The sequence below is a fragment of the Lynx canadensis genome, chromosome F1 (assembly GCF_007474595.2).
Source record: "Lynx canadensis isolate LIC74 chromosome F1, mLynCan4.pri.v2, whole genome shotgun sequence".
Lineage (NCBI taxonomy): Eukaryota > Metazoa > Chordata > Mammalia > Carnivora > Felidae > Lynx > Lynx canadensis.
Window position 1 is genome coordinate 27,910,120 of NC_044319.2, and position 144,179 is coordinate 28,054,298.

The 144,179-nt window shown below is 39.9% G+C and overlaps 3 protein-coding genes across 9 annotated transcripts; 2 read left to right on the top strand and 1 right to left on the bottom strand.

Moving 5' to 3' along the window:
* Positions 1 to 3,086: 3,086 nt before the first annotated feature.
* Positions 3,087 to 47,770, bottom strand: TOR1AIP1 (torsin 1A interacting protein 1). Of its 2 annotated transcripts, XM_030302810.2 has the most exons (12): positions 46,869 to 47,770; positions 45,137 to 45,214; positions 39,502 to 39,561; positions 38,508 to 38,552; positions 27,929 to 27,970; positions 27,049 to 27,135; positions 24,203 to 24,256; positions 21,173 to 21,214; positions 20,312 to 20,380; positions 8,888 to 8,932; positions 8,465 to 8,521; positions 3,087 to 5,466 (listed from the first exon to the last, which is right to left on the bottom strand). In XM_030302810.2, the coding sequence occupies exons 1-12, from the start codon at positions 47,344 to 47,346 to the stop codon at positions 4,679 to 4,681; spliced, it is 1,845 nt and encodes a 614-aa protein (XP_030158670.1). In that variant the 5' UTR covers positions 47,347 to 47,770; the 3' UTR covers positions 3,087 to 4,678. The 2 variants fall into 2 exon arrangements, with proteins under 2 accessions (XP_030158670.1, XP_030158672.1); XM_030302812.2 differs by lacking the exon at positions 38,508 to 38,552 and having other exon boundaries at positions 46,869 to 47,768.
* On the top strand, positions 46,942 to 83,393 carry LOC115505293 (torsin-1A-interacting protein 2-like). Of its 6 annotated transcripts, none has more exons than XM_032591736.1 (6): positions 46,942 to 47,028; positions 51,754 to 51,899; positions 75,282 to 75,458; positions 78,031 to 78,552; positions 81,508 to 81,612; positions 82,380 to 83,393. In XM_032591736.1, exons 3-6 carry the CDS (start codon positions 75,425 to 75,427, stop codon positions 83,168 to 83,170), a joined length of 1,452 nt encoding a protein of 483 aa, XP_032447627.1. In that variant the 5' UTR covers positions 46,942 to 47,028; positions 51,754 to 51,899; positions 75,282 to 75,424; the 3' UTR covers positions 83,171 to 83,393. The 6 variants fall into 6 exon arrangements, with proteins under 6 accessions (XP_032447627.1, XP_032447629.1, XP_032447628.1 ...); XM_032591737.1 differs by lacking the exon at positions 46,942 to 47,028 and adding an exon at positions 47,305 to 47,378; XM_032591735.1 differs by lacking the exon at positions 46,942 to 47,028 and adding an exon at positions 47,447 to 47,533 and having other exon boundaries at positions 51,754 to 51,903.
* Positions 66,146 to 66,766, top strand: LOC115505294 (torsin-1A-interacting protein 2). The gene has a single exon (XM_032591739.1). It carries the CDS (start codon positions 66,230 to 66,232, stop codon positions 66,623 to 66,625), a length of 396 nt encoding a protein of 131 aa, XP_032447630.1. The 5' UTR covers positions 66,146 to 66,229; the 3' UTR covers positions 66,626 to 66,766.
* Positions 83,394 to 144,179: the final 60,786 nt, after the last annotated feature.

Sequence of the window (144,179 nt, forward strand, 5' to 3'; positions counted from 1 at the left end):
TGGAGTAGATTCTCAAGTTTAGCCTAAGAATGGTACTGTCTACAATTGGGGGGCAGGGAGGGACTTAAAGAATCAAGTTTGAATCAGGTACATAGTCTCCTACCATTACACTTGCCCAAGAAACAGTCTGAAAACTAAAGAAGGTTCTCAGTGTTCTTTTGAGGGACTTATAACAAATTAGTAATAGCTATTATATATTAAGATAGTACCTGAAGTGTTAATAACTGTTATTTCTTCAGCATAAAAAATATCAACGCAATGGGAAGAAATCAGAACACATTTGTAGCAGAGCTACAAAAAGGACAAGTTTGCCTAGACAAGAGATGCAGATTTTAAAATTTTAAGTGTTTCCATCACCCTTTATTTCATTTTTTAAAGTGAAAATGAAATTAATTAAACAGTATAGCATCATGTCATATAAAGGTCTTTATAAATTGGAAGATGTATTCAGTTGTCCCTTAACCGTATCTGCCCACTTGTTGGCCTGACCTCAGGAAAATGCCGTTCCCCATCCCCACCCCATGGTCCCTGTTAAAGGAGTGACCTAGACAGCCATGCTTCATTATATATTCTTTTCAGGGATCATCCATACACTGGGTTGAGCCAAGCAAGTTTATTCTCTTTGTGCGTTTAAGTCACAAAGGGGAAGTTACTAAGGTGAAGTAAGCCAGAAGCAGAGGCAGGGGGGATGGTGGCTGAGCTCTCCATCGGAAGTCCTCTCGTTCCCAGTCTCCTGTCGTAACAGTCTGAAATGCATTCTTACAATACCCACCCCACCCCTCTTTTTCTCTTCTGCTTGTTAGACGGTGCTGTTTTTTTGTTTTTGTTTTTGTTTTTTGTTTGTTTTTTTACAATCAAATAATCCCTGACTTATTATGTGTCTCTCTCTACTTCAAACGGCTAAAAGTCAACAATGACATACAGAGATAAGAGGTGAGTCTACCACTGTGTATTGTGTATTTGGGGAGAGAAGATACATGAGCTAAATTGAATGAAGAGTTATTTTTAGTAGTACAGCACTTTGAAGAGTCCTCTGTGAGGTATTTTCCCTAATGTGACATTCAATTAACCAAGCCTTGTCATTTCTACCTAAATATTTTTTCTTATCCATTTTCTCTCCACACTCATAGCCATCACTTATTTGGATTATACTACCCTCTTAGGCATTATAAAAAGGTGTAAGGAAACTTGCTTTTTTATTATTTTTTATTTTTTTAATGTTTATTTTTTAGAGAGAGAAAAAGTGGGGGTAGGGACAGAGAAAGAGGGAGAAAAATCCCAAGCAGGCTCTGTGCTGTCAGTGCAGAGCCTGACATAGGGCTCAACCCCACGAACCATGAGATCTGAAATCAAGAGTTGGATGCTTAACCAACTGAGCCACCCAAGTGTCCCAGGAAACTTGCTTTTTATAGAAAACTCAAACTCCACATCTCAACATAAAGACCTCATGTCTTCCCAGTTTTCTCTTTTAACATTCACCTTCCCCTTGAAAACCCCTCCCTAATAATCCTTGCTTCCACCAGAAAAGAACTAGTTTCCTAGGGCATTGGTCCCCTTCTTTAAATTACTCACAGCACTATTGAATTGAGGCTGAAGTAGTTATATCGCTTTAGAAAAAGGCTCAGAATAACAGGAAAAAGCAAAGAATATACTAAGATGTAACTTACCTATTTTTAGCTAACTAGGTAGGGCGTGCAGTTTTTATTCAACCAATATGATTGAGCAGTCTCTGTCGTTATCACTGTGCATATATTTAGGATACTCTCCTGCTCTCAAGAGGCATATGGTAGTACAAGCGTGCTAACTGTGGTGTCAGGGGTAATACGTGATGGATGAGAGCATAAAAAAGAAGCACCTAAATAGTATTGGGGGAAGGAAAGTAGTGAAGATTTCAGTGAAGTTCTGCCTAAAAAACTCAGCCCTGAAGAACAAATAAGAATTAGCAAAGCATGAAATTGGGGGAAGGGAGAGGGCCTTGAAAGTCTAAGAAAGTGCAAAAGACAAGGGTACAATATGAAAATGTGAGGGGTTTCACCCTATTTATGCTCAGGTGACAGACTCTATCTTCCCTACAATCCAGAAGAGGCTGCAAGCACACCAGGACTTCTCTGAATCTGCGCCAAAGAGAGAGAGGTATTCAAGGCAGGAGTTTCCTTTCAGTCAACAGCAACCTCAGCTTGTTTTCCGACTCGGAACCCACATCTTCATCCCAGGTGGCTAAGGCCAGTAGAATCCTCCTACTGTAAGATGTTACTCTATGACTTTGATAAGGACAATATAGAATAGTTCATGATCTACTCAAGAGAAATGCTTCCTTACATTGCCAACATAAAGTCCACTTTCCAAAGACCCAAGATCAAAGGGAAACTGGATTTTTATATCTTTAGGCATTAACTAATGGCATGAACTATGCAAACTCATTTCTAAATGACAGTTCTCTTTATAGAATGAAAATCAAGTTTACTTCCAATCTTTGTCTTGAGAACTGGAGCTTTAGAAAACTTCCTTAAATACAAGACAGTCATTAAAAGAAGGGAAGCAAATTAAGTTTCTAGAAATCTGTAAGACCAGTACTGTACTGTGGTTTTCCCTGAGCCGACCTTGCCACCCAAAGTCACACTGTGCCTAATTTCTAGAAACCCTAATCCTATGTTCAAGCTGATGAGTTATTAAATTTTCCCTTCATATGTATAAGGGACAAAAATGTATATAGTCCATAGATAGATATACAGTATATGCATGGTATTAAAATTTCAAGGGGGTAGATGGTTAGGGAAAAAAAAATCTGAAAACACTCTTTAGGGAGGGGAGAAGGACAAATTTGAGAAACACTGCTGTAGATTCTTCTGCCAAGTCAGGAAAACCTAAATTAATTCCAATATAGTGATAATTCAAAAATCCCTGGATGAAACAGAAGAGCATGGTGATTATATTTTTAACCAATGTACTTGTAAATGGCTACAATTCTCTGGCCTTTGTTTCTCCTAGCAGAAATTACTAAAATTGTTCAAGTGTAAAGAAAACTCTAGGATTAACTAGAAAAAAAAAAGGTTCATGAATCATCATTAAGTTTACGACACACAGAGTACAAACCAAGAAAGTAAATTTATTTAAATTACTAAAATAGCTTCTAAAGTCATTTACAGATCAGCTGCTACAATTATTTCTCCTGAAAGACATAAGTAACATTAATTTCTTTAAAATTATTTTGGTCAGCGAAACATTTAATAAAAACATTTGTTTCTCCATATAATATATGTGTATAAAATAAGCCTTTTCAAAAACTCTTGTTTTTAGAATCCTCTATAAATCAGATGACCTGACTTCTGACAGTCAGGAACAATTTTCAATAAAGGGTATAAATTTATGAATACGGGTTGTCCTAGTTGGAAGGAACCGGACCACACTCTACTACCAGGCATGGGAGGATCCTCAACAGGTGAATGATAAAGCCAATGACTGCCTCTAGTATTCTAAAAACAGTATTTTCATTTAAGGTTTGTAGAAATCAAAAAAAAAAAAAAGGTGTATCTAGAATCTTACAATTTTAAGAATAACAAAGCAGTCAACAGATGAGAAAGGTCAGTTATAGATGCCAGGTTACAACTGAAATACAACAGCGGTACAGGAATGCACAGTAGTACATCTCAACATTCTCCACATATGGTAAAGTTCGCTTTCTCTTTGGCTCGAGGCACTCTTAATAAAATTTATCACGTGCATAGTACATCTTTATATTTGTAGAACTGCACGCAGAAAATCAAATCCTTCTTCGATAGCCCAGGAAAGCCGGTTAACCAGTGATTTTCCAATTCCTGCGATTATATTTCTTAATTCAAAACAAAGGCTTCAGGATATGTCCAAAATAAACTGCTCTGAACTGACCACACCCTTAAGAGTCAAATGAACAAATATGCTAAATCTTATTATATACATGCTTTAAAATCCTTGGGAGGACCAAAAATTTCTTAAAGGAAAAGGACACGTGAAAAACAAACCCCAGCAGAATTCACTGAGAATAGAGTTCATATGGCTATACCTGAATGACCTAAGTCTCAGTGGCTTATTTTAAATTTCATCTTGAAGATTTTCCCCCTTACCTTCCTCATTCCACAATTTCTCCTTTTCCTTGCCTCCTTCTCCTGCCCTCCAAAAACAAAGAAAACAATCCAAACACACTCAGATGACCTTTCATTACTCTTGCTCCTAAAAGTGGAAACTGACTAAGGAACTCGCACCTAAATGATGGTAAAAGAGAATAATGGGAAAACCCACAGTTGCATTTATAGAGCTGCCTTACTAATAGCAAACTCTGTGAAAAATCTAACTTATAAACTTGGGAGGATTCATAGGAAGGAGCCCAATCCCCCCCAACCTGGTCTGGTCATAACACGGCAGTAATGATTCAACCCCGAGTCTAAACAGACTAGGGGACTGTGTGTAAGTTGTAGTCCTCAGAGATCATTAACGCAGATCTTAATGGAAACAGGGAAATGATTCTCTCAAATAACAGATAATTAGGGTGAACAAATGAGTTAGATGTTCCATGTTTACCTAAGAATTTAACATCCTTTAAAAAGAAACCAGTTCTTTCATAAAGAGCTCTGAATTCTGTCTCTGGTTACAAAGGCTGAAAAATTCTCCGAATTTGAGACATGATTTTGTCTTCTGTCACCCTTTATAAGCAGATGCCACTTTTCAGGGCATTTTCAGGTTGGACAGGCAGGACCAAGTGAGAAATACGGCTCCAGAGCCCACTCAATTTATCCGGGTCCATATGTTTGTGGGAGTTGGGTGTGTCAGCGTTGGTGAACTTGACTTTGAGGAAATCTCTCACTTTTTCTTCAATCTCCTTTAGGCCTAGACTGGTTCCAAGCGTCTCCTCCTCCAACAAGACAGTCAGGACTAAGGCTACATCTTTGAAGGCTGCATTTTCATGGTCACAATACTTATAGAAGATCAAAGTGGAGCCTGCAGGCAGTGACTCAAAGCGATGTACCACCGCTGCGTTCTGGCCATTCGTGAACCCATTGCTCAGTTCCCAGTCTACCTCTTCTTTGACAGTATCACTGTCTTGAGTAGCTTTGTCCGCCCCATCAATCCGGATGGCACGGACACTGTGGAAAGAAGAGTAGGCATCAGCAATTTGTTCACTCAGACACTTCAGTGCTTCTTCAGCATCTCGAGCAGCAGTGAGCAGCAGGATAGCAGGCTGAGGCCGAGGCTGGGAGCTATTCAGATGTCTTTCTAGGAATGTAAGGCTCCTTTTCCACAGCTTCTCATCTTGACCTTGGTACTTATTCATAAGTTGTTTCATCTGGTTCTGGAACTCTTGAACAGGAGTGGTTTTTACCTCAGGAGTACGAACGAAGAGAAAACTCCCGATGGCGAAAGAAGCTACTAGAACGAGCAGGCACCACCACTTCATCTTGACAAAAGATGCACTTTTGGGTTGTCCAGCTGCTTCTGCTCAGGAAAAAAAAAAAAAAGAAAAAGAAATGCCAGTGATCATTTTCTTAGATTCAAGGACAAACAACTTGTAAGACCAATATTAATTTCCATAGACATTAAAAGTGGAAGGAATTTAAAGAACGGAGCGGATAATTTATTTTCTTAAAGAAAGGTTTATCACATGTATTCAAGAAAATCTCACACCCCTAGGTTTTAAGTTATGTGTGTAAATATGCGTATGTCTCTTCAATGTCAAAATGATAAAAAGTCTTAGAGTAAAAAATAGAATTTAAATGTATGAAATGACATAAGTCAGAAATAAGATAATTTCTAAAGCAAAACTATTATTACTACTATTAATATTTGAGAGATAAACAATACTAAAAGGTTAATAATACTAAAATACAAAATAGATTTTTAAATTTAGATGCTCAGAATTCATGTAGCTGATCATCCAAGGTGGAATGTTTCTGAAGTATACAAAGGGATTAAAAAAGGATGCACTGTAAGTGAATATCTTCCATATATTATAATAGGTAGCTGTCCCTTTAATTGCAGATGCCTATCTTTTGTGGAATGCAAGTTAACACCAGTAAAATTGAGTTTGCAACTCATGGAGTGCCTGGGTGGCTCAGTGGGTTAAGTGTCCCATTTTGGCTCAGGTCGTGATCTCACGGTTCTTGAGTTCAAGCTCCAAGTCGAGTTTTGTACTAACAGTTCAGAGCCTGGAGCCTGCTTTGGATTCTGTGTCTCCCTCTTTTTCTGCCCCTCCTCCGTTCCTGCATGTGCTGTCTCTTTCTCTCTCTCTCTCTCAAAAATAAATAATAAACATTAAAAAAGTTGAGTTTGCAACTCATCCTTAATTATTATTGGCAATAATGATACCAATTACATTTACCTAGCACTTTCCAGCTTAATAAAGGACTTTCTCATATACCACTTCATTTAACAGGAAAACAACAATAATACTTTTATACCTTCTATTTATTTATACTACAGAGTTTTTAGAGAAATAGTTCTCAAAGTGTGACTGGTGGGTACCTTGAGATCATTCCAAGGAGGTCCTTGAGGTTAAAGCTATTCTCACAACATTAAGATGTTATCCGACATTTCCCGCCATGTGGACATTTGCATTGATGGTGCAAAGAAAGCAATGGTGGGAAAAACAACTGATGCCTTAGCATGAATCAGGGTAGTGCTAATACAGTTTTTGTATTGACACCCATTCATTTAAGGGTATCAGTGAAACTGCTTCATAAAGCAAAATTTTTCATTCAATTAATACTCAACTCTTGAGCACAAATCTTAGTATTTTATGTGAAGAACTGGGAAATATACCTAAAGTACTTCTGCTACCCAGCACAGCACAGTAGTTGTCTCGAGGAAAAGAACTCTGTGCAGCTGAGTTGAACTGAACTAGTACTTTTAAGAACAAGTGACAAAGAATGGTTAGTCAGACTTGAGTATTTGGCAGACATTTTCTTGAAGATGAACAAAGTAAGTCTGTTGTTTCTAGAAAAACAGCTGACAATATTTGTTGCCAATTACAGAATTCATGGTTTAAAGTGAAAATTAGGATTGTAGAAATACTGTATCTGCCACTCTAAGCTTGACAGCTCCTGAATACTTAAGAACTTTTGTCTTGAGATTGGTGGCGATATCAACAAATGTTATCTTTTTATACTGTATTAAAAATGTGTCAACATTTGGAAGATCTACATAACTTAGTGAACCAGTATTTTCCGAATGATCACTACATGATATTCCATTCAAAGTATAAGAAAGACCAATGCATTTTAAGGTAACAACATAAAAAGTTCATTAATATGGTCTCAGGTTTCACATTTCAAGTACCTTGTTGAGTTTATCAGAATATCCACAATTACCTGAAGACTATTAAAAATCTATATTATCAGTATAAAGCTGGAATGTGGCGTATACTGCAACCAAAACAACATGTTGTAACATACTGAATGAAGAAGGAGATATGAGAATCCAGCTCTATTTTATTAAGCCAGGCATTAAAGAGACTAGAAAATACAAGCAACTGGTCACTATTCTTACTAAATTATTTCAAAATAAATAGGCACTTTAAAAATTTTTCAATTTTGGGGCGCCTGGGTGGCGCAGTCGGTTAAGCGTCCGACTTCAGCCAGGTCACGATCTCGCGGTCCGCGAGTTCAAGCCCCGCGTCGGGCTCTGGGCTGATGGCTCCGAGCCTGGAGCCTGTTTCCGATTCTGTGTCTCCCTCTCTCTCTGCCCCTCCCCTGTTCATGCTCTGTCTCTCTCTGTCCCGAAAATAAATAAACGTTGAAAAAAAAAAAATTTTTAAAATTTTTCAATTTTAATTTCTAGGTAAATACAGACAGGTATAACACACACACACATATACATATATACATAAATATATATACACACACATGTATGTATACATATATACATATATACATATATATACACATATATACATATATATGTACATATATGTGTGTATATATGTATATATATTCTTTAGGTATTTATTAATTTTGCTAGTAGAAAGCGATATGAGACCAAAGCCTGAGAGTCACTGTGAAGATTTTTCTTAGTACTTATTCAGGACAATAAGGAGGCTTAGAGAATTAAAGAAACTTGCCCCAAGGCTACACAGAAGGCTAAAGTGGTCGAGTCTGTAGACTCTAAAACCCATGGTAATCCTATTATGTCATGCTCTGTGCCATCTTTCTTTTGATTCAGCAAGGTTCACTTGGTTATTATTAGTAGTGCTGCTTATTAACTTTTGCTCTTAGTCTTATGGATAGTCTTATGGATAATTGTTCTTAGTCTTATAGATGTTATTTCATATAGTTTGTCCTTAAAGAATTTCACTGCTAGTAAAATATATACTTTTTCCTCTTAAGTGTTTAAAATACAATTCTTCAAATAGCATTGTTTGCTGTCAAAAAAAAATTAAAACAATTATGAATGACCGGTTTCAGAAACTTGCTTATAAAAACTGAATAGAAAAACTTACTTTGGCTGGAAGTTGATGGAAACTGGTTTCCAAGTTCTGATTTCTGAATGCTGTCATCTAATGATAGAAGTAATAAAGACTTATCAATTTATGGTTCATAATATAAGTATTTCCAACAGAGAAAGAAAATACAAATTCTACCATGAGAATATGAGGCAGAAATCAGCCAGAAATAGAAGAAAAAGTGGAAGATCTAAGCACCCATTAGAATGACAGCTCCTTGAGACTCAAAAGTTATTTCTTTCATAATTATTCACAGCATGCCATGGTCTAGTATAAAGCATACTTTTAATACATTTGTTTTGTGAGAAAGCCTTAAAGTATTTGATCCAAATTTTTTAATGGAAGTGGTGAAACGTATAGCACAAAGTTAATAGAACAAAGAAAATAAGTACAACTAAAAGAAAATAAAACGTATTATACCATCTGAAAAACTGCCATATATTGAACTCCTGTCTGGTGATGATGCTGTAAGAAGGGGAAAAAAGGACAAAATATGGATTATGGATTATTGAGCTACTGGATAAGGGGTTTTAAGGTAAAGCTCAATCTTAATCCTACTTTCTACCTCAAAATGATTCAAATATTTACTCTGGTGCTTCTGATCATTTCAAATATCAGTAATATTTTTTAAATTATAGTACAAACTTTTCACCATTTCTATTAATAGACAATTCTGTTTTATTTAGGTTTGTGGTCAGATTTCAAAAATAATTTTCTCATGACTCCATCAAATCTCTACTTCTATCATTATTTTAGCAAACAAAATTATCCTAAATTTTTCCTTTTTCCCTCAGTGCTTCTTGGCATGACCACAGATTTTAATGTAAGAGAGAGAAGAAATGGAAGGGCAACTCTCAGAAGGGAGAGAGTTACTAATTCATATGACCTACATTTGCTAACACTGCCACCTATCACTTGCCTGGGATTTTATAACTTACGTATATATAAATGACCTTCCTGGTATTTACCAAGAGCTTTCATTTGAGAAACACAGGACTAACCTAGAGGTATAAAATTAGCACTGCTAAGGTATAGAAATAGCCTTATTTTTGCTTATATGACAAAAAATCTCAAATGAAACAAAATGACATCAACCTTAAGGCATACTGTTTCACAATTACTAGTGTAGCCTAGGAAATAACATCATTTAGAAACTTGTAACTTAGGTCACCAAAGTTAACAACTGAATTACTAAAACAAACAAGTAAATTCCATCAAGTGATATTTATCTTGAATACCTTACTCTATGGTTACAAAGATCAAATGAGATAGTATATAATATTATAATATAGTAATACATAACTATAATAATATAAAACTATAATACTGAATCACTAAATTCTATTCCTGAAATCATTAAATTATAATACATATTATAATATAAAAGAATCAAATGAGACATTTTATGTAACACATATAACATATAGCTACAATATATATTATACTGATTATAATATAAAACATTATACAGTTATTATATAACATGTAATATTTACATAACTCAGAGAACATCTTAAATTAAAAAAAAATTTTTTTTAAGTTTATTTATTTTTGAGAGAGAGAGAGAGGGGGAGACAGAGTGTAAGTGGGGAGGTGCAGAGAGAAAGGGAGACACAGAACTCAAAGCAGGCTCCAGGCTCTGAGCTGTCAGTACAGAGCCTGACACGGGGCTCAAACTCACGGACTCATGGACCGTGAAATCAAGACCTGAGCTGAAGTCGGCCACCCAACCAACTGAGCCATGCAGGTGCCCCAAACTTAAAATTTTTTTTAAATTAATAATCCCCTTTATAATAATATCAAAAAGGGGGCGCCTGGGTGGCGCAGTCGGTTAAGCATCTGACTTCAGCCAGGTCACGATCTCACGGTCCGTGAGTTCGAGCCCCGCGTCAGGCTCTGGGCTGATGGCTCGGATGTTTCCGATTCTGTGTCTCCCTCTCTCTCTGCCCCTCCCCCGTTCATGCTCTGTCTCTCTCTGTCCCAAAAATAAATAAAAACGTTGAAAAAAAAAATTTTTTTTTAAATATCAAAAAGAACTAAATATAAGGAATTAACTTATTAGCAAAGAAGGTAAAAGACTTGAACACTGGAAACTACGAAATACTAATAAAAGAAATTAAAGCTGACACAAATAGATGGAAAGGTACCCCATGTTCATGGATTGGAGAATTAATATTCTAATAATGTCTAGGGGAGCCTGGGTGGCTCAGTCGGTTAAGCGACCAACTTCAGCTCAGGTCATGATCTCATAGTTCGTGAGTTCAAGCCCCACGTTCGACTCTGTCCTGACAGTTTGGAGCCTGGAGCCTGCTTTGGATTCTGTGTCTCCCTCTCTCTCTGCCCTCCCCTCCGCCAACACACAGTATCCCACTCAATACACATTAAAGCAATCTATAGATTCAGTATAATCCTTATAAAAATTCCAATGGCATTTTTTACAGAAATACAAAACAATCCTAAAATTCACAAGGAAACACAAGAGACTCCAAATAGAGAAATTCTGAGTAAGAAGAACAAAGCTGGGTGCATCACACTTCCTGACTTCAAAGTACCTTACAAAGCTAGAGTAATCAAAACAGTATGGTACTGGCATAAAAACAGACATACAGACCACCAGAAGAGAATAGAGAATACAGAAATAAATCCATGCAGATATGGTCAACTGATCTTTCACAAGGATACCAAGAATACACAATGGGGAAAGGACAGTCTCTTGAATAAACGGTGTTGGGAAAACTGGATATCCACAAGCAAAAGAATGAAACTGGGACTCTTATACCATACACACACACAAAAAATCAATGCAAAATGGATTAAATACTTAAACATAAGAACCCAAACCATAAAACTCCCAGAAAAAATGCAGGGAAAAAGCATCCTGACATTGCTTTGGCAATGATTTCCTGTATATGACACCAACAACACAGGCAACAGAAGCAAAAACAGACCATGTGATTACAGCACACTTGAAACATGTGATGAGTTATGTGATCAAAATCACAGTAAGTTTTACCTTGCACCTGTTAGGATGAGTATTATACAAAAGTCAAGAGTGAGGTATATGGACAGAGGATGTAGAGAAATGAGAACCCTTGTGCACTGTAGGTGGGAATACAAATTGCTGCAGCCAGTATGGAAAAAGAACATGAAGGCTCCTCAGAAACTGAAGGATGAAACTACCAATACGTCATGCTCCTCAGAAACTGAAGAATGAAACTACCAATACGATCCAGCAATCGCTCTATTGGATATATACCGAAAGGAACAGAAATTAGGATCTTGAAGGGATATCTGTACGCCTATGTTCACTGCAGTAACATTCATGATAGCCAAGACATGGAAGTAACCTAAAAGTCCACTGATGGATGAGTGAATAAAGAAAATGTGGTATATCCAGTTAACCCTTGAACAACTGTGCAGGTCCACTTATATGTGGACTTTTAACACACTGAACAATTTTTTGAAGATTTATAACAATTTGAAAAAACAGTCGAAATGCATAGCCTAGAAATATTTTTAAAAATTAAGAAAAAGTTAAGTATTTCATGAATACATAAAATATATGTAGATACTACTTTATCATTGACTACCATAAAATACACAAATTACAGTAGAGTTAAAATTTATCAAAATTTATGCACCCAGACTGTACATGGTGCCATTTGAAGCTGAGGGAAATATAAACAAACATAAATATGCAGTATTAAAATTTTTTTAATGTTTATTTTTGGGAGACAGAACATGAGCAGCTGAGGGTCAGAGACAGAGGGAGACACAGAATCAGAAGCAGGCTTGAGGCTCTGAGCTGTCAGCATAGAACCTGAAGTGGGGCTCGAACTCACAGACCGCAAGATCATGACCTGAGCTGAAGTTGGACACTTAACTCACTGAGCCACCCAGGTGCCCCTAAATATACAGTATTAAATCATAATTGCATAAAATTAACATATGTATATACTTTAATAATGCCATAATTGTTATAGAAGAAACCATCAAACCCAGAACAATAAAATCCTGCTGGAGAAAACTGTGTCCAGATGTGTGTTATAGGATTTACAACACAGCTGATCAAGGAAATCATGAGAGAGATCATGAATATGGCAGAAAGGTGGGGGTGAAGGGTATCAAGATATGGATTTTTTTTTTTTAATTTTTTTTTTCAACGTTTATTTATTTTTGCGACAGAGAGAGACAGAGCATGAACGGGGGAGGGGCAGAGGGAGAGGGAGACACAGAATCGGAAACAGGCTCCAGGCTCTGAGCCATCAGCCCAGAGCCCGACGCGGGGCTCGAACTCACGGACCGCGAGATCGTGACCTGGCTGAAGTCGGACGCTTAACCGACTGCGCCACCCAGGCGCCCCAAGATATGGATTTTAGATTTCACGACATACTAAAAAGCTAGAATAAGCAAAATAGTATGGTACTCACACAAAAGCAGACACATAGATCAATGGAACAGAATAAAGAGCCCAGAAATAAATTCATGATTATATGGCCAATTAATCTTCGACAAAGGAGGTGAGAATATAAAATAGGAAAAAAGACCATCTCTTCAATAAATAGTGTTGGGAAAACTGGACAGCAAAAGACTGAAACCACATCACCTTCTTACACCATACACAAAAATAAACTCAAAATGAATTAAGGACCTAAATGTGAGACCTGACACCATAAAAATCCTAGAAAAGAGCACATGTCTCTGACATTGTCCAGGCAACATTGTTTCTAGATATATTTCCTGAGGCAAGGGAAACAACAGCAAAAATAAACTGTTGGAACTACACCAAAATAAAAAAGCTTCTGCACAGCAAAGGAAACCATCAATAAAACTAAAGGACAACTTACTGATCAGGAGAAAATACTTGCAAATGACATATCTGATAAAGAGTTAGTATCCAAAATATAGAAAGAACTTATACAACTCAACACACACAAAAATAATTCAATTAAAAATGGGCAGAAGACATGAACAAGGAAGACATTTCTACAAAGATGACATACAGATGGCCAACAGGCACAGGAAAACATGCTCAACATCACTCATCATTAGGAAAATGCAAATCAAAACCACCAGGAGATATCACTTTACACTGTCAGAATGCCTAAAATCAAAAACACAAGAGGGGTGCCCAGGTGGTTCAGTTGGTTAAGCGTCTAACTCTTGGCTCCAACTCAGGTCATGATCTTGTGGTTCGTGGGACAGAGCCCTGTGCAGGCTTTGTGCCACCAGAGGGGAGCCTGCTTGGGATTCTCTCTCCCCTGGCCCCACCCCCACCCCACTCTGTGCCCCTCCCCCACCCCACTCTGTGCCCCTCCCCCACATGCAAGTACCTTCTCTCTCAAAATAAATAAACTTAAAGAAAAAAAACAAGAAACAAATGTTGGCATGGACGTGAAGAAAAAAGAACCCTTGTTGTACTGTGGTGGGAAAGCAAACTGGTACAGTCACTGTGGAAAACAGTAGGGAGGTTCCTCCAAAAATTAAAAATAGAACTACCATATGATCCAGTAATTCCGCTACTGGTTATTTACCCAAAGAATATGAAAACACTAATTTGAAAAGATATATGCACCCTATATTTATTGCAGCATTATTTACAATAGCCAAATTATGGAAGCAGCTTAAGTATACATCAATAGATGAATGGATAATGAAGATGTGGTATAAAAAAAAAAAAGTGGTATATATATATGTGTGTGTGTAAAAGAATAAAATCGTGCCATTTTCAACAACATGGATAGATCTAGAGAATGTAATGCTAAGTCAAATAAATAAGTCAGAGAAAGACAAGTACCACATGACTTCACTCATATGTGGAATTTAACAAAGAAAGCAAAGAAAAAAAGAGCCAAACAAAAAGATTTTTTTTGTTTGTTTTTGTTCTTTCTGTAATTTTTTTAAAGAATTTTTTTAAGTTTATTTATTTTGAGAGAGAGTAAGTGTAAGCAGGGGAGGGGCAGTGAGAAAGGGAGAAAGAGAATCAGAAGTAGGCTGAGTGCACTGTCAGTGCGGACGGAGCCCTATGTGGGGCTCAATCTCATGAACTGTGAGATCACGACCTGAGCTGAAATCAAGAGTCCACAGCTTAACCAACTGAGCCACTCAGGTGCCCCCCTGCCCCAAAAGAGACCCTTAACTGTTGAGAACTCATGGTTATCAGAGGGGAGGTGGGGGTGGGGGTGGTGAGTGACATAGGTGAAGGGGATTAAGGAGTGCACCTGCTGTGATGAGCTCTGAATAACTGCGGAGTCATTCTATACTGTACACCTGAAACTAACATAACTAGACTGCGTGTTAATTACACTGGAATTTAAAAAAAGATATGGGTCTTGGAGAAATTCAAAAGCTAACAAACACGCCAGAGGAATTAACAGAAGACAACTTGACGGAGAAGGTGTGATTCTCCTTGACGGAGATGTGGCATCATCTGATGCCAGCCGATGAGGAAGAAGATGTAGAAGCAGCAGCGGCAGAAAACAAACTGACATTAGATAATGCGGCCAGTTATTCAAGACTGCTTTTGACTCGACGACAAGGACCCTTTTATGATAGAGGTACTGAAACTAAAGGAAATGGTGGAAGAAAAACTGGAACCATATAGACACACTTTTAGAGAAATGAGAAGGCAAAAAAAAAAAAAAAAAAGTGAAACAGAATTTAAGTATTTTGGAGCATGCCTGCCTCCTGTTCCATGTTCTCCACCTTTTTGGCCTCTGCCATGCTTAAGACAGCAAGACCAACCCTTCCTCCTCCTCCTCAGCCTACTCAACACAAAATGACAAGGTTGAAGACCTTTATGATGATGCACTTCCACTTAATGACTAGTAAATAACCATCACGCAGCACAATGAACTGATCTGTTGCGTGTGTATGAGTGTCTTGGTGTGAAAATGTAATAAACTGTATGGCAAGAATTGTACGAAGTGTTTTTGTGTCATCATCTTCTCCTAAGTGTTCACTGTGTAGAACACTGTGTGCAAGGCTTGTACAGAAGAGGATAGCCTATCCTTACCCAGGCATAACAGGAGTGATAATCAATACAAAATTAATAAGGTTAGTTTTCTTACTGTTTATTAACTTTGTTTTCAAGGAATTATGATACCGTATACCTCTCTCTCTAAGTCATTGGAGAAACTGCCTGTCAGCCTATCATCACAGGTGAATGTTTTGTTTTGTTCTTTAAAGTAACATTATGTTTCCAAATACTGTATTATGAATCTGACTGTAATAGTGTCTGCCATAAAAATTTTATAATGATTCATTTATTAGTGTATCGATTAGGCTACTATGAGGCAATCGTATCGATTACACGAGGCCACCATAAAACAATCATACTGCTGCTTCTTCATTATCAACTCGTGACTCATTACACTTGCAAATAAATACAAATTGCTTTTTTACACTGCATTTTCATTTTTAATGCCTAGTGTTAATAATATGTATAAATCTACAGTGTTTTGCATCATAAAAGACAATATAGCTGTAAGTTCTGAAAATTCATTTTGTGAGGAATCTAAAATAGTCAAGTTCACAGAAGCAGAGAGGCGGAATGGTGGTTGTAGGAGGGAGGGGAAAGGGAAAATGAAGAGATTTTAGTTAAAGGTACACAGTTTCAGGTATACAAGATGCCTAAGTGCTAGCAATCTACTGCAAAGCATAGTACCTATAGTTAACAATACTGTACCATATGTTTAAAAATTTGCTAAGAGGGTAGATCTTATGTTAAGTGCTCTTATCATACACACACATAGTAATAAATAAAGAGGATGAGAGGAAACTTTTGGAGGTGACAGATACGCTAACAGTATAGACTGTGGTTATAGTTTTGCAGATGTATACTCATCCCCAAGCATATCAAGCCTGTAATACATTAAATGTATGCCAATTATACCTCAATAAAATGTTTTAAAAAGTTACTATATGAGGACACCAAGTAGAGGAACCAATAGTGAAAGAGCATGTGAAACATAATACAATTGTCTTAGAAAAAAATCCATCAAGAAAATGTTTATCTTGTATATCTTAATCCATGGTTGCAAAGATCAAATGAGATAATGTATGAAAATTCTGTTAAGTGCTCTTCTATGATGATTTTAATGATAAAGAATAGCTAAATAACAGTTACTATCTAACATATGTAATATATATAAAATTCATAGAACACAAACTTGTAAGCAGGGTATATACTGTTCAGGCAGACAGCATTCTCTAAGAGGTAATCTCTATCCCTCTTCTTATTAAAAATATGATCAGAAATAGTGACAGAAATTCCTAAAAAAAACCAAAAACCAAAAAACACACCACATACATACACACACACACACACACACACACACACACACACACACCTTTTTAAAAGATAAAGCTTAAGGTTTTCCAGTCAGAAGAGTATGGTAACAATCACTCTATAAAAGTCAAGTGCAGAGGACATGAATCTTTCATAGTTGTTATTACTGATTATTACACAATATATTGTTAACAATAAATAACTAATCATTTAGTAATTATTTACTAATTAGTAATTATTCATTTGGTATTCAGACTTAAAAAGTTGTGTTCACATATATAACAAGATAATTAGAATAACCAGTCATAGGCACTATTGTCCCCACGTTAAAGGTAAGAAAAGGTAAGAAAACCTTAACAAAGGTTAAGTGGCTTTACCAAGGTCACTCAATTAGTAAATAGAAGAGCTGGTACTGCAGCTCTAACTCCAAACTCTCCTTTGTATCTCTGCATTACTTTTATTTTATTTATTTATTTTATTTTATTTATTTATTTTTTTTTAATTTTTTTTTTCAACGTTTATTTATTTTTGGGACAGAGAGAGACAGAGCATGAACGGGGAGGGGCAGAGAGAGAGGGAGACACAGAATCGGAAACAGGCTCCAGGCTCTGAGCCATCAGCCCAGAGCCTGACGCGGGGCTCGAACTCCCAGACCGTGAGATCGTGACCTGGCTGAAGTCGGACGTTTAACCGAATGCGCCACCCAGGCGCCCCTATTTATTTTATTTTTATTTTTTAATGTTTATTTTTGAGAGAGAGACAGAGCATGCGCAGGGAGGGGCAGAGAGAGGGGGAGACACAGAATCCGAAGCAGGCTCCAGGCTCTGAACTGTCAGCATAGAGCCCAATGTGGGGCTCAAACTCACAAACTGTGAGATCATGATCTGAGCTGAAGTTGGCTGCTTAACTAACTGAGCTACCCAGGCATTCCTCTGTGCTACTTTCAGAGACAGGTTCCAAAACATGTATATCAATGAGGTACAGACTCATAGAGGCCTGACCTCTCCCTAGATACTCTTCCCTATTCTCACTGTTTTATTACCTAGGAAACAGGAAAAATAAAGACAGTGATTCTATCTTCTCCAAAAGATTAGAAAACAGGCAGAAACCCAAACTGGGACCTGTCTACCTAAGGAACTGTGCTATCATGGGTTGACAATAAGGATGTGAAAGTCCCAGGTTCGTGAACACCTAAATCTAAAAATTAATTTTTTTCTCACTAAAGAAGATGGAAATATAAACTTAATGAAATAATGAAATTATTAGAATGCTAAGCAAAAACCATTTTAAATGATCTTGGATTAAAGAGGAATCTGTCAGTCCATATGAAAATCACTGCAGGCCTCTACTTTCACTAAAAATATTTTCACGTTCACTGTTCTTAAAGTTCTTATGTAGCTAAAGGTCTAAAAAATTCTGTTATCTGCACCTCAGTGTGCAAACTTCTCGCATATAATTTCTATATAATTCTCAAAGCTCTGTATATGTAGTAGATGGCTATCAATCAGTATGCAGATATTTAAGCCATAATAAATACACTAAGACAAAGCAGGGACGCAAACAGACTAAGCCTTACCTATTAATTTAGCAACTAAAAAAATCTATTCCTGCATTCTAATCAGATCTTCAGTATAATTATTTTCCCTTCTCCATTGCATTTGCACAATGTCTTATCAGAGGAAACAAAAATTATATATTTTTGGTAACAAAGTGTACTATAGTTACCTGGAAGAAATATATCTGTTATCAATTACCCGGAATGTATAGTGAAGAACTAAGAAATAAAATAAGAACTGAGTTTTTCATAGAAAATATACTTAAACTCATCCATTTTTACTTCCAACAGTTTATTTCTTAGATCTTCAAAGTAAGTTTTAATTTTGATACTGGTCACAAACAAAATCCTAGTAAGCTAAATAATATTTGCTTTCCTAACTATAATAGGTCAGGAAGAGCAAACTGTAAGAAGAAATAGTTTTCTAACACCAGGTACATACAACAATAAGGAATGACAGCCAACAATAAGGCAAGGACAGAAAGTTTTTTCAGTTTTAGACTGAAGAACTCACATGTGGGGTAAAACTTCAACTGTTGGGAACAATGAATTATGACCACCACTACTTTACTGATGGTAAAATAAAGCCACAGAGGTTTGTTTACACAAGCTAACTTTGTCAATTATAGTTAGTCATTTTTTGAGCAAGAGATGGAGCTTTATTTTTTTTTTTAATGTTTATTTATTTTTGAGAGAGAGAAAGTCTGAGAGTGAGCAGGGGAGGGGCAGAGAGAGAGGGAAACAGAGAATCCAAAGCAGGCTCCAGGCTCCGAACTGTCAGCACAGAGCCCAATGTGGGACTTGAACTCACGGATCGTGAGATCATGACCTAAGCTGAAGTCAGATGCTTAACTGACTGAGCCACCCAGGAGCCCCTTATATTATCTAAATAAAAGAAAAGGATGGGGCACCTGGCTGGCTCAGTTGGTTGAGCGTCCGACTTTGGCTCGGGTCATGATCTCCCGGTTTGTGAGTTCGAGCCCCGTGTCAGGCTCTGTGCTGACAGCTCAGAGCCTGGAGCCTGCTTCCGATTCCGTGTCTCCCTCTCTTTCTGCCCCTCCCCCGCTCATGATCTATCTCTCTCTCTCTCTCTCTAAAATAAATAAAACATTAAAAGAAATTTTTTTAAATAAAAGCAAAGGAATACCAAATGACCTTGAGATTACTGTGGTTAGAGTATAAAGAAGGGATAAAGGTGAAGGGTAACTTAATTTTTTTTTACACGGTCAAGGTTTAATGTGGAAACTGCCATAGAAATTACGATAGACACTGAATTCAAAGCATGATTATTTCATCACATCTATATATGGTATTTTTCAGATTCTGTGACACTTAATCCATCCTCAACCTAAACAAGAAAATACTATTTGTAGATTTCATCCTTTATTACTTAATATAATGGGTATGCAGAATTTCTCTGATTATTTACATAAAAGTAAATAATGTCTGCTACAAATAAAAAACAGGTATTGTCAGGGGGGCGCTGGGTGGCGCAGTCGGTTAAGCGTCCGACTTCAGCCAGGTCACGATCTCGCGGTCCGTGGGTTCGAGCCCCGAGTCAGGCTCTGGGCTGATGGCTCAGAGCCTGGAGCCTGTTTCCGATTCTGTGTCTCCCTCTCTCTCTGCCCCTCCCCCGTTCATGCTCTGTCTCTCTCTGTCCCAAAAATAAATAAACGTTGAAAAAAAAAATATTTAAAAAAAACAGGTATTGTCAAAAGAGTCGAATTTCATTATCATTTACAGATTGGGCTGCAGCTAGATAGAACTGAAAACTTCATCCACTGGTTTTCTCCCAGCACTATTTACACTTAACACCAGACCATCTCCTGACATTCCAAGCAGATGGAAATATCTTGTAGTCATAGCTCTGCTTCAGTAATGAAATCACAATCTAAATGCCTATCTGAAGAACTAAATATTTTTGTATACTGAGTAATAAAGAAAAACAGCAAATATACGTGAAATTACTTCAGTAACAGGTAAAGATTTAGCAACTTACTTTGCATCTTAGTCCTTATTCTTGTGGATTGTTCAAACCATTCCTGAGGTTTTTTTTGATATCCCGAGCCTAAAGCAAATGCATATACCAAGATATCATTTCAATATTTTGAAAACGTATACCATACTCCTGTTAGAAGGTAAATTTAGGGGCGCCTGGGTGGCGCAGTCGGTTAAGCGTCCGACTTCAGCCAGGTCACGATCTCGCGGTCCGTGAGTTCGAGCCCCGCGTCAGGCTCTGGGCTGATGGCTCAGAGCCTGGAGCCTGTTTCCGATTCTGTGTCTCCCTCTCTCTCTGCCCCTCCCCCGTTCATGCTCTGTCTCTCTCTGTCCCAAAAATAAATAAAAAACGTTGAAAAAAAAAAATTAAAAAAAAAAAAAAAAAAAAGAAGGTAAATTTATCAGAAAGGTAAAACAAAGTTGGGGAAGAAAACAATAAAAGCAATAGGTTCAGAAGTAAAAGATAATGTTAAAGGATCACACCAGTGAAGGATGAACCACTTCCTATATAGCAAAATAGACAGCAAATAAATATATAATCACCTAATAGCAAAACTAGGTACCAATCCTTTGTTCTCGTCTATGAGAATGACTGAGTTCAATAGTACATGAACTTGGTTTCAATGTATTTAAGAAGAAAAAAGTTAACCATTTACTCTTGCAAATAAGTTACTTTAGGTAAAATAATCCTGAACACATTTCCACATCACAGAGTAATTATACACATTTGATACTAATGTGTGGTGGATTAAAAGGCAAAGAGGCTAAAATGACTTAAAATCCTATTCAAACGTTTTGTTGGCAGAATAAGACAAGGTCAGAATTGCTTGACTGATAAAAGAACAGACAACCAACCACTTACTTAGCACTGAAGGTTGCTTATCAAGAGTTATGAAGTCTCGACCTATAACAGAAAACAGAGATAAGGTCATGGAATACTTGGAAATAAGAACAATGAAAATACTGCATAGACATTATGCTTGTATACTATGGATACTATAAACCAAAAAATCACCACAAAAATCAAACCTTTCTTTCATCAGTCCCAAACATATATACTATATTCATTGTTTTCCCTTTTCTAAGCATCAAAGTGTTCAGGAATTGGATAATAAGTCAACTTTAAAATCAATACCATCAAAATAATGGCAGCACATACTAAATGTCAGGTATCAAGTATAATTTTACTTAATTCTCACACTTTATGTGGTCAGCACCATTATTCCCATTTTACAAATATATGGAATATATATATACATATATATACATACGTATGTATATACATAATATATAGAAATAGTATACATATATATGTAATATGGAAGTAGTAAAGCTCAGATACAAACCCACGCAGTCCATATATGTTATGCTATATACTGGTGTATATGGCATATACTATATAAGCAATTTTGTGGACATTGCAAAGTAGTTATGAAGTGAAAGTTATGAAGTAAAAAAAGTAGTTACTTTTTTGTTTTGGGATGGTATTTAAGGACAAATGGGATGATTAGAAATGATATTTCAAACAATTATAACAAGGGAAATTTCTAAATCTGTTCTGAAGAAATGAGTTATTTCTACCCAATGATACAAGTATTATTGTAAATTTTTCAAATTTATTTTTTCTAAATACAAATGTAATATATACATGCTAACTGTAAAAGAAACATAACATTCTGAATTTTTTTAATGTTTATTTATTTTTGAGAGAGAGAGAGACAGAGCATGAAGTAGGCAGGGGCAGAGGGAGAGAGGGAGACACAAAATCCAAAGAAGGCTCCAGGCTCTGAGCTCTCAGCATAAAGCCTGATGTGGGCTCGAACTCACAGACCGCGAGATCATAACCTGAGCTGAAGTTGGACACTTAACCGACTGAGCCACCCAGGTGCCCCAAGAAATAGAACATTCTAGAAATGTGTAACTTAAAAATTCATAAATATCTACTAAGTGACTACTACACACAGGAATACCATGTTGAATAAGACATATGAATATTCTTCCAGATTTGTTTTCAGTCTATCCCAACAAAAGAAAAACAGTAGACCTGTTTTTTAACATGTCTTTCATTGATTTGAAAAAGTAGGCTTCATGCCCAGTGTGGAAGCAAACCTGGGGCTTGAATCCACAACCCTGAGATAAAGACCTGAGCTGAAATCAAGAGTCAGACGCTTAACTGACTGAGCCACCCAGGAGCCCCAAGGAGTAGTTTTAAAAAAACACCTCTGATGTAGGGCTGTATCTTATAATCGAGGGTATATCATAGTTTAACTGGATGATTTTTCTTTTTCAGTTATACAAAAAATAATGGCATCTTAAATTCAAGGATATATACCTCGATCACCTATTCATTAGTATACAAAGTATTCACTTTTCATAATTGTATGCATGTAGCATAATTTATATAGAGAGATACATTTAAGAGCTTCCAAATATCAAAGATTTAGAATAACAAAGGGCAAACATATAAGATGATTCAGCAAGTAATTTTCCACAAATGATTTTTTAATTTTTTGTTTTTATGTTTTATTCTCTTTGTTGAGAGACAGAGAGTGAGCAGGGGAGGGGCAGAGAGAGAGGGAGACAGAATCCAAAACAGCAGGCTCCAGGCTGCCAGCACAGAGCCCAAAGCAGGGCTCGAACCCATGAACGTGAGCTCATGACCTGAGACAAAGTGGGATGCTCAATCGACTGAGCCACCCAGGTACCCCACAAAGGACTTATTTTTGTGTCTCAGTGGCTTTTATTTTATCTCAGTTTTATCCCAGAACCTGCTAAAAACTAAATATATATAATGTGAAATATGTGGAATTATATAAATACAATGATTAATAAAACAGATTTACAAAGACTTTTTCTTTAAAAACAGTTTCATGTTTCAAGAAAGGTGATGTGGAAGGAAAAAAAAAAAAGTCCTTGAAGATTTTACATACAAGGATATTTTAGATTGATTAATAATTAACTCAAATTCTGGGACTTAATTAAACATGGGAAAGAGGGGCACCTGGGTGGCTCAGTTGGTTGGGTGACCGACTTTGGCTCAGGTCATGATCTCACGGTTCATGGGTTCGAGCCCTGCGTCAGGCTCTGTGCTGATGGCTTGGAGCCTGGAGCCTGCTTCGGATTCTGTGTCTCCCCCTCTCTCTGCCCCTCCCCTGCTCATGCTCTGTGTCTCTCTGTCTCTCAATAATAAATAAATGTTAAAAAAAAAATTAAAAAAATAAATAAACATGGGAAAGAAACAGCATCATTTCTGCTTAACCTAAGAAAATACATATCTACTTTAGATAATCTGCAAAGTACAGAAAAAAAAGGAAAAGAAAAATATCACCAATTATTCTACCATTCTAAACAAATGATTGTTATCAGCACTTTAGTATATTACTTTCCAATCCTTTCTTTTGTTATATTTTTTCAACGTATTGTGAAAATTTTCAAAATTGTAAGCAAGGCTATAAGATTTTGATATACACACCACCTAGCTTTCCATTAACTTCTTATTATACTTTGCTTTATCACTTGTTTATTCATCCTTCCAAACTTTTGCAATAGAGCTCAAATCATACTGCATATAAAATTTTATATCCTTATTAGAATATGTCCATGTAAGTAGGCTCAAACTACGTTAGTTAATTAAACTAAGAATAGTCAACAAATTTATATGGCAAACAAGGACATTCAACAAGTCACAGAAAGCAGATTTCTGTTTTTAAATTCGAATTCAAGGTTGAGTACACAGATGAAGCAAATTCAAGATGCAGGATGAGTTTTTTAGCATTCACTATACCTCTTTTTCAACACTTTACATTAAAAGAGAATCTTCAAAAATAAAAACGGCATTTGACCACACACACACAGGTAGAATTTCAAGAGTTTAAAACATGGTTTTACTTACTTTGTGATGACCGCCAAAGTGATTCTGGATATTGACTTAATTTCGTAGTTTGATCTGAAAGAACAAAAGAAATAAAGTGCACTATAAAGCATATTGTACTTTTTAAACGCATATTTTACCAAGAGAACAGTAAGTAATCAAAAGAACAAAAATATTCAGTAAAACCCCAGGGAATTCAACACTTGGGGCAGTGTTGAATATTTAATTTTTTTATTTTAAGTAGGCTTCATGCTCAGTGTGGAGTGCAACGCAGAGCCCAACCACCCAGGTGTCCCAGGAACACATTTTATTTTTTTTAAGTTTCTAAAGAGCCATGTTGTATCTAAAAACTTAACTAAATAATTATCTTTTCCCTAACGACTTTCTAAAGAAAAAAAATAGAAGATGTAGAACATGACGTGAGGTAAGGAAGATAATGAAACCTATGAGTTGGGGAACACTTTGAAAGTTTATAATGGATCTTCTTGAAATCATTAATACCCATTTTGCCACAAATTTTTCTTGTAAATGGTTAATATGTTACATATTTTAGCCTATTCTTTAAAAACTTATTTTCATATAAAAGTGGAATTTATAACTAACTCTGTTCAAAAGTGATCAGATTGTTAACTCGGAAGTAAAAGCATTTGACACATCCAGGTGTGGTAGCTAAATATTTTTGTTAGTGTACTCCTATTATTAAAAAAAATTTAAGCATTGATTTCTAAAACATATTTCTTTTTAATTAAAAAAATGCTTATTTATTTTTGAGAGAAAGAGAGAGAGAGAGAGAGAGCGAGTGAGCATGAGTGGGGAAGGGCAGAGAGAAAGGGAGACAGAGGATCCGAAGCGGGCTCTGTACTGTCAGCACAGAGCCCGATGTGGGGCTCTAACTCATGAACCATGAGATCATGACCTGAGCCGAAGTCTGACACTTAACTGACTGAGCCACCCACGTGCCCCTCCAAAACATATTTCTAACATTAAATACGTGTGTTATTGAAATAATGTATTAACTAATGTGTTGTATCTATTATAAAACAAAAAGACATTTTAATTGGATGAAATAAAATATAAATACACATGAAATTCTAATATTCTCTGCTTGCATTGCAACAGATCTTTTTTTTTTAAGTTTTTATTTAAATTCCAGTTAGTTAACATACAGTGCAATATTAGTGTCAGATGTACAATTTAGTGATTCAACACTTCTACACAACATCTGGTGCTTATCACAAGTGCACTCCTTAATTCCCATCACCTATTTCACTCACCCCCCCATTCCCTCCTCCCCTTTGGTCGCCATCAATTCGTTCTCTACAGTTGAGTCTGTTTCTTGGCTCGCCTTTCTTTTTTTCTCTATGCTTGTTTCTTCTTGAACCTCTTCAAGGGATAACTGGCTCAGAAAATAATCTAAGAAGATCAGTATTCTTAATATGCTCCCTTTTTTCTTCTTTAGCTAGAGTTTTCTTCTGCACGTGGGTATGTGTGCTTCATTAAGAATTTATTAGAATTCTTAAAGGGATCACAGACCCTTCAGTGTATGAAGTTTCAAAGAGCTATATGCTGCTAGCAATAGCATCAAACTATTGGCTATAGGAATGGCTAAATTAGTTTTTAATTTTTAGAGCTTCATGTATACATATACCAAAACTAATAAGAACACTTAGTTTAGTGTTTAATATGTGACAGGTACCTTCTAGGTGCTTGCACATATGAATTAACCTCTTACCAACCCAGATGAGGATACTGAGGAACACAGACATTAAGCAATTGCCTGAGGGCACAAACCTAGTAGTGGAGGAGTGAAACCCAGGGATTCTGGCTCCAGAGCCCATGTTCTTAACCACTATGCTAGAATGGTGCATATCTCCTTTGGGATTTCTGTATCAAGAAAGAATGGGGAACAATGAGGAAGGGTGGGAAATATATAGAATACCAAATGCCCATAAACCAGCCTATGAGCCTATTTTTTAAATGGAATGATAAAGTAAAACACAGAATTATGGAAATTCTCAAAAGATGGTGAGGGGAAAATAGAGAATTACTCTTTCATGGGACTAAAATATAATATTATTCATTATTTACAGAGTTTCAAATTGGTTCAGCACCCTCTCAAGCCTCAATTAGTATTTTCCCCCCACGGTCAATTCTTTCCTTGAATAAACTTAAACACAAATTCACATGAACAGCCATAAACTGTTGCTACTAACTTGGTGTGAATTTGAACAATCCAGAAATAAAAGTGATTACCTAGGGATATTAAAACTTCCTAAGAGCTGACATCCCTGATAATATAAGGAATACCACTACCAATGAGATCCGCTTCTCTATAACATTTTAAACAAACTACAAATAACTTCTTTTGAGCACAAAAATATCTTATATTCCATAAATATCAAAGCAGGCTAAAAAGTGACTTATTTGTGGGGTGCCTGGGTGGATCAGTCAATTAAGCGTCCAACTTCGAATCAGGTCATGAACTCGCTTTCGTTGAGTTTGAGCCCCGGGTCGGGCTCAGTGCTGACAGCTCAGAACCCGGAGCCTGCTTTGGAATCTGTGTGTGTCTCTCTCTCTGCCCCTCCCCCGCTTGTGCTCTGTCTCTCTCTCTCTCTAAAATAAAGATTAAAAAAAAATTTTTTTTAAAGTGACTTGTTTAGATATTATATAGACATTACATGTTACTAATCAGATGCACACATGGAGTCAGTAATTTTAATAAATATTAAAAAGTATACTTTCTAAAAAAGTAGTTTTAATAAAATATGGAAATATTTTTTAAAAAAGTAAATTCACAAAATACCTTTAGATTTTTACTAAAAACACAGCTCCTAAGATAAAGTCATATGAATATGAAGATATGTTACCTCCAGAATCAAGAGAATCCCCGGATCTGACCTTAAGAATAGTAATATCACTGTCAGAGCTGTCTTGATCGTCTTGTTCAGTTTCTTCTAAAAAGAAAGAAAGAATACACTAGTATAGTCTTTCTTCTAATGTTCTAAAGATCTAGATTAAAACAAGTAATTCAACATTACAATGAAGCCTCTTTAATTATCAGACATAGAATCACTATTTATTACACTTACTATTCTGGATCACAAAGTTTTATATGAGCTAAAATTGAGCTCATTAATGTTATCTGAGGCATATAATTATATCTCAAGCAAATATTCTGAGTAATATCTACAAGATTATATTCTGAGGCTTTAATGTAAAGTCAAAAAGGAAACAAAGGAGCATTAATAGTGGAGAAATTTTACCTTTTTGGGGGGGGGGACTACATATAGTGTGTAAATTCAGCCAAAATTAGTATATGTACATGTGTGTTTACATGAGTATCTGTGGTTGTAAAGGGGGGATGTACACACACACTCATACAAGCATTTCAGTATGCAGGTAATTAAGATTATGGTGGGGTTTAAAATGGACTAAGTTTTACTGTCCTATTCATAGACTGATTATGAGAATTTAGAAAAAATGATTATATTAATACCATAATCAAAGGCCAGCATATGACAAAGTCTGTTTTCATTGGCTTTACTTAAAATTATTAACTCAGACAAAAGATGTTTAAAATGCATATAAAGGCTATCATCACTTACCCTATCCCATTTTATCTAAGACCCAATTATGAATTTAGATAAGCATGAACCTTTTTCCTGAAGAAAAATTTTCCTCTTTAAGTAACTATCAAAATTGTTCATGTTAATGAAAAAAAATTTAGAATATTTTAAAAGAAAATACCTCCTTCAGAAAAATTGACCTTCTGTTGGCTGCTGGTGGCTTCTAGAAAAGAAAAGCAAACACATCATACATGACATCAAAAGCTAAAGCTTAGGAATAAACAATATATAACTATATAATATATAATATGTAATCTATAACATACAATTTAGGGAAGTGAACATAAAGACAGACCAACTAAAATTTTTCTTCTGTTAAATGTTAAAAAATATGTTATTTCCCTTTAGGTTATTTCAGAAATAAGTACGATATAACCTAGAATCAGGAAGAGTTTATTTTTCTTTCAGCCGCAGGTCCGTTTGTACTCTAAAACTGTAACCTGTTTGTAGAAAGCATGAGATTCTCCATTGATAAATATTCCAGTCCCTATAGGTTTACTGAATTCTCATTCTATTTGCCACACTCCCCATGCCATCTTGAGAAACCCATCATACTGGTGGAAAAGACAAATCAGTTCTTTACTGCACTAGTATGTCCAGACGAAGAAAGGGAGAGAAACCCTAGCTCCAGCACATCCACGTACACTATTTTTTTCAGAGCCAGAGAATTTGGACAAAGATAAATGAGCAACGTGTATCAAACACAGTATTTTTATATAGGCTATACTGAAAAAAAAATTTTAAGGGAGATAAACCCAAAGGCGGCATTGTACAACTGGGCTAAAATATTGCTGAGTGATCTTTTGAGAAGTGGCATGAATCAGACTGCTCACAAAGCTGAAATCTTTCTTTTCAGCTTTCCCTCTGTTGCTTTTAACCCCTTTTGCTTTTCAAAAGGGGAAAACAATACCGTGGAAGGCAAGTGCCAACACATTATACGGTGAACTTGGAAATATTTTCTTCAGATCAGTTTAATTATATTAATATAACACTGGTCAAACTACCACTATGACAGGGGCAAGTGTAAATCACTATGTGAAATACATTTGCCAATATTTTTGGTATAGGAAAAAACTAACCAAAACAGCAAATACTATGTCACTCTTATAAAGCTAGGACCTGGTATATTATATTTCATTTTAATCTAGGGTCATAAGTGAAACTGTCTTTTCAATTTTCTTTTTCAAGCAGAAAAATGGAAAATCAAACTTGCCTTAGTGCTATTCTCTTAAAATTTTTTCATTAATATTTCCACTCATACAAAAAGATATCGTTCCATAACACACATATTATCCCTTTTGTAGAGTTTATTTTCATTTATATAACTATTCACATAGCATGCAAACAAAAGATGTTTTCTTAAGAGCCAATAGTTACATCTTAGTCATTATCTTAATAATAGTTACTTCCTTGATATTTGCATGCTGCCAGTTAGTTTTCAAAAAAACCCTTCATATCTCCTATCTGATTCCCTAATGTCACAAGAGGACTCTCATAGGTAAGGTTTATGGGATTAAGTGACGTGTCTAAGGGTGTCAGGATGAACAAGTGATAAAAAAGGAATTGAATACAGGCTCTTCTGATTTCTAGTCTACCACCCATCTACCACTGCATCAGTCTTATTTATAATGGCATGTATTCAGCACTTAATGATAATTATTTTGTTTTATTAATTTTCTTTTAAAGAGCAGCTTAAGAAAGAGCAGCAAAACTGAGGGGAAGGTAGATAGATTTCCTTTATGTTTCCTGCCCCATACATGCATAGCTTCCACCATTATCAACATCCCCCACCAGAGTGGTATATTTGTTGAATAGTGGTAAAATTGATGGATCTACATTTACACATCATGTTCACCCAAAGACCCTAATTTACATTACAGTTCACTCTTGGTGTTGTGCATTCTATGGGTTTAGACAAACATATAATGACATGTATACATCATTATGATATCATACAGAGTATTTTCATGCTCTAAAAACCCTCTGTGTTCCACCTATTCATCCTTCCCCTACCACCACCACCACACCCTTGATGACCATTAATCTTTTTTGTTTCTGTTTTAATGTTTATTTATTTTTGAGAAAGAGACAGAACGTGAGCAGATGAGGAACAGAGACGGGGAGACACAGAATCCAAAGCAGACTCCAGGTTCTGAGCTGTCAGCACAGAGCCTGACACGGGGCTCGAACCCACAAACTGTGAGATCATGACCTGAGCGAAGTTGGGTGCTTAACCGACCGAGCCACCCAGGTGCCCCAATGACCGCTGATCTTTTTACTGTCTCAATAGTTTTGCCTTTTCCAGAACAGTCATATAGGTTCCTCCATGTCTTTTCATGGCTTGATAGCTCAGTGCTTTATAGCACTGAATAACACTCCACCGTCTGGATGCGCCAGTTTAATCATTCACCTACTGAAAGACACATTGGTTGCTTCCAAGTAGAATAATTCCAATAATTATTCCAATTATGAATAATTCTGCTATAAACGTGTGTGCAGGCTTTTGTGTAAACATTAAGTTTTCAACTCATTTGGGTAAATATCAAAGAGTGTAATTGCTGGATCATATGGTAAGAATGACATAATGTCATGATGACATACAATGTAGGACATCTTTTCATATGCTCATTTGCCATCTGTATATCTGTTGTTGGGGTGTCTGTTAAGTCTTTAGCTCATTTTTTAAATCAGGTTTTTTTTTTATTGTTGAGTTCTAAGAGTTCTTTGTATACTTTGGATAATTGTCCTTTATTAGATGTGTCATTTGCAAGTATTTGCTCTCAGTGTCTTATGTTTTTATTCTCTTGTCATTCTTTTGCAGAGCAGAAGTTTGTAACTTCTCTGAAGTTCAGCTTATCAATTCTTTCATGGGTTGTGCTCTTTGTTTGCATCTAAAGAAGCATCAGCATACCCAAAGTCCTTTAGATTTTCTTCTGGGAGTTTTGTACATTTTTTTTAAAAAACTTACATTTAGGCCTGTGATACATTTTTAGTTAATATTTGCAAAGGGTTTAAGGTCTGTGTCTAGATTTTTTTTTTTTTTTGCATGTAGATATCCAGTTGTTCTAGCCATTTGTTGAAAATATTCTGCCCTCCATTGTATTGACTTTGTTAAAGACCAGTAGACTACACGTGGATCTGTTTATGGGTTCTCTATTCTGTTCTATTCATCTATTCTTCTACCAATACCACACTGTCTAGATTACTGAAGCTTCACCGTCAGTCTTGAGGTTAAGTCCTCCTACTTTATTCTTCAATACTGTATCGGCTATGCTGGGTCTTTTGACTCTATATGAACTTAATCATTTTCTCAAAATAAGTTGTTGGGATTTTGATTGGGAATGCACTGAATTTACAGATTAAGTTGAAAAGAACTGACTTCTTGACAATACTGAGTCTTCCTATCCATGAACATGGAATATCTCTCCGTTGGTTTTAAGTAAATTCTTTGATTTCATTTATGAGTTTTATAATTTTTCTCACATAGATCTTGTACATATCTTCTTAGATATATACCTGTAAGCATTTTGGTGGGGAGAAGGGTGCTAATGTAAATTGTGTTGTTTTTAATTTCAAATTTTTCTTGTTCATTGCTGGTATGTAGGACAGTGATTGGCTTTTTTATATTAACTTTACATTCTGCAACCTTGCTATAATTGCTCATTAGTTCCTATTTTTTGTCCATTCTTTTGGATTTCCTACACAGATGATCACGTTACCTGTGAACCAAGACACTTCTTCCTTCCCAACCTGTATACCTTTTGCTTCCCTTTGTCTTACTGCATTAGCTACGTTGCTCCAGCACAATGTTGAAAAGAAGTGGTGAGCAGGGGCATCTATGCCTAAATATCCATTTAGGTTCCTTCATATCATACCTTGATGGCTTATTCCTTTTTAGCACTGATATTAGTACAAAAGCTTCCAGTGTCTCACCATTATGTTACCTGTAAGGTTTTTTTTTGTAGATAGTGTTTATCAAGTTGAGAAAGATTCCCTCTATTCCCAGTTTACTGAGAGTTTTTATCATGAATGGGTGTTGGATTCTGCCAAACACTTTTTCTGCATCTATTAATACTATGTGTTTTTTTCTTTTTTAGTCTGTTAATATGATAGATTCTCAAATGTTGAGCCAGTCTTTCATACCTATGACAAATTTTGTTTGGTTGTAGCGTATTTTTTTTTTTTTCAGTTTTAAAGTAATCTGTATAGTCAATGTGGAGCTTGAACCCACAACCCCAAGATTAAGAGTTATGTTCTTTACCAAGTGAGCCAGCCAGGTGCCCCTAATTCTTTTTGTAGTTTTTTAAAATTCATTTTGCTAATGTTTTGTGAAATACTGCATCTGTTCATGAGATATTGATCTATAGTTTTCTTTTCTTGTGTTTGTCTGGTTTTAGTATTAGGGGAATGCTGGCCTTACAAAATGAGTTAGGAAGTATTTCCTCTACTTTTATCCTCTGAAAGGTACCTTAGAGAACTGGTATAATTCATTTCTTTAAATATTTGATAGTATTCACCAGTGAACTCATTTAGGCCTGGTGCTTTCTGTTTTGGAAATTTATTAAATATTGAGTCAATGTATTTAAATAGATATAGATGTATTTAAATAGATAACAGATTATCTATTTCTTCTTGTGTGTTTTAGCCAATTGTCTTTCATGGAAAGGGTCCATTTCATCTAGATTATCAAATTTGTGGGCTTCAACATGTTCATAGTATTTCTATATTATCCTTTTAATTTTCATGAAATCTATACTAATTTGTGTCCTTTTACCTTAGTTTACCTCTTTTCTTTTTTTATCCTTAGCCTGGTTAAAGGCTTTCCCTTTGAATGATAATTCTGCAAGATACAGAATTCTAGTTTGGTGGTTTTTTCCTCTCACACTTAAAATCATTCATTCCACACTCTCTTCTCACTTGCATGGTTTCTGAAGAGAAGTTGGATGTAATTCTTATCTTTGTTCCTTTATGGGTCAGGTGTCTTCTCTTCCTATAACTTCTTTCAGGTTTTCTTCATCTTTGATTTTCTGTAGTTTGAAAATGATAAACACCCAGGTGTATTTTTTGTGCATTTGTTCTGCTTGATGTTCTCAGAGCTTCCTGAATCTGTGGTTTGGTGTCTGACATTAATTTGGAGAAATTCTAGATCATTGTCTCAAGTATTTCTTCTGTTCCTTTTTTCTCCTCCTTCTGGCACTCCCATTATGTGTATGTTATATACAATATTTTATAGTTGTATAGTCCTTGGATGTTCCATTTTGTTGAGTCGTTTCCTCTGCTTTTTGGTTGAGAACTGTATTTTGAGAATTGACATATGACACTGTGTAAGTATGTGTAGATGTTAACTTGATACATTTATATATTGATTACCACCATAGCACTGGTTAACACCTCTATCACATTATCATTTATTTGAGGATTCTATCAATATGCCCTCTAGCACAGAAATTTTTTCCTCAGCCAAGTCCAGTCTAATATGTCTATCAAAGGCATTCATTTCTATTACAGTGATTTTGAATCCCTTGCATTTCTTTTTGCTTCCTAGGATTTCCATCTCTGCTTACATTGTCCATCTGTTTGTGCATGCTGTCTACTTTATCCATTAGAATCCCTAGCATACTAATCATAGTCGTTTTAAATTTCTGGTCTGATATTTCCAACACCCTGGCCATACTGGTTCGGATGTTGGCTTTGTCTCTTCAAATTGTTTTTTTGCCTTTCATTATGTCTTGATACCATATCTTAATGTTAAGATTTTGTCTTGATGGTGGACATGATGTACTGGGTAAAAGGAACTTCTGTAACTAGGTCTCTAGTAATGTGATGATGAGGTCCAGAGAGAAAGGGAAAGGGCTTCATAGTCCTATAATTAGGTCTTAGTCTCTTAGTGAATTTATGCCACAAATGGCTCTCAATGGTTTTCTTTTCTCCTTAGGTGGGACATGTTGTCTACGGTGGCCTGGAATATTTTCCTTTCCCCAGGTCAGTTGGGCTGATAATACCCCAGTAGGTCAGGTTCTGGGTAACTAGATTGCCCTGAAGGCAGGCCTTATTAAGAACAGAGTGCTCTGGCATATTTCAAAATGATTCTTCCCCCCCCCCCGCTGAAGCATGAGGGGACTTTTCTCTGATATTTACTATGGGAATTTGGTCGAGCCCCTGGAGGTATACCTCAAAATCTAGTGGGGTACTCCCCATGACTGGGTCCCCTTGGAATATTTAACTCAGACTTCTGCACACCAAGCCTCCTGCAGTTCATCAGTTACAGTTCAGATTTTGCTACCTCAGAACTGGTTCCTGGAGACATCTCCACTTTTGAGCCTGAGCTCTTGATAAGCCACAATTTCCTGTATTTGCATCTCTCTCCAATTTTGAGGGCAGGGGTTTGCCCTGTGTTCTCTCCTTTCTCACAGATCCAAAAAAGAGCTTTTGAATTTTTAGCTGTGTTTATTCGTTGCTAGGTTAGCTTCTTACACGTGGAACAGGAGGAAAACCAAAAGTCTCTCTCAATAATTTTTTGAATTAATGACAAAGAAAAGGTTGAGGGCTGAACTCTTCTAATACAAGAGGTTCCAATAACTTCTAAGTGTAACTCGTTTAAAATAGAGCTTTGCAGGGAGCCTGGGTGGCTCAGTCAGTTATGCATCTGATTTCGGCTCAGGTCATGATCTCGCAGTTTGTGAGTCTGAGCCCATCTAGGGGTCCCTCTTTCTTCCCCTCTGCTCCTCCCTCACTTGAGCATACACATGTTTTCTCAAAATAATAAATAAACTTAAAAAATAAGATGTAACAGTAGCTTTGCTAAAGTTACAACTATATTTGAACATTATGTTTTATATAGTTTAAAAATTATTTGGTATAGCAAAATTTTAGGCTAAATTGATTTTAGAATCTGTGTGTTTCTTCACTGAGTCACCAGAAAGAAAATGAATAGTGCAGTAATCCCTCCCTTTTTGATCCTGATATAATTTATTTCCATGTACTTTTTAAACTCCAGGTCAATTTGTTCAGAGCCAAATCACCTAGTAATTAATCATGCATATAAAAGTAAAATTAAATCTCCTTTATTGTTTATGTATGTGTTGTCCAATTAGCATGGGGAGAATTTAAGAATTTTTTTTAACCAACTTATATAAGGGAGCTCCCCATTTATTTTTTATATCATTATATTTCAAGTATTTAATATATCGTGGATTTCTGAACACTTTAATCTAGTGTCCAAAGGTCTTTTCTTTAGAATTTTATGTTTCTGGGGCGCGTAAGTAGTTCAGTTGGTTAAGCATCTGACTCTTGGTTTCAGCTCCGGTCATGATCTTGTGGCTTTGTGAGTTCAAGCCCCACATCAGGCTCTGTACTGGTGGCATGGAGCCTGCTTGGAATTCTCTCTCTCCCTCTCTCTCTTCCCCTTCCCCACTCATGCTGTCTCTCTCTCAAAATAAATAAATAAACTTAAAAAAAATTTTTTTAAAGAATTTTATGTTGCTAACAATATCAATAGTATTCAAAGGGTGAACAATAACTTGTTAAACAAGGCTGTCTTCAATATTATTACTAATATTGTGCCTTATGCATAATCCAATAATATCTTATGAATTACATGTTCTATACATTTGACAATAATCATCGTTATCAGTCTACTCGTTGTCTTGGCTATAGACTTTTTAACTGTGGTTTTCATTCTGGTACATGAAGGTCAGGAATTTCAAGTCCTCCTAAATGCCATTTCCTCCATGAAACCTTCCCAACCTCTCCTGCAGAATAAGGCACTTCTCTTCTAGGCTATCAAATACATATACCACCATTTTAACACTTACAACATTAATTTATCTAACTTGTTTTTTTTTCTTTTTTTTTCCATTATCATGTACTCTAAGAGCTAGGGGAAAAAATTATCATGGCTTTTTATGGTTCCAGCATTTAGGCCAGTCACTGATACATACAGAAGGTGGTTAAAAATAAATGTTTGTTTAATAAATGAATAGACTTTTGTATCACAGAATAAAAACCTTTAAGACTTTTGCTAAAATTGTTCATACCATGACAAAAAAAACATGACTTAACAACTCAAGAAAATAGTGTGAAACTAGTGCTTAATAATGAGGTTTCATGCAAGGTTTTAAACATTCTACATTTTCACCTTTTTAACCCAAGCTACAAAGAATGCATAAATATTTAAATACAATCTGATGATGAATCAGTAGCATTTAGTACCACATGAGAAGTTTTCATGTTATTTCCCTGTTTTGCATTCATCTTCCTTTATTTTAAACCTCTTGGCTTCTACGTGTAGAAGGTTAAAATACTTTTTTTTTTAAAAAGGTATTATTCTTCTCTATGCTTATGCAGAAGCTTTGAGAAATTCAACTCTTATTTGGAGTAATAATACCTTCAATTAAAAAAAAGTTAAAATATTATAAAAGTTGTGGCAAAACAGAGAGAGAATAGGCTGGGTCACAGTAGATCTTCCCAAAGCTGGGGACATCCTGGCTAAGGTTGGTGGGGTTGCGGGGGGGGTTTAGCCTTGGGCCTGGGGTGGCAGCTTCACCACCTAGGGTCCCCAGGACCCACCACTCCCCCAACTGGTGTCCCCCAGATTCACGGTGAGAACATGGCACTGGCTCTTAGTTCTGACATACTGGCCACTGACCTCGCCTACACCTGGTCCACAAAGGGATGCGATTTCACCGGGCCCACAAGACCTCTGAGAAAGCCGTCTTCACGGCCTAGACCAAGGGGGTCGCCCTCAACCAGCTGTGGCCGAAGGAGCTACGGACCGTCAGCCCGCTGTTCTCTGGCGGTGTGAGCTGCCTGTGGTACTCAGGCCACAACATGGAGCGGTATGCTGCTCTGGGTGGCACGGCACACGCCAGTGAGCACTGCTATGGGCCCAGGAGGCCTAGAGCCCTCGCCACCCGGCTCCCAAATAAAGTGGGCCCAAAAGGAAAACAAAATTATAAAGGCTGTGGCATTTAGTAGACAAATGGCAATAAATAAAGGAGCTGTTAAGGAGGTACCACTTTTCCAATGATCTCAACCAACTAATAAAAGGACTTTCAGAAGACCTAGGGCACGTGTTTGTTGTAAGAATAGATCACATACAACCATCTCTTCAGGCAGAGACAAACCACTAATTATACCACTTTCCTTTCCTCAGCTACAGTTTTAAAGGAAAACACAAAGTTCCAGGTATATCTGTACTGTAAGGTTTTCTATTCCTAGAGACTTATTGAATGTGTTGGTGTGAGCAGTGAAGTGAAGGATACTCAAGGAACTCATACTTTGTATTTTGTCTGGGGACAAAGACATGAAGATTTCACAAATGAGACTCTGATGCTTTCTCAAAGAGAAGACTAGACAGAACACAAGAGTTCGTGTGTCTCCCGTCTTCTTACGCTGTCAGTACAGGCTAGGGTGGAGTGCTATAAAAAAAAAATCTATGTTGAGGCAAGTATGTAACTCTCTGAATTTACTCTTAGAACAAACAAATGACTGTTTGGGTGATTTGCTGTCTTTATTCCTGCCACCGGTATAAACCAGGGAGCGGTAAGCTTTTTCCATAAAGGGTCAAATAGTAAACATATCTGAGGCTTTGCTAGCCACACAAGGTCTCTTTTCTTAGCTCACAGGCTGTGCAAAAACAGGATTGTAGGTCAGATTTTAACTAGAGGCTGACCCACAGCATAGACACCTTTAAGAGTGGTACCTTTAAGATTATTCAATGCCAATATGCTTTTGAGAACAGAGGCAGAGTGGGGCAGCAGGAAGGAGTATAAAGAACAGTCTGGGGATATTACTAGTATTCAAGCTCCACGAACAGTCATTTTTGATATTCTAAGAGGTACTAACATTACTATAAAAAAGAATCAGAGGAGGCCATTTTCTGTTAATCCCACAGAAACGTTCTTTAAACTGGAAAGCACTTTTAAAAGTTACTTCTCACTATAAAGTACTTATAAAAATCATTTCTAACTCTAGCATAAAGAGTAAAAGTGGATTATTTCAACTTCAAGTTCTTTACCAATTAAGAAACTATGACTTAAAAATTTTTTTTTAAGTTTTTAAATAAAGCACTTGAGAAACTCTACTGGGTACCAGTACACATGATGAACTGCATACTGTAAGGATCACTTTCAGACACTATCCTGAAGTCTCCAAGAAGTCAACCCGAGTTTAACTGAAAGATGAATTTTAAAAAAGTTGCAGCTATTTTTTTTAAAAAAGGGGAAGTTTCCTTCGTTTTGACTCATCTCTAAATTTAGAAAAATACTGTAACTTAAAACTAAGTCTAACCACAATCAATGTAGGTTCTCTTAACGCTGTGGATCTGGGTATCTCATGTCCTACACCAAAGCAAACACTGGAAAGTGAATCTCTAATTCACTTTCTAACTCAAGAAAAACTATGAATTGGTAAGCTGATATTCCTTTTTCTCATAGAAATGTGAATTTAACAAAGTCTAATAAAAATTAAAATGTGTTTGTATTACATGTTCCTATATGAACTTAAATAACAAAAGACATAATTTCAGACAGAATAAGAATCAGGGCAATAAGAAAGGTCATAGCCATAGGCACAGTGTCCCACAAGCTGAGAAAATGAACAAAGAAATATTCTCAAGCCAGTGACCAACTGTGTATTCTCCTGTGTTCTGATCCTCAGAACCCTTGAAAAGAACCTGTAAGAATTAGAGATAAACAAACCTAATTCACTCATTTTAGTATTTCCATTTGTTTTGTATGCCGAATCTGCAAGAGAGATAGCAAGAAAATGATTAGAGCTTAAGAGGAAATGCATCATGTGGTCCTTTACCACAGGTTCATCATCAAAACCTTAACAGATCTTTGTCATTATAATACTTAAAACGACAGTTATCTATCAAAAAAAAAAAAAAAAAACCCATCCTAATTCTTTCTTAAAGAGAAGGATCAAGAAGTAGAAACCTAATGTGAAGATAAATAAGGTTCTTCTTTAGTTCCCATGATAAAGCACCCTTATGTGCTAATGAACTCTGACAAGGAAGCAGAAGTAGACTGCTTGGATGCCTTTATTGGTTATCTCTCACAGTCATGAAATCAACTTAAGGGCAATACTTGTTAGAGGTTTTCATCAAAAAGAAATGTAAGTGAGGCAGAAAAATTTGATAGCACTGAGCTATAAAGCTTCGGTCTTGATTTTTTTATTAGCATTATGCTGGGAAGAATAAAAAGCCCCTGATCCTAGTTTAAAATCATCATACTAACAAAAAGAATCATAGAAACCTCTTAAAAACAATGAGGAAGGCCTTTATATATATGTATATATATATATGTATATATACACATATATACACACATACACATATGTATGGAAAGATGTCTCAATAGATTAAGTAAAAATAAAAACACAATAAGAAGGTACAGAAAAGAGTGTTTATTGGGCTAACATTTGTGATAAAAGGAAGGAAAATATCATTTATGCATGAATTTCTTTGTAGCTCCATTAAATATCCCTAAAAAAAGACCTAAGAAACTGAAAACACTGGTTCCCTCTAATGAGGAGGCTAGGTGGGTAAAGGACAGAGGGACAGGGAGATTTTTCACCATGTATTTATAATAACTTTTAAATTTCTAACCATATGAATACATGTACTAACCTATTTAAAAATAAAGCTATATTTATAAAACATTTAAACCAACAGACAAAACAATCTCTTACCAGGTCTTGGGCTTCTTAGTGGGCGTCTACACAGGCTGATTACAGGATCTTCACTCAGCACTAATATAGGAAGAAAGAACATTAAAAAATATATAAAATGTCAAACATACTAGATTTATTATACAATTATCTATTTATTCAACAAAGGTTTTTCTGAACCCTTCATTATTTTAAGTATGGGAATGTAAAACTGAACTACCAATTTCCTGCCATAAAAAATTTATGAACATGATAGAAAAAATATGCAATTTTTCTCAGCAGATCACATTTATATAAGAAAGGAATACTAAATAAAACTCTTCTAAATTTCTCATATCAGAACCAAATTTGTACTGTAGCACCAACTCAATTATTCCATTTGAGGCTTATCCTCATTATGGATTATTCATGGCATACTTTAATTTAGGGGTTAACTTCCTGAGAGTTAATATAGTACCTCCAACTTTTTAACCCTGTGTGTGTGTTCAGGAAATGTAAACTCTAACTTAAATAAAGTGTTACCATTAGCCAGGGTTTCAGACTGTCTATGGTTCAATGGTATAGGGCTAATGGGGAAGCCAATCCCATCATATAAAATGTTAACCTAGAAAGCCAAGATGTGTTCTCAAAAAAATCAAACAACATTATCTAAAGTCCAATATATATCTGAATTTGGATTATATTGTGTTTGTTTCATTTGTCTTTATAAAAAACATCATGGAGCCCCTGACTGGCTCGGTTGGTTAAGCATCAGACTCCTGATTTTGGCTCAGGTCATGATCTCATGATTTGTGAGTTTGAGCACCACATGAGGCTCTGCACTGACAGTGTGAAGCCTGCTTGGGATTCTCTCTCTCTCCCTTTCTCTGTCCCTCCCCTGCACATGTGCACATGCTCTCTCTCTCAAAATAAATGAAACTTAAAAACAACAACAACAACAACATTGTGTTTGGCGCTGTAGGAGAACAGTGAAAACCATTCTGAACTGGTTATCACTGGTCCCCGCCATTACACTGACTGCCTATGTTTGTTTTTACAAAACTGACTTCACGCAATTTCCCCATTAAGAGTATCCAGAAGAGATATTGTAATGGGCCAGGCACTTGTTTGTTCGAAAAACACTTATTGAACATGTTTCTATATATCTTAAAGACAGAGATGTAGAAAAGCAATTAAACTTCTGTAGCTCAAAAAGGCAGAACTAAGATCAACACACAGAAAGTAAGAGAAAAGTTAGCTTTTAATTACTTAAGTTATTAATGTTGTCTCCAAAACAGAACAGATAGTGAGGGAATGATTTTCACCTCACTGAAAATGATCAGGGAGTATATGAATGGATGCTAACAAAGGGATACTTGCATTGATAGAGACTTTGGGTAGATGAATTCCCTAAATCTTCCAGCTGTAAGATTCTATGAAATATCTATCTCAGTTGCTAGTATTTCAAACATCAGGTATTTAAAACTTATAAAAATAGCTTTTAAAATAAATTTTGTACATGTTCATAATCCCATTATTACAAATACTTTCCTCTTTTTCTCTTCTGCATTCTCACCTTTATCAGGCTTAATTAAAACCTAAAACTCAACTTAATCTATAGACATCAATTACTATTTTTCTCCCCTATCTTTTAAGAAGTATTTCCTGGGGGCGCCTGGGTGGCTCAGTCAGTTAAGCAGCCGACTTCGGCTCAGGTCATGATCTCGCGGTCTGTGAGTTCGAGCCCCACATCGGGCTCTGTGCTGACAGCTCAGAGCCTGGAGCCTGTTTCAGATTCTGTGTCTCCCTCTCTGACCCTCCCCCGTTCATGCTCTGTCTCTGTCTCAAAAATAAATAAACGTTAAAAAAAAAAAATTAAAAAAAAAAGAAGTATTTCCTGTACACTCTATTATGTACATATCCTTAGAGAAGATGCTTCAAGGAGACAGAGTACCAAAGAGAGATATTATTAAAGAATAAAAGAGCAAGTACCCTTATTTTGTAGCTATCTTCTTCCCTTGTCTGCTTTTGCTCACCGCTGCACCCCCCAGCATCTAGCATGGGGACTGGCATAAAGTAGGTACTCAGTAAAGATCTAGAGAATGAATACTCCAAAAAAATCAAATGTTCAGCAGCCAGAGAATCAAATGTTCATGACAAAATGGTAGATACTCAAAAATAATTATCTGTGATTATTTAACTAGAAACCACAACTGTTGGAACAAAAATACCTATTTAACTTTAGGAAAAGTAAATGAAGTTCTCCCAATATAATTTTATATTGTAAAATTAGTTCCATGATTTCCAGAAAGGAATGAATCTGACCACAGAACAGTTATGTAAGAATACATGGACTGGGGCACCTGGGTGACTCAGTCTGTTAAAAGTGTCCAACTTTGGTTCAGGTCATGATCTCACAGTTTGTGAGTTCAAACCCTGCATCAGGCTCTGTGCTGACAGCTTGAAGCCTGGAGCCTGTTTCAGATTCTATATCTCCCTCTCTCTGTCTCTGCTCCTCCCTCACTCAAGAATTTCCTCTCTTTCAAGAATAAACATTAAAATAAATACATACATACATACATACATGGACTGAACTGAATGAACAACTCAATGACTATTTTAATGTGAAAACATTTCAATTCTGGAACTTCAAACAATAAGAGTTCAATCTGTATCCCTGTTCTAAACTAATCAGTATTTCTCATGGCTTAGAAAAAAAGGAAGGCAGATGACGTAGTTGTCTTTAGTAGGTTGTTTTAGAAGGTGGCCCGTTGGCTTTGGTCTTTATTCTTAAGGGTATCTTTGGATAGATTTCTCTCAGTCCACACCAGTGGTCCTATATACAATTACAGCACTATTTTTCAACATGAAAGTTAAACAGAAAGTCTATGATTCTATAAGGGGAAAGGCCTACTTAAAGTAGTACTCCATCAAAGAGTGACTACTATTTACATAATTCCTCCGCTAGACACACATTATAAGCATTTGTTCAATAATTCCCTAAACTCTTTCCTTGAAGCATGCCAAGTGCTAGATGCAGGATGATTTTTTTTTAATTTTTTTTTTTTTTAACGTTTACTTATTTTTGAGACAGAGAGAGACAGAGCATGAACAGGGGAGGGGCAGAGAGAGACGGAGACACAGAATCGGAAACAGGCTCCAGGCTCTGAGCTGTCAGCACAGAGCCCGACGCGGGGCTTGAACTCACAGACCGTGAGATCATGACCTGAGCCGAAGTCGGACGCTTAAGCGACCAAGCCACCCAGGCGCCCTTGCAGGATGATTTTTAAAAGTACCACTGAATTCTTGGGGCGCCTGGGTGGCTAAGTTGGTTGAACATCGACTCCTGATTTCAGCTCAGGTAATGATCTCACCATTCGTGAGCTCGAGCCCCACGCCTGGCTCCATGCTGTCAGCATGGAGCCTGCTTGGGATTCTCCTCCATCTCTGTCTGTCCTTCCCCTGTTCACTCTTTCCCTCAAAATAAACAAACTTAAAAAAAGCTCTTTTATAAATAAAGAAATAAATAAATGTACCACTGAATTCTTAATATCTCAAATCTCCCAAAAATGTAAATATCCTCATTTCTACTTATATGCACGCTACACTACTGATACATTCCAGGTAATTTATGCATAGGTTCCATCAATTTATCATCTATACTGAGAAATGTTTTTTCTTTTCCATTTCTAATTATAACATAAGCTTCTTGAGAAAAGGAAATGCTTAAGCAAAACTTTATGAACTTCACACCCCTTGTAAAGTGCCATAAGGGGCAGGGAGGGGGAGGGACTCCTTGTATCTGTGTTTTACTGTGTATAAAATATGCATGCACTGTATCATTTCCTCAGTGGCCTTGCGGGTTAGGCAGGGGAAATGACAGGATAAAGGCCCGTGTCTCAAGGTGGGTGGGTAACACAAGCAAAATCCAGTGTGCTTTGCACAACATTATGCAGCTGTGTACCTCGTTAGTGGTCCTTAAACATAGACCTAATGTGAACTCCAAAAGACTGTTCAAGGTATTTTATTATATAACAGTTTTATAATGGTCTATAGGCTGGTGTTCAACAGTCTTCATTCTATCAATTTACTTAAATTAACACCATAATTTTTATACGTTTACTCTAAATTTTAGAAAAGTTTGCTTCTCTAGGTGTAAGAGATAAGCAAATAAATATACTATGATAAAATTTCAAGAATATGATTTTTCCACATGGCTGGGAAAATCTATAGCATTTATTACTCAAAGCATTTTTCTAAGATAGTTTATAATCTTAACCCAGTAACATAGGCAATTCAAGGAATTAAATATAAAGGGCGTGTTTACTTAGAACTAAACTTGAACTAGATGTACCTTATTCTAAATTGAGGACAGAATAGGTCAAATCATAAAGCATAATCTTATTAGAAGCAATGGCTAAGGAAACAAGTCAAGATAGGAGTTTTACTGTTGTGGGACTTTCTTAATATCAAAAACAGCAGACTGAAAATAAACGGAACTAAAAACCAAAGGAACTAAGCATTAGCAACTGAACTAAATCCATTTCCTTGCTTTCCAAAAGAGTTTTAACAGCTTTTAAAACTTAAGTAGACTGTCAACATAGCCTAAGTCTATGTTACATTGATAATAAAATGCAAATGTTTTTACACTTTAACATCTCTGAAACTGAGGGGGGCGGGGTGCCTGGGTGGCTCAGTCCGTTAAACATCCGACTCTTGGTTTTGGCTCAGGTCATCATGTCACGATTCATTAGTTCGAGCCCCATATCGGGCTCTGTGCTGACAGTGTGAAGCCTGCTTGGGATTCTCTCACTCCCTCTCTCTCTGCCCCTCCCACATGTGCTCACTCTCTCTCAAAATAAATAAACTTTAAAAAAAAAAGTCTTTAACATCTCTGAAATTGGGATGCATCATACAATCTATGGGATGTTACAGTTTAACTGGCAGCATTTCTTCCTTCTAGGTGGTACATAAAACGATGGTGGATCTTACAACTGATGACATTTTAGATCTGATGAAATATTGACCATATCATGCCATGATTTTACTATACAGATCACTCAATCCATTTTATTTTTAGTTTCTTATTTATTTTAAGTAGGCCCCATGCCCAATGTAGGGCTTGAACTCACCACCCTGAGATCGAGAGTCACACGATTCACTGACTAAGCCAGCCAGGTGCCCCCACTTAATCCATTTTAAATGGAAGGTAGTGAGACACATTCACTCACACCACACTTAATGAATTTCACTGAGTGGCTAATTATTACATGGGAGAGTGACAATGAGTACTTGGGGAAAATGAAAGGGTTTTGAAGAAGACAAATCTGGAGCCAATTTTGGCTGTCACATTATCATGTAAACATAGAGAAGGGTCTTAGCTTCTCTGAGCTTCAGTTTTCTCACCTATAAAATGGGCACATCTATCCTGCAGAGTTATGTGAATGAATGACCATATCCAAAGTGGCTTGTAATTAGTAGATACTCAAGTATCCATTCCATCTTTTCTTGACATATACCTATATGGTTTAACTCAATAAACTATAGAGAAGATTCACTGTAATTCTGAATAAGTTATGATTTGGGACCCTTGATGAACCAGGCTATAGTGTGTACATTAAAAAAAAGAAATGAAAAAGATGGCAGGTAAGGCAAAAAATAAAATCACTCTTCTTACCTGGAATTTCTTGTGTTCTCTGGATAGTTTTCTTTGAGACTGTTTGGCTTAAAATAGTTTGTGAAGATGGTTCATCCTCTAAAGAACAGAAATGACAACTGTCAAAATTCAGAATATATGATCTGGTACAGATTATGCACCTTAACGGTAATATAAAAGCAAAAATGCACATAATTCGTTTCTTTAGCAATGTGTAATTAAGCCTACCAAAACTTAGGAATTTGGGTCTAACTGCTCTTGAGGCAATATAAAAACAAATTATTTACCTTTGATGCTTTACTATAAAAGTCTACTACTTTAGAAATTTAAAAGATGGGCTACAGTTTCAGAAATGATGTGGGAGAAAGCAGAGGAGTGAAAAATGTTTAGACCCTTATAGATTTTTTTTACTAAAATAGAGATAAATCCTTCATGTGTTAAAAAAGCTGATAACACTGCACCAGGTTCTGTGGCAGAGTCCATATAATGTAACATTTATTGCCTACTTGTGCAAAGCATTCCTCAGATACTGAAGGAGGTACAACCTAACTTCAATGATGGGATCTTTGTCTTCAGGTTTCTAACCTTAAAAGAAACACACACTAACCTATATATGAGCTAAACTGTCTTGAGTACCTACACTCAGTAGTAACTTACACATCTTTAACATAAAGTTTTCCACATCAGCGCATCTTCAAACGTGTCAGCACTTCAGGTGTCAATAGGTATGTGCTGCCTCTGACTGCTCTGAGCTGAAAATCCACCTCCTTTTCCTGGCCATCAATGGTTTACCGCTAATTATGTAATCCCATTGTGATTCAAACCCTCGGATTTTTACCTCATAGGTGCCTTACGTGGGGCTAAAACAAAACTTCACCTGTGACTCAGGATTAGAAGGGGAAGAGGGAGGTGGGTGGGAGAGGATGGCTTAAGGGAGTTGATTCACCTGTGACTTACCTAAAACTATACGCTCACTTTGTCAACATCCTTTTGGCCCATTTAGATAAAAACTAAGAGTCCTGTTTCGTCAAGCTACTTAACCAATGAGGTTACACTGAGGAACCTCAAGTGGCGAATTTTTGCAGAGATCACCACACGTGAGACAGAGCGATCAGCTCAAAGTTCAGGATAATTGACTTAGCCCACCTCGGTGTAAGTACCTGGGAGGGGTCTCAATCAATTCATCAACCACTCTATCCCTTGAAACGCCCACTCCCCAAATTTCCCTTCCCTCTCCCCTGACCTGGGTAGCGTTGGAAAAAGACTGGAAGGTTACATTAGAACCATAACTCTCAGCTAGGGACTTCTGGCTTTTCAGAGTTAAAGGAGGAAATGGAAGTGGCTTTGGTAGCAACATCCGCAGGACAGAGGAAACTGAAGTGAAACCGAGTCCCAAGTGTTTTGATGTCGCGCCTGCCACCTAACTCGTCCACCCTCCGTGACGGCCTGCAGATAAAGGCAATTCGGGACGCCCCTGCTCGACGCACAGGGATGCGCAGAGCTCCCGGATCAGGTCGCTCAGCACGACTGCCTACCCAACCCTCAGCCGCCTGCACCTCTTGCCCGCCTGCGGTCGGGGCGGACCCCGCGTGGGGGCGCCCGTCTATCCGCGCCACGGAGCCACTGGAGCCTCGGCTGGTATGAGCTGGGCGGGAGCTTACGCCCGCCCGACACGCGCACACACCGCTCGCGCCCGCGCGCCTGCGCTCGCTCCCCGGCTCGCGGCAGAGACTGTTACCTCCGTCAGTCTCACCTTCAGAGGAATGAGAGTCCCGTAACCCTCTCCTGGTCGTAACCGGAGACGGCTCTAGCAGAGGCTGCTGTGACTGCTGCTGCTGTAGACGGGTAGTCCTTCGCGTCTTCATCTCCTCGGCTTCCTGGAGTCGCGGCTGCCTCCTCTGCCGAGAACGAAGGTAGTAGGCGCTTTCTCTCACTTCCTCTTTCTCAGAATCAGGCCGGAACTCTTCTAGCGGGACTCGTCTTCTCGCCGGGGACTTTTCCTTGGCTACCCGGGGCTCGAAGTCGCCGTACACTTCTGGCGGCTCTTCCGAGAACCTCACTTCCCGCCGGCCGGGACGCGACGGCGAAGGAATTCCGTACGCAGGCGCGTCACTGCCGCCGCCATTTTGAGGGGCGAGCCGGCGCCTACCCTCCCGCAAGGGGGGTCGGGGTGTGACGTATAGCCCCCATCCTTCCCTCCCCGGCTCCGCCCGCCTCCCGTCGCCCGCCATAGTTGTTGACGTAGCTTGAGTCGATCGTGAAGGTGGATTTGGGGTCCCTAGATTCTCCTGCCGTGGGTGGCGACGACTTTTCGGGGTGTCGGGCGGTGCTCGTGGCGGTCAGGGAGGCAGTTGAGAGTCGCCGGGGCCTCCGCCTGCGTCGTCGCTGCTGTGCTGCAAACCCGCCTCTGGGCCCATGGTGTGTCCTGAGGGCTGTGGGAGAGGCAGTGCCTATGCTGGGTCAGCTGCTGCGGGTCACTCCCGCCTCCTGGCTGAAGGCACCAAAGAGGAGGAGAAGAGGGAGGACGACGTCGCTGTCCTTGGCCTTGGGGGAAGGTGGGAGGGGACGACGGAGAAGGGACAACTGGCTGGGCAAATTGCCTTTCCTGAGCCCAGCTGCTCGTGGCAACTGTTGCCCGCACGCAGGAGACGCCGGTCCTGGCCCCCTGTTCCGAGTTTCTGGGGGAAGGCCGAGCGAAAGTCGGGGGTGGGGGGGGGGGGGAGAAGTTTCGGCCCTCGCCCCCAGGCTGTTGCGCAGTTTTCCTGGAACCTTTTTGATCGACGCCTACCTTAGCCTTGCCTTTCCAGACTTATTACTGGAGTGATGATATAAAGATCCTTTTGCAAGGGCTATCTTTTCTTGGAAATTTCTTAGTTTTTAAGCCCCTTGTGAAGGCAGCCAGTTTTAAATTTTAAGTCACCTGTTGAGAGTGCAAAGTCGTATCTGCAGGTATACGCTCGGGTAGATTTCCATTTGCAGAATGTATGCAGTCTTATTCCTGGCTTTCGTGTTAAAGCTGTATTCCAGCAGCACTGTTCGGAAACCTTATTAGTGCTGTGTTATGGACATTGAGCGATGAACAAATAACTTTGATTAAATAAGAGCGCTGTAATTCTAACTTATGGCCCATTCTTATTTTGATTCTGGGCATGACTTGATCTACTGACTTTGATTTAGGGTTTCTTGCGTTTAGTTTATTGAATAAGAAAGCATGATAAAAGCTGTTTGTTTCAACTCTTCATATTTACAGATGTGGATAATCTGCAGTAACTAGCCAAATTAGACATATAGAAAGTCAATAATTGAGAGAAAAGATTGTTCCCTCAAACATATACACTTGTCTTGGAAGACTTTCTAGAACTTATTTTAGTGAATAGGTTTAAGAAATTGTAATTTTGGAAACCAATTACTGAGTCATTCTGAAATTTTGGAAGATGTTTATTTCAGGTATTTTAAATCACCTTAGAATGTTTTTCAGTGACTCGCTTGCTTAAACTGGGCACAAATTTCAATTTAATGAAAGCCTCAGGTGTATTATATTTTCACTAATTGTCCATACATTTGGCTAGATAGTTACATGCTTTAGAGAGTCACCTAGGTTTTAGACTGTTAGGATCAGTAGTTTAGTTCTGTTTACAATATACAATATAGCCAAAGAAGCTGGAGGAACAGTATCAAAGGAGATGCTGCTTTTTTTTTTTTAACTTTTTATGGGAAAATTAAAACTCTAGTATTCTCCTTTGTCCGCTTGGGATAAGTGGTATTGTATGTGGAAAATTTGTGAGTCTTAATTCTTTTCCGATAAAATGCTGAAAAGTACTGATACTTGGTAATACCTGTCTTTTATTCACGATTTAAGTAACCCTTTCTCTGTAATGTGCCTATTATAGTGCTCATTAACATATAATTGTAAAAATTCTTTCATATAATTTTTAAAGGATATAAAACTTTAATAGTGTTAATATACAAAGTTCATATTATGAACATCAGTGCATATTAAGTACGTCTTTAAAACATTTACCAGTATAGTCTCTACGTAGACACTTTGGATACAAACTTTAAAACTTAGGTTTGGGGACATATTTTAAAACAAAGGACAAGAGGTTCTACATGTTGCTGAATAATCAGAGAAGATGAGAGGTTCTACCTGTTGAGTAATCAGTATGGTGGTGTTTTGAAATTTTAAAATGCTTGTAAAAGCTTAGGAAAGAAACTAATGGCTTTCACTTTCCAAAGAAACAAATCATGAGAACATTAAGTAAAGTCAGAGGCATGGTAGCTTTAACATTAACACATATATTTGCTTAGGGTTTTCCCTCTTTGGTCTAGATAATAATCCATAATCCTAGCCCTGGCATAGGCTAGGATTGTCTCCCACTCCTAGCAATCTTACAAATACCAACTTTCATCACTAACTGTGAAGTGAGGCTAAACTCTTATGAAACCAGATATTCTGCTGTAGGTGTTTTCCAAACTGTAAGAGTGGCCCCAAAAGACTTGACGTTAGAGGCAGTAGATTCATAGCCAGTAGTGGAAGGGGTTTGCTGGGTCACCACTACCAAGAGGGGGCATGAGCTCTGGTTGTTAAACAATTACTTTGGGAACGTGAGAGATGTGGAGGAATTCAGTGGCTCGAAAGAGAAGACAGGTTAGAGAAGAAATCATTATAACAAAGAATACACTCATTTAATCATATATTATCAAACTATTCCTGTACCAACGTAGATGTTGATAAATATATGAAAAATTAATGAGTGTATTCTTTAGCCTTAGGGTATTTGCCATATATGAGGGAAGATCTCTGTTAAAAATTATAATTCAGATTAAATGGCATCAATTTGTATACCTAGCTGTTATGCCTGAGTCTAGAAATCTAGCGTTGTTGACGCTGGATTTCTAAAACAGCTCTTTTCTTTATTTTTTTAAGTTTATGGATTTATTTTGAGAGAAAGTGTGAGTTGGGAAGAGGCAGAGAGGAAGAGAGCTATAATTTCAAGCAGGCTCTGCGCTGGCAGCTTGGAGCCCAATGCAGGCTCGAACCCGTGAACCGTGAGATCATGACCTGAACCCAATTGGACGCTTAAGTGACTGAGCTACCCGAGCACCCTTAAAGCAGCTATTTTAAAGGACACAGTTTATTTTAAAATAATGTGATTTTTGTATATGAAGTTTGTTTTTAGGGTAAGCAGAAATCAAGTTACTTAGAAAGCATTTATCAATTCATTGTGCATCATCACCTATCTGGTCAGATAGGAAAATAACTCTATTATCTTAGCAGAAAGGCAACACTGTTCCTTTTTTTTTTTTTTTTTAACATTTTATTTATTTTTGAAGAGAGACCGAGTATGAGCAGGGGAGGGGCAGAGAGAGAGGGAGACACAGAATCTGAAGCAGGCTCCAGGCTCTGAGTTGTCAGCACAGAGCCTGACGAGGGTCTTGAACCCATGAACTGTGAGATCATGACCTGAGCCGAAGTCAGACACTTAACCTACTGAGCCACCCAGGGGCCCCAACACTGTTCTTTTCTAATAAGGAAAAAATTAAAATATTAAAGCAAGCCAACTCCATTTATTTCCCATTCTCACAAGTAAATGGAAAGTATTTTAGACAGTTACTGCAAATGAAAATGTCTAGCTGGAAGTGTTATACTGAAATTAAGTGAAGTTAAATTCAATGAAATGAGTGGGATGTAGTAAATACTGTTCCACTTATTCTTTATTGATTTAGAAATTGCAGTCAATTATTAAACAGTATTTAGGAATCCTGTGACTTTTGCTGAAAGAGAATGATTGAGAAATGAAGCCACCAAAAATCACCACCACATAAAGAATCATTAATCGAATAAATATTATCTTCGAAATGTACTACACAATCCCTTTTCTAGGTACTGGGATATGGTAGTGAAAGAGTAGACCAAAAACAACCCTCCCTGCCTTGGAGTTTATATCCACGGGGGTCAGATAAAAATCAAAGTAAAATAGTGTTTTGGTCAGAAGTGTTACAGAAAAAAAGAGGGAAAGGGAACTGACCTTAGGAGAGTAGGTTCTTCTGTGTTGTTTTGAGTTAGTGTACGTCAGGTACAGGAGTTTTAGACTTATTTGCCCCTAACCAATCGTGTTGTTCTTCGCTAAATTCCTTGCCATCTCTCAATCGCACATTTATGGGATTGACCAAAATAATAGCTATTTTTCATCATTATTACTATAACTTAGCAGGTACCGTTAGGTACATTAGCATGTTTACGGACAAATGAGGTTTGTAAGTAGCCTTGTCCCCGTTTGATAGGAGCAGACTGAGGGTTAGATTAAGCAACTCGTTTGAGGACACTCACCTTGTAAAGGTAGAGGCCAAGTTCCAAGCCACGTCTAACTGGTACTGGGCATTATTGGGTAGTGCCCTCACAGTACTGGTTCCATGGGTTGTTCCCCGGTGTCTTGCAGAGATGCGCGCTTTCCTGTAGGATTGCAGGGATATGGTCCCAGGCCGTTCTGTGGTGCACATTCGCCACGCCTCTCACCCTGGCATTGGCCAGCGGGTGGGGAGTGGAGAGAGGGGCGTGCAGACTGGGAGGAGGAGGGGCGGGCCCGACTACCAGTCCCCGCATTCCGTGCGTCCCTCCCCCTCCCCTCCCTACGAAGGTCTTCGTCACGTGGACTGGGACCGGGACGACGTTCTGATCCTCCGCGTCCGAGGTGGGTGCAGCCCGGCGTTTGTGGGGCAAAAAAGAACACCGAAGGGCTCTCCAGACGTTGACAGTCGACGATTTAAGACCCTGCTAGAATTTGTAAGTAAGTAAAATGTATATACAACTTTTACATGTGTTAATATTTGATCTGAAAGCTTCTTTAGAAAGATTTTTCCAAAACGATCCCTCCCCGCCCCCACCTCCCTACAGCAAAAACCTTAAACGGGGAAGGTTGGGGGCGTATTTTTTTTTTTTTTTTTTGGTAGTAAAAGAAGAGAGCAAGAGTCTTGTAAACGTTAAACAGATTAAGGTGGGAATAAATGTTTGGGTTGGACTTTGAGATGAGAAGCAGAATTTCTATAAGGCTCAAAATGTAAACGGGATATCTGACAACCGCTGTGGGTGATTACTCCCTTTACCTGCGTGCTTATTAGGATCTCAGCCTACGTCATCTCAATCCTTATAAAGTAGTGCCACCTCCGCGCCCCACCTTTTTTAGCCTTAATGGTGCTCAAAAGGGACAAGGTTGAAGTTTAGTTAGACGCTACAATTACTCATTTGTTTATGTATTATGTACGTATTCTCAGTTGTATTTCATACCTCTTGAGAAAGTTTACTCTTTTCTTTCTTCAAGAAAGTGTATAATACTCCCTAAAAAAGTGGGGCAGGGAGTGAGGAAAAAGAAGAAAGTGTGTAGTATTCTCTACTTTATCAGTAGTGCTTGTTAGACTTTATACACGGTTACAGGAATGAGTTAATCTGATTCTATATACCACTTTTAGTTTTACCGGTTTTTAGACTTTAAAACATTTTATTTTAGATCTGTATGAGAAATCTTTGTCTTTTTTTTTTTTTTTTTTTTTTTTAAGAATTAGGGCCATGGAATCTATCCATATTTACCAGTTTTATTTTTTAAGCACATGATTAGCATATAAATGGTCAGTGGAAAATCATTTAACGAGAAAAGGAATTTCATGATAGAAGAACTAAAAATCTCAGGAGTCTGTATGGATTAGAATGGCTTGAAAATCTGACGTTTGCTATGGAAACTTTTAAGTGAGCACCTCTTCTCAGTAATGTTTATTATGCTGAAGGCAGAGTCCACAACTTGATTACCAGTTTTGTTGCTGGTTTATCACATAACCATGAATGACTCATTTAAGCTCTATTTCATTTGTTTTTCTTACTAGCATAGAGATAATACAAGCCTGAGAGCTCCTATAACTCATGAATAGAGTAACTTATGAACTTAGTTAATAATGTTTGAGGATTATTGAGTATTTTAATAAGGTGTTGTGTCTTGTATATAATTTGTTTTTGCCTAAGAAGTTATTTTAAATTATACCATGGAAATCTACGTTTCTCTGAAATGCCTCTTGAATTTCCTAAGGGGAAGTTTGCTCAGAGACTCCCTATCTGCTTCTGCTGTTACTCATTTCGCATTTAGAATTTTAATTGTGTTACAATTTAATTAGTATTCTACATCTTGTGACTACTATTGTGTCCCACAAGAGATAATTCCATAGAGTGACTATACTTTATCACAAGTTTTGTACAGCAAATCAAGCATTTTGTGAATTAAGAACAGTGTCCCCAACATTGGTTATAAGTATAGAATTTGGAGTGAGAGCTGTGTTTGAAAACCTGTTCTGTCACTGTGTGACTTGGGCAGGTTACTGTATTGCTCTGATCACCTTTCCATGTCTGCAAAGTTAGAGATTCATAGGGTTATTTGGAGTATTAAATGGGATAGTTTAAGGACCCAGCAGATGGGAAATTGGGCTGTTTTCCTCTTTACTAACACCATGATTTTGGTAATCAAAATAGGAGAAAATCCAACCTATAATTATAATACTTCAAAAGATTAAATTGTGGGGCGCCTGGGTGGTTCAGTGGGTTAAGCATCTGTCCGGCTCAGGTCATGATCCCTGGTTCATGAGTTCAAGTCCCTCATGGGTCTCTGTTGACAGCTCAGAGCCTGGAGCCTGCTTCATATTCTGTGTCTCACTCTTTCTCTGCCTCTCCCCTGCTCATGGTCTGTCTCTCGAAAATGAATAAACAGGGGCGCCTGGGTGGCGCATTCGGTTAAGCGTCCGACTTCAGCCAGGTCACGATCTCGCGCTCCGTGAGTTCGAGCCCCGCGTCGGGCTCTGGGCTGATAGCTCAGAGTCTGGAGCCTGCTTCGGATTCTGTGTCTCCCTCTCTCTGCCCCTCCCCTGTTCATGCTCTGTCTCTCTCTGTCCCGAAAATAAATAAACGTTGAAAAAAAAAAATTAAAAAAAAAAAAAAAAGAAAATGAATAAACATTAAAAAATTTTTTCAAAAGATCACACACACACACACACACACACACACACACCCTCTCGTTTAGCCCTTGATCGTGGGCATGTGTAATGTGAATGTAATAACCTTTTTTGCAGAAAGTCAAATTTAAAAGATTGGTTAACTTCTGAGAGTTTTTAGTTCTGTAAATAAAGCTGTCTGGGTCTGCCTTTATTCTGATCTAGTGAAGAAACAGCATAATTTTCTTTTAACATGGTTTCCATTTGCTCTCCTCATTTCAAAAAATACAATCTCTAGGCACCTGGTGGCTCAGTTGATTAGGTGTCCAACTTCAGCTCAGGTCACGATCTCCTGATCCGTGAATTCCAACCCCACACCGGCTTCTGTGGTGATACCTCAGAGCCTGGAGCCTGCTACTTTGGATTCTGTGTCTCCTTCTCTTCCCCTGCCCTGCTCACTTGTGCTGTGTGTGTGTGTGTGTGTGTGTGTGTGTGTGTGTGTGTGTGTCTCAAAAATAAATACTAAAATAATTAATAAAAACCTCTAGTGACACTTTCATTTAATAGTTTTTGAGGGCTTGTTGTGTGCCCTCATTATGGCAAATGCTGCTCGTTAACTCTTACAGTGCCTCTTTCTTCTAGGTAGTGTTACTCCTTTTTGTGGTTAAGAAAACGAAGGCATAGAGAAGAGTTCAAGCCAGGTACTGGAGCAGTCGGTCAGGCCTAGGCAGTCTTACTTCAGAGGAGAGTGCTGCAGGGGTTTATTTTTGCAGGCTTCAGTGGTGGATTTTAGGTCCTTTATGTAGACAGGAATTGATCCTGGAGGCTGACCTACAATTTCTCTGTATATAAAGTAACAGTATTTGTACTACTGTGACCACATTAAAAACAGTTTTTTTTATAGGAAAAATGATGAAGAATAGGGAGTGTTGAGTGCCTGAACAGAAGAGAGCATTCACCTATAGTTTTATTAATTGTATCAATGAAAGTATGATTTATATACAAGATGAATTATTAGAGTAAACTTTAATAAGAGATAAGCTTATAAGAATAAACTTTTTAAGAGATAAACATAGGGTTTATAGTGCCGGAAAACTATTCTTTAAAGTGGTGTTTCTCAGACTTTGTGGTGAAACATTAGAATGATCGGTGAACCTCTTAAACACAAACCTCCTCACCAGCCGCTCAGAGATTCTGGTTTAAGTAGGTCTGGGGTGGGGCCCAAAATGTGCATTTCTAACATGCTCAACATGACACTGATGATTTCCAGTTAATAAGTTTAGTAAGGAAACAAATACTAGTGGTGGCTGTCCAGATTGTTGGCTTGAAGTGAAACTGGTTTTTGAACACTATCTTTTGATAAAAAGAACTAGGATTTTTGGAGACATAGTTGACTCCAGGGCTGGGACAGGGAGCCTGGAACATCTTGTAGTGCTTGAAATTCAGGAAATGATCAAAAAAGTTGAGGGTCCTGGTTGAAGGCACACAGGAGCCAACTTGAAGGAGCTCCTAATGGCCAAAGTTGGAGCAACAAAATGAATGCAAAAACATTATATAAACCCAAATTGAGGATCATCAGACAGAATAAGTGACCATTACTTTTCAAAAAAGTGTCAAGGTCACAAAGACTAAAAGGTCACAAAAGACAAGAAACTCTAAATTACAGATTGAGAACTGTCTCAGTTTGGAGACGCAGGAGAACTAACAATTAAATGCAATATGAGATCCCAGGTTGTACCTGGAACAGAAAAACATTAATAGAGAAACTGGTGAAATTTGAACAGTCTGTAGTTTAGCTGATAAAAACCAATGATTCTTGGTTTTTATAATTGTACTTCAATTTTATGAGATGTTGACTTTGGGAGAAACTAGATAAAGGATGTAAGAGAACTCTGCAATATTTTTGCAACTTTTCTGTAAGTTTAAAATTAGTTCAGGGGGTGCTTAGCTGTCTGTCAGTTGGTAGAGTGTACAACTGTTGATCTTGGAGTTGTGAGTTTGAGCCCCACATTGGATATAGAGATTATTTAAAAATAAAATCTTAAAAAATATATATCATTAGGGTGCCTGGCTGGCTCAGTAATTAGAGCATGTGACTCTTGATCTTGGGGTTTTGAGTTCAGGCTCCATGTTGGGTGTAGAGATTACTTACACCTCTTTAAAAAAAATAAAATGTATTCAAAATAAAAAGTTTAATACAAATGTGTTGACTTAGTGTAGATAGTAAAGGTGATTAGCGGAGTTGAGCTAAAACTGGGAATCCATTAGTGTACCCAAATATTAGCAAACTCTTTGATCCTTTGTGCTTTGCTTACTGCCTGTGCTTAGTCCACCCAAATCTGAACTACAAGTCAGAGGAGTTGGGAGGGACTAAGAAGGGTAAAAAGGATAAGAAGGAAAGGAAGTTTCTTTACTCAGAAAATATGTATGATATTTGAACTGTTCCAGGCATTTAGTCCTTATTTAAGAAACAGTTACCTTAGGAAGTAATTGGAGTACTTTTTTTTTTCTTTCTTTAGTACTTTTTCAAATTCCCTTTCAAATATATGAAAGTACCAATTAATAGAAATACTGGGAAGTTGTGGGAAATTGTGAAAATAATACTAACTTATTATGACAACAAATATGATACAGAGGAGTGGGCAAGACTTAGACAGCCTTAGAAATTTAGTTTGAAATACAGACAAATAGCTGGTATAAGTATAGAAATACCTAAGCTTGGCACTGAGTCTCACTATTGAATGACTCATGTTAACCTTAAAGGTTTGACTGCTGGTGTTTGAAATTGAAACTCTAACAATTTGAAGGATGGCTTTTGGTCCATTAGGGCAAGGTCAGTTGAAATGTACCAATAAATGCCTAAAGCAGTTGTTCCCCTTTAAGGTATGCTAGCAATCCATACATACGCCTGTTTTATCTGTCAGTTCCTGGGGTGAGAGGAGAACACTCTGCAGCTGTTTTCTAACTCAGGATCGAATTTTTTTTTTGTTCGCCTGTGTGTTCTTCAAAAGAGGGAACAGTGTATGTGGTAAGTAGCACTGAAATTGTCATCCATATGTCTTCTCTACTGATCTCAAGACTGCCAGATTAGAGCTAGTTCCTCACAAAACAATCTGAAGACTTCTTTAAGGAGCATTTATTTTCATAATAAATTTTGAACAGAATTAGTTTAGATTATGTGAACTTAAAAAGAAGTTCCTTTTTATGCCCATACTCCTTAATCTCCTGTCATCTAAATTCTAAACTAGTTACAAAATATGAAACTCAAAAGATTTGAGTTTGTGTGTGAAATGTATCAGAGATATTGTCTTCTATAAAAAATAGACATTTTTGATTATTGGTTAGCCTTAGAATATAATATTCCATGGGAAAAAATATTCAAAATAGGAATTCAGGGTTTAAAGCATTTACATTTTTGTTTTGTTTTGTTTTTTTAATGTTTATTTTTTTTTTTTTTTAAATTTTTTTTTTTTTTTTCAACGTTTATTTATTTTGGGACAGAGAGAGACAGAGCATGAACGGGGGAGGGCAGAGAGAGAGGGAGACACAGAATCGGAAACAGGCTCCAGGCTCCGAGCCATCAGCCCAGAGCCCGACGCGGGGCTCGAACTCACGGACCGCGAGATCGTGACCTGGCTGAAGTCGGACGCTTAACCGACTGCGCCACCCAGGCGCCCCTTTAATGTTTATTTTTGAGAGAGAGAGAGAGAGACATCCTGAGCATGAGTGGGGGGAGGGGCAGAAAGCTAGGGAGACAGTCTGAAGTAGGCTCTAGACTCTGAGCTGTCAGCACAGAACCCGACACAGGGCCCAAACCCACGAACCTTGAGATCATGCCCTGAGCCAAAGTCGGACACTTAACCGACTGGGCCACCCAGGTGCCCTTGTGTTTCTGTCTTTTGATTTTATGTATCATGTGGAGAGTTAGCTAAGGCTGTAGTCTGAGGGATATGTTTTCCTGGAGAAGTCACCCCAATCCTGACTCAGTCTGAGACTTAGATTATCATATGATAAAAAGAATGAGACACTTCTTATCTGTCAAAGGCAGATTTGAGCTTGCTTCCTAACATCTATTCAGGAAATAGTGAGAATAAATGTAATCAAAATATTAATGAAGGTAATTAGTATGTATTAAGCTGCCATTATTAGTAGATATACATTTCAGTGGATTAAATAGAGTTGCATTTTCATTTTTCAGTTAAAGTGCTGTTTTCTAAATTTTCTTCTAATAAAGTTTCAGGAAGAATTATAAATTTACTTTAGTTCTTACCAAAAAACCTGATTTGTGTTTTTCATTTGTATGACATTTATGCAGTGGAGAAACTCTTTAAACTTTGGCTTTTAAAACTGTTGTTGGTTAAAAGATTTGTTTGAAAACCTTGCTTTTTCTGTGGGCCTTCCAGAATTTCCTAGGAACTCTACATGCAATCTTTTTATATCTATCTGAAGGCATTTAGCCTTTACCCAAAGTATGGTTTCCTTTCTGGATTCGCTAGACACATAGAAGTCCTGTAAGATTTTCTCTATGTATCCATAGTTCGTGGCTTTGGGTCTAGTACATGGTTGTTTTCCTCAGGAACTTAAAAAATTACGTTTAATAATCAGAGTAATTAATGGTGGTTCTCAAGGTATTTTCAGTATTTCTACAAGCCTAATAGTAATCATATTTACTTTAAATCAGCTACTTTTAACTTAAGCTAATAATGGAATTGAGGAAGGAAACAAATCCAGAATATCTAAATCTTTCCAACTTGATGATAGAGGAATTTTGACTATTTATCTGTAATTTAAAATACTGAAAATTTCTTAACCAGGGCCAGTAACACTATCTTCTTTCTTTGTTAGAAGTTCTGATTGGCAGATTGACATTGGCAGATGTCTAATCAATTTTTTTAATGTTTATTTTATTTTTGAGAGAGAGAGAGAGTGTGAGCAGGCAAGGGGCAAAAAGAGAGGGAGACAGAATCCGAAGCAGGCTCCAGGTGCTGAGCTGTCACCACAGGACCCAACGTAGGGCTTGAACTCCGGAACTGTGAGACCATGACCTGAGCTGAAATCAGACACTTAACTGACTGAGCTACCCAGAAGCCCCAGATGTCTAATTAATAAAAATGAGAAAATGAAATTATTACAGGAATGCTGATTGTTTAGACATCCTTCCAAAATGAGATCTGAGGAAGGGTGTGCTAGGAATAAAAATTGCATTTGGTAGTAAAATGATTGGGAACCATTAACACGTAATGGTTTTGAACTACGTCAGATTCTTTTGGGAGTCTAAAAATACCTCTTTCTAGGAAAAAAACACATGTGTACATAAAACATTTTGTATGTAATTTCAGTGGATGCAGGACCCCCTAAACGTATCCTAGATCTTACTGTGTGAAAGTGGAAAATTGCGATAGGTGATTTTCTCCACCCCTACCTCAGTATATACACACTGTTGAAGAGCAGCAAACAGCTCATATGTATGAAGAGGCTTCTTAAAGCTTAACTGTTCCTACTTCAGAAAGGCTGTGTCTTATAGTAGCTAGGAGTACAGGCTGTGGAGCCAGTCTTCCTGGATTCAAATACTTATTTTTCTGCAGTGACCTGTGTGACCTTTGCAAGTTGCTCAACTTCTCTGTTTCCTTACCATAAAATTGATTATTCTAAGGATTACATGAGTTAATACACGTAAAATGCTCAGAAGAGACAATGGCACTCGGCGTTAGTTATTGTTAGTAAGCATTATTATCTTACAGAGGATTACTATTGAATACCTGGCCAAGTGAGGTTCTCTGGGCTACAACTTACTTAGAAGAAGGGTTCCTTTTTCTAATTTAGTACAAAAGCACCATATGAAATAATGTCCCTGCAAAACGATGCATGTCTTTATGGGAGTATGCCTAGGTAAACTTTCTTTTCCATATCAGTATTAGGTAGGTCTCATTTCTGTGAAGAGAGAGTTGTTTACAATTTTATAAGAAAAACTAAGATCTGTATCCTTCTGTAAGGCTTTTTTTGGTCCTCAGTATATTAGCCACCCTCTGGGCAAAGTAACTGCTGCGCTCTTCTGGTCCACAATGTGAAATTTTGGTTCTGCCTATTAGTCTCTTTTTCTAGCCCATTAGTATTTCCACTCTAATCTTTTTAAAAATTATAACATTGAATAGAGATTCTGTAAGCAATTAGGTTTTATGATACAGTGAACCTTGTGCCTCCAAAGAGTTAAAAAAATATTTGTGACAATATTTGAAATGTTCTGTATACCCTTCCCAATCCCATCTCCTTTTCTCTCCCATCAAAAGTAACAATTCTCCTTGTGCTTGTTGTTTTCTTTTTAGCTTTATTGAATATTTATTCCTAAATAATATATTGAAACTTGATGTAAATGAAAATGTATAAGTTTGTGTGTGGGAGGGTTCTACTACTTTCAGTTTTTTTAGGTTAATATTCTTGAGTTTCATCTGTGTGTATATGTACGTAATACAGGCATACTTTGGAGACTAGTGAAGATTTTTTACCTACCACTGCAGTAAAGCATATATCTCAATAATGTAAGTCAAATCAGATTTTTGGTTCCAGTCCATATAAAAGTTATGTTTATACCGTAGTACGTTAATGATGCAATAGCATTATGTTTTCTTTAAGTGTACATACCTTTATTGCTAAAAAATGCTAACCATTATTTGAGCTTTTAGTGAGTCATAATCGTTTTGCTGGTGGAGGGTCTTACCTTTATTTTTTTAATATAATTGATTGTCAAATTGGCTTACATACAACACCTAGTGCTCATCCCAACAAGTGCCAGGAGGGTCTTACCTTGATGTTGATGGCTGCTGACTGATCAGGGTGGTGGTTACTCAAAGTTGGGATGGCTATGGCAATTTCTTAAAAAACAACAGTGAAGTTTGATGCATCCATTGATTCTTCCTTTCATGAATGATTTCTTGGTAGCATGTGATGCTGTTTGGTAGCATGTTACCCACACTAGAACTTCTTTTCAGCACTGTAGTGAATCCTCTTAAACTGGGCCACTGCTTTATCAGCAAAGTTTATGTAATATTCTATATCTTTTGTTGTCATTTCAACAATCTTCGCAGGAGTAGATTGCATCTCAAGAAAGCATCTCTATGGATTGCTTTGCTCATCCATAAGAAGCAACTCCTTCATCCATTAAAGTTTTATTATGAAATTACAGCAGTTCACTCACATCTTCAGGCTTTACTCCTAATTCTAGTTCTCTTGCTGTTTTCTACCACATCTACAGTTACTTCCTCCACTGAAGTCTTGAACTTTCAGTCATCTGTGAGGATTGGGACCCACTTCCAGAATCTTGTTAATGTTGATATTTTGGCCTCTTCTCATCAATCAGGAATGTTGTTAATAGCATCTAAAATGGTGAATCATTTCCAGAAGGTTTTCATTTTACTTTGCCCAGATCCATCAGAGGAATCATTCTCTGTGGCAGCCATGGCCTTACAAAACATACTTTTGAAATAAAAAGACTTGAAAAATAATAATAATAATAAGACTTGAAAGTCTAAGTTACTCCTTGATTCATGGACTGCAGAATTGACATTGTGTTAGCAAGCATGAAAGTAACGTTAATCTCATTGTACATATTCCTCAGAGCTCTTGGGTGACCAGGTGCATCGTTAATGGCCAGTAATATTTTGAAAGAAATCTCTTTGAGCAGTAGGTCTCAACAGCGGGCTTAAAATATTCAGTAAGCCATATTGTAAACAGATGTGCTGTCATCCAGACTTTGTTCCATTTATATAGGAAAGACAGAGTAGCTAGCATAATTCTTAAGGGCCCTAGGATTTTTGGAATGGGGGAAAAAGAAGCCTTTTGCTTCAACTTCAAGTTACCAGCTGCATTAGTCCCTAACAAGAGAGTCAGCCTGTCCTTTGAAGATTTGAAGCCAGGCATTGATATTTCCTCTCTAGCTGTGCAAGTCACAGATGGCATCGTCTTCCAATAGAAGGCTGTTTTAATCTACATTGCAAACCTGTTGTTAGTGTGACCACCTTCATTAAGTAAGTTAGCTGGATCTTCGGGTTCACTTACTGCAGCACCTACACCAGCACCTGCTGCTTCACGTTGCACTTTGATCTTGCGGAGACGGCCTCTTTCCTTAAACCTCTTGAGCCAACCTCTGCTAGCTTCAGACTTTCCTCGTGCAGCTTCCTCACCTCTCTCAGCCTGCATAGAATTAGACAGTGAGGATTTTGCTCTGGACTGGGCTTTGGCTGGAGGGAATGTTGTGGCTGGTTTGATCTTCCCTCCAGAGCACTCAGACTGTCTCCGTATCAGCAGTAAGGCTGTTTCACTTTCATAGCACTTGTGTGTTCACTGGAGCAGCATTTTTCATTTTCTTCCAGAACTTTCTTCACTTTCACAACTCTGCTGTTTGGTGCAAGAGGCCTGATTTTCAGCCTGTCTCAGCTTTCTACATGCCTTTCTCAGTGAGCTTACTCATTTCTAGCTTTTGATTTAAATGAGAGATGTGCAACTCTTCCTCTCACTTGAACATTTAGGGATCATTGTATGATTATTAATTGGCCTAATTTCAATATTGTTGTGTCTTAGGGAATAGGGAGGCCTGAGGAGAGGAATAGAGATGGGGAAACAGCCAGTCAATGAAGCAGTCAGAACACACACAACATTTATTAAGTTCAGTGTCTTACATGGGTGTGGTTTCTGGTACCTCGAAACACTTACAGCGGTAACATAAAAGATCACTGATCATAGATCACTGTTACACATATGATAATAATGAGAAAGTTTGAAATATTGTGAGGATTTCCAAAATGTGACACAGAGACATGAAGTGAGCAAATGCTGTTGGAAAAATGATAGTGATAGACTTGCTTGATGCAGGGTTGCTGCAAACCTTCAATTTTTAAGAAATGCAGTATGTGAGAAGCACAGTAAAGGAAAGTGCAATAAAACAAGATATACCTACCTCGATTTGTTTATCCATTTTACCGTTCATTGTCATTTTGGCTGTTTGGCTGTTACACGCAGTACTACCGTGAATATTTACATTCATGTTTTCAAATGCAGATGTGCAAATTTTCTGGGTTATATACCTAAGGGTGGAATTACAGAGTTCTAGGAAATGCACACCTTCAGCCTTATTAGATAATGCCAAATTAATTCCAAAAGTGGTTGTACTAATTTATGCTCCTATTGTTAGAGTGTAAGGATTCAAGTTATTTGTATTTACCATTTATGTTTATTGGGCACATAAACATGAGTACTTCTCTGACACATAGTACTTTGTAGGTGGCTGTGTAGTTGTTCCATACAACCTTATTTACTTGGGTAAATAAAAAGCCAAAAAGCCCTATTCTCAGGGATTTTATGTTTCAGTACAGACAAATGGCTAAAATGTTTACTATATCAAAATGGAAACAACAAAGCAAGGAGAGGGGACGTTATCTCGTCTGCTCTTGGATCTATATGGGGATTCGAGACTCAGGGGATGAAGTACCACTCCGAGGCCCTGGGCTTTATTTAGTGGTCAGCATAAACAGAGATACAGGTATGATGAGCTTGGTTGGGCCTGATGCTTTCAAGCTGATAATGTCAGTGAAGCTGTGGGTGGGGGGTGGGAGTGGAGTTTGAGAATCTTGCCAGGAGCATTTCAGGAGGCCCTCTTCACCTATCAGTGGTAAGGCTTAGGAATGAGGGAAGAGGCTGGTGATAAGTAATCTTACTCTGAGCACTTAGTGCTTTGGGGTCCCTTTTTGACTCTTGGCCCATAGTGGTTTAGAGGATCAGAGGAGGGGCTGTCTTGTCTGAAACATGAGGAAAACTAGAGTTCTTGAAATCAGGAATACTTGGGTCTCTAGTGCTTTGTGGACTCTTGAAGTTGAGAAATGAAGGTTGGGGGAAGGGTGGGTTTATTTTGAGTACTTGGAGCTTTAGGTCTGGCTCTTGACACTGCCAGTGGAGACATGGAGTCCTGGGGGAGGGGTGGTTTTACCGAGAGTGTGCAGTCCCCATTGTCAGACTTGTTGATTTTTGCCAGTCTGGTGGATGTGGAATATACTGTCTTGTGCTTTCAATTGCATATTCCCGTTTCGTGCCAAAAATCCACAATTTCTTATCTTTTCAGTGTTAGACTTAGCCATATAACTCTACTAGTGAGTTTTATGTTGAGCCCCACGATTGTGTGGCTTTATTCATTTGTTCCATGTACTAGACTGCAAGGTTTCCCAATTCAATAACCGAAACTTACTCTGGTGCTCTTGTCAGTGGACCCTCAGGTGTTCAGTGTTGTCACCATAAAGGTTGTTAAGTCAGGATCCCTGCGTCCCTTCTGTTGTTCACTTCGAATGAGGAGCTGAATTGGTAGCCCGCACCCATGCATTGTTACCTAACCTCAAAAAGTACATCAGTATATTTACTGACTTTCTCACCTCATCTGGGGCTCCCATCAGAATAGGAGCCCTGTATTGCAGCACTGTCAGAAACTCTTCAGTTACCTCTTAAACTTGCCATTTTAAAATCTGAGTATCACAGCTACCGTTGATAGTCTGTAAGGAAGATGCTTCGGCCAAACCACAGCTAAGGCTTTCACTCCTCTGCTTTTCAGGCCAAATCTTTATATAGTCTTAGCACTCACACCTTTCCCTGTGTCTCTTACTGCTCTCACAGGATCAAGCCTCAGAACTCACAAAACACTGCAGAAAAACAAGGTATATGTTGTACTCTGGCACATAGTACTTTCTAGGTGGCTATGCAGTTGTTCCATACATCCTAGTACCCAACCTTATTTATTTGTTGCATTCAGTGTCATGAAGGAGTATAAAAATGATGATAGTATCTATAAATTCCAACTTATTTTCTAAATATTTTCCAAGAATTGCTCAGGACTATTGCTCAAGACTATACCTGACTTGCCTTATTAAACATTATAATGCGCATAAACCTATAAAGATAGATGTGGGTAATAAAACCTGTCCCTCGTGGTTTCTTTTTCAGTCTTCAAAAGGATTGCCTCCAACTTCCTATAGTTAGCTTTTAACGATATTTCCTGATGATTTTGTAAGCATTTTCCTGGATGGATTGAAGTCTTTTGTAGAAAGGCTGTCACCATTGTTAATGTTATCCCACACATTACAGGAATATCATATATGTTACCCATTTCACAGAAGAGATACACAAGAAATCTCAAAGTTTTACCAGATTAAACATGATTATACAGACTTTATTATTACTAAAATGCAAAAGGAGTTAGCAAAAAGAAATCTAGTCCTAAGAATACTAAGCTAATACAAATCTTAAATGAACCAAAACCCTTCCTAGTGCCCAAAATAAGCATAACTCCCAACAGATACATTGGTTTGAACCCATATAAAATTGTCATGGAGAAACCCACAAGACAATTCTCATCCACCTTGACTGGCTCAAATGATTTCCAAATGCATGTTTCTAATAATATTGTGAGCAACTCAAAGCCCATATGAGTCGTCTGAAGTTTTATCATTTGCAGGTATGTGAAGCATTTCCAGACCCTCCAACCAACTCAACATCAGCTACTTCTCTGTGTCCTGATTAAGGTCCTCCCAAGAAAGACTTCATTGGATCCACGCTCAAGAGGACTCTACCAGGTTTTCCTGACCCCCCTCCATCACTGTAAAGTGCCAAGGCGTTAAGACTTGGGTACCTGTGTTACAACAACAAGTGCCAGCGCCCACAAAAGACCCATTGGACCTGTCAGCTCCTCTGTTTCACCAAGCAGACGTAATAATTTACCAGCAAAGCAGAGTAAGCCAAGTGCCTCTGCATGATACCACCAGCTGATAACACACAAGGAGAAATAACTAATTTAGACTAGAGCCCCATCTTTTCTTGAGAAGCTGGGATTTCAAGGAACTATTCTGAGATCTGTGCTGCTAATAAGCGACTGACAACATTATAGACGAAATCGGTCCCTGGGTTCAGAGACTGAGTTGCAATTGAGTGAAAAACAGACAACGAAATCTTGAAGAATTGCACGGAGGTGCAAGCCAAATTTAACTCTGGTTGCCAAGTATTTTCAGACTGAGAAATTGCTAAACCAGACCTGTAATAGGACTGGTTATTTGGGTATCTGTGTCATTGTTGCCTCTTACTGTTACATTGCTTTCTGTGTTGTTTTTCTAGGCCCAGATGTTCTCAGATAATTCACATTGCCCTGACTGTGGACAACAGTGGTTCCCTAGTTTAGAACTAGGCCATTGGTTGTACCAGACTGAACTTGTTGAAAATGAATGTTACCAAGTATTCTTAGACCGTATTAACAGAGCTGATTATTGCCCTGAGTGTTACCCTGATAACCCTGCTAATAGAAGTCTTGTTCTTCCTTGGTCTTTCCCACTTGAGTGGGCTCCCCAAAATCTTACCAGATGGACCTTTGAAAAAGCTTGCCACCCATTTCTTCTGGGTCCTCCACTGGTTAGAAAAAGGATCCATGACTCTAGAGTAGCTGGTTTTAACCCTGCATTGCAGTTAATCTTGACCAGAACAGATAAAACCTTGAACAAAAAACTTGGCCAAAACAAATAACTTCTTAAACATTCAAAATCATGGAGACTCTAGAGTTTTGTACTCGTAGCCCAAGGAAGATGGAAAAAAGACTCCTTTCTAAATATGATATAGACCGTCACTACCTTGGGGACCTGCTTATTAAATTGTTGGATCTGCTCCCATGGTCTACACATATTTTGTTCAGCATGAATTTAGTCAGTATTCCAGCCAGACCATTCATCTAGAACCAGTCTAATCCATGTTCCCTATGTTTTGGAATTCGCTTACCCCTCCTAGAAAGCTCCACAGCCTTATTGTGGACATATGACAGGGTAGTCCTGGAGGAGAGGCCCTATACTGTATGTACCATAATGATACTTCTCGTGATAACTTTTGTGGGAAAGCATCCCTAACAGCTGGATTGTAGATTATTCCAGTAAAACAGCTAGATATTTTAATAAGAAACTACATTGTTCTAAATTCCATCTCTTATACATTAACCCATGGTAACACTTACATAGGTTATACAAAAACGTGCAGAAATACCATTATCTATATTCACTTGGCTCTGCATAAGCAAAGACTATCCTGTCTTTGTGGTGACTGAACTTAGAATGTCTTCCCCTGGAAATGGAAAAGTACTTATACTATGATATGAGATAGATGATGAAAGGCGGTATCAAGCTTGACTCCATAGATACTATGAACAGTCTAGGGGAAGCATCTCTCTCAGAACTAAGAATGTTTTGCTGGACATTGACCACATTCTGGTCTTCACTTGTTTATGAGAATCATGGAACCACAGTATGGGAGAAACGTAGAAAAATCTGTTGAAAACATCTCAGAGGCCACTGAACAATTGTAAAATCCCTCTCGAGATACTAGATAATTCAGTGCTTGTGTAGCGGCTCAACAATGTTCGTAAGGTCCCAGGCTCTTTCTGTTCTTCCCCCCTGGGATCCTTATGGAAGCTTTTTGTCCTTATAGTTGTTTCCCCAGTGAGTACAGTGTGGCTGTTGCTGTTACAGACATTTCATTCCCAATCAAAGGCCGGAAGTAGGATACAAAATGCTTTTTCCTTTCAAGTTTTTTTTATTTGGGAAAAAAATATTTCTCCAAAGTCCCTTGCAGATTTTCATCTTAAATCTCATTAGAAGGTACTGGTTCACAAGAGAGCCTGAGAGGCCTGGCAAAGGGGAATGGGGTGAGCAATGCCTGGGTAAGATATATTGTGTCCCCTAATAAAATCAGGGCTCTTTTAGGAAGGGATAAGCAAGGAATGGCTATTGGTATGCGACAAATGCCTACCACATGTTGTGCAACCTGAAGTTGTTATTCTGTATAAAGGATGTACCCTGGAGATCTACCCTGTATCTGCCTTATGTCTATCAAAATGGAACTTCTCTCTTGTTACATTGCTGAATAAAGTGTGTGGACTGCTATATTGAGTGAAGACTAGTTAGTTTATCATTAACCCTTGGTTAATAACTCCCTTCACTATCCTAAAGCTCTTTCTAAAAAGTGAAGTTTTATTTAGAGGTATTGCTTTTGATCAATATTATTGTCGCCTAAATGTTTTCAAACACATACTGACAAACACTTTACATATGTGCAATTTTAAGTATTGGCAAAATGTTTTAACCAAAGATGGTTTTAACTAATGTCTCCTTTAAATAGTAGAAAAAAATGAAATGGATATGTACTGTTGATTTTCAGACTAATACCTAGATGAGCTTGTGAAGATATGCACATTTCTTGATCTCACAGAAATTTTGATTCCTTAGGTTGCTCTTGGGGCCCAGGAATCTGCATTTATAAATAGTGCTGCAGGAGATTCTTATGCAGGTGCTGTATGGATACTTTGAGAATTACAGTGGCAGCACCTCTGTGGTGTTTAGTTATCTGGCTTTAAAAGGAAGGAAACTGAGTACTCACAATACTGCATGGTAGTGATAATTACTGTATTTTGCTAGTGACATTTAAAGAGGTTTCGTGTCAGACTAAAGGTTGCTGTTGATATTTCTGGTTATAAGTCAGTCACATTTTTCTCGAAGTACAAATATGTTCTAAAATTAATTCTCAAGACAAATGATCTAGAGGGTTATCCAACATTTTAGATTATGTGAGCCGAATTAATCTACTTCCATACTGTGGCAGAGTTGATACTGCTACTTATATATAATGGTGGCCATTTTAAAAATGACTTTTATGAGTACTTCCTGTTATTTGATGGCAGACTTAGGAGTGGAAAGTTGAAAGAAACATGCTGGGGTAGCCTGGGAAAGAAATATCTACTGAAGAGGAGGGTATCTTGGGTTGTGGGTGACTGAGTTAAGATCTCTAAGTGATAGGAGAAGGAAGCCCAGGCAGGCAGGAAGGCATAAAAGAATTGCGTGGAATCCGGAGTATGTGGCAATCAGCATGCTACATATATCTGTAAGAGTGAGATGAGCCATATGCCCTTCCGTCTCTTCGGTCTTTGACAGCCCTTGATTCTCCATGGAATCTTAACACAACTTGAAAATTGCTTATTACGGAGGAAAAACAATGGCCTTTTCAGCCAGTTGACCTGTGTTCATCTTCGAATTCTGGCACTGTTAAATGACTTTGGGCATTTTAACCTCTCTCTTCAGTTTCTTCATCTGTCAAATAGTGCAGTAATAACCTACCTCATAGTGTTCTGGGGTTGAATGTGATAATATATGCCAATCATACGGCACATAGTAAGTCTTTAGGACTAGAAAAAGTATAGGAGAACAGGTAGAACTCAGAAATGTAGGGATAAGGATAGTCTTAATTTTAGAACTGGGATTAAATCCAATTGTTAGAGCTCAATCCTGAATTACCAAAAACTTCTTAAGTCCCTTCCAATGAAGGACTCCCTTGATCTTGGTACTGAGGTTGATGTTGTAGTTGAGTCCAGTGGTGTTAGGTATAAAGATTAAGAAGCCTACGGGGATGGATGCTCTCAAGGAAATCCTTGTCACATTTTTTAGGCCCGTTTACAGTCATAATTGTGGTAGATGTAATTGCTGTGTGATTTGTTCTATCACCTGAGACTTTCCACAACACTAAAATAAGCAGTTTGAGAAAATTTGAAGGATATGTGCAGAATCACCCAGGTCATATGTGCTAGAGTCACAATTCAGACCTAGATTCAGGGTACTTTGCAGTATGTTCACTACAAGTTTTTTTTTTTAGTGTCACGGTTAAAAGCTTGGGTCCCACCGTCAGATTGAGTTCAAATCCTGACTCTGCCTTTACTAGTTGTGTGTTCTTGGGTAAGGTTCTTAACCTCTCTGTATGTCCATTTCCTTGTCTGTAAAATAGTAATAAGACTATTAATCCATACATCATAAGACTGTTGTGAAGATTAAATGAATTAATACATGAAATGCTTTGGATGCTGCTCGGCATAAAGAAGACGCTCAATAAATGTTAGCTATATATTGTTGTTGTAGATGTTTCATATGTTGTAGCCATGGCAGAAGTATATATTACTTGAGGGCCAAGAGAACCTGATTTTTATCCCTAGAGCCTAAAATGACAGGATTCATTAAAATAAAAGTGTTTAAAGGCAGAAAAAGGTACATATACTTATTGGGCCCGGACTACCATACATTTGTCATGATGGCATTTATGTCTAAATTACCATCCTAGATTGACTGACTGATACTCTTGTATCTTGGCTGCTAGGCTTCTAATTCATATTCTCTCCCCCCCCCCCCCCCCCCCTTATTTACCACTTAGTGTTGCAGATGCCAGTGCTTCCTGGTACTTGCCTCTTCCTTCTTCCCCAGGTCTCTAGGTCTCCGTCCCCTCCCCTCACTGGTTCCCATAGAGGTTACAGGATGAATAGAGGTTGGGTGAGGTCTTGCTGGTCTCCCAGCCCTGATTTTCTTCTCAACGGCAGCTTTTTCTTGTCCTGTCTCCTTTCAACTGGTTATGACAAAGTGCATGGGAGGCTGTTGTTGAAGTATACCTCTGTAACACAAATTCATTGCTTGTGAGCTCAAAGAGTTACCATTACAGGCTTTGCCTTTTGATTTTTTTCCTCACAGAGCTGATCCGTTTTATTACTCATTTAACAAAAGTATTAACTACATCGAACATATAGAAAAATCCAGAAAATAACACTCACTAGGTACTCAGATCTAAAATACGTTAACATTTTGCCACATTTGCCTCCATTGTTTTGTTTTTTTTTTTTTTCAAGATACAGTTGACACAGTTGAGACCCATTCTTGTCCTCCTCCTATTCCTGCCCTTCCTTCAGCAGAAGCAAGCACCAAATGGAAGTTTATGTGTATCCTTTCTGTTCATGTGTTTAATTATTTTATATCTGTTTAAGCAGTGTACAGAACAATAAAAGAATTGACTGCTTTCAAAATTTTATTATTCAGTAACAGTAACATTTATACATAAATGTGATGTGCACCAATTTGTAGAGTTTCTCTTCGACACTTAATTTTGTATGTTGGAGTCTGCTGAAGTTGGTTGTATTGCTGCAGTGCAAAGGTCATGCGTTACCAGACAATGAATACATACCCATCAGTCACCATTACCATTGGTGCAATGAGATGGAACAGAAAGGATACATCTTAAAAGAACACAACGCGGCCACATCTGCAGAGGAAGCAGTGAGGCAAATTCGTGTCCTTGTTTACAAAAGTCCCAGGATGTGGAAATTAAGGAAGGCATCCCTCAGCCTACCATCTGGAGCATTTTCCATAAATGGAGACTAATCTGTTTAACCTGTTGCAAGCCCGCATTGAGACTGTTAACGCAAATTGATACAAGTCTTGCTGCAGGTTTCAGGGTCACAGGGAAGTGCAAAAAGTGGAAAAATGGATCATAACCTCCACATATGTGGGACATTGAAAAACAACATTTTACAATGGAACTTTTCAGGGATTCACTGAAAGTAAATCTTTTGTGCCACGTGAAGCACACAGGTCTTCATCAGTTCCTTTTTGCCAAAGATCCATCAAATGGAAATGATGGTATAATCATGGACACAATGATGGAATGGTTTTTCCCACAGCTGCAAAATCTCCAACATCCCCATTTTCTATCAGGATGAGGCCCTGCCTCACTTCCATTATGCAGTCCAGAGTTTCTTAATGTACACATTTCATGGCATGGATTGGATAATGCTCAAAAAGTTGACCTGCCTCTGGAATATTGGTCTCCAGATCTCCCACCATGTGACTTCTTGTGAGGATGTGTCAAGAACCCCTGTGTTTGTACCACTTCTTGTAGCATTGAGGGAATACCATTTCAGCTATGAACAGTGTGATATGTTTGTTACAAAGGGCCTAAATGAAATGGGCTACAGGAACGTGTGCCTTGTGACAAGAAAGGTATTTACTGAGCAGTTTTAAGATTAGAGAAATCCCTGTAATGGTTCCTTTTGCAGAGTGTTTATTGGCTGCATCCTAGTTAGCAAGTAATACATTTTTGAAAGCGTTCAGTTCTGTTTGTTGGAAACCAAATTAATTGAGGGTATCCTACATGCAATAAAATGTACAAATTTTAATTTTGATGACAAACGTTAACTACCTTAATAAAGATACGAAACACTTTACTAAACCCAGAAGCTTTCCTCATGCCCTTTTCCAGTGAGTACTCCTTCCCCCAGTAACCACTTCTATGTTTTCTGTCACTATAGACTACGGTAAATAACCATTTGCCTATTTTAGGACTTCATATAAATGGAATCATTTGGCAGATACTCCTATGTGTGGGTCTTTTTTCATTCACATTTCTTAAGATATATCCATGTCGTGGCTTGTATCGGTTCATATTTATGCCATTTGTTCTTCTTTTGAATCACTCTATATAGTATAAGTTTGTTTCTTAACTTGTATGTAAAAGTTATAATACTGCACTTTTACAAATTTTTGAGATAGGTAATTCATTGGTTTAATTGCCATATATAATGTTACATTGTAAGAATATGCCACAGTTTTTTTTTTTTTTAATCCTCTTCCTTATTCATGGACATTTAGGTGGTCTCATTTTTTCCCTCATTTTAAACAATGCTGCCACAAATATCAGTGGGCACTTGAGGGAGAGTTTGTCTACGGCATGTGTCTAAAAGTGCAATTGCCAGTTTGTAGAATCTGTGTGTCTTGTCTTTACCAGATAATTGCCATATTGCTCTCCAGAATTGAATAGCAGTTTACCTCATTGCCAATAGGGTTTAAAACTCTCAGTGTATCCATATCCTCACCAACACCTGGTGTTGCCCGACTTGTTTGCCAGTCGGTGCTTGTAAAATGGTATTGTATGTCATTGTTTATTTATTTTGCATTTCCTTAACCACTCTTATTGATTCATTAGACTGCTAGGTTTCCTCTTCATTTAACAGTTTGTTCACCTCTTTTCCCCATTTATTTTTTCATAGCATTATCTGTCTCTTACTGATTGGGGGGAGTCTATGTATTCTGGATATTAATCCCTTGCTGATTTTATGTGTTGGCTGATATTTTTCTGGTCAGTGAATTTATGTTTTAACTTTGATTTTGATGATTTGTATAGAAATTAACATTTTAAAAATGTGATCACATTTGTCAGATTTTCCCTTTATGGCTTGTGTATTTTATATCTTGTTTAAGAAAACCTTGAGGTTATAAAGATATTTGGTATTTTCTTCTGAAAATTCAAAGTTTTGCTCTTTATACTTAGGTCTTTAATCTGATATTGACTTTTGTGTCAGGTGGTATGTAGAAATCTTAACTTTTTTTCCCATTTGAGTTGTCACTTGTCCTCAAACTACTCATTAATGCGTTCTTTCTCTTTTGTCACTTAGCCAATTTCCTTTATGTATGTATGCATGTATTTCCTGGCTCTTTATTCTGTATATTCTCTTTGTCTGTTCTTGCACCAATGCCCTTATTCTTATTTCCTGTAGGTTTATAATAAGTCTTGATATATCTGATAAAGGTAGCCAGCCCCCCTCCTTCGGAATTACCTTAACTCTTCCTAATCCTTTACTGCTCTTTGTGAATTTTAGGGTCAGCTTGTCCATTCTGTAAGAAACAAAACAACAATCAAAAACTTGTCTTAAGATTTTGTTTTAATTTACAATGAATCCGTAGATTAGTTTGGAGAGAATTGACATTATTGGTTTAGAGTGTTACTGTCTATGCATGTAATATATTTCTCTACTTAGGTCTTTTTTATGTCCTTTAATAAAGTTTTATGCTTTTCTTTCTAAAGTTTTTTTTTTAGTACATTTTTATTGAGGTATAATTTACATAGCATAAAACTCACACCACTCTATAAAGTTCTTGCATATATGTTGTTAGGTTTTTTTACCAGGTACCTTTTAATTTTTATTTTGAGATACCTTATAGTTATTGTGTGATAGCCTGTTTGCTTTCTAAAATTTTTGTCCTGGTGCATAGGAAAGTTTTACCCGTTGTTTTCTCGGTTTGGGCTGGCAGGAAAAAATTGTCTTAAGAAATCTGAAAAAGACTGAGGACCTTTTATTTTCTTTCATGAACTAGGATAGGAGAGAAACCCTCATTGCAGCATATGATGGTAATGTGAAAAGGAGAGCTGGAAGCCCAGTCTCAGGCGATTGAAGAAGATAAAAGGGTGACAAGGAACTCTCCAAATCTTAGACGTGTTCCTAAATGTTCACACCAGCAGAAAGGAAGCCTGCCTCTAACTCCTCCCTTCCCTTCAAGTTTATAATTGGTACCACTGTATACATTCATGTATCCATTTATTTATTCATATTATTTTTAATTAAAATACGGAGTTCTTACTCTACACTAGGCTAATACCATACATGTGGAATTAAAATGTTATTTTGTAAAATTAAATTTTACAAAAGAGTGCTGTGAAAAAGACATAAAGTTAGTTGGGTAGCCTTGCAACTAGGCTATCAATGTAACACTTTCTAAACCTCTTTTTCACATATATTTTTATATTTAGTCCTCATAGCAGTCCTTAGTCACTTTTACAGATAAGGAAAGTATTGTTCCTGACAAAAAATGATTTAACTATAAAATGATAGAACATTTTATTATGAGTTGCCTCTGATTTTGATTCCTTTTGTATATAGTTCATAGTAACTTCTACATGAGTCGTCTTTGAGCACTGCACGGAAAGGCATTGTATAAAGCGATCTAAAAAGAATACTGCGAGAAACCCACTAAAAAGGCAGTGACATAACTCCCGTGTTTATTTCCTACACCTGACACCAAGTCAGCCACCTTAGTTTGTAGGTACTCCCTGTGCATTGTTACTTAATAATGATAAGTGAAAGCTTCTAATAGGCTGAGAGATTGATATGGGGCAGAAACTGAAGACGTAAAGGAAACCTGCAATGATTAACCGAGCAGTGACTTAAATTTCTACTCTTAGAATTACTCTTCATTCCATTTTCAAAGAACTTCTCTTTAAGATTCTGGCCACTTGGCCTTTCTGATCCTTTCAACACAATGGAACATATTAGGAGATTATGGCATCCATGCAAGGTTAATAATCTGAAACTTTTTTTTCTACTTGTAGTTAAGGATTTGGTGATCCTCACTAAAACCAGAAAACATTTCTTCTTCACCAGAAAAGTTTCGAAGAGGAGCTACTACTCAGAGTAAACAGATTGAATAAATGAAGCTGAAATCGGCATTTCTCCCATGTATGAATAAAAAGTCATTTAATTCTTTTCATTTTATTTTAGTCACTATATATGCCTTGTTTCCTGGGTCCACGGGAAGCATGAGTCTGTTGGGACTTGGGACAAGAAGAAAACAAGACATCTTCACAAGAAAAAACAGACATTAACAAAAAGTATCCCAAAGTCTGAAGAGCTAGAACACAAACATGGCCGACAGAGGACTTAGGGATCCTGCAGAGGGTAAGACTAGTCTGTACAGCAGGTTCATGCTGTAGGAATCTAGACCTGTACTAAGATCTCAGGTGACTGAAACCTGAAGTTTGGAAGTAAAGAAGTTAGCTTAGTGGATTAATTTGTTATGATGATGATTCTTTTTTATTTGCTGAAGTCCACCATAACATCAGACCTGAATTATAAGGAAGGTTAATGTTTTAGAGACTCCAGTAGTAGGAACCCATAGTGTTAGAAAAATGCATGCATCTTAGAAGGGGATGGCAGACCAGTTTTTAGAGCTGTATTTTTTTTTTATATCAAGAAAACAGATGTGCCATCTGTTTAGAGATCTTTCAATTCTAGGGAAAGATGAAATTTAAAGTCTTCATCCTGCTTGTGTATATATATGTAAGAGCTATCAAACAGGCAAATTATGAAGTAGATATTTCAGAAGAGAAGGGCATATTTACTTAGGCCTTTTATTGAGGATATTTTAAAATATATAAAAGTAGAATACTATAATGAATTCCCATGCATTCAACATTTAGTTCCTTTTTTTTAAGTCTATTTAAATTCCAGTTCATTTATACCAGTTAATAATTTACAGTGTAATAATTAGTTTCAGGTGTATAATATAGTTATTTCAACACCTAAATTTTTTTTAATATTTTTTTACATTTATATTAATTCAATTTTTTGTGAGAGAGATAGAGACAGAGTGCAAGCCAGAGAGGGACAGAGAGAGAGAGAGACACAGAATCCCAAGCAGGCTCCAGGTTCTGAGCTGTCCGCACAGAGCCCAAGATGGGGCTTGAACCCATCAACCTCGAGATCGTGACCTGAGCCGAAGTCGGACACTCAACCGACTGAGCTACCCAGGGCCCCCTCATCATCTAAATTTCAGTTATAACCTGTATAATGTTGATCTTGTTGCCTGCCATGGAATATTTAAATACGAATCCAGGGCATTATATCATTTAGTTTATATCTCTTAAAGATAGATTTTTTAAAGTAACTAAAATAGCATCATACATGGAAAATACATTAATAATTGTTCCTTAATATTATCACAAATTTAATCAGTATGTACACTTCTCCAGTTGTCTCAACATCTTTTTTTTTTTTTTTTTTTTTGCCTCCTTAATCTTTTTTTTCTCCACAGCTGGTGTTTTTTTTGTTTTGTTTTTTTTTTTCTTTATAATGGGCCACTCTCTGTATTTGATTGATTTATCTTTTAGGTTGCCTTTTTTTTTTTTTTTTTTTTAAGGCTTTACTATAAAAAATACCACATATACATAAGAGTAGAGAGAGAGAGATGAAATGAATACCATGTTCGCATCAAATGGCTCCCATCTGCTGCCAACATATTGTTTCATCTGTAGTTTCTCACTCTCCTTTATCACCCATATTCTTGAGGCAAGTTGTTGACATCGTGTAATTTTAGCCATGAATATGTGAATACTTACCTCTAAAAGGATGCTTTAAAAAATTATCACAATATATTGTACTTAAAGGATGACCAGTAATTCCTTAGTAAGAAGGAATATCTGGCATTCAAATTTCCTGATTATCTCATAAATACTTTTCAATAATTGTTTGCCACTAGATGCAAACAGGTCACACATTGCCTTTGATTGGTGCATTTGGTCTCTTTCATTTCTCTAAATCAGTAGGGCACCCCTCCTTTTTTTCTTTCCTTGCCATTTATTTTTGTCTCTTGCTGTTATTAAAGTAACAGAAGTCTTTTGTCCCTTTGAATTTTCCCATCCTGGGTTTTACCAATTACGTTCTGAGGCATGATTTAATATATTCCTCTATCCCTGTATTTCATGGAAACTGGTAGGTAGCTCTAGAATCTTGATCATATATCAATTCGTTTGTTTGGCAAGAATACTATACGTGAGGGGCGCCCGGGTGGCTCAGTCGGTGGAGCGTCTGACTTCGGCTCAGGTCATGATCTCGCGGTCTGTGAGTTCGAGCCCCGCGTAGGGCTCTGTGCTGATGGCTCAGAGCCCGGAGCCTGCTTCTGATTCTGTCTCCCTCTCTCCCTGCCCCTCCCCCACTCACAGTCTGCTTGTCTCTCTCTCTCAAAAATAAACATTAAAAAAAATTTTTTTTTTAAAAAGAATACTATACGTGGTATAGTGTACTTCCTACTGCATTGAATTAGGAGGTTAATGATGTCTGGTTTTCCCTGGTTTTGTGATGTTAAAGATTGATCAGCTGGTTCAGCAGTTGTGAGTCTGGTTCATCCATTATAAAACTTCTCATAAGCCTTTTGCATAATGGTTTTAGTTGCTACTGATGATTATTGCCTAGATACATTATTTCATCAGGGAAGAGGATGTGTTTAATACACAAAAATTGGTTCTGTTATTCAAAATAGTTTTACATTAGTATTATTTGTTAGATTTGTTAACACATAATAAATTTGTCTTACCTTTAGTGGAAATCAAGAGAAATAATGTTTAGGAAGAGTGCCTTGCTAACCATAAAAATCTATATACATTTTACTTATTATTCAGTTAGGGACCTTGTTAAAATACAAAAAAATAGGGATGTTATTTTCAATTAAAATTATAAATTTTTATCTCAATAGCCTCTCAAGAGGATTTGAAAAATGACCCATCAGTAAGTTCTCAGGCACAGGAGACCATAGTCACAGCAAGTACCACTGAAGAAGCTCAGACCCCAGACCCTGTCTGTGGTCTTAACAAAGTCCACCAAGAGGTAGAAAATATAGGTCCAGGAAGTGCAGACGCAGGTGATCAATCAGAAGATTCAGATGAAACAAATTATGGGAACTATCCAAAGGATAAAGCAGAACATGAGAACAACCAGAGCTTTCAGGATGAAGAGCAAGGCCATCAACTCCCTGATTCAGAAAGTCCAGGTGAAAAACCCTTGGATCCAGAACCCAGCTGTTCTCCAAGTGACAAGGTGGGAAGAGATGATGTGCTCTTACGAAGCGACTCTGCAGCCCTCCCTGAGGAAGTGAGCAGCGGACCTGGAGTTGCACAGGAGCCACCTGCCATGGACCCTCAGGATGCCCCAAGCCCTGATCGTTCCCATGCAGGGCCAGAGAACCAGGACACAGTGCGGAGGCGACTGCTGGCGCCAGGTAAGGGAGCCCACTGGACTTCTGTTTCGTATTGCTCTGTCACTGAGGACACAGCATAGGTCAGGGGCCTTTTTGTCAGCTTCTCTTTCCTTCATAGGACCAGGGCCTTTGGGCCTTGCCCAAGGTCACTTAAAGACATATGACTGAACTTAGAATGAGGTTTCTCATCTCCTAGACCAGCTCACTACACTACTTACGTAGCTTCCAATACATAAACTGCATTTTTAAACAGTATTTTTATTTACTTACTGTTTGTAGTAATGTAGTAAGATGTAAAAGGGGGGGGGGCGGTGGGGGAAGGCCTGACTTTTTAAAACTTTAGCTTTTTCTTTAATTCTTAGGAGCGTATTTTTTATTTACAATTTTTTAAAGCTTTTAATTTTTGGGGAACTAAACACTACGTAAATCAAGAGATGGATATATTTAAAAACCAGCATCAGTGGTACAGTGCCCTTAACTCAGTCATATTTTAGTTTTATAAGACTTTGAGCAAATCTGTTAATTTCTCTCTATATGATTTTCTCCTCTTGTATATTAAGGAGAATAACCATCATATCTTTTCTTACGAAGATATTGTCTTCCTAGTGGCTAAGTCCTTAGCTGGAACTCAAAAGAGACACAGATTCTAGTTGTGGCCCTGCCACTTGCTAGCTTGGGTGACCTTGAGCAAGTCTCTTAACTTCCTGGTACTTCAGTTTCCTATTTGTAGAATGAAGAATTTGGACAAGAGATATCCAGCTCTCACTGTCTATAATTCAATGTGTGGATATGTATTTTATAAGTACTTAGAAGAGCTCAGTCTAAAATGCCTATTGGCCAATGCAAACGAACATAAAATATTACACATTCTGTTCATCAGGGGCTTGACTAAGGGCTGGAAATTCATGTTTCACTATAAATCAGTGACCTATCTCAAATACATGTTTTGTTCATTAATCATTAGTATAGTCTGTAACTTCAGGGAAGTCAAGAACTCTCTCTCTCTCATCCATTATGTCTCTGTGGCACCTGGCACAGAGAAGCAACTTTATGAATGGCTGTTACATGAATGAATGAATGTGACTTGTATGAACTATTATGTCCCATCATATGCAGGTTCACTGAGTGGAGGAAGAAAATATTGTTTTAAAAATGCAGTCTGTGTATGCAGAGCAGCTTAATATAATGGAATGAACTAATCTAGCAGATGAGAAATCTTGTTCTAAACTCAGCCACATCTCTTTTTTTTTTCTTAAGGTTTATTTGAGAGAGAGAGAGAGAGAGAGAGAGAGGGAGGGAGGGAGGGAGGGCGGGCGGGCTGGGGTGGGGGTGGGGGAGAAAGAATTCCAAACAGGCTCCACACTGTCAGCACAGAGCCCGATGCGGGGCTTGAACTCACAAACCCAAGTTCATGACCTGAGCTGAAACCAAGAGTCAGACACTTAACCGGCTGAGCCACCCAGGTGCCCCACTTAGCCACATCTCTTTATGTGACCTTGGGCAAAACCCTTCCCATCCCTGGGCCTTTTGTCAGGATAGGTAAGGTGGGGTTACAGTAGGTGATCATTAAAGATCCTTTCATATTCTATGCTATGATACCTTAAGTTCCTATATTTTAGTATTATGTGAATAAATACACTATCCTTCATAGGTGAAGATGATTCTTTTCTTTTTTTAAACTGTTTCATTTATTTTTTTTTAATGTTAATTTATTTTTGAGAGAGAGAGCCATGAGCAGGGGAGGGACAGAGAGAGGGAGATAGGATCTGAAACAGGCTCTGGGCTGACAGCAGCAAGCCCGATCCCACAGTCTCACAAACCATGAGACCGTGACTTGAGCCACAGATGCTCAACCAACTGAGCCACCTAGCCACCTGTTTCTTTATGTTAATAGAGTGTACCGTTTGAGTTCTTTTTCCCGTAAGCACACACCTATACCGTAGAGTGCCTTCGAGTGCTACACAATAGTGCCCTCCTTTTTTTTCAGCCACACATTTTAAGATTGGTGTCTCACCCCACACCTACATTTTTACGTAGTTCATAAATTTTCTTAATCTTGTATTCCTTACTTTTCATGATTCCATCAAGAGTTCCAAACCTACTTTTGTGAGCTGTTTTGTACCTGTACAGTAATCTCTCCTGTCTCAAAACTTAGGGCCTTCGTTATGTGTATGCTTGGGGTCTTGAGCCATGTGACTTGAACCCTGGAATTAGAGTGTCCTTGCCCTGTGATGTTGAGTCTTGCGTACAACTAATGCTTCTTTCTTAAAAAAATGTTTTATTATGTATGCTTTATCTTTTAATAGCTGCCACATATTTATTTATTTAAAGTAAACTCTGCGCCCAGTGTAGGGTTTGAACACACAACCCTGAGATCAAGAGTCTCATGCTCTACTGACTGAGCCAGCCAGGTGCCCCCAGCTAACACTTCTAAAATCCCTTTTTACTTATTTATTTTATTATTAATTTTTCTTTTTTTAACGTTTATGTATTTTTGAGACAGAGAGAGACAGAGCATGAACAGGGGAGGGTCAGAGAGAAAGGGAGACACAGAATCCGAAACAGGCTCCAGGCTCTGAGCTGTCAGCACAGAGCCCGACGCGGGGCTCAAACCCACGGACCGCGAGATCATGACCTGAGCCAAAGTCAGACGCCCAACTGACTGAGCCACCCAGGCGCCCCATAAAATCCCTTTTTGATTTTAAACATTTTGTCGAAATACATTGTAGATAGGTTTGGCCGCAATATTAGGGTGCTTGTCTCTTGTCCTTGATGTAAGGGCCAGTGAGGACTTCATTTTATTGTTCTACGTAGAATAAAAGTAATAGTCTTAAGGAAAAGACAGGAAAAAAGTTAGCTTTGTATAAGAAAGTATAGAAATCCTCTCAGCCTAATAATTCTTTGATTTGGTAAGAGGCCTAGAGTGTATGATACCCCGTTAGCATATTGTCTAAAGAGAACGTTCCTTTTCCCCAGCAGAGGCTGAAAGTCATCAACAGGAAACACAAAGGTTGGAAGAAAAGAAAGAGAGTGCACTGGATACCAGAAGAAAGATGAATAAAAAGGATTATTTGCGTTATGGTGAGAACAAAATTGGTCCTACTGCAGTGTCGATTCACATTCAGAAATCCTCAGAGAAAACACCTAGAAGACTAGCATTTAAACAATTTCATTGTTTTAGTATTTTTGTTTTTATTTTACTTTGTTTTAATTCCAGTGTACTTAACATACAGTGTTCTGTTAGTTTCCAGTGTGCAGTATAGTGATTCGCAGTTCCATACAACACCTGGTGCTCATCACAACAAGTGAATTCTTTAATCCGCATCACCCATTTCACCCGCTTCCCCTCTGGTAACCATGTTGTTACCATCCTGGTTATCTGGTAACCGTGATATTTTGGCATCCTGAACAAAATGAGAATTCCCATAGGAGGAAGGACTTTTCGTAAATAAGAAACTAAAATACTTTTTACAGAGTAATAACTTTCCACGTGGCATTTTTACATTTTGACCCTTTAAGAAAAAATGGCCTATTAGAAGTAACAGGTACTTTGAGAGGGAGGAGGACTATCCTGATCATTTCTAAATCGCATCATTAGTTATAGCAACAAATACATAAACTTAACTTTTAACAAAAATACTGTATCGTCAAATAATTAAATCTAAGAAATTAGAGAAGTGTTTCTGGTAGACCTAAATTAGCTCAAAGTTTAAAGGATTCAGGCGAAAGAAACTCACCACAATTAGTAAAATCTGGCAGTGTCTCTAACTCATTTCAGTTTACCACAGATTTTATTTCTGATCCACCTTCTCTCTAATTTTGTGTTTTATTTTCCCATTCTCTGACAGGCTCCATCTTTTTTGGCTCTGTGGTCACGACTCTTGTTTTGCTAAATTGGGGTAATAGCTACTATTCCTCTTCAGCCCAGCAAGTGCCCAAAAATCCAGCTTTGGAGGCCTTTTTGGTTCATTTCAGCCAACTGAAGGATAAATTCCCAGGCCAGAGTTCCTTTTTGTGGCAGAGAGGACGTAAATTTCTCCAGAAACACCTCAATGCTTCAAACCCCACTGAGCCAGCCACCATCATATTTACAGCAGCTCAGGAGGGAAGAGAGACCCTGAAGTGCCTGAGCCACCTCGTTGCGGATGCCTATACCTCTTCCCAGAAAGTCTCTGCCATTCAGATTGACGGGGCTGCAAGAACCTTGCAGGACAGTGACGTGGTCAAGCAGTTGGTTGACACGGAGCTGAGCTCAGGATTTGAGAATGGCCAGAAGGCTGCTGTGGTGCACCACTTTGAATCCCTTCCCGCAGGCTCTACCTTAATCTTCTACAAGTATTGTGACCATGAGAATGCTGCCTTTAAAGATGTGGCCCTGGTCCTGACTGTTCTCCTAGAGGAGGAAACATTAGAAGCAAGTGTCGGCCCAAGGGAAACTGAAGAAAAAGTGAGAGATTTCCTCTGGGCCAGGTTTACCAACTCAGACACTCCCAGCTCCTTCAACCACATGGACTCTGACAAATTGAGTGGCCTCTGGAGCCGGATTTCACACCTGGTGCTGCCCGTCCAGCCTGTGAGGGACATCGAAGAACAGGGGTGCCTTTTATACTTAAGCACGGAGTTGGTTTTTGAGGCCTAGATTTATTAAAAAGTTAGTTGAAGAGCCTTCTGTTTCTGTGGAAGGAGGTTATGAAAAGCCTGGAGAACACAAATGAGCTTATTTTAGAAAAAAATTCTCATTTTTTACCTTTTGTAAAATCTTTCTAAGCTTGACAAAACTTAACTTTTTTCCCTGGCCTTTGAAGGAAATCAGGTTTGAAATCTGCATAGAATATATAACTGAGGCTTTTTTTTTTTTAATCCAGAAATAGAGCAACAGAATGATTGCATGGGAAGATAATCTTCTCAGAATGACTAAAATGATTTTTGTTTTCTTGAGAGTCTAAGGAGTCTTTTGGGTAGTGTTTGGACTGAACTACAGCAGTTACAGTTATGAAGCAAGGATAATTTAAAAAATGTTTTTTCTATCACATATTAAAATATTTTAAAAACTGATTTTAATAACCTAGTCATGGGATTACATCTACTAATTTGTATTTTTGAATAGTTTGAAAAGAAATATGAATTCAAGTACTTAACTGTATGTAAGGCACTGTGCTTTTATTCCATTAATGGGCTAAGGTAAAAGCAACTGTTCTTAAGAAATGTTCTTGAAAATTGGAAACAAGGGAAGGAATTAACTATAACCATTGGAAATGAAGAAATTCCAATTGGCTGTATCTTTACTTCGCTTTCTTGAATGTTTTAGAACCATGATTTCCAAGGTATGTCTACTGGCAACCCTATTCTTTTTATCAGGGAGGTTCTGCATTTGATTGCTTCAGGTAGTGGGATTCTCCATAAGATATAATTGGAACAAAGAGTTCCACTGATAATGAAATTTGAAAATTGCTGATTAAGTGAAAAAAAAATCTTAGAAGATAGGAAAATGGGTAGGAAAATGATGAATGTATTAGAACTCATGAGTTGGAAGAGGATGAAATACAGGTTTATTGTATAGACATGCTGTTTATGAAAGATAAAGACCTATAGATGAACAGCAGAATGTATAAACTAGTATTTACTAAGCATATATATATACATGTATATATATATATATATATATACATACACACATATATATATATTTTAAGCAAGTGTGTGCACAGGAGCGTGTGTGCAGGAGAGTGAAGGGGCAGGAGAGGATAGAGAAAGAGGCAGGGAGAGAATCTCAGGCAGGCTCCACACTCAGAGCAGAGCCTGACGCAGAGCTCAGTCTTGTGACTGTGAGATCATGACCCGAGCCGAAATCAAGAGTTGGATGCTTGAGGCACCTGGATGGCTCAGTCGGTTAAGCAGCTGACTTCGGCTCAGGTCATGATCTCGCGTTCGTGGGTTTGAGCCCCGCGTCGGGCTCTGTGCTGACAGCTCAGAGCCTGAAGCCTGCTTCAGATTCTGTGTCTCCCTCTCTCTCTGCCCCTCCCCCACTCGTTCTCTGTCTCTCAAAAATAAATAAACGTTAAAAAAAAAAAGCGTGGGATGCTTAACCTATTGAGCCACCCAGGCACCTCAGTATTTGCTAAGCATCTCTCTGATGATTTTGTTAATTTCTCTTAATCATCATTTCTGTCTCCCCTGAAGGGAGTTTTATAATTGTCTAGGATGACAGTTTGAGTACAATTTAAGCAGAATAGAGTTTAATAACTAATTGAATAGGTTTTATATGGGTGTGGTAGCATAACTTTACCATGCTGGTTTACTTGCTGTGCAGTGATGGCATATTATATAATGCAGCCCATTTCTTAACTAGATGGTTAGAAATGCAAGAGATACTATACTTAGTAAAAGGAAGCAGACATGGAAAATAGATTCTAAGAGGTTTTATTTTTTTATTTTTTTTTAACGTTTATTTATTTTTGAGACAGAGACAGAGCATGAACAGGGGAGGGCCAGAGAGAGGGAGACAAAGAATCTAAAACAGGCTCCAGGCTCCGAACTGTCAGCACAGAGCCCAACACGGGGCTCGAACCCACGGACCACGAGAGATCGTGACCTGAGCCAAAGTTGGCCGCTTAACCGACTGAGCCACCCAGGCGCCCCTGATTCTAAGAGGTTTTAATGACCAGTATTAATTGTTGGACCATGTTCTGTGATTGCAAGTAAGATTGAGAACAGTGTTTATGGAGAGAATAGTTGTTGGTTTGCCTTGCAGCTCTGAAAGGAGAACTCTAGTAAAATTATCTTGACCTAGCGAAGGGTCTGTTCCATGGCATGGCATGGCATGGCTATAGGAACTATCACCATGATCCTGTAATATTTCAACTAGGTTTCGGCCTCTCTGCTGCTGTGAGAGAAGAATATGTATATATAATGTGTGTGTGTCTGTGTGTGTGTGTGTGTGTGTGTGTGTGTGTGTGTATCTTCCTAGTGTTTCCGAAAATCCTTCCAGGTTTTAATCATGTGATTTCTTTTGTACATTAATCATATTGCCAATTAAAGCATGAAAGAAGTCACATGATTAAAGCATGTAAGGATTTTCAGAAACACTAGGAAGATACAGGGATCTTTATTGATACCTAAAAAGAGATCACAAAGACATAGGGGAAGAATCTATTGGAAAATACCTGTCACAGGAAAAACACATAAATCTGTTCTAACCACGGTCTTAAGTGGTGTTAAGTTGAGTGTAGGGGCACACGTAAAGGAACTATTTTCATTTGTGACTCTGTGAAGGAATCTTTCAAATAGATTTGAGGAAAAACCTGCTTGAACAAGAAGATAAACCATAGTGAATATAGTATCAATATCAATCCAATATAAAATCAGAGAAAATTGAAGAAAAATCTATATACTAATGTTTGAATTTTTTTTTCTGTATTTCTAGATCTCAGGTGTCAGCTAGCATTCTGTCACACAAAACCAATGGTGCCTTGTAGAATTGTTCTGTTGGTCTGCTGACCTGTGCTACCTCAGATCTATGAAGAACCAGTATAAAATGTGCATATATATCAGTGATTCGGAACACAGATGAAACAAAAATTTTAGTTTCTTCTTTCAGTTGAATATGGTTTTTCATCATTTCCTTTTCATACGATTAAGAAAAAGGTTTTAAAATGGCACTTTTTTTTTTAATGTTTAGCCTGTATTAAAAAACACTTTTCCTTCCATGTGTAAGTGCAATCATCTGAAGCTATTGTCAGTTTTCTGTTCGCTATTTCAAAACTTATTTTAAAAAGCAGTATATTAGCTCTGGATCTATTCATGAATAAAATGATTATTTTTAAAGCATAAAACTTTATATTTTTTTAATGTACCAATTAAAATCAATTATCTAATGTACTCTTAAGTTCATTTCTATTCAGTTCTTTTTTTAAGTTTCCAGATTTTCTTTTGCATATCTAGTAGTTCACCTTTCATTACTTTTACAGTTTGTTTGTTTGTTTGTTTGTTTGTTTTGACTTAGAACAGTGACTTGTGGACCTATGATACCATACATCATTGTTTAATTATTATCACAGAACAATTCTAATGACTACATTCTATGTTAATATAAATTGCTTCTTGAGTGGTACCAGAGTTCTAGAAGAAACTGGTGTAGAATCAGACACTGTCTCTGGACTTTGGAGTTTTTTCCCCTGTGAGGTAACTTTAAGTTTCCCAGCTAGCTTCCAAGTTGGCAGAGAAGTTCCAGGAAATTCCTATCACTGAAGGCAGTAATGCTGTTGTTTCTATTTTTTAAATTAATAAAACAGTTTCAATGTAGTTCATTTGAAAGCCTCCAAACTTCAGGTGGTAAGGCTCAGCAGACCTGTGACCTATCATCGTCCAGCCAGTGACCCAGTTGAACAGTGCTAGCTACTGTGGTGCTTTGGAGCCTTTCACAGTTTTTAATTGTTGGAGTTATACTTTTATCTGTTAAAACAATAAGCATAATGAGCATTGATGTTAAAATAAAACAAACGTGAAAGTGATCATTCATCAAGGTGATCTTCACTGGGACTGTTTTTTGCATGCATCTGACCAGAATTTTTATGTGTAGCTTACATAGGTGTTGAACATTTCAAAATCTAATGTTAAATAGAAAACATATCCCATTAGGGTTATCTTTAAATGGAAATGAAGCTTATGTCCATGCAGTTTATTTGGTTTTTTTGTTTGTTTGTTTGTTTGTTTATATATATATATATATGAAATTTATTGACAAATTGGTTTCCATACAACACCCAGTGCTCATCCCAAAAGGTGCCCTCCTCAATACCCATCACCCACCCTCCCCTCCCTCCCACCCCCCATCAACCCTCAGTTTGTTCTCAGTTTTTAACAGTCTCTTATGCTTTGGCTCTCTCCTGCTCTAACCTCTTTTTTTTTTTTTTCCTTCCCCTCCCCCATGGGTTCCTGTTAAGTTTCTCAGGATCCACATAAGAGTGAAACCATATGGTATCTGTCTTTCTCTGTATGGCTTATTTCACTTAGCATTACACTCTCCAGTTCCATCCACGTTGCTACAAAAGGCCATATTTCATTTTTTCTCATTGCCACGTAGTATTCCATTGTGTATATATACCACAATTTCTTTATCCGTTCATCAGTTGATGGACATTTAGGCTCTTTCCATAATTTGGCTATTGTTGAGAGTGCTGCTATGAACATTGGGGTACAAGTGCCCCTATGCATCAGTACTCCTGTATCCCTTGGATAAATTCCTAGCAGTGCTATTGCTGGGTCATAGGGTAGGTCTATTTTTAATTTTCTGAGGAACCTCCACACTGCTTTCCAGAGCGGCTGCACCAATTTGCATTCCCACCAACAGTGCAAGAGGGTTCCCGTTTCTCCACATCCTCTCCAGCATCTATAGTCTCCTGATTTGTTCATTTTGGCCACTCTGACTGGCGTGAGGTGATACCTGAGTGTGGTTTTGATTTGTATTTCCCTGATAAGGAGCGACGCTGAACATCTTTTCATGTGCCTGTTGGCCATCTGGATGTCTTCTTTAGAGAAGTGTCTATTCATGTTTTCTGCCCATTTCTTCACTGGGTTATTTGTTTTTCGGGTGTGGAGTTTGGTGAGCTCTTTATAGATTTTAGATACTAGCCCTTTGTCCGATATGTCATTTGCAAATATCTTTTCCCATTCCGTTGGTTGCCTTTTAGTTTTGTTGGTTGTTTCCTTTGCTGTGCAGAAGCTTTTTATCTTCATAAGGTCCCAGTAATTCACTTTTGCTTTTAATTCCCTTGCCTTTGGGGATGTGTCGAGTAAGAGATTGCTACGGCTGAGGTCAGAGAGGTCTTTTCCTGCTTTCTCCTCTAAGGTTTTGATGGTTTCCTGTCTCACATTTAGGTCCTTTATCCATTTTGAGTTTATTTTTGTAAATGGTGTGAGAAAGTGGTCTAGTTTCAACCTTCTGCATGTTGCTGTCCAGTTCTCCCAGCACCATTTGTTAAAGAGGCTGTCTTTTTTCCACTGGATGTTCTTTCCTGCTTTGTCAAAGATGAGTTGGCCGTACGTTTGTGGGTCTAGTTCTGGGGTTTCTATTCTATTCCATTGGTCTGTGTGTCTGTTTTTGTGCCAATACCATGCTGTCTTGATGATGACAGCTTTGTAGTAGAGGCTAAAGTCTGGGATTGTGATGCCTCCTGCTTTGGTCTTCTTCAAAATTCCTTTGGCTATTCGGGGCCTTTTGTGGTTCCATATGAATTTTAGGATTGCTTGTTCTAGTTTCGAGAAGAATGCTGGTGCAATTTTGATTGGGATTGCATTGAATGTGTAGATAGCTTTGGGTAGTATTGACATTTTGACAATGTTTATTTTTCCAATCCATGAGCAGGGAATGTCTTTCCATTTCTTTAAATCTTCTTCAATTACCTTCATAAGCTTTCTATAGTTTTCAGCATACAGATCCTTTACATCTTTGGTTAGATTTATTCCTAGGTATTTTATGCTTCTTGGTGCAATTGTGAATGGGATCAGTTTCTTTGTCTTTCTGTTGCTTCATTGTTAGTGTATAAGAATGCAACTGATTTCTGTACATTGATTTTGTATCCTGCAACTTTGCTGAATTCATGTATCAGTTCTAGCAGACTTTTGGTGGAGTCTATCGGATTTTCCATGTATAATATCATGTCATCTGCAAAAAGCGAAAGCTTGACTTCATCTTTGCCAATTTTGATGCCTTTGATTTCCTTTTGTTGTCTGATTGCTAATGTAGAACTTCCAGCACTATGTTAAACAACAGCGGTGAGAGTGGGCATCCCTGTCGTGTTCCTGATCTCAGGGAAAAAGCTCTCAGTTTTTCCCCGTTGAGGATGATGTGAGCTGTGGGCTTTTCATAAATGGCTTTTATGATCTTTAAGTATGTTCCTTCTATCCCGACTTTCTCAAGGGTTTTTATTAAGAAAGGGTGCTGGATTTTGTCAAAGGCCTTTTCTGCATCGATTGACAGGATCATATGGTTCTTCTCTTTTTTTTTGTTAATGTGATGTATCACGTTGATTGATTTGCGAATGTTGAACCAGCCCTGCATCCCAGGAATGAATCCCACTTGATCATGGTGAATAATTCTTTTTATATGCTTTTGAATTCGATTTGCTAGTATCTTATTGAGAATTTTTGCATCCATATTCATCAGGGATATTGGCCTGTAGTTCTCTTTTTTTACTGGGTCTCTGTCTGGTTTAGGAATCAAAGTAATACTGGCTTCATAGAATGAGTCTGGAAGTTTTCCTTCCCTTTCTATTTCTTGGAATAGCTTGAGAAGGATAGGTATTATCTCTGCTTTAAACGTCTGGTAGAACTCCCCTGGGAAGCCATCTGGTCCTGGACTCTTATTTGTTGGGAGATTTTTGATAACTGATTCAATTTCTTCGCTGGTTATGGGTCTGTTCAAGCTTTCTATTTCCTCCTGATTGAGTTTTGGAAGAGTGTGGGTGTTCAGGAATTTGTCCATTTCTTCCAGGTTGTCCAATTTGTTGGCATATAATTTTTCATAGTATTCCCTGATAATTGTTTGTATCTCTGAGGGATTGGTTGTAATAATTCCATTTTCATTCATGATTTTATCTATTTGGGTCATCTCCCTTTTCTTTTTGAGAAGCCTGGCTAGAGGTTTGTCAATTTTGTTTATTTTTTCAAAAAACCAACTCTTGGTTTCGTTGATCTGCTCTACAGTTTTTTTAGATTCTATATTGTTTATTTCTGCTCTGATCTTTATTATTTCTCTTCTTCTGCTGGGTTTAGGCTGCCTTTGCTGTTCTGCTTCTAGTTCCTTTAGGTGTGCTGTTAGATTTTGTATTTGGGATTTTTCTTGTTTCTTGAGATAGGCCTGGATTGCAATGTATTTTCCTCTCAGGCTGCCTTTGCTGCGTCCCAAAGCGTTTGGATTGTTGTATTTTCATTTTCGTTTGTTTCCATATATTTTTTGATTTCTTCTCTAATTGCCTGGTTGACCCACTCATTCGTTAGTAGGGTGTTCTTTAACCTCCATGCTTTTGGAGGTTTTCCAGACTTTTTCCTGTGGTTGATTTCAAGCTTCATAGCATTGTGGTCTGAAAGTATGCATGGTATAATTTCAATTCTTGTAAACTTATGAAGGGCTGTTTTGTGACCCAGTATATGATCTATCTTGGAGAATGTTCCATGTGCACTCGAGAAGAAAGTATATTCTGTTGCTTTGGGATGCAGAGTTCTAAATATATCTGTCAAGTCCATCTGATCCAATGTCTCATTCAGGGCCCTTGTTTCTTTATTGACCGTGTGTCTAGATGATCTATCCATTTCTGTAAGTGGGGTGTTAAAGTCCCCAGCAATTACCACATTCTTATCAATAAGGTTGCTTATGTTTATGAGTAATTGTTTTATATATTTGGGGGCTCCGGTATTCGGCGCATAGACATTTATAATTGTTAGCTCTTCCTGATGGATAGACCCTGTAACTATTATATAATGTCCTTCTTCATCTCTTGTTACAGCCTTTAATTTAAAGTCTAGTTTGTCTGATATAAGTATGGCTACTCCAGCTTTCTTTTGGCTTCCAGTAGCATGATAAATAGTTCTCCATCCCCTCACTCTGAATCTAAAGGTGTCCTCAGGTCTAAAATGAGTCTCTTGTAGACAGCAAATAGATGGGTCTTGTTTTTTTATCCATTCTGATACCCTATGTCTTTTGGTTGGCGCATTTAATCCATTTACATTCAGTGTTATTATAGAAAGATACGGGTTTAGAGTCATTGTGATGTCTGTATGTTTTATGCTTGTAGTGATGTCTCTGGTACTTTGTCTCACAGGGTCCCCCTTAGGATCTCTTGTAGGGCTGGTTTAGTGGTGACAAATTCCTTCAGTTTTTGTTTGTTTGGGAAGACCTTTATCTCTCCTTCTATTCTAAATGACAGACTTGCTGGATAAAGGATTCTCGGCTGCATATTTTTTCTGTCTAGCACACTGAAAATCTCGTGCCAATTCTTTCTGGCCTGCCAAGTTTCAAAAGAGAGATCAGTCACGAGTCTTATAGGTCTCCCTTTATATGTGAGGGCACGTTTACCCCTTGCTGCTTTCAGAATTTTCTCTTTATCCTTGTATTTTGCCAGTTTCACTATGATATGTCGTGCAGAAGATCGATTCAAGTTACATCTGAAGGGAGTTCTCTGTGCCTCTTGGATTTCAATGCCTTTTTCCTTCCCCAGTTCAGGGAAGTTCTCAGCTATTATTTCTTCAAGTACCCCTTCAGCACCTTTCCCTCTCTCTTCCTCCTCTGGGATACCAATTATGCGTATATTATTTCTTTTTAGTGTATCACCTAGTTCTCTAATTTTCCCCTCATACTCCTGGATTTTTTTATCTCTCTTTTTCTCAGCTTCCTCTTTTTCCATAACTTTATCTTCTAGTTCACCTATTCTCTCCTCTGCCTCTTCCATCCGAGCCGTGGTGGTTTGCATTTTGTTTTGCATTTCATTTAAAGCGTTTTTCAGCTCCTCGTGACTGTTCCTTAGTCCCTTGATCTCTGTAGCAAGAGATTCTCTGCTGTCCTGTGTACTGTTTTCCAGCCCAGCGATTAATTTTATGACTATTATTCTAAATTCATTTTCTGTTATATTATTTAAATCCTTTTTGATCAGCTCATTAGCTGTTGTTATTTCCTGGAGATTCTTCTGAGGGGAATTCTTCCGCTTGGTCATTTTGGATAGTCCCTGGTGTGGTGAGGACCTGCAGGGCACTTCCCCTGTGCTGTGGTGTATAACTGGAGTTGGTGGGTGGGGCCGCAGTCAGTCCTGATGTCTGCCCCCAGCCCACCCCTGGGGCCACAGTCAGACTGGTGTGTGCCTTCTCTTCCCCTCTCCTAGGGGCGGGATTCACTGTGGGGTGGCGTGGCCCGTCTGGACTACTTGCACACTGCCAGGCTTGTGATGCTGGGGATCTGGCGTATTAGCTGGGGTGGGTAGGCAAGGTGCACGGCGGCAGGGGGGGCAGGCTTAGCTTGCTTCTCCTTAGGTGATCCACTTCAGGAGGGGCCCTGTGGCAGCCGGAGGGAGTCAGATCCGCTGCCGGAGGTTTGGCTCCGCAGAAGCACAGAGTTGGGTGTTTGCGCGGAGCGAGCAATTTCCCTGGCAGGAACCGGTTCCCTTTGGGATTTTGGCTGGGGGTTGGGCAGGGGAGATGGCGCTGGCGAGCGCCTTTGTTCCCCACCAAACTGAGCTCTGTCGTCCGGGGGGCTCCGCAGCTCTCCCTCCCTTTGTCCTCCAGCCTTCCCGCTTTCCGAGCAGAGCTGTTAACTTATGACCTCCCAGACGCTAAGTCGCGCTTGCTGTCAGAACACAGTCCGTCAGGCCTCTCCGCTTTTGCAAGCCAGACTCAGGGACTCTGCTTGGCCGGCGAGCCGCCCCTCCGCCCCGGCTCCCTCCCGCCAGTCCGTGGAGCACGCACCGCCTCGCCGCCCTTCCTACCCTCTTCCGTGGGCCTCTCGTCTGCGCTTGGGTCTGGCGACTCCGTTCTGCTAATCCTCTGGCGGTTTTCTGGGTTATTTAGGCAGGTGTAGGTGGAATCTAAGTGATCAGCAGGACGCGCGGTGAGCCCAGCGTCCTCCTACGCCGCCATCTTCCCCTCGAGACTTCATGCAGTTTATTTGTAGAGAAGTATTTAAAAATAGCAACATGAAGAAACCATTTTTTAGTGTCTTCTATCATTTCTTTTATATCACCACTTACCAGTAAGAGTCACTTGGTGGCCTTGATTGCCAGAAAAGCCTGCTAGCCCATCATGCAGCCAGTCCAAATAAGGACTGACTGGCACCCATGAGAAGCCACCGCCACAGAATTTCCAGGGGTGGGGCTTCCACAGTGGAGGCTGTGCAACTGTTTGGGATGGGTGCAAGCCCCGCAGGCCTTGAGAGCCCTGGCACCACATCCCTTGATGACGTGCATAGGCCACGCAAGTCAGGGCAGCCAGAGACCTGGAACAGAACAAGTGTCTGAAGCATCTGTGTCAGAGGAGCAGGCTCTTGGGCATCTGCCAAGTCCCAAACTTTAACCTACACAAATGCACATGTTGCCCTGAAGACAGAGCTAGAGGAATCTGAAGTGCCTTGTCATGGCAGGGCTAGGCTAGCTGGCCCAGATATCCTACAGTAAGAGACACCTAGGAGGCTTCATTGGTGGAGAAGCCTGGGTTCCATCAAGAAGCCAGTCCATGGGGCGCCTGGGTGGCGCAGTCGGTTAAGCGTCCGACTTCAGCCAGGTCACGATCTCGCGGTCTGTGAGTTCGAGCCCCGCGTCGGGCTCTGGGCTGATGGCTCAGAGCCTGGAGCCTGTTTCCGATTCTGTGTCTCCCTCTCTCTCTGCCCCTCCCCTGTTCATGCTCTGTCTCTCTCTGTCCCAAAAATAAAAATAATCGTTGAAAAAAAAAATTTAAAAAAAAAGAAGCCAGTCCAAATAGGAACTGTTCCCAGTTTGAAGCTACTGCCTCAAGATTTTTGGAGGGTAGGCTCCCTTCACCCTGGAGGCTGCACCACAGGCTCTGAAGACACAATATCCCAAGGCCTGAGAGGGTGCTGAGTGGTACTGCATATGAACGGACTGTGCAATTTATGGTGGCCAGAGACCTGGGACAGGGCAAGGGTCCAGAGGCCACATCACAGAAGCAGGCTATTAGGGGTATATCTGCCTAATTCAGACCTTAACCCGCACAAATGCACATATTTTCCCTTACAGCAGAGCTGGATAAATCTGGACTTCATTGCCAGGGCAAAGCTGGAGTGAGTATGTTCCAGTTACAGACACTGAGGGGCTTGATTGCTGTAGAAGCTTGGGACCACATCAGCCACATCAAAACAGGGATTGACTATTGCCAGGTTTTTTTTAGACTTTTTTTTTTTAACATTTATTTGTTATTGAGAGACAGACACTGAGAATGAGCAGGGAAGGGGCAGAGAGAGGGGGAGACACAGAATCTGAAGCAGGTTCCAGGATCTGAGCTGTCAGTACAGAGCCGGATGTGGGGCTCAAACTCAAACTGTGAGATCATCACCTGAGCCGAAGTCAGACGCTTAACTGACTGAGCCACCCAGGTGCCCCGACTGTTGCCAGTTTCAAGCTGCAGCTTCAACGATTTCCGTGGGTGGCCTTCCACCACACAAGGCTACACAGGTGGTTGGGGACCAGCCTAAGCTCTAGGTCTGTGAGACCACGGCTGCGGCTGCCAAAGGCCAGCTGACCAGGTGAGTATGTGACCGGGCCCATATGTGGGCCATGCCGATCATGGTAGGCAGGGGCCAGATCTCATGAATGGGCCATTGGGGTCAGTGGCATTTACAGCATTTCAAGCCCTAACCTTGACAAATATGCATATTCCCCCTGAAGGCAAAGCTGGAGGAATCTAGACTGCCTTATAAGGGCAGGGCCAGGCAGGCTAGCTGGGATATCCTCCACTAAGAGACTCCTGAGAGCCTAGACTTTTTTTTTTTCCCTCAAATTTTTATCTAGTTAGTTGGGGACGCTTGGATGACGCAGTTGGTAAAGCATCCGACTCTTGACCTTGGCTCAGGTCATGATCCCATGGTTCATGGGTTTGGGCCCCTCATTGGGCTCTGTGCTGATGGTGTGGAAGCTGCTTGGGATTCTCTCCCTCTCTCTCAGCAATCCTCTGCTTGTGTGTGTGCTCTCTCTCAAAATAAACTTAAAAATTAAATTCTAGGGGCGCCTGGGTGGCGCAGTCGGTTAAGCGTCCGACTTCAGCCAGGTCACGATCTCGCGGTCCGTGAGTTCGAGCCCCGCGTCGGGCTCTGGGCTGATGGCTCAGAGCCTGGAGCCTGCTTCCGATTCTGTGTCTCCCTCTCTCTCTGCCCCTCCCCCGTTCATGCTCTGTCTCTCTCTGTCCCAAAAAATAAATAAATGTTGAAAAAAAAAATTAAATTCTAGTTAACATATAGTGTAATATTGGTTTCAGGAGTGGAACTTAGTGATTCATCACTTACATATAATACCCAGTACTCAACACAAGTGCCCTCTTTAATACCCATCACCTATTCAGCCCAACCCCCGTCTCCCTCCCTCCACAACCCTCAGTTTGTTCTCTATACTGAAGAGTCTCTTATGGTTTGCTTCCCTCTTTTCTCCCTTCCCCTATGTTCACCTATTTTGTATCTTAAAGGCCACATATGAGTGAAATCATGTGGTATTTGTCTTTCTCTAACTGACTTGTTCCACTTAGCATAATACACTCTAGCTCCAAACACATTGATGCAAATGGCAAGATTTCATTCTTTTTTGATTGCTGAGTAGTATTCCATTGTGTGTGTGTGAGTGTGTGTGTACGTACATATATATATGCCACATCTTTTTTTTAAGTTTATTCATTTTGAGAGAGAGAGAGTGTGTGTGTGCAAGTGCACGAATGGGGGAGGGGCAGAGAGAAAGCGAGAGAAAGAGCCCCCCCGAGTGGGGGCTCAAACTCATAAACCGCCAGATCATGACCTGAGTTGAAATCAAGAGTCCAGCGCTTAACTGACTGAGCCACCCAGGCACTCCTCTAACACATCTCCTTTATCTATTCATCAGTCAGTGGACATTTGGGCCTAGATTCCTGATAAGCCCTGGATCCCATCAAGCAGACGGTCCAAATGTGGACTTAATAGTACCGGTTTAAAGCCGCCCATTAGATTTTCGAGGGGTGGCTCCCTCTGTCCTGGAAGCCACGCAGGTGGTCGGGGATGGGCTTGAACTCCACAGGCCTGTGAGCTCTAGCTGCCCAAGTCTGGCTGGCAGTGTGTACTGTGCACATATGGGCTGTGCAGGTCAAGGAAGCCATGGAACGTGGAACTGGCAAGTGGCAAGAGAGGCAAGGTCTCAAAGCAGGCTCCTGGGGCACCATGGCATCTGCCTAATTCCAAGTCCTAACCTACACAATTACCTATATTTCCCCTGAAGGAAAAGCTGGGTGAATTTGTACTGCCTTGCCAAGGTGGGATGGGCAAACTGGTGGCATATCCTTCACCAAGAGACACCTGGGAGCTTTGACTGCAAGAGAAGCCCAGGATGCCATTAGGCATCCGGTCCAAATGGGGACTGACTGTCGCCAGTTTAAAGCCGTCACCTCAGAAAGATTTCGAGGGGCGCTGCCTCTGCCCCGGAGGCTATGCAGTTGGTCGGGAAGAACTGCTGTTACGGTGCGTACTGCTCGTGCACTGTTTGCACTGATGAGGGGAGCCAAGGACCTGGAACTGGGCAATGTTAGGAGATCACAAGAGGGCTCTTGCAGGGATCCATGGCCTCTAACTAATCTATATAAATGGAAATGTTCCCCCTGAAGGCAAAACTGGAGGAATGTAAATTGCCTTGTCAAGGCTGGATTTTGAAGTCGGGCCAGGGGATTTTCCAAAAAGAGCCAGTTGGGAGCCCTACTTGCTGTTGGAGCCTCACCTATCAGCTAGCCGGTCTCAATGGGTACCGACTGTGGCCAGTTTAAAGCTGCTACCTCACAAAGATTTTCAGGGCGTAGGGGGTAGGCTTTCTGCACCCTGAGTGAGACCAATCAGGCGGTTGAGGTCAGGCTGGAACTCCACAGGCCTGGAGTGCCCCTGCAGGCCAAGGCTGGCTGAGAGATATCAGGATAGCCAGGTGTCTGGAAGAGGGCAAAGTTGGGAGAGGCCTGGACAGGCAGGACTGTGGGGGATAACTGTCATCTGCCTAGTTCTAATCCCTAACATACACACATGGGTACATTCCCCTGAAAGCAGAGCTGTAGTCCTCAGGGCTGCCTTGCCAGGGCTGGACCCTGGGGGCTGGCTGGGGTATCCACCAATAAGAGATACCTGGGAGCCTAATTACCACTGTAGCCCAGTCCACATCAGGCAGCCAGTCCTCCAGGGGCAGGACAGTAGCCCACTTCAGCGGTGTCTCAGTCTGATTTTCAGCCGGGGATCTACATCTACCTTTGAGGCAATGCAGGTGGTTGGGCCTGGGCCCTAGCCTCACAGGCCTGGAGGGCTTGGCTGCCCAATGTTGGGTGAAGGGACGTGCAGGTTAGGCTTGCCGGGGACCTGGAAGAGAGCAAGCATCAGGAGAGGCCGAGGTCTAGGAGAAGGCCAGAACGTTGGCCTGATCACAAGGTCTACCTCCCATTGTGTGATATTCCTCCAAAGGCCGATCTGGAGGTTTTTCAGCTCCTTTGTGAGGGAGAGGCTGGGCAGGCGGGACAGAGTATCTCTTGATTGGGAGGCAGTTGGGAGTCCTGGTGCCTTGTGAAGCCTGGGACCATCAGGCAGCAAGTCCGTGTGGAGAGTCACTGGCACCCTTTCACAGCTGGGGGCTCGGAGCAGTTTTCTGACGGTGGGCTTCCTCCACCCTGGAATCTATTCAGATGGTGGACATCCTGCCTGAGCTCCAGAGGCCGGAGGGCCTTGGCAGCCGAAGAAATGCTGACCGAGTGTGGATTGCACATGAGTGGGCAGTGCAAGTCCGGATAGCCAGTGACCCAGGACAGGGCAGTGTTGGGTGAGAAGAGACGGTGGTAGGAATACATGGCATCTGATTAATTCCAAGTCTTAACCTACACAAATGTGCATATTCCTCTGAGGCAGTGCTGGAGGAATGTGGTCTGCCTTGCTAGGGTGAGGCCGGACAGGATGGCTGGGGTACCTCCAATAAGAGACACCCGGGAGCCTTGCTTGATGGAAAAGCCTGGGACCCGTCAAGTCGCCAGTTCGTATTGGGACTGTTAACCGGTTTCAAGCTGTCATCTCAACAAGATTTTAGGGAGGTGGGTTCCCTCTGCTGTGAGGCTGATCAGGTGGTTGGGCTCCAGGTGCAGCCCAAGGCTGGATGACATAGGGTGGACAGTGTGTATTCAGTTTGCAGAGGTCAGGATAGCCAAGGATCTGGAATAGGGCAATGTCTGGTGAGGCAGATTAACAGGACGCGACTTTGGGGTATGTGGCATCTGTTTAGTCCCAAATCTTCGTCTACGCAAATGTGAATACTCCCCCTGGAGGCAGAGCTGGGGGAATCTGGCCTGCCTGGCCAGGACTTGCTTCCTGAGGGCTGGGCTGGGTATCTAATAAGAGATACCTAGAAACCTTGATCGCAGCAGAATCCCAGGACCCCCATTAGGCATTCAGGCCACACGGAGCCTTATTGTCACCGCTTTAAAGCTGCTGCTTTAGAAAGATCTTCAGTGGGTCAGCTACTCTGCCAATGGAAGCTATGAGGATGGCTGTGGACTGCCTGAGTTCCACAGGCTTGCAAGGCCCTGGCTGCCCAAATCTGGTTAATGGGATGTGTATTGCACATATAGGATGTGTAGGGCAGGGAAGGCAGGATTTGGGAACCGGGGAAGTGTGAGGAGAGACTAGAACACAAATGGGCTCTTGGTTGTCCGTGACATCTGCCCAATTCCAAGCCCTAACCTACACAGGTGTTCGTATTTGTCTTCTGAAGCCTGTGCTGGAAGAATCTGGACTGCCTGGTTAAGGTGGAACCTCATGGGCTGGGCTGGGTGTCCTTCACTAAAAGACACCTGGGAATCTTGATTACTGGTAAGGCTGGGACTCCATCAGGCAGCCAGCCCAAATAGGGACTGTCGCCGGTTTCAAGGTGCGGGCCTCAGAAGGATGTTTTTGGGAGGTGGGTTCCCCTGCCCTGGAGGTTATGCTCATGGTTGGGGATGGCCCAAGCTTCATAGGCTTGGAGGATCTGGCTGTCCTTGGCCAACTGAGGGAGCATATATGGTACATGAATGGGCCTTGCTGTTCATAGTGGCCAGAAACCTACTACAGGAAAAGTGTTGAGTTAGACCAGGCCACCAAGGTAAGTTGGCGGTACAGGGCGTCTGAGGAATGACAGGCCCTCATAACAAATGTGCGTATTCCTCCTGAAGACTGTTTTCTTCGGGGAGGCAAATTAATGCTCAGAGACTGAGTTTGTCTTTGTCAACAATGTATTTAACACAATGCATTTGGAAATTTCACAAGCCAATAGCATACAAGATAATGTGTTTTAATAAACCATGAAGACATAATCCAAACCAACGATAGAAGAATCACACTATCATTCCAGTAAAGGGGAGATGAAAAAAAAAAAGTCCAAATTTAGTTGGACCTTATATAAAGGAGATGCACCTTTATATGAGCTGGTATTGGGAGAGCCAGCTTAGCCAACTGGGAGCTGACTTCCAGTTGCCAGTGCAAAAGTAAAAGTCCTGCGTTGATGGAGCCCCGAGCACGTTGCTAGGGAACAAGGGTGATGGTGTTGATGGGCAAGATAATCCTCCAGGAGCCGCTGCATGGTTTTTGCCACTGCTGGTAAAAGAGCCTCCTTTGCTGCTGGAACTAACTGCCCCATGGTTTTCAGGTTGCTATTTCAGCCAATTGTAGCCTCCCCCAGACCAAACACGGTCCAATAGTCCTCACAAACTCTCCATGGGACGGGCGCCTGGGTGGCTCAGTTGGTTAAGTGATGGACTTCAGCTCAGGTCATGATCTCATGGTTTGTGAGTTCCAGCCCCACACCGGGCTGTCAGCGTAGAGCCGGCTTCAGATCCTCTGTCCCCCTTTCTCTGCCCCTCCCCTGTTCACTCTGTCTCTAAAAAAGAAGTAAACATTAAAAAAAATTGGCAAAGTATTAAAAAAAAAAACCCTCTCTGTATTTGCAATTCTAAATGTCTGCTTGCCATAGTTGTTTCTTCACATGTTTTTATTGACAAGCCCTAGTGGAGCCCCTCAGCAGCTGAGTGACTGAGCTCTTATCTGCAAGGACAGATGAGATGATGACATCCTGACACAACTTACTTCGTTTTGTATCACTTTGTTTTGATGCAAAATGAACAAACCTTTCAGAATTCCTAAAAAAAAAAAAAAAAAAAAAAAAAAAAGGAAAAGAGTTTTATTAGAGCCCAAGGTAGAACATCTGCCCAGGATACACAATCTTCGCAAAGATCTGGGAAAGGAACATTTGGTGTAGGCTTATATACATTTTTTTTTTCAACGTTTATTTATTTTTGGGACAGAGAGAGACAGAGCATGAACGGGGGAGGGGCAGAGAGAGAGGGAGACACAGGCTCCAGGCTCTGAGCCATCAGCCCAGAGCCCGACGCGGGGCTCGAACTCACGGACCGCGAGATTGTGACCTGGCTGAAGTCGGACGCTTAACCGACTGCGCCACCCAGGCGCCCCGGCTTATATACATTTTTTACAGAAAAAGTTACAGATTATTAGACAAAGGACATTTCATAAAGTTGCAGACCTTAAATTTCTAGTATATGCAGGGCTGACTGACTTTAAGCTTACGGAAACCAGGGAAGTTTCTTCCTTCTTATCTTTTGTGTTCAGAATGCTCCATTTTGGTTACTTTCTTTAATGAAGTAGATGCACAATGTGTGCTCGGGGCAGAAATAGAGCCCATGCTTTGAGGTTTTGCTGAGTCATTTTGACCTTGTTAACTGTTGAAGTATAGCTTCCCTAGGAGCCCAGGAGCAGGGCCCACAAGCCTTAAAAGTTGAAAGTTTCCATAATCAGTATCAAAACAATTTTACTTCTTTAAAAAAATTTTTAAAAGTATTTATTCATTTTTGAGAGACAGAGTACAAGCGGGGAAGGGGCAGAGAAAGAGGAAGACACAGAACTCGAAGTAGGCTCCAGGCTCTGAGCTGTTAGCACAGAGCCTGACAAGGGGCTCAAACTCACGAACCGTGAGATCATGACCTGAGCCGAGGTCGGACGCTTAACTGACTGAGTCACCCAGGCGCCCCAAAACAATTTCACTTCTAATGTATGATTTACATTTGTTAGATTTTTTTTTAAAGTACCTTCCTTCCCTCCCTCCCTTCCTTCTTTTCCTCCCTTCCTTCCTCCCTCCCTTCCTTCCTTCATCTCCACACTCAATGTGGGGCTCGAACTCATGATCCCAATATCTAGAGTCACACGCTCCACCAACTGAGCCAGCCAGGCGTCCTCTACATTTATTAGAGTAATTTCAGGACATCTAATATTTCTCTGGTTATTTTAATAGTTTTTTTTCAATATATGAAATTTATTGTCAAATTGCTTTCCATACAACACCCAGTGCTCATCCCAAAAGGTGCCCTCCTCAATACCCATCACCCACCCTCCCCTCCCTCCCACCCCCCATCAACCCTCAGTTTGTTCTCAGTTTTTAAGAGTCTCTTATGCTTTGGCTCTCTCCCACTCTAACCTCTTTTTTTTTCCCCTTCCCCTCCCCCATGGGTTTCTGTTAAGTTTCTCAGGATCCACATAAGAGTGAAAACATATGGTATCTGTCTTTCATTTAATAGTTTCTTTATCTTCCATTGACCTAAATACCTTTTTACCTTCCATTGACATATTTATTACCTATTCTATTTTTACACATCCTATCTTGTCATGTTCCTTATTTTTCCCTTGACTCCAATAGGCTAACATGAGATTTGGCTTAGGGCATACTATCCTGGTTCAGTTTCCCATGTTATATGTAACTGGGAAAGAAGGCATCAAGGCCCTAGTCAAAGGTCCTTGTAATCATAGGTAGGTATATTCAAAGGTCCAGCAGTTATAAAGGTATTTTGGTTCCATTCCAACAACATATCCTTACAAACATGTTTTCCTTCCATCATAAGGGAACTTTCTGTGGCCTATAGACTCCATTCTCCCTTTTGATATCAGGGAACTGAAAAAGTGTGGTACCCAATGTCGTGTTTCACCCTTCAGGTGTCAATATCTGATTTCATGATTTCCCAGCTATCCAAGGAATCACAACCACTTAGGATGTGCGGTATCTACTTTACTTCTGGTTGGGTTGTCTATTGTCTCAGGTGACCAATATTGCCCTGAGATTATAGCTTTTCTAAGATTTCAATCTTCAACATTGACAATCTACAGTTAGAGAAACATATGTTATGGCACTTTTTTAAGTGTTTCATTATTTTTAGCATTTTCTCCAACTGCTTTATGTCAAATTCCCATTGCTCTGTTTACTTCCATATGAAATTCATTTATGTTTTGTAATATATTGCTAATTTTATCCATCCACATACACAATGTTGACAAAGCTGCCATGTGTGTGTGTTCAATTGAGATTGTTTGCTTTCAAAATTTTAAAAATCTAATGTGATTTGATCGATCTGAAATTGAGAAAAAGTGGCTGTCACTGTTCTTCCCATTAAACCTCGTATGAGTCCCATAAGGAACTGTAACTGTTTCTTCCCTTTTTAGCAAATCTGTTTTGGGCATAAGTTGTAAACTGGGCATAAGTGAAGGTGGATAAAACTGAGCAGAATTTGGGGATCGATGTCTGGCTTGAAAGTTGTCTATATTAAATTTCAGGGTATAGGCTACTACTATAGGTCCCGATACAACTGGGAGAGGTTTTATTAACATAGGTTCCCATATTCTTGGGGTAGAAATCTGTGATGTGAGATAGAAGCCTGATGTATATACCATGACAGATAATGATATGTATACTATGCTAAATTTCCTATGTGTCCTCCATATACCTTACAGGGTGTCCTTGTTCTTTTAAAGTCTGGACATAGTGACTAAGGATCTATTCCTTTTTTTGTTTTTTTTTTTAAGTCCCCATGCCCAGTGTGGAGCCCAATGCAGGGCTTGAACTCATGACCCTAATATCAAAACCTGAGCTGAGATCAAGAGTCAGATGCTTAACCGAGTGAGCCACCCACGCACCCCAGTTTCTATTCTTATTTTTATTTTATTTTTTTAAGCTTATTTATTTTGAGAGAGAGAGTGAGCAAACATGAGCAGGGGAGGAGCAGAGAGAGAGGGAGAGAAAAAGAATCCTAAGCAGGCTCCGTGCTGATGGCAAGGAGCCCAATGCGGGGCTCCAACTCAAGAACCCTGAGATCATGACCTAAGCCAAAACCAAGAGTCAGACACTTAACCGACTGAGCCACCCAGCCTCCCCTACCCTTATTTTTGTAATAGGTGAATAGGGATTAAAGAGTATAAATTGGGAGTGTAGTAAATGATCCATTTTTTTTGTCTATTTATATTTAAAGACCTAATTGCCCATTCTGCATAATCAGCAGCTGCTTTTTTTTTCCCAAAGAAATGCTAGCACACAAAGTAAATCAGGAATTAAATTAGGTTCATGTTTATGGAGTCTCTTGCCATGTGTGCAATGCTGCATTTGATTCGGTAAGATAAGTATGAAAGTCACCGCCTGGTTGTCTTGGTATATACTCTGGGTTGTAATACCAAAAACCAGTTAGCAGTTCAGGCCAATCCTCATTCTCCACATCAATATCTCTTAGGGGTGCTATAGCAGCAGGTGCTATAATTTCCCCAGTACTATATATATCATTATGTTTTTAAATCAATACTTTTCCTTTTCATTTAGATACTGGGGGATTAATTTAGATGAACTAATTAGTGCTAATCCTTATCTCCGTGGATGCCTGCAATACTAATTTAATAGGAATTTTCCCTTGTTCAGGATCCTTGTTGATTCTTGCAGAAATTAAAGTGGAGGTTGCGACTGCGTTATCGGCTTCCCTAAGTATTTGGTTTCTCGTGGATTGAAGGTTTCCCAGAAAACAGATGGTGCCAATAATGAAGGGTGGCAGAGACAGGTGGGGCTTGGTGATGCTGGTGAGTCCTCAGTTGCAATAAGGTGAGTGGAGGGAGTGGAGCATGTCACAGACAGTGGACTTGTATCTGGACCAGAAGGTGGCATTTCAATTGGAAATTGCTGGTGCTGTGGGAGGAGCATCCGTTGCTACCATAGTGGGTATGGTATCTGACAATGGCAATAGGCCGCATACTGTATTGCCCGCTTAGGAATATTAATAGTTAAAGATGTGGGGCGCCTGGGTGGCTCAGTCGGTTAAGCGGCCGACTTCGGCTCAGGTCATGATCTCGCGGTCCGTGAGTTTGAGCCCCGAGTCGGGCTCTGTGCTGACAGCTCAGAGCCTGGAGCCTGTTTCAGATTCTGTGTCTCCCTCTCGCTGACCCTCCCCTGTTCATGCTCTGTCTCTCTCTGTCTCAAAAATAAATAAAACGCTAAAAAAAAATTTTTTTTAAATAGTTGAAGATGCATAGCAAATTCATGCCTGCAAAATAAAGGTAGTGTCCTATACATTTTTAATTCTTTCTTGATGTTGTTCTTGCCACTCAAGAAACCCTGTTATCATGGCCCAAAGCATGATTGTACTGCACCATGCTAGGCTAAATATTAGACACCTACTATAAAAGATGGTGTTCGTCATGCCTGAAATTTTTATAGAAGCACCATATTATTTTCTTTAATTGATGTAATATGCTTTTTCCTTTGGTTCCCCAGTAGGTTTTATCGGCAGTAGGTCTACTAATAAATAATGATCAATACTTTTCCTTTTAATTTAGATTCTGGGGTTTTTGATTTGGATTAATTAGTGCTAATTCTTATCTCTGTGGGTGTCTACAGTACTAATTCAATAGGAATTTTTCCATCATTTTTTTAAATGGGTGTTTTTCTGCATTTTTATTTATTAAAAAAAATTTTTTTAATGTTTATTATGTTTATTTTTGAGAGCAAGAGAGACAGAGTGCAAGCAGGGGAGGGGCAGAGATAGAGGGAGACACAGAACCTGAAGCAGGCTCCAGGCTCTGAGCTATCAGCACAGAGCCCAACGTGCAGCTTGAACTCACAAACCCACAAGATCATGACGTGAGCCACAGTTGGACGCTTAACGGACGAGCCAGCCAGGCACCCCTATTTATTTATGTATTTTTAAATGTTATTTATTTTTGAGAGCGAGTGAGAGAGAGTGTGAGCAGGGGAGGGGCAGAGAGAAAGGGAGACAGAGGATCCAAAACAGGCTCTGCAATGACAACAGAGAGCCCTGTTCAGGGCTTGAACTCACGAACCATGAGATCATGACCTGAGCTGAAGTCGGAGGTTTCACTGACCGAGCCACCCAGGTGCCCCAATTATTCCGTCCTATCTCTATCTATGGTTTAGAGATCTTGCCACCTCCCAGACTGTTTTAGTCCAAGCTTTCATATCTGGATCGTTAGTAAGCAACCTAAACTTCTGCTGGAGTAAGCCATTATATCTTTCAATTGACCCAGAGGCAGTTGGGTTACAGGACAAGAGGAAATTCCACATCGTGCCTTGTTCCATAACCCATTCTGATATTCCTCTTTTTTTTTTTTTTTTTCAACGTTTATTTATTTTTGGGACAGAGAGAGACAGAGCATGAACGGGCGAGGGGCAGAGAGAGAGGGAGACACAGAATCGGAAACAGGCTCCAGGCTCTGAGCCATCAGCCCAGAGCCCGACGCGGGGCTCGAACTCACAGACCGCGAGATCGTGACCTGGCTGAAGTCGGACGCTTAACCGACTGCGCCACCCAGGCGCCCCTGATATTCCTCTTTCTGTGAAGTGGGTGCTCTGCTGATTTTATGAAGGCTGGGATACCATAGCAAGCATCTCTATTTCTAATGCTCTGATGGCACACTTTTGATGATTTTTCCTGTAAGGATAGAGTAATCCTATTCCTGACCATGTGTCTACAATCATGCACATGTACAGTTTATTGTCTGATGTAGGCATGGATCCTATATAATCAATTTGCATAATTTTTTTAAACGTTATTTATTTTTGAGACAGAGAGAGACAGAGCATGAACGGGGGAGGGTCAGAGAGAGGGAGACACAGAATCAGAAACAGGCTCCAGGCTCTGAGCCGTCAGCACAGAGCCCGATGCGGGGCTCGAACTCACGGACCGCGAGATCACGACCTGAGCCGAAGTCGGCCGCTCAACGACTGAGCCACCCAGGCGCCCCTGCACTGGCCATTTCTTAAGTAACTTTAACTCCACATAGACAATATGCCATTGTGGCACATCATGGGGCAGCCTGCCTTGGGACTTTACAGTTCCCTCCTCTGAAACTTTCCTGGAAGTTTCACACACTGAAAGCAGAGCTAGTCACTGTAGAGAAAGAAATTGAGCTAGTAATTGAGTGGTAAGAGATCTGCAAAGAGAGAAAAGATCACCCCACACACCATTAAATCAGTCCCCCCAACGCTGGAAATAGATCAGTCCAACAGAATGTCTGTGCTTCATTTGTCTGATGAAAAATAAGAATTCTTTCCTTTAACAGACTTAAGTTAGATATTGTCCCATTTAGTTTACATAGAAGCAACAGTTTTCACTGACGATTGCACAAACTCCTTGTTGGGTAGTCCATGTAGCTAGGACATGACAATTTTGGAGTACCACTCAGGCTAAGATATTAATTTCTGACTGGAGTATTTTCTGGTCATGGACACTATACCTTGTTGTTTTTCCCATCTTCCATACTGCATCTACCAGATATTCACATCTGCAGAAATGAAGACCAGTTCAAGTTCTTTTGCACTATCTAGATGTTGACAGAGCCAACAGTCAGACGGATCAGTTACTGTGGCCAGGATTTGCTAAGCTGGCATAAGAGGGTGTTTGGCCTGTACCTGACCTTTTTTTTTTTATTCTCAAGAAACTAACAATACGCTTTATTCAAATTTACACCTGAGATCTGAAAAAATTAGCCAATTAAATAAACACATTGGTCATATAAATATTTAATTCATTTCATGCCAAATTAATGAATATGGCTGTTTTCCCTTAATTTTTTTGTTACTGTTGTCTGAAGGACATTTATATTTTAGCTGTATTTCTATATTTTATTTAATTTATTTTTTTAAATTTTATTTTTAATTTTTTAAAAAATTTACATCCAAATTAGTTAGCATATAGTGCAACAGTGATTTCAGGAGTAGATTCCTTAGTGCCCCTTACCCATTTAGCCCATCCCCTCTCTCACAATCCCTCCAGTAACCCTCTGTTTGTTCTCCATAAATGTGAGTCTCTTCTGTTTTGTCCCCCTCCCTGTTTTTATATTATTTTTGTTTCCCTTCCCTTATGTTCATCTGTTTTGTCTCTTAAAGTCCTCAAATGAGTGAAGTCAAATGATTTTTGTCTTTCTCTGACGAATTTCACTTAGCATAATACCCTCCAGTCCCATCCACGTAGTTGCAAACGGCAAGATTTCATTGTTTTTGATAGCCGAGTAATACTCCATTATATATATATATATATATATATATATATATATATATATATATACCACATCTTTATCCATTCATCCATCGATGGACATTTGGGCTCTTTCCATACTTGGCTATTATTGATAGTGCTGCTGTAAACATGGGGGTACATGTGTCCCTTCAAAACAGCACACCTGTATCCCGTGGATAAATGCCTAGTAGTGCAATTGCTGGGTTGTAGGGTAGTTCTATTTTTAGTTTTTTGAGGAACCTCCATACTGTTTTCCAGACTGTTTTTGAGGAACCTCCATACTGTTTTCCAGAACCTTGCATTCCCATGTACCTGACCTTTTGAAAAAGAGAGGGTCAGTAAGAGTAAGACACAGGTTAAAAAAGAGTCCACAGAGGAAACTTAAGGGAAGTAGGACAGATAGGGACAAGCACTCTCTAGTCAGCTTTTTAATGAATGATTAATAAATGTATTAATAAGTATTAATACATTAAAAAGTATTAATAATTAATACTTTATTACTAAAGTATTAATGTGCTTTAATGTAAAATACTTTACATTAAATTCTTTAATGCAAAATTTTTATTATTAATGTATTAATACTAGTATTAACACATTAAAAAGTAATACTAATTAAAAAGTATTAATAAGAAAGGTTTGGGCCTTTTTATTATTTATTTATTTATTTATTTATTCATTTATTTATTTGGGGGGGGAGCTTTTTTAATATGTATAGAGGGGATTTTAAAAAGTGAGGGTAGGTGAAAGAGAAATTTCTTGATCTGTGATCTTGGGGAAAGCTGTCTACTTCATGATGCCTTGTGTTTCTAGGGCCTGGATGGCCCTGGAAATCCTTAATTTAAGATCACCTGTAGCGGTGAATTCCCAATTGTCTTGACAGCAATGGTCTGGATCTATTTTGATGTGGCTTGCACCCATCCAGGAGGATCTTTCTTTCATTTTGATGGCAGTGTAGGTGGTGAGTGTTACTTTCCATTGAATTGCAGCATCTATTTTCTTCTCAAGACCTTGACGTATACCTGGTCTCCTGATCAAAAGGAGCGGCAGGGGCACGTGGGTGGCTCAGTCAGTTAAGCAATTGACTCTTGGTTTTGGCTCAGGTTATGGTCTCACGGTTTGTGAGTTTGAGCCCCACATCAGGCTCTGTGCTGACAGTCCAGGGACGCTTGGGATTCTCTCTCTCTCTCCCTCTCTCTGCCCCTCCCCTGCTTACACTTGCTTGTGCCCTCTCTCTCACAAAATAAACAAATAAACTAAAAAATTAAAAAAAAAAACTTCATTAAACAAAGTCGGCCATTATCCCAGGCTATTATTTTTATTTGTGGACAGATCTTGTAAGAGATACCATGTATTTATTTTATTTGGCTTGTAAACTCAGGTAGAATCAAAGTCTTATATTTAATCTTGATGATCAAAGTTTTATATTTAATCTTGATGACTCTACAGACATGTTTGTTTTAATTAAACTGTCAACCTTAAACTAGCTTTTATATCAAATAGTTTTCCAAATCACATGAACTTGAAAAACGTTTGGGTTAGTTTCTATTTTTTGAGACTTTTAGAATGTCCAATCCTTACAAGCATTTGCCTCCAAACCAACTAAGTAGAGCTCTTTTACAAATTAATTTTAGCAATACCATCTAAAGGTAGAAAATACCACATACCTGCAATGCATGTTTATAGACATAGGTGAACAGATACAGAGAAGTTATAGCTTCTGTTTTAAAATTACTGCCATAAAGGGGCGCCTGGGTGGCACAGTTGGTTAAGCGTCCGACTTCAGCCAGGTCACGATCTCCCGGTCCGTGAGTTCGAGCCCCGCGTCAGGCTCTGGGCTGATGGCTCAGAGCCTGGAGCCTGTTTCCGATTCTGTGTCTCCCTCTCTCTCTGCCCCTCCCCTGTTCATGCTCTGTCTCTCTCTGTCCCAAAAATAAATAAACGTTGAAAAAAAAATTTTTTTTAAAAATAAAATAAAATTACTGCCATATGGAAATATATACAAAATTTACTAGTTATAAAAGTTGGATCTGAGTTTGTTTTTCTGGTAGATGGAATAAGTTAAGGTTATCTGTTTAGGTGGCTAAAGCTTTTTTTTTTTCCATTTGTGGAGAAGATACTTAAGATTTGTATTTGTCCTTGGCAATTCAAGTTCCAAATGACTTTTTCCCTTTGTTTGTTTTTTCTTGGTAAGAATTACCTCTCTGTAATTTGCATTTAAAAGAGACAGACTAGATAGAGTTCCTGGAGAATACCAGGTACAGTATTGAACATTTACATTTTAAAGGCACAAGGAAAAATAAATGCAAGTTTTTCCAGAAGGACTTGTGTTTCCTTAGGACCAGAATTTTTATACTTACAGACCTTTTGAGGTTAAAAAAGGGGAGGTTTTTGAATTGATAAAAAGGATATTTGTGGTGTTTGAATCGTTTCTGGAGCCTGGGAAGACTAGATTTGTAAAACAAAGGACAGCTACTTTTTAATTCCTCAAAGAATGGAGTTGCCACCTAAAAGGTATCAAAGGACTGACATACTCATCCACCCAGGAAAATACCTTCCCTCTGTCTGGGTTCATACAGCTTAGGGAAGAAAACCTAAAAAAAAAAAAAATTCCTATAAGTCTCTGAATATCAGCTTCCAGTCTGGCCAGATTTCTGATTATAGAATTATTAAATCCTTTAAAATACCTTATCAGGCTTCAGCCAGAACAAATAGTAACTATTTCTGGCAGTATTAACAACCTCATAGACCAAAGAGGTGTCCTTAAAGACAGTGTAAAAAATACTATCTTCAAAAGATCTAGAGTGTGAAAAGTAAGGGAGATGATTCATTTTCAGAAATGCCAAATAAAAGCTGTGCTGTCTAGTTAACAGTAGGTTTACAACTTTTGGAAATATATATGACACCCCTCTCTCCCAGAATGGAGTCCCAAACTCTTGGACACTTCACTTCCTGGTTCTTCTTCCCCTCTCCATTTCACAGGCTTATTTTCTCAGGCTTTGCAATGAGCATGTGCCAAAGAATGAAGGAGGGACTGAAAGTCTCTGCTGTCACCTTAGGAAATGTACATTTGTTCCAATCTGACTAGTTTTTGCCTTACGTGGGCATAGGCTACACTGGGTAAGGCTGTAAAGCTCTGTAGCACTCAGCCAATGAGGAATCAGGGGAGGGACATGCATACTAAGAGATAAGTTGTCTGCTGTAACTGCCCCGAGTGTGCCTGTTCATCAGACACCCACTCTTGCAAGAATGTTGATTAAAGCCTCGCTTCACTGTGCTCCGAGTTTCTGCATCCCTCCTTTGATGGGGTGAGTGGGCTCATTCTCAAAGATAGCTGAAGATGGAGCCCACAACCTGCATGTCCCAGGCAGGCAGAAAGCCAAGCCACTGTCATAAGGATGTAAAATGAGATAAACAAGAAGGAAAGAGCTAGCAGCATCTGGCTGGCTCAGTCAGTAGAGCATGGGAGTCTTGATCTCGGAGTCATGAGTTTGAGCCCCTTGGAGGCAGAGTTTACTTTAAAAAAAAAAAAGAAGAAGAAGAAGAAGCAGAAGAAGGAAATAGTTACTCCCAGGAGTGAAAGTAAGGAGAGAGCAGAAGGCAAGCTGACAACCTGCACACCCCCTCCCACATTGGGTAGGACATGTGTGACATTCCTCAGGAACTTAAGGCTGCCCAAGAACACGGGAAGGAGAAAAACAAATGGTTAACTGATAGAGATCACAGTCATGCAGGACAGGAGTCTCTATCATTTTGCAACTGTCTCAATGATTTACAAGAAAAAAGGCAATCTGCAGAAACGTATAGGCTCAGTTTCCTGGAGCCCTAACATCACCTTCCCCTCCATAGTGATGTGGGGAACAAAGGCAAGAAGAAAATGTAAATTAAATTAAATCTCTTTATAACCTGCAGCCCATTGGCAAATACTTGAGATAGAGTGTAACATTTCTCCAGGAACTCCCTACTGTCTTAATGTTAATACTTTGCTAGGGGGAAAAACAACCTTAGGTTGGCAATAGCTAGGCCTCCAGTATCTTATGAGTCCTCTTTAGCATATGAACGTCCTTTTGGAAGTTTCCCCTTGCCTTTACCTCCCCCAACTCCCAGGTATATAATCAGTCAATCCTCACAACCCCAGTGCAGCTCTTGCTGCACAGGGGTCCTGTCCCTGTGCTTTAATAAAACCACCTTTTTGCACCCGATATCTCAAGAATTCTTTCTTGGCAGTTGGCTTTGAACCCCCACCACCACTCCAAAACCATATTAAAAAGACAATAACCATTGGATCTGGATTTGGAAAGGAAGAGAGAAGATGAAATTTTATTCCCCTCTGGGCTCAGAAAGTAATCTTTTCACAAACACTTTTAAGGAGTGCCTGGCTGGCTCAGTGGGTAAGAGCATTTGACTTTCGATCTTGGGGTTGTAGAATTGAGCCCCATGTTAGGTGTGTAGATTACTTAAAAATTAAGAAAAAAAATCTTAAAAAAATACTCTTGAGAAGCCTTCTGAGGTTTAAGAAATTCTTTAACTTGACCAAGGAGTGACAGAGACCTGAAAATCACCTATAGCTTAAGCGGTCTTTTTAAATTTTAATTAATTAATTAATTAGTTAATTGGTTAATTTTCTCTTTTGTCTTTTTTTTCCTCATGTGATCTTATTTTAAAAGGTAACTTTAACAGTATTTTCAGAGTAGAAAAGCAATTCAGACAGGATCACTAGGAGGAGTATTCCAAAGACAGAGGGAAGTGGTAGGAGTTATGTCAGTCTTGTGGCCTGTTTAGGTACACGTTTTCAAATGCTTTTTGCAATGAACCTTTTTTTTTTCCGTGTTTTTTGTTTTTTTTTTTTTTTTTTTAATTTTGAGAGAGAGAGAGAGAGAGATTGAGTGGAGGAGACAGAAAATCTTAAGCAGGGCTCCATCCCATGACCCCGGGATCATGACCTGAGCGGAAATCAAGAATCAGATGCTCAACCGACTGAGGTACCCGGGTGCCCCTGCAATAAATCTTTTAATGAAACTATTTTGGAATTTTGAAACCTTTCGGAGCCTCTGCTTGCCAGTTAAAGCAGTTATCCCATTCTGCTTACCTTGGGAATCCTTGCTTTTGAGTGCACTTTTTAAATGGATGATCTCATCTAATGGAAACATTCCCCATAATGGCCATTGTAATTCCACGTTGTTTTCGGTAAATTTTTTCTATTTTGCTAGTTATCTGCAACTTCTGGGATGGTAGTTTTTAGACATAAAATAAGCAGGTGTGCCAGTGATAGGGAAACATCTGTTACAAGATGGCCGACAGGACTGATAGGGGAATTTCAGTCCCTGCCTGAAGACTCCCCTTCCTGGTTCTTCTTCCCACCCTGCTTGCCATTGGCGCCACATTACTACTAATGAGCAATGCGGAAGTAACAGAGACTATAAATTGGCCCCTCTGCTGATGCTCGGGGCTCAGATCTCTGGAGAATGGTCTCCTGTGAGCCCACCAGTGTAAAACAAACCTCCCGCCTTCCAAGATCTCCGAGTGCTGTTTGGTTATTCTGCCAGGTGACCCAGACCGGTTTCCATAACACCAGAAGGTAGTTTGCTCAGTTCTGGATCTGAACAATCCCATTTCTTTTAGCTAGGTCTTTGGGATTCTCAGAGCCAAAATAATACCTACAAGAGAGCTGCTGTGGGGCTGGTGATTGTGCGTGTCTTAACGGTGCGCCTCATTGTATGGAATTTTCTTGAGTTTGGTGAGTGACCTGGTGTCAGTTTAATCCATTCTGTGACAGACTTAATCTAACATGGGAGTTTACTTGAGGTGGCAAGCTCTCTAACAGGTCCTGAATGCCCAACATGTGCCCACCAACTCTTGCAACTTTTTGGCCTCTGAGATCCCAGCTAGCAATAGCTGAGTTTTATTTACACAAAACAGCACAAGCAAGTGCACCTCAACATACTAGCAATAATCAAAATCTGTCACTACTGGGGCACCTGGATGGCTCAGTCGGTTAAACATCTGACTTTGCTCAGGTCATGATCTCACAGTTTGTGGGTTCAAGCCCCATGTTGGGCTCTGTGCTGACAGGCTTGGAGCCTGGAGCCCACTTTGGAATCTGTGTCTCCCTCTCTCTCTTTGCTCCTCCCCCACTAATGCTCTCTCTCTCTCTCAAAAATAAATAAACATTAAAAAAAAATTAAAAAAAAATCTGTCACTATTGATGAGGGAGCATAAGGCAAGCTGACTGGCTGCTGCAAACATCCCCCCACCCCACCCCCAGGTGGGATATGTGTGATATTCCTCTGGCACTTAAACCAATGCTTAACTGATAGAGATCACTGTCATGAAGGACCTAAGTCTCCATCACCCCTCTATAGTGATGTGGGAAACAAAGGCAGAAGGAAATGGCAGATAGAACTAAATTTCCTTACAATTTGCAGCCCATTGATGAATACTTGAGGCCAGCAGAGTAAAATATTTCTCCAGGAACTCCCTACTGTCTAATGCTAATGCTTTGCTAGGGGGAGAAACAACCCTAGCTTGACAATAGCTAGTTCTCCAATATCCTGTAAGTCTTTAGCATATGAAAATCTCACTGGAAACTTCCCCTAGGCTTTCCCCTGTCCCCCAACTCCATAGTATAAAACCAGTATCTCCTCATGGTCCCGGAGCAGCTCTTCCTGCCCATGGGTCCTGTCCCCATGTTCCGATAAAACCACCTTTTTGCACCAAAGACGTCTTCAAGAATTCTTTTTTGGCCGTCGCCTCGGACCCCATGAACCCCACTATCACCCCAAAAACCTCATCGACTATGGACTGGCCAAAAGGAGGCCATGTGCCCCGCCAGCAATCCCCAGTGTGGATTAAACCAGCAGACTCCCTTCAGGGGGAGGTTAGATGGGAAAGAATTGCAGGGGAAAGGTGAGATGGTAGACTGAACCAAGGGCTAAGGACTGATGATCTGTTACAGCCTCCCGTCAATCTCGACTGACCCATTAACTTCGGACTGGAAAGCCAATTAGATTTGTAGCTTGAATGCAAGAAACCAGAGCTGAAATCGAGAGGGGCTTACCAACAGCCCTCAGAAATGGTGAGAAAGACAGTGACCTCACAAGGGTTCTTGGGGTACCACTCCTGTGTCTCCTGTTATCCCCACATGCCATCAGAAGTTCGCTTTGGAAACAGCATTGTCCTGTTAGAAGGACAAAATTCAACGGAGTGAATTTGAAGATCTAATTGTCTTTATTATGTGATTTATGAATTGATCAGCATCCCATCTAGCAAGCAGAAGGGAGCTCTGAGGAGTTGTACAAAATGGGAGGTTTTTATAGAAGAAGGGTGGGACAAGAAAGTTATTAAAAGAAAAGAAATGTTCTAGGCAAGGTTGCTTTCCCTTAGGGAGAGGAGCAAGGGGTTTCCAGCAGAGTACTTCATCTTCCTCTAGGGGACAGGGAGGGCTTATGTGGCAGACTCACTGATGCTAATGGAAAAGTTCCTGACCTGTTAAGACTACATTTCTGGGGGAGATTGAAACTGCAATTAGATTATGCGAGTCCTCTGGTTTGGGGACTTGGCCTAAGAGATGCCATTTTGGGATTGTTGTTTTCTTTTTAATACTGTGTAGAGGGGTGCTGTGTCTTATGACCTAGAAAGGAGCAGAGACAGCATGGGGAACTCACATGTGAATGAGGTTGCTTAGTGTAAGAATACTGGCTTTGTTAATCAAGGTGGCAGCTGATGTGAGGCCAGGAGCTGATGGTCAAGAAAGAATTCTTGAGATGTTTTTCGTGCATAAACGTGCATTTATTATAGAATGGGGTCAGGACCTGTGGGCAGAAAGCTGCACTTTACCTGTATAAAGCTGGTGGTTATATGCTTAGTGTTCAAGGGGGACGGGACATGCTGGGGGTATTAGATCATAAATGTCTTCTTCATATTTCTACTCATAAAACTACTTTCACAAGATTTCTCTGCTGCTTATCATTTAGCTCAACATTAACTATGGGTGAGATGTACAGGCAGTCAGGAGATCCCGTAAAAATGTAGCAGCCAGTGCCTGCTTGATCCTTATTGGAACTATGCAGACTGTAGGTCAACCTTCTGGGCTAAAGGTGAACACTTTTGTCCTTCTACCCTTCATCAGCAGCTGTGGTCACAACACATAAGCATGGGGACATGCTCGATGCCACAGGGTCTAATTGGCATGAGAAACATATGCCATAGGTCATAGCTGAGAGGCAGAAGGTCACTATAGATGAAATGGTTTATCAAAATTAGGTAAGCCAAGAGCTGGGGTGTGGACAGAGCTCATTTTAAGGCTTCAAAGGAGGTTAATGCCTCTCAGGCCAGGAAATAGCTTTGGAGTGACATCTGGGAATCCATTGGCCACAATAGTCAGCGGCCCCTACAAATTTAAGTAACAATTTTTTGTTTGTTTTGGGAAAAGGGATAGACAAGGATTGACTCAAGGTGTTTTGCAGTCAGGTTTTGAACGCCCGGAGGTATCTCATGTCCTAAGTAGTTAACAGTTGTTTGCACCCATTGACGTTTAGACCTGGAGCTTTTTTTTTTTTTTTTTTTTAAGTTTATTTATTTATTTTGAGAAAGAGAGAGTGTGAGTGGGAAAAGGGCAGAGAGAGAGGGAGAGAGAGAATCCCAATCAGACTCTGAACTGTCAGCACAGAGCTGGATGTGGGGCTTGATCTCATGAGCTGTGAGATCATGACCTAAGCTGAAATCAAGAGTTGGACGCTTAACTGACTGAGCCACCCAGGCGCCCCTAGATCTGGAGCTTTTATGGCCTTGTTTACCTAGTGCCGTTAAGAGAATGAGGGAGTGTATAAGAGCTCCTCCCTTAGTTTGGTAACAGAGCAGAAGGTCATCAACATATTGCACCAGCATGGAAGCTTGGATCAAGATTATAGAGTGTAAGCTGGCTTCTAGGACTTGGGGAAATATCGAGGGAGACACCAAAACTTTGAGGTATTCCAGTCCGTGTTAATTTTCTCCCTTTAAATGCAAATGTAAAGTGTGAGTCAGGGTGCAATGGGACTGAAAAGAAAGCAGAACAGAGGTCAATTACTGTAAAGCAGGCTGCATTGCAGGACTTGGGAAGACCAGCCAGATTTGGGACCACAGGGTGCCAGGGAATTACGAAAGAGTCTATGGTCCTTAGATCCTGTATAAATTGATAAATTTGGTTTCCTGCTGAAGTCAAATTTGCGTTCATTCTTTACTGGCAAGATTGGGGTGTTACAAGAAATAGCAAAGACAAGGATGCCCTGTTTCAGGAGAGAATCTATTATAGGGTTAATTCTTTGCATCTCTGGAGACAGGGTATATTGAGCTAAGGATGGACATGGTTTATTCGTTTTCCAAGAAATCACACAGGCTCTGCACTTAGAAGCGGCCCCACTTCATTTGCATGTTTAGCCCAGAGGCTAATTGGGACATTGTTTAAACATCCATCCTCTTTAGAGGATTTTAGATCAGGGTGAGTTTCCAGTTGTTAAATAACAAAAATTCAACAGAGTGAAATTGAAGATCTAATTGGTTTTATTAATCGATTCACGACTTGGGCAGCATCCCATTTGGTAAGTAGAGAGATGTTCCATCAAGTTAAACAAAATATAGAGTTTTTTTAAAGGTAGAGAGAGGGTATAAGAAAGAAAGAGAGGAAGAAAGAAAGGAAGAAAGAAAGAAAAAGAAAGAGAAAGAGGGAGGAAGAGAGGGAGGGAGGGAGGAAGGAAGGGTTAACTTATGCTTATTACTCTAAGTGTTCTGGGGCATCTCGGTGGCTCAGTTGGTTAAGCCTCTGACTTTGGCTCAGGTCATGATCTACGGTTCATGAGTTGGAGCCCTGCATGGGGCTCTGTGCTGATAGCTCAGAGCCTGGAGCCTGCTTCAGATTCTTTCTGTAACTGTCTCTCTCTCTCTCTCTCTTTGCCCCTCGCCCGCTCATGCACTGTCTCTGTCTCTTAAAAATGAATAAATGTCAAAAAAAAAAAAAAGTGTTCTGACAATTATTTTAAGGTTCATTTTGTATTCTCAGCTGTTCTAATAAAAAAAATTTGTAATCTTTATTTTCAGGTGAAAATTTGGAAGCAGACAAATATGAATTATCATATATTAGCATCCTGTAGGAGGTTAGCAAACTTACAAAGACCTTTAAAATTTTTTTGAAGCATATTTTTCCTTATAACAATTTTTTCTCAGTATGGCATAAAACATGTATTAATGCAAAAATTTTTTGTCTCTCTGTAAAAGTTAAAAAGCCTGTAGAGAGCAAAATGGAGTCTCTCATGTCAAGCAGGAGACTATGTCAAGCAATGATGCAAGCAGTCAAAGATGTTGTAGCTACAAGATATCACCAGGACCTGCATCAGCTGACCGAGAACTGATAACAGGCAGAAGCAAAGGAGGTCGGCAGGGGCCCAAGACCGATGAATTCCCTTTGAAAAGGGGAGGATTTTTGTAGCAAACTGTCAGACTCTTCAGACATGTGCCCTCTATGTCTGACCCCATGAAAAAGGCAGCTGCTGGGGCACCTGAGTGGCTCAGTTGGTTAAGGGTCAGACTTTGGCTCAGGTCACCATCTCACAGTTTGAGGGATGGAGCCCTGTGTTGGCTCCACACTGATAATGTAGGCCTGCTTGAGATTCTCTCTCTCCCTCTCTCTCTGCCCCTCCTCTACTGTCTCTCTCTCTCTCTCTCTCTCTCTCTCTCTAAAGTCGAGAAGGCAGAACGAAGATTTGAAAAATGGGTAATTTAAACAATAAATAAATTAAACAAAAATAAATAAAACAACAACAACAAAAAAGGCAGCTTCCACCGAAGGCTCTGGCCAGTTGATCTCTGAACAGAACCCAGGTCCTTCACTTCTTGAACATAAGTAAGTAAGTGCCCAGAGCTGACTCGGACCGGACTGAGGCCTCATCTTAACTGTAGGCCCACAGACTGACTTTGCATTTGGTTAGTTAACTTCTTACATCCTTCTGTTACCTTGTTTATTGCGTGGCTTATCTTATGTTCTGCTCCACGTGCCTTCTAAGAAGCCGAGTTAATCACATGGTGAAATGTCACTGAGTTTGGAATCCGGGACCTGCTTTATGATTGTGACTCACTTGGCTTTATTGATGAGGAAAACAAAGGCAAGAGAAATGTAACTTAAATTAAATCTCCTTCCAGCTTGCAGCCCCTTAATAGACACCTGAAACACACAGAGTGTGACCTTCCTGAAGGAGCTCATGCCTGCCTTAAAGCCTTGATGTTTATGTTTTATTAAAGACTAACTGTAACCTTATCTTAACAGCAGCTAGCCCCTCAAGGTACTGAAAGCCCTGGTTCCAAAGTCCTTAAGAGACTTATGCTGTCCCTAACCCCCACTAACTAAAAAGTATATAATGAATCACTCTTCACAGCCCCAGTGCAACTCTTTCTGCCCATGGATCCTGTCCCTCTACTATAATAAAATCACCTGTTTGCACCAAAAATGTCTCAAGAATTCTTTCTTGGCCATACGCTCTGGAACCCAAACTTTAGATCCCATCATTATGATTGAATAAAACTGACATTGTGGAAAGACACAACTTGTGTGTGCCTTCATCGTGTACTCATGACAAAGACAAAAATAGATAAACTTATGTTTAGCCTTTAATGTTTGTCTTATTTGGAAATAATTTAGGCATTCAATGAATATCAATTATTTGGCTTAATTTAGTATAAACTGTGATCTTATTTATGTTCATTTACTTATTTGTAGGGTGTGAGAGGGGAAAAGAGAGAGAGAGGGAAAGAGAATCTCAAGCAGGATCCATACTCAGCTTGGAGCCCAACACAGAGCTCGAACCCACAACCCTGGGATCATGACCTGAGCTAAAATCAAGAGTCAGATGCCCAAGTGGCTGAGCCACCTAAATGCCCCTAAACCAACAATGTTAAATTTAGGTTTATTTATGAAAGATTATCTAGGATCATATGAACTTGAAAAACACTTGGGTTAGTTTTTATATTTCTTTAGAATATATTTGACTTCTATAAGTTCTTAGTTTTCTTTAAGCCAATTACTTAGAACTCTTTACAAATTAATTTATTAATGAACATTTTATAATTATAAATTATAATTTAATTTATTAATTAATATTAATTTATTAAATTAATTAAAGAATTAAATGTCATATCATCTAGAGGTAGAAAAATATTAGGTACCTATAACATACATAGCATAGACATACATAACATGTAGATAGACCTAGATATTTTATAGCTTTTGTTTAGAAATGTTAACCATGTGTCAGGTATATAAGTCAAAAGAAAATAATTGGATCCGAATTGTGTTTCTGGCAGGTAGACTAAGTTAAGGTTATGAGCTCTATGGCCCAAGTTTGCATGCTGTAACCATTCTTTTAGAACTGTTCTTGGAGTCATTTAAAAAATAATTTTTTTAATGTATATTTATTTTTGAGAGAGAGACAGAGAGATAGAGACAGAGAGACAGAGAGACAGAGAGAGATGGAGTGCAAGCCAAGGAGGGGCAGAGAAGAGAGGTAAGACACAGAATCTGAAGTAGGCTCCGGGCTCTGAGCCTGACGCGGTGTTGAACTCTTGGACCACGAGATCATGACCTGAGCTGAAGTCGGACGCTTACTTGACTGAGTCACCCAGGCACCCCTGTTGGAGCCATTTTTGATGGGGTTCTTGAGCAAATGGGTAAGAAAGAATTCTTGAGATGTCTTTGGTGCAAAAAGGTGATTTTATTGAAGTACAGAGACAGGACCCGTGGGCAGAAAGAGCTGCACTGGGGTTAAGAAGAGTGACTGATTATGTACTGTTAAGTCAGTGGGGGTTAGGGACAGCATAAGTCTCTAAGGAATTTGAAAGCAAGGCTTTCAGGACCTTGAGGAGCTGTTAAGGTAAAGTTACTTTTAGTATTTAATACAACAAAACATTAAGGAAGTAAGGCAGCCATGAGTTCCTTGAGGAAAGTCACACTCTGTATGTTTCAGGTATATCTAACAGTGGGCTGCAAGTGGTAAGGAGATTTTAGCTACATTTCTCTTGCCTTTGTTTTCCTCATCAATTTTGTCTTTTAGAAGATTCTACATATGAATCAAATCATTCCCTTGTCTCTGAGAGGCTGGGAATAATCTCTGTTAAGGTTGCCCCTTAAAATGGACTTACCTAAAACAAGCCTTCCCCAGAATAGTGATTATAATTTCTAAATATCCAAAAGTTCACCCACTTTTCCAAAAAAGTACAAGAGCCTGGTCCAGGGAACAGGTGGAACCTACTTTGCCTTTGGAGTCCTCAAAATATTTTAATTATGAGGGGCCCCATTTCCCAACAGCTGTGCTAAAACACTGCAAATTATGCATTTACCCCCTTTTTGAACAGGATGGGTAAATACTAGTAAGCTTCAACAAACAGCAACAAAAGAGTCCTCACGAGGAAGGGTGATGAATTCATAAAAAGTGGATCTCGAATAAAGCCTGAGAGCCCCAAAAACAAAAGGAGCTGAGCTAGAAGCCCATGAGAGACTTTCCCTCAAAGTCCAGGGTCAGCAAGAAAGCAGTGAGCCAAACAGGCTCCGTGGGTATCTGTCTCTGTGGGTGCCTGTTGTTCACCAGCCTCAGAGTTGTTGGGGGTTTTCTCTGGATCTCATTTCTAAGACACCATTTAATGTCAACCTTAAACATAAAACGGCCAGTTATTTTCCTAGCAAGCTGAGTTCATTTGGGAATAGCAGAGGGATCGCAATTCGGGACAAGCAAACTATGGCAAACCATAGGCAAGTATGAAGAGACAACTGGAAGGTCAGCTTTTGTTAGGTTTTAGGAGGAAACTGTGCAAGCTGTTTTGAATAACAAACAGTTCATTGGAGAAGGGTTCGAGGCGGTGATGTCCCATTGACTGCAAATGGTGGGCAGTGCCTTGTTGCTGGGGCAGGGGGAGATCTTTTCTTCAAAGTAGCAGATACATTTATTTGTGAATTATCTTCCCTTTGCCTGTAAGAACATGGCAGCTCCCTCTTCAGGGCTCCTGATTCTCTTTTTTTTTTTTTTTCTTATGTTTATTTTATTTTTGAGAGAGAGAGAGAGCACGAGCAGGGAGAGGGGCAGAGAGAGGGAGAGAGAGGGAGACAAGAGGATCCCAAGCAGGTTCCATGCTGACAGCAGAGAGCTGGATGTAGGGCTCAAATTCTGAACCGTGAGATCATGACCTGAGCTGAAGTTGGACGCTTAATGGACTGAGCCACCCAGGCGCCCCCTGACTGTTTTTAACGAGGTTTCCTTTACTCATTTTTATAGAAGTACTTGGCGTCTGCCCAATTCCAAGCCCTATCCTATAGCAGTGCACATATTACTACGAAGACAAAGCCAGAGTAATCTGAATGCCTTGCAGGACTGGGCCAGGTGGGCTGGCTGGCCTATCCTCCAATAAGAAAGACACCCGGGAGCCTCCAGTTACCCCAGAAGCCTGGGATCCCCAGACAGCAACTCCATATGGATACAGACTGTTGCCCATCCAGCTGCTTCCTCAGAGTGAATTTTGATTCTCAAGGTTGGGCTCCTTCCACCCTTAAGGCAATGTAGGTTGGTGGGGGTGGGCCTTAGCTTCAAAAGCCTGGAGGTCCCCGGCAGCCAAGGGCTGCTGCAGGGATGCGCACTGCCCGAGCATGAGCAGAGACATGGGTATCCAGGTTCCTAGAACAGGGTGTTCAGGAAGAGGATGTAAAACAGCCAAAACGTTTATTTGTGGTTTTATGGAGTGCAGTCTGGGAGGCACTGAGTTGACCCTTATGGAAAACCTGCTCTGAATTGCAAGAAGGGCGAGCAAGACAAATCCACAAGGTTATATAGCTTGTTTTGAAAGAATGATTGGTGTGGGTCGACTTAAACTATCTAATACACAATTGGCTGTTTAGCTAACAGGTGTTACATTGTCTCTCTTTCCCTCCAAAAGGTTTCCCTCTTCTTTCCCTCCAGAAGGTAGTGGAGTGGCAACTGACAAAAGTCAAAAGTGCACTGTGTTCTGAGAATTGAAACAGGAGATGTGCCTAAGCCTTTCTTCCTCAGTATCCTCCAGATCCTATTTTGAATGACTCTCTTAGCAATGCTTACTTAGCTTTGGAATCTTCTTTCACAAGGTTGAGTATCAGGAAAGGCTGGGTCACAGGAGGGAGCTCTTGGGGGTACCAAGTGTCAGCCTAATCCCAAGGTCTGCCGACCTGCTAGGGATATTCTTCCTACAGAAGTGCTGTAGGTGTTTTAACTGCCTTTACAGGCAGGGGCCAGGTGGGCAGGACAGGGTATCCTCTGTTAGAAGACACCAGAAGTCCTGGTTCCGGGAGCCGCTTGGGACACCTGCAGACAGCAAGTCCACATGGGGACTGGCTGTCATACATTTGCAGTTGCTGCCTCAGCAAATTTTGGAAGGTAGGCTCCCTCCATGCCGGAGGCTGTGCAGGTAGTTGGGGTCTGCTTGGAGTTTAACAAGCTTGGAGGGACAGGTCTACCAAATGTCAGCCTAAGGGTGTATATGCACATGTGTAGGCCGTGCGGGTCAGGGTAGCGAGGGATTTGGAAAGGCAAGTGTCGGATAGCCAGGCCACAGAAACACCCTATTGGGGTTCCATGGCAACTGCCAAACTGTAAGCCTTAACCTACACAAATGTGTATCTTCCTCCTGAAAACAGAGCTGGAGGACGCTGCACTGGCTTGTCCGAGGGAGCAGGGTGAGCTGGCTGGGAAGTCCTCCAGTAACAGATACCTTGCAGCCCCGGTTGCTGGAGAAGCCTGGGACCCCATCAGGCAGCTGCTGTAAATGGGGACTGACTATTGACAGTTTAAAGCTGCTGTCTGAGAAAGGTTTCCTGGAGAGGGCTCCCTCCAGCCTGAGGTTACTCAGGTTGGTTGGAGTCAGCTGGAGCTCTGTAGGCCTGGAGCGCCCCCTATGGCCCAAGGCTAGCTGATGAGGGAAACTGCAAATGTGTGTGCCCTACAGGTCCGACTAGGCAGGGACCTGAAACAGGGCAAATATTGGGAAAGCCTGGGTCACGGGGTGGGCTCTTGGAGGGCCATAGCATGTGCCTAATTCCAAGCCCTAACCTACTCCGACATGCATATTCCCCCTGAAGGTAAAACTGGGGGATTCTGGATTGCCTTGCCAGGATTGGGCCAGGCAGACTGGCTGGAGTGCCCTTCCCCTAAAGACGCCCGGGAGCCTTGAACTGGTAAGCTGAGACCCCGTCAAGCAGCCAGTCTAAATTTGGACTGTGTTTCTGGTAAAAGCTGCCGCCTCAGAATGATTTTCGCGGTTGGGCTCCCTCCGCCCCGGAGGCTGTGAAGTAGGGGACGTGTGTGAGCTCCACGGGCATGGACGATCCAGGTAGCTCAAGGGCAGCTGACGGGTGCTTAATGCACACGCGCAGGCCGCACACTTCAGGGACGCCAGAGACCTGGAAATGGGCGAAGTCGCGAGAATCCAGGTCTCGATAGTGGACTCTTGATGTCCATGGCATCAAACTAATTCCAATTCTAACCTACATTACTGCACAGACTTTTGTGGAAAGTAATGCTAGAAGAATCTGGACTACCATGCCCGGGCAGGGCTGGGGATTGGCTGGGGTAGCCTTGGCTGACGGACATGTGGGAACCTTGATGGCCGGAGAAGCCCAGACCCCTATCAGGCAGGCAGCCTGGGTGAGTGGGGGCTGATTACCACCTCAGAAAGATTTTCAGGTGATGGGCTTCCCCCACCCTGGAGGCTAAGCAGGTGGCTGGGAACAGCCTGAGCTCCACGGGCTTGCAGGACCCGCGCAGCCAAAAGCCAGCTGCGGAGGTGTAACTGCGCATGCTCGAGAGACCGGGGTCAGCATAGCCGGGGACCTGGAACAGGGTCATGCCCGTGAGGCCAGATCACAGGGTGAGGGTGTCGGAGGTCCCTGGGGTCTGCCTAATTCGAACCCCTAACCTGCGCGTAGACCGTCTCCCCTCGCAGGCAGAGCTGGAGGAGGCTGTGGTGCCTTGCTTGTGTTACAGGAGGGTGGGAGAGACATTGGTCCTTGTCCCACGGAGTCGAAAATCTCGGGGACCACAGAGAGTGAGGAAAGCGATAGAGTTTCTTGAGAGAAAGTATAAAGCTCTCAAGAGTGAGAGGGGGTCCCGACTGGGTTCCTGCCAAGGATTTTTGTCCCTGACTTTTTACTGGGGCCTTATCAGAAGAAGGTTTGTGAGATTTCATGCACGGCACCCAGCTCAGGCAGGTCGGGAGCAGGTTCGTCTCATCCTCTTTTTTCCCGTCAACTCCGCTGCCATTGTAGCTTGGTCAGCCTCCCACTTGGCAGCTGCAGTCTGCCTCCCTGAAGGTCCCTTATCTCTCTCCCTCTCTAATGTTAACCCTTTCCCTATTCGCTAGGGCTGGATTTCACGAGCTGGCTGATAGATCTTCCAAGAAGAGACACTTGGGAGCCTTGATTGCTGCAGAAGCCCGGGACACCAGCAAACGGTAAGTACTCATGGGGACTGACTGTCACCCATTTCAGTGGCCTTCTCAGCCATCATGGGGTTGGTGGGGTTCCTCCAACCCTCCAGGCAATACAGGTGGTTGGGGATGAACTTTACTTAGCTCCACAGGCCTGGAAAGTCGGTACTGGCCAAGGGTGCCTGACAGGGTGCAGACTGTTAATGCCAGGTGGTGCAGGTCAGGGTAGCCAGGGACCTGGAACAGGGTGGTTTGGGTAAGGCCAGGACATAGGAGCCTGCTGTTGGGCGTACCTAGTATCTGCCTAATTCCAAGGCTTAATTTACACAAAAGTGCTGATCATTTCTGATGGCTATTTTGTTTAGGAAGGCAAGTAAAGGCAGAGATTTTGGCTTTGCAACAACGTATTGTAACACTGGTTCAGTCTGTGAATTTCACATGCAAGTTGCATATAGGATAATGTCTTCTAATTAGCCAATAAAGGAGTAACATATTCCAAACCAGTGTTAGATTAATCATAGTATTGTTCTGGGCAAGGGGAGATGAAAGGACTAAAGTCCAAATATAGTTGAAGTTGTACCTTCATAGGAGTTGGTACTTGGGAGAGGTGGCCCAGCTGACTGGGAGCTGAAGTCCGGGTGCCAGTTGAAAAATAAAAGTCCTGTGTTGCTAGAGCACATTGTTGGGAGACATGGTCACCAGTGAAAAAGTTGGCTTTACTCCCAGGACGGGATAGCCCCACGGTCTTCAAGGGCTCTTTCAGATCAGCAAGTTGTAGCTTTGCCCAGAAGGAACACTGTCAGTCCTTACAAATGCTCAGTGTTTATAGTCCAAATGTCCCTTGCCATAGTTTCTTTTTTTTTTTTTTTAGGATTTTATTTGTAAGTAATTTCTACACTCAAGGTGGGGCTCAAACTCATAGCCCTAAGATCAAGAATGGCCTGTTAGTTGGACTGAGCCAGTCAGGAGCCCCTGTAGTTGCTTCTTGGTATGTTCTTACTGATAAGCCCTAACTGAGGTCCCTCAGCAGCTGAGTGACTGGTTGAGCAGATGGTGACACCCTGACACAACTTACTTTATTCTGGTATTGAAACAGTTATATTCCTAAAATAAACTTTTTTAAGTCTTTGTCATAAACAAGTGGATTTGAAATCATACCAAATCCACAACAATCCATCCACCCTGTGATTCCAGCCACTCACACACTAGTTCATACTAAGGGTCTGATGTCCTGCACAAATCTAAGCTCACAAAAAATGGGGCGCCTGGGGGGCTCAGTCGGTTAAGCGTCCGACCTCAGTTCAGGTCATGATTCACGGTTCGTGAGTTCATACCCCGCGTTGTTCTGTGCTGACAGCTCAGAGCCTGGAGGCTGCTTTAGCTTCTGTGTCTCCCCCTCTCTCTGCCCCTCCCCTGATCACGCTGTCTCTGTCTCTCTTAAAAATAAATGAGTATTAAAAAAGTTAAAAAAATTTCTTTAAGCTCACAAAAATATCTATCCACCCATGATTGTGTATCACTTGTAATCTTTTTTCATTTAAAAAAAATTTTTTTTACATTTATTTGTTTTTGAGAGACAGAGAGACAGCGTGAGCAGGGGAGGGGCAGATTGAGAGAGGGAGACACAGAATCAGAAGCAGGCTCCAGGCTCCGAGCTGTCATCACAGAGCCCGACATGGGGCTTGAACCCACAAACTGTGAGATCATGACCTGAGCTGAAGTCGGACGCTCAACCAACTGAGCCACCCAGGTGCCCCTGCAATCTTTTTTTTTTTGAATTAAAAATGTTTTTCTTTTAATGTTTGAATGTTTAAATGTTTAATGACCTGTCAGCACAGAGCCTAATGTCAGGCTCGAACTGTGATGTCAGCCATGAGATCATGACCTGAGCTGAAGTTGGAGGCGTAACTGACTGAGCCACCCAGGCGCCCCAATATCACTTGCAGGGTTAATCACAATCATATTTTGTATTTTTCCTTGGGCACCCATTCTTTTACACCATAGTTTAATGACCAGTTCAAGTAACCATAGTCCAAATATGAGGATGACCAAGAACTCTTTAATATGGTACCATGGCCAGTTGCCAGATGACCAAAAGTTAAGCTTCTTGAACCACCTAGTTTAACTTCTTTGACAATTAGGTTTCCAAAAAGATAGGTTTTATGAAGCTCCCGGGGCTGTGAGCCTGCATAACCTCATACTGTAACATCAGAATTCGAGGCTGTCAAAATTTTAGGGATGCAAGTTTTTGTTCTCTTTTCAATTTTTGCAAAGTTATTTTCACTTTAGTAGCCTCGTCTTCCAAATGTGCCTTTATGTGTTTTAAGTTTTCTAATGTACGATTTACATTTATTAGATTAATTTGAATATTTTCAACGTGAACTATGTCTCTGTTTACTTTAATCTTTTTTTCTATTGACCTTGAATAACATCTTTTTCCTTGTATTGTCGGATTAATTCCCTGTTGTGGTTTTACACATTCCATCCTACTGTATTTTTACTGTATTTTTCTCTCGACTCCGGTAGGTTAGGGTGAGGTTTGCCTTAGAGCATGCTATCCTGGTCCAGTTTTCCATATTATACATAACTGGTTGAAGAGGCATCAAGGCTATCATCATAGGTATGTGTACTAGGTATAGCCAGAGGTCTAGCGGTAATAAAGATTGGTTCCATTCCAACAACATATCCTTAGGAACGTGTTTTCCATCTGTCAGAAGGGGGCTTTCTGTGGCCTGTAGGCTCCATCCTCTCTTTTGACATTGGGAACCGCAAAAGTGCGGCACCTAATGTCCTGTTTCCTTCTTTAAGTGCCAGCATTTTAGTTTCACAGTTGCTGCAGGAATCACAGCCATTAGGGTCTGCTAGTGTGGCCATCTACTCTTACTTCTGCTTGGATCGTCTGTTATCTCAGATGACCAGTATTGCCCTGAGATGGTAGCTGTTCTGAGATAATTCCATATATCAACCAGTCTTAACTGCAACGATTGACAGTGCACAGTTGGAGAAACATCTCTATTTTTACAAAAATTTTTAATCTTTATTTTTGAGAGAGGGAGACAGAGTATGAGCAAGGGAGGGGCAGAGGAAGACACAGAATCCAAAGCAGGTTCCAGGCTCTGAGCTGTCAGCAAAGAGCCCGGTGCGGGGCTCGAACTCACAAACCGTGAGATCATGACCTGAGCCGAGGTTGGCAGCTTAACCACCTGAGCCACCCAGGTGCCTTCAGGAACGTCTCCTATGGCATTTTTAGATGTCATTGTGTTTAGTGTTTTATCCAACTTACTTCTGTCAAATTTCCATTGCTCTATTTACTTCCGTGTGAAATATGTTTAGTAATAAATTACTAATTTTATCCATCTATGTATACAATAATGCAAGAGCTGCCATTGCTTGTGTGTTAAATTAAGATTGTTTTGTTTCAAAACTTCTAAAATTTAATGTGATTCGATTGATTTAGAATTGAGAAAAAGTGACTGCCATTGTTCTACCAAGGAAACCTCTTACCAGTCCAACAAGGAACTGTAAGGATTTCCTTACTTTTAGTGAATCTGTTTTTGGCATAGGTTGTAAATTGAGCAGAATTTGGGGATGTGTATCTGGCTTGAAAGTCGTGTGTGTCAAATTTCAAGACATAGGCTACTATTGTGGGTTACAATGACTGGGAGAGGTTATTAACATAGTTGCCCATATTCTTGGGGTAGAAATCTGTGGTGTGAGATAGAAGCCTGATGTATATACCATGATAGGTAATATGTACTATGCTAAGTTTCCTGTGTGTCTTCTATACACATGACAAGGTGTCCCTGTTTTTAAAGTCTGGACATAGTGTCTGTGGATCTGTTATTTTTCTTACAGGTGAATATGGATTAAACAGTAAGTTGGGAGTATAGTAATGAACAGATTTTTTTTTTTTTTGCTGATTTCTATTTAAAGAAATAATTGCCCATTTTGCATATTCATCAGATGCCCTTTTGTCATAAAATGCTAGCACACAAAGTGAATCAGGAATTTAACTGAGGTTATTTTCACAGAGACCCTGCCATGTGTCCAATGCTGCACTCAATTCAGTAAGATAAAGGAAAAGTACAAAAGTCAGTACCTAGTCTTGGTGTATGTGCTGGGTTGTAATACCAAAATCCAGTTAGCAGTTCAGGCCAATCTTCATCCTCCAAGTCAGTCTCTCGAAGGGAGTGTTGTTCATGATCCTTGTTGATTCTTGTGGAGATTGAAATGGAGGTTTCTACCGCTTCATCAGCGTCCCAAAGTATTTGGCTGAAGGTTTCCCGTGAGTAGATGGTGCTGATAATGAAGGGTGGTATGGAGAGGTGGGGCTTGGTGATGCCTGGGATGTGGGTGATGCTGGTGAGTCCTCGTTTTGCGGTAAGGTGACCAGGATGGTGATCTGTGGAGGAAGTAGAGGATGTCACAGACAGTGCACTTATTATCTGGACCAGAAGGTGGCGTTGCACTTTGGAACAGTGGTGCAGTGCTATTGCTGGCGGCAGAATATCCATAGCAGCGATAAGTGTGGTAACCAATAGTGAGCAGTAGGCAGCACTATGGCCAGCAGGCAGTACACGGCACTGACCCGCTTTGTGGGTCTCGATGGGGTTAAAGATACACAGCAGATTTTTGCCTGCAAAACAAAGATAATGTCTGAGATTTTTAAAATAATTAATCTACTTAGCTTACATTCTTTATTTAAATGTTTATTTACTTTTGAGAGAGAGAGCGCGGGGAGACAGAGGATCCAACGTGGTCTCTGAACTGACAGCAGAGAGCTGATGTGGGGCTTGAACTCACGAACCATGAGATCATAACTCCAGGCTAAAGTCAGATGTGTAACCGACTGAGCCACCCGGGCACCCCAATGTCCTATAAATGTTTAATTCTTTCTTGTTGTTCTTGGTACTCAAGAAAATCTGTTGTTACTGTGGCCGTTACTGCCAGTATTCCCCTAAGCATGACCACTCTGCACCAAGCTAGGCTAGGTTAAAGATGAGGCATGTTGATGGTGTTGTTCTTCATGTCTGAAATTTTTATAGAGGAATCAAATTATTTTATTTAATTTGATATAATATTATGTTTCCTTCACCCACCCAATAGGTGTATCAGTGGCAGGTGCTGTAATTTCCCCAATATTATATACTATACTGATGAATATATGTATTCATATGTTAGTGAATTTCTCAATTTGACCACTAGATGGAAGCATTCTCTCAAAAATTGTTCAGCACTTCTCAGTGGGTTTTTTTTAAATTTAATTAAACAAAAATTTTTAAAAATGTTTATTTATTTTTGAGAGACAGAGCGTGAGTGAGGCAGGACAGAAAGAGAGGGAGACACAGAATCTGAAGCAGGCTCCGGGCTGTCAGCACAGAGCCTGACTCGGGGCTTGAACTCGTAAACCGTGATATGACCTGAGCCAAAGTCGGATGCTTAACTGGGCCTCCCAGGTGCCCCCCAGTGGGTCTTTTAATGCAAATATAGTTCTATTTTACTTTTCTTCAAAAAATTTTTTTAAAATGTTTATTTATTTTTGAGAGACAGAGCACAAATGGGGAAGGAGCAGAGAGAGGGAGACACAGAATCTGAAGCAGGCTCCAGGCTCTGAGATGTCAGCACAGAGCCAGATGTGGGGCTTGAACTCACGGACCGCGAGATCATGACCTGAGCCAAAGTCGGCGCTTAACCGACGGAGCCACCCAGGCACCCCAAATATAGTTCTATTTTTCTAATGAGATAGCTTCAGGACATGTTTTGGACTTAGGAACACATGTGTAATATGTAATTGTATTATAGTAATGTAACACATATTTTTGAAAAAGCGATTTAGGCATTCTTTTGTTTTTTGGCACAAAACAATTTAAATATACATGGGAATAAACTGGAGTCATGAGAAAGATATAAGGAAAACCTAGAAGTGAATGGTCTACCTACCACACTAGAGTCACCTTTTAATTTCTAATATTTTCTCAACCATGCCTTTATACATGTTGTGCTGGGCCTGGAATGTCTTCAAAATCCTAACTTTTTCAGGTGTTACCTGCTGTCATACTTCACTCTTCCCTTCATCCTGAGGACAGAATACTTCCTTCCTACAGAAATACTTCCCTGTATTTCCAGTGTAACACCCTCCCCTTGTCCAGTGGTTTATTTATTCATCTATTTATCTGTCTCTCCTTTCACCGTGAGCTTTTTTTTTTTTAATTTTTTTTTTAATTTTTTTTAATTTTTTTTTTTCAACGTTTATTTATTTTTGGGACAGAGAGAGACAGAGCATGAACGGGGGAGGGGCAGAGAGAGAGGGAGACACAGAATCGGAAACAGGCTCCAGGCTCTGAGCCATCAGCCCAGAGCCCGACACGGGGCTCGAACTCACGGAGTGCGAGATCGTGACCTGGCTGAAGTCGGACGCTTAACCGAATGCGCCACCCAGGCGCCCCTTTTTTTTAATGTTTTTAATGTTTATTATTTTGAGAGAGAGAGAGGGAGTGGGGGAGGGTCAGAGAGAGAGGGAGAGAGAGAATCCCAAGCAGACTCCTTGTTGTCAGCATGGAGACCATTGCGGGGTTTGAACTCAAGAACCGGGAGATCATGAACTGAGCCGAAATCAAGAGTTGGTTGCTCAACGAACTGAGCCTCCCATGTGCCTCTCACTGTGAACTTCTGAGCACTGGAACTAGGGTGTGAGTCTGGCTGAGGTACCTGTTATGTGCTGGAATCCAATGATTGTTTGCTGAACGAATGCCGACCTTACCTAGCCGTGTGTAAACTTTGCTATCCATCGTACGAGACATTATTTGGCCAAAAATCCAGCAAATCAAATGGTCTTCTTACCTTCTCCTCCATACATTTCCAATACTAGCCATGCCTATACATACGGATTGGAGAGCTGAAGCAGAATTTAGTGACAGAGTTTGAAACTCCCAGAGTTTCTTACATTTTTTTTGTGAACGTGGAAAACCTCTTTAGTTTAAAGTCACTGTATTAATTTTATGGCCATGATGTAATACAAAAATATGTATCTTATTGTGGACTTTGTTGAACCTATTTTATAATAAATAACTAATGTTATGAATAAAACCAAATACTGGTTGTTAAAGAATTTGAAGGGGGTCTGTACAATGTATAGAAAATATACCCCTTGCAATACTACTAGGAACCTTTTAGGAAATTAATGTTGTTACCCATTCCCGAGGATACAGGCTTCTTTTAGCCACTCAAAAAAGGAAACTAATCCAAACTATTATGTTAGGTCCTGCGAGAAGAGAGCTATGTTGATCGCATTTTTTTTTTATAATTTTTTTTAACGTTTATTTATTTTTGAGACAGAGATAGAAGATGAACGGGGGAGGGTCAGAGAGAGAGGGAGACACAGAATTGGAAGCAGGCTCCAGGCTCTGAGCTGTCAGCACAGAGCCCGATGCGGGGCTTGAACTCACGGACTGTGAGATCATGACCTGAGCCGAAGTCGGGCGCTCAACCGACGGAGCCACCCAGGCGCCCCTGATCGCATTTGTGTATTGCACTTGGATTTTTGGAGGTTTATCTAATATCAGAATGACTATAAAATTGTATTTAAAGCTCTTATAACTACGGATTCTGTTTTACTGTTTATAATACAGAGAATGTAGTGGAGAGTCTTCCCTAGGGCCCTAAGTGAGAGGATATCAGTAAGGATTTGATGATTAAGTATTTTCAGACCTAAAAATCCTAATTTTTTTTTTAGTGTTTGTTTTTGAGAGTGAGAGACTGAGTGCGAGCGGGAGAGGGGCAGAAAGAGAAGGAGACACAGAATCTGAAGCAGGCTCCAGGTTCTGAGCTGTCAGCACAGAGCCCGACGCGGGGCTCAAACCCACAAACCATGAGACCATGACCTGAGCTGAAGTTGGACGCTTAACTGACTGAGCCAGCCAGTGCCCCCAAACCCTAAGTTTGAATGAATAATTTAAGTAGACATTTTAGCTTAAGTTAAATTATAAAGTTAGACTTTTTGTTGCAACGGTAACAAGAAAACTCAGAAACAAACCAACTAACATTTATAGTATTTCACCGTCTGTAGAAAGCGCTTTTATGTACTGTATTTCGTTTGACTGAGACAACAGTCTGCAAAGACAGGCAAGGTGAATATAATTTATTTAGAAAAAAGGAACTAGAAACTCATGGATTTAAGTAATTTGATTGATGTTATACAGCTAATAGCGTGACAGCCTTTCGCCTACAGCCCTGGTCTCCTGACCTCTTGACCTCTAACCCCACATGTTTTCATAATCATCCGGAAGCTGAGGGGTTTAGTCCCGTTTCTGTCCCTGAAGTGCTGTATAAACGTTAGCACCTAAATATTTTGAGTTTCATTTTCCTTGTTTGGAGCATGAATGTTAATATCTGTCTCTTCTATGTGAGAAGGTCACTGTGAAGTACATCAAAGCTGTTAAGTCTTGTATGAGGTATTACTGTGATCTCTTGGAAATGTATGTGTGTAATAGAATTGATCCTATAGACCTGTGAAGCCAGGATCATTAATTGTTGGGAGAGGGGATGTCTTTTAGGTTATACAGGGCTCAGCTCAGATTACAGATTGTTAAAACATGGGACCTGAAGTCAGATAAAAATAAATTTTAATACTGCTCAGCCATTTACCAGTAGTGTGACATTTGGCCAGATATTAATGATAACATTAGTTATTATATATGTCTATTTTAGGGGAATCTTTAGACAATGAACAGATTTTAACAATTTACTTAAATTTGCAGTGGAGAGGAGAAACATTAAGAGCCGTAACTGAATTTTATCTTAACTTAAAAAAAAAAATCTCTGGACAAAAGTTTGTATGAAATTTGCTACGGTAGCCACACTGTGGCACTCCTTACTTACCTAAGACTTTTCATTCAAATTTTCTCAGCAAATTGTGCTTTATGAAATGCAATACCGTACTATTTGTAGGGAATTCATTGTTTTCTTACATGTTCTTCAGCATATTAGTAACTTACTGCAGAGTTTCATAAATAGCAATGTAGTAATCCCAAATAATTAAAAGTAAAAAAAAAAACATTGAAATCTCAAATTCAGAAAACACTGTAGCTTCTTGCTTTTGATGGTGTGATAGTGTGTGTGTGTGTTTGCGTGCGTGGGTATGTGCACAAGGCGACTTAGGGATGAAAGTGCAAAATAGCAGAGTTCAGCAAACCACTTAAATAATACTTGTTACAAGGCATGTGCTCATCAACCAGCTACCTTTGTTCCCAGAGGTGCATTGCCCTCATAGCTATAACTTGAGCCATTGACTGTATGATTTACCAGGAACAGAAACAAAATGCTAGCCTTCACTGAGAAGAGATGAACCCAAGCAACCAATAATACTAACCGAAGGCCTTATTATAGTCAAGTGAATGGAATCCGTGAAATCTGGATGGGACCCACAAGTTGCCATCAATGAGATCTTGCTTAGAAGTAGTTCAAATTTTTTTTTTTCCCATGAGAGACTCTGAATGAATTTCTTGAAAGAGGAATAGGCACTGCACAGGATGACACATGGGCTTGCTAGAGGGTGAAGCATCTAGAAGACTGACTTTCTTAGGAAGTCCAGCCTGGAGACACCTGAGGGAGGTAGAGGAGGTGAAACAGCTCACTGTGTCCCACTTTGTGCGTAAGGAAAGGATGGGGGAAGACCACCTGCATTTTTCTGCTGAAATCTGGAAGACTCACACTCTCAACACACATTTTTATTGAGCATCTAGCTTTTCAAACACAGGCGGTCGAGCATGGGGCATCAAAACCACTTGCTTGCAGTTTAATTTCCAGGAACACACACACTAGTGTAAGAATAGACATGGGCACAGATGAACAGAATGTAAACCCATCTGAGGAAAGTTTCTTGATAGACCGTAATAAATACCTGATGATTGTGAAGTTATTTTATCAGATGTTCTAGCTTATGTTATGAATTTAAAAAATCATATTATTATCCTTTGCTACATGCTAGGGGTCATGATAAATTCTTTATACAAATAATCCTAATTCTGACAGAACTTCTGAAGCGTAGATATTTTTATCACTATTTTACAAGTTAAAAAGTAAGATTGATTGATTTGTCACCAACAGAGGTCTGATTCTAGAATTCCTGCTTTGGAAGTACAGTTCCAGCATTGTGACTCCAACTTCAGGGATATTTTCAGTACCCAAAGGGCGAAAGGATCACTGAATAAAATAGATTACTTTGCTTCCAGTGGCGGGAGAAAGGGACACAGCTAGCGCAGGCACATTAGGATGAAAGGAGTAGTCCGGGCAATGGCACAATGAACAATACAGTTCGTGAGACTTTCTTCTAACCATTACATTTATCTATCTATCTATCTATCTATCTATCTATCTATCTATCATATTAGAGAGATAGTGTGAGTGGGGGAGAAGGGCAGAGGCAGAGAGAGAGAGAAATCCCAAGTAGGCTCCACGCTCATTGTGGAGCCCGATGCTGGGCTTGATCCCACAACCCTGAGATCATGACCTGAGCCAAAATCAAGTTGGATGCTCAACCGACTGAGCCATCCAGGCGCCCCTCTAATCATTAGTATTAATTAGTTAAAGAAACACTAACACTGACCCAGGTCTCCTATTTTGGGCTACCCCCAACAATTCATTCATTCCCTGAGGATTTTATTTGTTGTAATATGTTGTTAATGACTCTGTACTTGGTGAGAGCAGTGGAGTCTACACAACATGACAACAAAGCCAGGAGAGCTTTAGTGAGGCAAGAAGCCAATATATGACAGGTGACACAACGTCAACAGAAATGACTCACCCCAAAAGATGCTTCTCCAATAGTTTCTGTCATATTCTAAATAACACTTAATGGCTTAAAGCCTTCACATGACCAGGCTACTTTTTAAACCTCATTTCCTAGCATTTTGCCCCTTGAATGTTCTGCTCCAGCCACATAATCTGGAAGTCTATTAAGTTTTCTCCTCCACGTCATGCCTTTCTGTCTGTCTAGTATATTTCTTATTCAGACACCTGTTTGGCCAGGGTCTCCACTCTCTTCAGGTGACATTCATTAGTGAGGGTGACCACCCCGTGTAAAGTAACAACCATACACTACCTGCCCCCTTAGGCTACTATATTTTTCTCCAGAAAACTTACCGCCATCTAACATAATGCACTACATATCTGTGTATTTGTGTGATTGTTGTGATGTCCAGAGATGCCAGAGAATTTCCTTGCCTTGTTAACTTTTGTAACTTCAGTGCTCAGAATAATAAATACTTGTTGATGGAATGATACTGTGATTATTTTGCTAATAGTGTGGACAGGTTTTTTTTTTTTTTTTTTAACATTTCCGTTAGAGGACCATGGTGTATTAGGCTAAACACGCAAGTTTTGAGCACTTAATATATCTATTTTATTCATAATATATATGTTATGTATTACGAATATATATATTCATACATACTAGACACAGTAGTAGGTGATGGCACAACAGCAGTGATCACGATTATGTCCCTTCAAGGACTTGAGGCACATAAACAGGTACCACAGTACAGAGTAATAAGAGGATTCGTTTCCAAGGTGCTCTAGGTGAGCATAAGATGGGCACCTAGCCCAGGTCCAAGAAATCAGAATATGTAGCCAAGAAGAATGGCGTCAAAGCTGAGCTATGAAGGACAAGTAGAAGTTAGCCAAGCAAAGAGGAGAGGGAAAGATACTGCAAACCTGTATAAAGGCAAGTCGTTCCAAACTGAAATCACATTCTTCTAAATATCATATTCTTCTAAAAATTATTTTTTGTTTTTACTACTAACCAAGGATCTTGAATTGAAAATGTCTTAACAGATACATTTGATGTATTTGAGTGGTATGTCTTCTCAATTTTCCATTGCTTAAGGAGTCATTTCCTGACCTAGGAAGAGAGTAAAATTTTACGGACAACAGACTGGGATTTGAAATCCTGTTTACTTAACAGTTGAGTGTTTGAGCCAAGAGTTCGAAGTCTGAATTTCCAATTGTAAAACAAGTATGCCATCACCCACCTCATTAAGTGGCCGTGAGCATTCATTTATTCAAATTAAAGGTCCCATTGGATGCCAGGAACAATTTTAGAACTAAGTTCCAGCTGCAGAGATGGGTAAGAACCCTGCCCACTCGGAATTCTACTCAATTTGAGTACATACGTGGGGTGGGGGAAGCAGACATATTACAAATAAATTCAAACAAAAGCAAGTGACACAGTAGCATGAAGACAAGCATGAGATAGAGAAGTGGGATGAGGATTATTTTGGATAATGTGTATTTTCTCAGAGGAAATAGAATTTCAACCAGGCACCTGAGGAGTAGAAGGAGCCAGTTATGGGGTGCCTGGGTGGCTCATTTGGTTTGATTTCAGCTCAGGTCATGATCTTGCAGTCCGTGAGTTCGAGACCCATGTCGGGTCTGTGCTGCTCAGAGCCTGGAGCCTGCTTCTGCTTCTTGTCTCCCTCTCTCTCTGCCTCTCCCCTGCTTGCGTGCTGTCTCTTTCTCATTCTCAAAAATAAACAAACATTAAAAAAATTAAAAAACAAAAGAAGCCAGTTGTGGGAATTTGTGGGGGATAAAATTCTATGCAGGGCGAATAACTGCTATCAAGGCCTGGAGCTGACATGAGTTCAGCATGTTTGAGGCCCAGAATATAAGGTGTATATTAGCTGGAGCAGATGGACGCAGGATGCAACTCAGATTCTAGGATCAGATACCAGACCATGAAGACAGATGCAGGTTAAATGAGGACCCTCTCACCCAATTTATTGAGGTGTAATTGACAAATAAAATGTAAGTGTATTTAAAATGTGCAATACTATGATTTAATAAATGTAAACATTGAAATGTTACCTATCACCTCACAATTACCTTTTTTCCCCCCTTTTTTTGGTGAGTGTATTTAGGATCTATTCTTTTATTTTTTTTATAAATTTTTTTAAATGTTTATTCATTTTTGAGAGACAGAGACAGAGCATGAGTGGGGAAGGGGCAGAGAGAGGGAGACGCAGAATCCGAAGCAGGCTCCAGGCTCTGAGCTGTCAGCACAGAGCCCGATGCGGGGCTCGAACTCACGAACTGTGAGATCATGACCTGAGCCGGAGTCAGGCGCTCAACCGACTGAGCCACCCAGGTGCCCCAGGATCTATTCTTTTAGAAAATTTTAAATACTTAATGCAGTATTTTTTTAGTGTTAAGATTATGTTCATATCATTTATTAAAAAATTTTTTTAATGTTTATTTATTATTGAGAGACAGAGAGAGACAGAGCATGAGCAGGTGAGGGGCAGAGAGAGAAGGAGACACAGAATCCGAAGCAGGCTCTAGGCTCCGAGCCGTCAGCACAGAGCCTGACACGGGGCTCAAACTCACAAACCTCAAGATCATGATGTGAGCCGAAGTCAGACGCTTAACCAGCTGAGCCACCCAGGCACCCCTATTATTTATTTTTTTAAAAAGGTTATTTATTTTGAGAGAGAGCGGGGAAGGGGCAGAGAGAGAGAGAGGGGAGAGAAAGAATCCCAAGCAGGCTTTCTTCGTGCTGTCAGCACAGAGCCCCATGTAGGGTTTGATCTCATGAACTGTGAGATCATGACTGGAGTTGAAGTCAAGATTCAGATACTTAACTGACTGAGCCACCCAGGTGCACCTTAATGCAGTATTTTTAACTATAGTGACCGCACTGCACGTTAGATCCTCATAATATTCTTAAGAATTAATATTCTTAATTATAGTGTCAATTCTACTAAATATGTAATTGATATTTCTGGTAACTCACTTTTCATAGGTGTTAGGAACACATTTTCTCTTTGATTATCTGACACTGACCATTGAGAAGGCCGTTGGATTTGTTAGGCATAATTATTCCAGGTGCTGAGAAAGATTGTCACGCTAATTACAGTAACTCAACTCTAATATGCCATCATCTGTAAGATGTGCTAGTATTTCTGTTGCATTAGAAAAGAAGAGCAGTGCAAATAAATGCCTTTAAAAAACAGAATTTTATGGGGTGCCTGAGTGGCTCCGTCAGGTAAGCCTCCGACTCTCAATCTTGACTTGGGTCTTGATCTGAGGGTCGTGAGTTTGAGCCCCACAGTTGGGCTTTGCACTGGGTGTGGAGCCTACTTAAAATTATTTCACATTGATGAAAGAAGTCTTTTAATTTAATTAATGTAGATTTTTATTATGTATCATTGTTGTACTTGTTTAAGGAGAAAGGTTTATGTGAATTAGGGCATTCCTGAAACATCTTCACATTGGAGTCCATTTTTACCAATGTTTTTGGTCTCAGTCACTGAGATCTGTATTTCTCATGCAGTATATAATTCCACGAAGACTTTGGTGATACACACACTTTTTAAAAAAAAAATATTTGTTTATTTTTTGGGGGGGCAGAGGGTCTGAAGCAAGCTCTGTGCTGACAGCAGAGATCCCAATGTAGGGCTCAAACTCCCCAGCTGTGAGATTATGACCTGAGGCAAAGTTAGATGCTTAACCGACTGAGCCACCCAAGCACTCCAGAACACACACTTCTTAAAAGAGTGTTTCACTGTTGTCACTAGGATTTTCTTCCAAGCTACTGCCACAAATATTGGTACTGAAGCTTTTTGATCTTACCAGAAGGTGTCAAAGGAAAGTTTTTAGATGCCAGTTGGAGTTTACAGTGTCCTCAAAAGGCTCTTAATTGGTTTAATGACTGAAACATTAAGGGAGTAGCAGTTCCTCAGTCCTCTTGCCAGGAGTGACAACCACATGTGTGGATGCACGATCAGCGATCACTCCAGCACGATTGTAACACAGCCGACAGGGATGGTGGGACCCCAGTGATGATAGAAGCCAGTTTTAGAGATGGTAACATCTGAAAAAAGCGTACCTTCCCAATGGTGAAATGCAGAAAGTGAAAAGATAGTGTATCAGGCTATTGCAGACTGAGCATTTCTTGCATGTGTATAATTTACTTTGCTTGCTGAAGAATCTAGTCTTTTTCTTGTGGACTTTGATACCAGGAAGGTGTCCCACATTGTAGACTTTCATATTCCAGGTTCCAGAAAGATGAGTTGTATAAGTGATATCTGTTCACATGTCCTAGCACTTGGTATATACTTGATGCTATTTTTAAGTACTTTGCAAATATGAACGGATATCCTCCTCATGGCCACCGGGAGAGGTAGATATATTATTATTATTATTTTTATTTTACAGGTGTAGGAACAGATGAATAGAAAACAAGTTGCTCAGTATTACAAATCTAGTAAGTGGCAGAATTTGAATTCAAACCAAGGGAGTCTGGTTCTTGAGTCTGCATTTTCTTGTATAAATGTGCTGTAAGTACAAAAACAATAGCATTCACAAATCTGTTTTTAAGTAGGATATGACTATTCCACAACATCTGATGTGGCTTTCAGTTCTAAGTCTAGTTTTTAGAGTGCTGCTTTTTTTTTTTTAATGTGTATTTATTTATTTATTTTGAGAAAGTGAGAGAGAGAGAGCATGCAGGGGAGGGGCAGAGAGAGAGAGAGTGAGAAGGAATCTCAAGCAGGCTCCGTGCTCATGAGCACAGAGCCCAATGTAGGGTTTGATCTCACAACCATGAGATCATGACGTGAGCCGAAACCAAGAGTGTGTTGCTTAACTGACTGAGCCACCCAGGTGCCCCTAGAGTACTACCTTTGCTCCCGACTCCTACTCTGTCTCTAGATTTGCGTTAATTCTTTCCTGGGGGAAGCAACCTTCTGTGAGTGGTGTGGGCACTAGATGGAGGCTTTCTCAACTTTGGTGCTGCTGACCTTCCAGGTTGAATTATTCTTGCTGTGAGGGGCTCTTCGGTGTCTTGCAGGAGGTTTAGCAGCATGCTTGGCCTCTACCCACTAGATGCCAGAAGTGCCCCCTAGTTGTGGCGACTGAAACGTTTCAAGACATTGCCAAGTGCCCATTAGGGGTCAGGATCACACTTGGTTGAGGACCCTTGGGTTAGAGGTATAGTCAGTACAGACTAGTTTTTGTGGATAAGCTAATAGAGGATTTCTTTTACCAGTGTATGTGGTTCTAACTCTGTAATGACTGAGTAGAAGTGTTTACATAATCCACACAAGTATGTCTTTGTATAGATTTTAGCAGAGTGAGGAACAGAGAAGAGGTGAACTATGAATCATGCTGGCAGATGGAGGGGTAAACAGAGGCATGGGTAACATTTTCCTGCTGGACTTACACAGTATTTTACACAGCACTTTCTCATTAACATTGGATTTTAAAAAGGGTGTCCAAATGCACATTAGAATAAAAGGATTTATTGAATCTTTTTTAAAATTTTTAATGTTTATTTATTTATTTAAAAAAATTTTTCTTAATGTTTTATTATTTATTTTTGAGACAGAGAGAGACAGGGCATGAATGGGGGAGGGTCAGAGAGAGGGAGACACAGAATCTGAAGCAGGCTCCAGGCTCTGAGCTGTCAGCACAGAGCCCGATGCGGGGCTTGAACTCATGTACTGTGGTATCATGACCTGAGCCGAAGTCAGATGTTTAACCGACTGAGCCACCCAGGCGCCCCAATGTTTATTTATTTTTGAGAGAGACAGAGACAGAATGCGAGTGGGTTGGGGCAGAGAGGGAGGGAGGCACAGAATCTGAGGCAGGCTCCAGGCTCCGAGCTGTCAGCACAGAGCCTGACCTGGGGCTCAAACTCACAAACCATGAGATCGTGACCTGAGCTGAAGTCGGATGCTTAACCAACTGAGCCACCCAGGCGCCCCCTCCCTATGCCCTTCTTTATTCTCATTCTAGCTCCTGACATTTGGTCTGTTCTCCTATCTTGCTCTTGACCTCAACTTCATACTTTCCTCTCTTTTCATCAAGAGATGGTGAAATTCTCTCTCTTGTTTCCCATCACGGAGTCTACTAAAAATACCAAATCCTGTTTGGTGTTGCTATAGGACCTGTAATACCAATTAATTGATCAAATGAAGTCTCCTTTATATTCTGCTAATGGTGTTTAAACTTTTTTTTTTTTTAACGTTCTTATTCATATTTGAGAGACAGAGAGAGACAGAGCATGAGCAGGGGGAGGGGCAGAGAGAGAGGCAGACACAGAATTCAAAGCAGGCTCCAGGCTCTGAGCTGTCAGCACAGAGCCCCATGTGGTGCTTGAACCCATGAACCGTGAGATCATGACCTGAGCCAAAGTTGGCAGCTTAACCAACTGAGCCACCCAGGCGCCCCTGCTAATGGTGTTTTAGCTAGGTGTTGACTCCATAGGCACCTTTGCTGCCTAGTCCGTTAAGAAATCACTCTTTAAGACCATATAACAAGCTTGGTGAGTGATGCTTTATGGTACATAGGCTCCCAAATCTCATCTGCTTCACTTTCAAATAAGACCCTCCAAGTTCACTAGCTTGATAATGTAGTGCTGGAGGTCTGAGTGCTAATATTAAGAATGTTTGGCTGGTTCTAACATGTCCTACTCATGGAATGGTTTATTACACACAAAAGTCTCCTTTGAAGCCCTTTTCCAGCCCCTGGAGGAGAGAATCAATATGGTAATTACCCTGACTGTTTTTGCCTCTGAATACAACCTGGGATTGTGCATGAGGATTGATTTTTGTTTTTTAAACATGTATATAGTACTTTCTATGCGCCGGTCCCTGTTATAAATATTAGCTCATTTGAAATTCAAAATACTTCTATGAGATAAACCTTATTATTCTCATTTCACAGATATGGAAATAGAAACTTTTCTGGTCTGCAGAAAAATTAAATAACTTGCTCAAGGTCACTTAGGTAGTGAGTGGTGGAGTTGGGTTCTGGACCCAGGGGCCATGACTCCAGAGTCCATGGGTCTCCGCTGCTCTTAAGAGGAAGCGAACATTTTATTGTTCTCGAGAGGATGCCTGTAAATTTATTGTTTGAAAGCTCCCATTCTTTTTTCTCCCTCTCCAAATCATTCTCTCCTGATATTATACAGGCACACCTTATTTTATTGCACTTCGCTTTAATTGCTCTTTGCAGATACCGCATTTTCTACAAACTGAAGGGTTTGTGGCAACCTTGCATTGAGCAAGTCTGTGGGCACCATTTTCCAACAGCGTTTGCTCAGTTCGTGTCTCCGTGTCACATTTTGGCAGTGCTCACATTTCAAACGTTGTCACTATCATTTGTCATGGTGATCTGTGATCGGTGATCTTTGAGGTTACTATTATAATTGTTTCAGTGTGCTGTGTGCCCATGTAAGACTGTGAACTTAATTGATAAATGTGTGTGTTCTGACTGTCCCACTGAGAGGCCATTCTCCCATCTTTCTCCCTCTTCATTTCTGTGAAGGCTGAGAGAGGTGAAGAAGCTGCAGAAAAAAACGTTTAATGCTAACAAAGATTAGCTCATGAGGTTGAAGGAAAGAAGCTGTTTTCATAACCTTAAAGTACATAGGGAGACGGCAAGTTATCCAAAAAATTAAACAGTAGATTTTCAATGTAGACCAAATAGCCTTTTTTTTTTTAACGTGGGGGAGGGACAGAGGGAGAGGGAGAGAGAATCTTAAGCAGACTCCATGCCTAGTGTGGAGCCTCATGTGGGGCTCCATCTCATGACTGTCAGATCATGACCTGAGCTGAAATCAAGGTCAGATCATGACCTGAGCTGAAATCAAGCTGATGCTTAACTCACTGTGCCATCCAGGCACCCCAACCAAATAGACTTCTATTGGAAGAACATGCCATCTAGGACTTTCACAGCTAGAGAGGAGAGGTCCATGCCTGGCTTCAAATCTTCAAAGGACAGGCTGACTGTCTTGTTAGGGGCTAATGCAGCTGGTGACTTTAGGTTGAAGCCAATGCTCATTTACTATTGTGAAAATTCCAGGGCCTTAAAAATTATGCTAAATGTACTCTGCTTGTGCTCTGGAAATGGAACAACAAAGCCTGGATGGCAGCACATCTGTTTCAGTAAACATGATTTATTGAATATTTTAAACCCAATGTTGAGACCTACTGCTCAGATAAAAAGATTCCTTTCAAAATATTACTGCTCATTGACAATGCACGGGGTCACTCAGAGCTCTGATGGGGATGTACAATGAGATTAATGTTGTTTTCATGCCTGCTAACACAACATCC

What these genes read in the sequence shown, in the direction of transcription:
- TOR1AIP1 (XM_030302810.2), bottom strand. Translation starts at nt 47,346, where the DNA reads ATGGCGGGCGACGGGAGGCGGGCGGAGCCGGGGAGGGAAGGATGGGGG. An exon ending in ACTTTGGCGGTCATCACAAA is followed by an intron (nt 21,215 to 24,202) that starts GTAAGTAAAACC and finishes TTTCTGTTATAG; the next exon opens with GTCGAGACTTCATAACTCTT. An exon ending in TAAGCAACCTTCAGTGCTAA is followed by an intron (nt 20,381 to 21,172) that starts GTAAGTGGTTGG and finishes CATTTGCTTTAG; the next exon opens with GCTCGGGATATCAAAAAAAA.
- LOC115505294 (XM_032591739.1), top strand. Translation starts at nt 66,230, where the DNA reads ATGTTCTCAGATAATTCACATTGCCCTGACTGTGGACAACAGTGGTTC.
- LOC115505293 (XM_032591736.1), top strand. Translation starts at nt 75,425, where the DNA reads ATGGCCGACAGAGGACTTAGGGATCCTGCAGAGG. An exon ending in ACTTAGGGATCCTGCAGAGG is followed by an intron (nt 75,459 to 78,030) that starts GTAAGACTAGTC and finishes TTATCTCAATAG; the next exon opens with CCTCTCAAGAGGATTTGAAA. An exon ending in GAGGCGACTGCTGGCGCCAG is followed by an intron (nt 78,553 to 81,507) that starts GTAAGGGAGCCC and finishes CCTTTTCCCCAG; the next exon opens with CAGAGGCTGAAAGTCATCAA.